Here is a 134,738-nt window from a genome sequence, read left to right on the forward strand (position 1 = left end):
TAAAAATTAAAAATATATTTAAACCTAAAAAATTATTTTCACAGTCAAAAATCAAAGGAAAAAGGAGGGGAATTAACTGTGCTTGCCCATAAATGATTGTCCACAACTCAAATTAAAAAAATAAGTCAACCTTTCATAACCAGAAACAAACTCAAAATCACAAATTTTTTAGGTCTAGACCAAAATTTTTTAAAAAGAAATCACCATCGCTGATAAGTGTTTTGCAAACATTACTTGGTGTGTTAAGTGTTAACAAAAAAATAATAATAAATCTTTGTTGTTTTTGAGGTGGTTGATGATACACCGGTGTTATTGACCGGAATTTGCTCACTCTCTTGATATCTATTTAGATAAGTATTCGTGCGATGTGCAAATTATTTTGATAATTTCTATTATATTATATATTTTTTTATATAATAGTTTTTATATAAATTAAAATATTTATATTATATATGTGTAAAAAATTATGGTTAAAGTAAAATTATAATTTTATTTAAAAATAATTTTTTCTTTAACTGCATCAGATATAAGTGTACCCTTCATTATTGTTCTTATCTCAAAGACTCAAATCGGGTTTTCAATTTTTGTTTTTTTCTTCTATTTCAGAGTGAAATTTTTTATATCAAATTAAAGATAACATTATTCGAACGTCTTTGTTATTTTTCTTTTAGTTTGTTACCTTTTGATTATACCAATAATTAATTTAAAATATAAAAAATCATAATAAAAAAATAATTACAATTAAAAAATACTGTCATTTCATATACCAAACTAATTGGATTTTTGATAAAATATTTTCAATAGATTAAAGTTGAACCATATACTTATAAAAATAACAACTATATTACAGACTAAATAAATACATATTTAAATATTTTTTTAATTAATTATCTCATCATCACATACAAAAAAAAATTGACACTTTTTATTCTTATGTCACATTAAAAAAAAAATTCATTGTTATTTTCCAATTTATTGAGGTCTTTTTCATGAATAGAATCTCTTACAAAGTTTTATCACATATTTTGTTCATCAAATGCTAAAAGAAAATAATATCAAATATAGTAAATATACTAACCTGTGATATAAATTTACAATAATTTATATATTAAAAATAATAAACATAGTATTTTGATATATAAACTCATAATAATTTGCATATAAAATAATTAAATATAAAATTTTGACATTAAACATTTTTATAGAGGCGTGAATCTTTTCGTATTATAATTTTTAATCATAAATAAAATACCTTAATACAAAGTTACGGTTAAAAGAATAAATGTTTATTATAATAACTTAAAAAATATTTAAAAAAGCTTAAAAATTATCTTTTCATTAAGAATCAACATCTCAACACTAAAAGAATTTTTAGGATTGTTGTACTCTAAAAATATAATAATACTTACTTTTATTTATATGAATAAAAGATAATAGAGACAATTATCATAAAATCAAAAGAAAAAAAATGGAAAGATGTTAATATGTTACAAATAAGAATATACATGTACTATTAGATGAAATAATTGAGATGTATGTGGTATAATTAAATCTGATCAATTAAATAGAAAACTTGAAGAGGTTGAAATGATTGTTAATTACTATCAATTATATTGTTTTGGAAATGAAAATGTAAATATCTCTTATCAGTTATATTATATAATCATTAAATAAAATAAATAGTAGTTGTAACATATATGAAATATTAAATTATAGAGAGAGAACAGAATGCAGAATGGATAAGGAAGGATAAATAATAATTGAAAGAGAAAATAGTTAATAATTAATAACAATATTGAAACAGAAATATAATAATTATTAGTAATCATTTATCTTATAAAATTTTATTTTATTAATAACAAATATGAATATTTTTCATTATTTTAATTTTTCTATATATTAATGTATTTTTTAATATATTAATATATTTACATTGTAATATATTTTCTTTAATTATTTTGTCATACTAAAAATCGAATAAATATTTTTATAAATTAAAAATATATCGTATTATACATTGGAAAAAAATAGAATACACAATTTTTTTATATATATATTTGGTTTGATATTAATAATGATGGAAATATATAATTAATAATTAATAATATTATGGAAACAAAAATTTATAACTCTTAGTAATCATTTATGTTATAATATTTTTTTCATTTTTAATTTTGTGTATATATTAATATAATTTTTAATATATTATTATATTTACATCGTAATATATTATATTCCCTTTAACTATTTTGTCATACTAAAAATCGAATAAATATTTTTGTAAATTAAATATTATATCGTATTACTAATGAAATAAATAATAAAAAATACACAATTTTTATATATATTTATTTTGATATTAATATTAATTAATAATTATTTACAATATTTATAATATAATTACTAAAACTATTTAACTATGTTGATAAAATTAAAGTGCAAATGTAATAATGTTCCTTAATTGGAAATAATTAGAAAACGTAATATTATTAGAAATGATTCTCTAATATTCCTTGATTATATAGACTACCGTTTTATCGAGCGATTTATTAAGGTTTTTATTCTTTATTTTGTTCGGATCGATTAGTGTTAATTATGATTTATGAAGGTTTTTATTAAAATTTAAGTTTTTAGTCTTAATTAAGGATGATTAGATTAATTGATAAAACAAAAAATAGTTGACATGTTAACCGTAGTGTTCTGAGTTTTGGTATTTGATAAGTGAAAATCGAAAGAAAAAATTTATTTGTTGGTCAGAACGGCCCGTTCTGAAAGCAGAACGGGCCGTTCTGGTTCTACTTTTTATGTGCTAATTTTGATTTTGAAATGGTCCGTTCTGATTTATTTTTCATGTGTTATTTTTTAATCCAGAACCGTCCGTTCTGATTTTAGAACGACCCATTCCAAAACGTGAACAGTAAATGATGCTAGTTGAGAAAATAAATTTGCAACGGTTGCTATTTGTGTAAGTTTTTTTTAAAATAATATTATTTGAATAAAAAACTCTTTGATTTCACAATAATTTAATACTATTACAATCAATTTAATATTTTATTTTGTTAATTTAAATTCTCAAACAATTATGATTTTTATTTATATAATAAAATATTATATAATTTTTAAATTGCATACTTGATTTGTGCATTAATATTGGAGTAAGTTCATTCCTACTCTTTCTATATATAGAAGAGATTTACTTACTCTAATAATTTATATTTTGCATTAAATTTTAACAATTTAATCTTTAAATTAAAAAAAAAATTACATAGATCAAATATGTAATTTTAAAAAAAATTTAATACTTAGTTTCAAAATTGATAAATAATTATAAAAATATTTTATATATCATTTTGAACTTATTATATAATTTTTAAATTTTTTAAAATGTTACAAATTTTATTTATATATTAATAATTTTGAATTCAATGATAGATAGTTAAAATTTAATCTAAAATGTGAATTATTGGATAAAACCAAAGTGAGTAAATATTTTTCTCTATTATATTAATATTATATATATATATATATATATATATATTAAATAAACATTTTTTCAAAATATTAAAAACATTAATATCTAGTTTATTTAAATAATTATTTTGGTGCATAGTGTGTGTAATTTTATTTATTTATTTTATTTAAAAGGATTGGTGTATCTAAATCTAAAATATAAATTTTAGGTATTGTGTTTAGGGCAGAGGAGGGAAGAGAAGGAGGAGGAGGAGGAAGAGATAGAGATGGAGGACATTGAGGATTTGCTGATTGGGAGCAGCCGAAGTGAAGCTCCACCAGGATTTCGTTTGCCATTAGCAGCTGCTGTTGGCGTCGGCGTTGGAACTAAGCGGAATCAACTCTCTTCTTCTTTACCTTCGCCTGCGATCCCTGGCACTCAGGTTATTTGATCTCACATCACATTCTTCTTATTCTTCTTTCTCTTTTCTCTTATTCTTTCTTTGTTCCTCTCCCGCAGACTATCTACATCAAGACCTTTGGCTGCTCGCATAACCAGGCAAGTCTCTGCCACTTGCTACTCAACTCATCTTCATCAATTCCCATTTCAGCTTATTCTATTCTTTCATTTGAATTTTGAACAGAGCGACAGCGAATACATGGCTGGTCAGCTTTCGGCTTTTGGTTACTCTTTGAGCGATAATCCCGACCTAGCAGATCTCTGGCTCATTAACACGTCAGCCTTTTCTCTCTCACTCTTTTACCTAAACAATAACATCCTATGTCACATTCAATAATTACTTCTGCAGTTGCACAGTTAAATCCCCGAGTCAATCTGCTATGGATACCATCATATCAAAAGGAAAATCTTCAAATAAACCACTAGTTGTTGCTGGCTGTGTCCCTCAAGGAAGTCGAGATTTGAAAGAGCTCGAAGGGATCAGCGTTGTTGGAGTTCAGCAAATTGATCGTGTTGTTGAAGTTGTAGAGGAGACTTTAAAAGGTCACGAAGTGCGCCTCTTTACACGAAAGAAATTGCCAGCACTGGACCTCCCTAAGGTTTCCATAATTCAATTTCATTCCCATTCAGTTTGTATGGATATTTCTTCCTTGCCCCAACTATCACGTGTAAAGCACCTGTTGTTTATTATGTTTTATGAAGCACATACACCTATTTTGTTCAAAGTGTCAGACACCTATATTCCCTCACATTTCTCTTATGCATCTTAGACACCTCTAATTAGGCTTGTTATCATGGAAAAAACATACAAGGTGAATATACCATCAATTTAGATATTTTATCATGTTATTCGATCATTCATTATGCTTCTGGAACAGGTAAGGAAGAACAAGTTTGTTGAGATTCTTCCTATCAATGTTGGTTGTTTAGGTGCTTGTACTTATTGCAAGACAAAGCATGCTCGGGGTCACCTAGGAAGTTACACAGTTGATAGCCTTGTAAGTACCATTGACAGTGAGTTACATTATATAATATACATGCATATATTCCTTTTTAATATTTCAGTTTGCTTATGTATATATATTAATTCGTAATTATTGCAGGTTGGGCGTGTAAAATCTGTCATATCTGATGGAGTTAAAGAGATATGGCTTAGCAGTGAGGACACTGGAGCATATGGTAATTTCTAACGTTTGTCAGAGTTTATCTTAAGAAATTTCCTATTGACTTGCATACGCCCCTAAGCAATTTAGGTTATTCAAAATGTTATAAAATTGAGAGTGGGGTTTAAATCAATGGTTTCTTAGGTCTTGATGTTTTACAGGTCGTGACATTGGTGTCAATCTTCCAACTTTGTTGAAGGCCTTAGTAGCAGAACTACCAGCTGATGCAAGCACAATGCTGCGTATTGGAATGACCAATCCACCTTATATCCTTGAGCACTTGAAAGAGATAGCAGAGATATTACGCCATCCATGTGTGTACTCTTTTCTGCATGTACCAGTTCAGTCTGGAAGTGATACTATTTTGAGCGTAAGTTATAAAAATTATTTATAGGATTGTATATGATAATTTACTAAATAATGTATTAACCAATCTGAATGTCTCAGGCAATGAATCGGGAATATACTGTGAGTGAGTTCAGGACTGTTGTAGATACTTTAACTGAGCTTGTACCAGAGATGGAGATTGCCACTGATATAATATGTGGATTTCCTGGTTAGCAGATCATTTTTGTTCTGTTTTCTGTTAAATTGTTCCCTGAAATGTACAATTTTATGTGCAATAAACATCTAGTGTAAAATAACTCTTGAAATTATGAATCATTTTGTTTGAAAACATGCCACATGGTACTCTAAGCTGGAGATTCTTATACAATTTAATAATAAATGACGCATCAAGTGGATATTATAATTGGGGTGGTTTCATTGATGAACTAGAAATATGAAACAATATTCTCTTAGTCTTTCAGATTATACTGCATATGATTGAAATGATTTGGAATTCATATTAGATAATCTGGAATTTATCAAAAAGAAAATTAGTGCATTGATCTTAGAAACACTTATTTCTTGGGGCATTTTCAGGTGAAACTGATGAAGATTTTGTGCAAACTGTTAACCTTGTTAAAGAGTACAAGTTCCCTCAAGTTCATATTTCACAATTTTATCCTCGACCAGGTATGTGATATGACACAGCTTCATATCGAATGCAACAATCATAAAATCAAAATAGGTACCAAGTCTGGAACACTGTAAAAGTAACACTATGATGTCTTATATCCACAGGGTGATGTGTGTGTAGTTTGTTTTCTTTTTCATTTTTAATGGGGGAGTCGGGGAGGGCTAGTTGCTGCCATGAGTTGTGAGCACGTTTAAAGGGATAAGATTGTGTATTTCTAACCTCCCAAACCCCACATTTGTGAGGGTGCACTGGACCACTGTTTTTGTGATTTCTTTTGCTTATGCTAAAACTAACCCTAAATTGTAATGGAATGTTTCTTTCAATCAAAAAGGGTTCCTAATAATTTTATTCTTATTAGATGTATTGAGAAGTGATCAAAAGTTCTTCCTTCTTCCATATTTTACTTTACCTGCTTGCTAGGTGCTACTTTATGCTACTTTATGCTACCCAATCAGTATAGAGGGCCACACAATGTCTCCATCGTCTTGGATGATTACTTAGAGGTGCTTGTGTGAGCTGTAGTTTTCTCAATAACATTTTTTCTTATTGTTACGAGATCAAATGAAAGGTGTGAATTCCTGTTTATTAATGATATAGGATAGTATACATGGTCTGCATATTTCTTTTTCTCCCCCCGTCTCTATCTTTGGTTATTTTGGTTAATTACTTTTCCCTATCATCTGAATTTAATGTGCTGTACATTTGCACAAACCAATATATTTTCTGTTTACTTAAGTAGAATATGGGAACCTAGGCAACATGTGTGTTGGATGGCAGGGTTAAAAAGAAAAACTATTAATTACAGTACTGGGGTAGGGTGGGATTGGATCTGTTGGGAAATTTGCATTCATCAGGTTTAAATTTTGGTGCTTAGAAAATTATGCCATCTAGATTACCTCCAAAGGTCTGATAGCATTTATATAATATGGTAATGCCAATATATTTCTTTATTTTCATTTTAAAACAGTTTTCCTTACCCGAGACAAATAATACTATAAATGAATAGGGACACCTGCTGCAAGGATGAAAAAAGTTCCAAGTAATGTGGTGAAGAGAAGAAGCCGAGAACTGACAAATGTCTTTGAATCCTTTACACCATACTCTGGGATGGAGGGCAAAGTGGAAAGAATATGGATTACTGATATTGCATCTGATGGAGTTCACTTGGTAAGGCAATGTAGTAGATCTAGAATCATGATTTATTTTTGTTGCTTTTTAATGTGTTATATTAAAGCATGTCATTTGTTGCATCCAATTTGTGGCTATGACTGGCTGAAAACCTGAATCTCTGATATCTGGTATCTCAATGCTGAATACTTTTATTGCCATGAACTCGTTAAAGTGCCAAAGAAAGAAGTTTAGGGAAAAATGAGATACGAGGTTGTTTTCCTTATCTGTCGTTTTTTGCTCATTCCATTTATCAAGACAATAGTAAAGGAGTGCTAACAAGTAACAACACACTTCTAACACACTATCTACTGTTGGTTTAAATTTATTGGAAAGTACAAAATCATGATTGGAACTTATTAAATAAGAAGAGAAACTTATAAAAAATTGTGATTTCTAATAAATTTCAGTTAGTAATAGAGTATCCGAAAGGGTGTGGTGTTAGCATTTCTCATCTAGAACAATATTTAAGAATGTAATTTTTTGTTTCTAAACTTTAACTGTCTTGATAACGGTGCTGTGTGTTTCAAAATGATATACTTGAGACTTGAGTTGGTTTAGCTGCAAATTTGTTAAAATCTTCATCATATCAGGGGTGTTGGAAGAGTTCTACTCACAGCATAACCATGGCTTTAGGGCCTATTGTACATCATAAATAGGGAGGGGATGGGAGGAAGAAGCATCTTTTTCTTTCTTTCTTTTTGAGGGTGGGTGGGTGCGTTGGGGGAGAAAAAGGGAGGGGGGGGGGGTTGGAATTTGGATTGTGTGCATGTTGCATACTTACTTACAAATGATAAAATGCGGATTCCTGTGAAGCACTCCTTTGAGCTTGTGACTTTAATATATTATGTATTTATTTCTGGTATCTATCATCTAATTATTTTATTTGTCCATGCCGAAGGTTGGTCATACAAAAGGATATATACAAGTTCTTGTACTTGCTCCAGACAATATGCTGGGAACTTCAGCTATGGTTAAAATAACATCTGTGGGAAGGTGGTCAGTTTTTGGGGAAGTAATTGAGACAGTCAACCATGTAAGTGACGGTAAAGCTCTGAACAAGCTGGTTCCTAATCAGGATATGGCTAATCTCTGCGGTAATCCAGCCAAGAATGGTGGATTCTCGGAAGTGCAAGAATCTTGTGCTTGTGGAAATGACAGTTGCTGTAGTCAGGATACTCTCGATAACAGTGATAATTCAAGACAGAACCAAAGCAAAAGGAATTTCATTGGATGGATGTTGAGGAAGCGGAAGCATCTGCACAAAAAGGTAGAGAGGGAGCTTGCCTCGGGATATGTTAAAAAGCAAGAAGGAAGCATGAGGGAGTGGGACTTCGTTGATAAGGCTCTTTTGGGTGGAATATCTATCAGCCTCTTGACGATTATTGCTCTGGTAGTAGTAGCCCTTACGTTTAGAGTTATTTGGTCCCAGTAAAAGGCTGTTAGTTTTTAATATTTTTCCGAATCAAATTGTCATTCGAAAGTTTTGACTTGTACAAATTTCTTAGATTTTATCAAGTGTTGTCATATGTATTATTCCCGCAAATTTTCAGCCCACATCATGCATTAGGTTTTATGGCAGTTGTATTGATACACGATTCGTAGAAAATCCTTTTGGGGCTTGATTTATAAGAGCGAACGAACTTGCTCATCCAGACTGACTATTATTTTGCGTGGTTAACAATAATAGGAAGAACATCGTTTCGTAATATAATAAAGGTGTTACGAGCATGAAAGAAATATTCATTTCCATAGCTGAAACTGAAGCTTTGGGATGTACATATACTTTCATAGAATGAAAGTGTGCTTTTTTGCTAATGAAATTGGAGGGGAACCCTGACTATGCACATCTTTGCTGTACCCTCTTTAATTTACGTGTAGTGGTGCTGGTATGTTTATTCATACATCTTTATTTGTGCACAACAATTGAAATGATAAAAACCGAAGCTGGACATCATATGAGCATATCTGATTTGGAAGGCAATCTCTTGAAGAAATTAACTGGTACCGATGGCATCTTGCTCCTAAACCGAGGATGACGCAACATGTAGAGGCCTACTAGAATAGCTACTACTTGGAAGGGAGTAATGTAAATGAAAACAGCCCAAATGAGTGAGAAGATGATGAAGATAGACGTAGCCCTGGAGTCTCTCCAACTTAGTATGGCTTGAGCTCTTTCTCCCTGGGTAGCCAAATCTCCAACCACAGCCTGTACTCTACCTGCCACACTCCGCAATCTGTCATACCTCATTCTCACAATATCTGAAGGCCTTGTAGTTGGAAAAGAGTCAAATTCCTCGTCCAGTTCATCTGGGTGGACACTTTCTGCTTGTGAAAGCCTTGCATCCATGTGAGGTGGCTGCCTTGGCCTGAACCGGTAATTCCAAATCCCAATCACAAACAAGTAAAGAAAAATGGTTGGCAATATCAATTCCGGGTAGCACACCAATATCAAGAACAAGACATGAACAAGGCAGGTTGTGATTGGATTTCTCCAAGTACAGATGTCAGCAAACCATTTACAAACAGCTGTAACTCCCGAGAGTAGTGACATTATGCGGTGAAAATTGGCTTTGCTTCTCCTTAGACTCCACATATGGTAATCCACATCAAGCATATACTCAACTGCTTCACGCCTCAGGGGTGGCTCAGCTCTAGATAGGCGAGCAGCCACAATCTGCATGGCCTGGTGGCGGAGCCAATCTATGTGCCTAACAGGTATTGGTTGGACATAATGCATTTTGGGAAGCAAAGGCCTGCCATACTGGGCTACCATATTAACCCAAGCGGTGCAAGTGAATCTCACTGCCAAATGAAGCTCTCCATTCTTCTTCAGGCCGTTGTGTTGGAGAACCAGCAGAGGATAAAAATGAGTATACACCCTATCAGTTTCCAGAGTTGATAACCGGATTCTTACCTTTCCAATTCTCTGATCTCTAGCATCACTGCTCCCATTGACGTGGTGGTTGTCAAAAACCCCAATTGTGATGACAGTACACGGATCATAAACTTCCCAGGTATACTGCTCATTCCATCGAGGGGATAGAGTATCTAGCAGAGTTCTGGTTCGAACCCACTTGTTGCCATACTTGACCACGCAGTATGCATCGGTGGTCCTACCTTCCTTGCCCTTCATGGGTAGCAAATTCCGGGCACTCAGTATCCCAAGTTCGAGAATTCCAATGTTTTTCTTCCTCAAATGTTTGGAGGATGGCTGAAGATCACTGCTGAAATGCGTGGACTCATCAAGCACATGGTACCCGTCCTCACGACACACTCGGAGGTGAATCTTGCTTGAAAATTTCTCCTTCTTTTTCTCTGTTTCCTCCTCTCCAACTGCACTAGGCCTGCGCAAATTGAACCAACGAGAATCAGGGAGCTTGCTGGTCTCGTGCCTGGGTGGAACACTTCTCACATATATGATCTCCCTTCCTAAGATTTCAAGATTAGGACCACCTAGTTTTTCCTCAACTGTGACAATGATAAAATCCTCAAGTGGCTCCGCTGCCACAAACATAAGCTCGTCGTTCCAAACTGGGTTGGTGCTTCTAATTTGAGAAGGCCTGGTGAATCTCATCTGACTCCCCAGTTGTACTCTAACAACAGTGTCTGGGGCTCTTCCTTTCTCGGAAGGAACAAGATCTTGAGCTTCAATTACTTGAACTCTAAGATAGTAAAGCTTGGGGGAGAAATATACCTTTGAGCGCGTGTTTGCAAGGTTGGAGTGACTAATGTTATGAGCATCGGAGTGCCAGGCCTCCGGAAAGGACTCATCCGCCTGTGTTCCCATCCAAACTGCAAGCATGATTTCCCCATTATTCATTATTTTTTGCCCCTTCTTATCCTCCAATCTGTACCATTGAGGAGCTAAGGGGCTATCTGGGGGTACCCGAAGAGGAACCTCAGTGAGATCAAAAGTAACTCTCCCCACAAAATCATCCTTCCCAATGTCCTTATCCTTCACGGTCACTTCAAGCAAATTTGATTGCAACCTCTCCTTGGAGAAGGCAAAGATTTGCTTCCAAACAGGGTTCTGATTCTTCTCCAAGTGCTTAGTGAGGCCCTTGTAGTTACCAAGCTTGACCTCCACATAAGGGTCAAGGCTTCCCGAGATATCCATGACAGGGAGATCCCTAGCCTTCACCACATTGACATACAAGTAATGCATCTGCTCCACTAAATCGTAGGTGGTTGATATCTTGTCCCCTACTCTATAGCGCAAACGAGCTGCAAGTGGTGGACTTGTCTCCACCAATGCATACTCCGGGTTTTGCTTTGGGATCTGCATTAACATCACATTGGGTGGCCCAGCTTTCGCAAAATCAACCCTCCTTTGCGTTTCCACTGCCGGGAAGGCCTTGGCTGCAGGAGCTGCTGCTGGAATTGAGTGAAAAGTCCTAACTTCCTTCTCTTTCTTTTTCATCTTCTTCTTCTTCTTCTCCCCGTCACCAACCACACTTTCCTCATCTACCATGTTGGTGTTTATTTCTTGCAAGGGAGTGTCCTCGTGAGGGTGTTCCGCAGTGGCAGTAGGACTATAGTCTTCGGGTTGCGGGGGAGGAGGAGCTGTGTCATCATGCACTGCATAACATCTAAGACCGATTTCTCCTCTGATGTTTGAAAAGAGACCACGTTTCTCAAGTGGGAACCGTTCCACACTGGCCTGGGACTCCGACAGAGGGATAGAAGCGCCTGAAAGTCTCACCCTTCCTAGGAAGTTCTTGTGGTTGCCACCTTTTCGATCATTGTGATTGTATACAAGCACTTCAATTGTCTTGTGGGGAAGATCTCTGGGGTTATTGATGTTGAACACCAACTTCTCATTCCAACAAGGATTGAGGTCTTTGTGCTTGGTTTCAGTCCTGTGCTGCTGCTCATCAAACTCTACCTCTACAAAGGGACTTGCTGACCCTTCCCCATCTTTGGGCATAAGGTCGCTCGCATCCACTACTTCCACCACCAGCTTGTTCATTCTGCTATTCAATTATGTTTTACCACTCAAACAAATAATTAAAGGCAAGAGTGGGAGTGAAGAAGAGTAAGCGGTAGCGGTGGTGACTGGTGAGGAGATTTTGAGTGTGAAGACAGAAACATTTGTTTGAGAGAGAATGGGATATGCTGTTTGGTAATTGGTGGCCCCTTCCTTCATGTGCCTTTCTATTGGGAGAGATTCTAGTGGCTACTTTCTACGTCTCTTTGCTTAGGGTGATGTGGTTCTGAGAGAGAATATTACTCAACTACACCCTCAATATATTTATTTACTACCTACTTCAAAACATGTACAAATACGTTTCTTTAATCTACCTTTTTCTTAAGATTTATGTCTATTTTCTGTATTAATACCACATATTTAGACTGTTTTCGATCAGAAATATTTCTTGTAATATTTTTTATTTTATTTACTTAGGTGGTCTTAACTGTTTTGTAGATTTAAATATTAATATGGGTGTTGTTGGTTTTTGATTAATAATGCCGTGGGGTTGAAGATGATGATAAAGTTTAGGTGGATGATATTAAAATAATAATAGTGGTGGGCCATATGGAAACTACTAAAACATTCAAGTGTTTCATAAATAATTTTGAATAAGAAAAAGCAGATTTCCCTTTTGTTAGGATATCCCTTTCAGAGGAATTAAGGCAAAACCATTGTTCAACTTGGTTGTGGATGGTGTCCTCATCCCAACCTGACCTTATAAAGCTTGTCAAGTCTTTTTGTCCCAAAGGTCGGCAAAATAATAATTCATACGGTAATTAGTAAATTTATTTTTTGTATAATTTATCTTCTTTTCTTTCAATTCAAGGCTACATTTTCCTTCAATTTATCATTTTTCATATCATTATCAACAAAAAAACAAAAATTATAAGTGCATGACTTTTATAAGATTATTAATTGTGTATTTATTTGCCTGTTTAAAATTCACTACAAACTTTTTAGTAAACTAAATGTGAAAGGAAAAAATTATAATGTTTTTAATTTCATCTTTTTACATATGATTTTTCTTAGATAATATACTTGTGTATAGGGATTGAAATAGATCAGACTTTAAACAGAAATTTATGACATGATTTTTTTAAAGTCTCGTCTAGCTTAACTTTTTTAATATAAAGATCAGACTTTTAAAAAAACCTATTTATATAAAAAAGTTTGATTAAGACTTATAGAAAAGCCTGTTAAGATATGAATATATATATATATATATATATATATATATATATATTAAAAATATGGATAAATAAATAAACTTATAAAATAAAAATAAATTATTAAAATATAGAATATTTTTTTAATATTTTTTTCCACATATATATATATATATATATATATATATATATATATATATATCATATCATGATTATGTATGAATTGTTCTTTAAAAAAAATGATTCAATTTTTTTCTATATTTTTTTTAAAATTTAATAATATTAAATAAATTATATTTAAAAAATAATTTTGTTTATTTTTAAAAATTAAGTTTATTGATCTAATTAACATAAATAATTTAAATAAATTTTTAAATAGGTTAAAAGATCAAACTAAACTTTAAAAAGTCAGATCAGATCTATAAAAAAAGTCTATGCTAAATAATAGGTCTGGTTTAGACTTTAACTTTGTAGATCAAGCCAGCCTATATATTTAAAGTTCGACCTAATCTAACCTATTCTCATTCTTACTCGTATAATAATATTTGTTTTTTAAGAGATATATTTATATTAAGTGAATAATTATATTATATTATTTTTATTAAGATATTTAAGACTATTTTATACACATACAATTCTTTATAATAATAAAATATTATGTACTTTAGAATTAAATTTTCATAATTTTATTTTTGTCATTATTCAAAAAATTTAAACAATAAAATATATATGTATTTTTATTTTAAAAATATGAGACTCGATTTATATCACAACAATTTCTAACATGGTGTGATCTTTAGAAACTAATAATTATAACTTCTACATTTTAAAAGTAATTCTTTCATTTTCAATAAGTTTAAAAATACCATATTAATAAATTTGTGTTGAACAAGATTTCAATTAGTCAATTACACAATAAATTCATATAAATCTTGTTTAAATCAGTTTGGCATGAAGCTACTAAACAGAACCAAAACATATTTAAATCGATAATAAAATAAACTTGCCTAATTCAATAAAAAGAATCTCTAGTCATGTAAATTTAATACAGATAGTCAAATCTTATAAAGCTGAAAGTTAAAATACAATGCTATTAGAAATTGAAAGAAGTTTATTATGAAAGGCATGGGTGAATTAGAGTAAGCTAAATTTGAGACAAACTTCAAAGTGGGCAGGTTTGCTTTTGTCATATATGGTCCCAAACCTTTCTATTTTCCACTTGGAAACGTGCATGTCGGTTTCGCATTTACGGTGTCCTTTACTCCATTCCTCATTTCATTTATTCTTTTCTATTCCTTTTAATTTTTGTAAAAAATATATTGTTTAATGAACACCAGCAACACAACCCGAATGCTACCCCCTCACCCCATAAGCAAAGAATCAAAATAAAAGCCCCTTGTGTGCAACCCCTTAACCTCAGAGCTCAGACCAAACTGAGACACATGTTTTATGGTTCTCTTGACACGTTTAAACATGGGTCAAAATTTGTGTATTTTTTTTTTCACATGTGCATGTGTAAGGATCACTTGTGTGATTAACTGAATATAAAAATATACACTAATGCAGAAGAGAACAGCTTCCTTAATAGCTAAGGTTTGTGTGCACGTCCAATCCAAAAGAGAAGTACAGCATTCTATTGCGTGTCTCTGTGCCTTTCCTTTCTTTGATTTGTTGGATTGCATAATTATAAAGTTACATCTATACAGGATAAGTACAAAGAGGCATAACTTTTCAGCATCCAAATATTGCCCTAATCCCCCACGGAAATGGAAATATCCATTGACAGAGAGCAAAAAATACCATGTGACCTACCACTATTTAACTTCTATTATTTGCGTTTCAAACCGGATATTCTTCTTTCTAAAATATCCATTGAAAATTCATGGTTTTAATTTTTATGATGAGTAATTCATAGTATTAATTCATAGTATTAATTTATCATATCATATAGAATACTTTTATTGTTGTAAGGCTAACAAAAAAAACTTTACATTGATAATAAGCTAAACTAATTTTTCAAAAATTGAGTTAACTAATCCTAAATTATAATTTGATGATAATAGGTTGGTAAGTGACCAGCAATGGTACGGCTAAGGGACTACATTACTTGTCGAATTAAACTTAACCTCATTTCTGCTAATGGCTACATGTATTTTATGCAAGTTATTAAATAATATTCAGGTCCCATTTTTAATTTTATGAATAAGTTAAAATTTGTATTAATATTGCCAAAAATAAATTATATATTTATTTGTAAAATTTACTATTGTATTAGTGCACACTTAATTTTATAGAAGTACGAATGTTTATATAGGTATTACATCTACCAGTACATTATATTAACAGAAAAGCCCACTATTATATAAAAATATTATAGTATACCATCAATGTATTATATTGTTATTGTCAAACATAATTGTATTACTATATTTTTTTTCTAACATAAAAAAGTTTAATTGAGTTGGGTTCTAAGAACTCACCAAGATAGGATAAAGTAAATCATAAAATTCTATAAGAATTTATAAAGATACTTATAAATTATCTATAAATAAAATTATTTATTAACAAAATTTTCACATCGCTAAAAATTAAACTCACATTCTGTTAGGAAATAAATTCATTCCTTGCCTATTGAACCAACTTTTGTTAGTGTGTATTAGTGATATATCATAATTACTTTAATTAATTAAAAATATTTATACTAATAAAAAGAAAAATTTATATACTAACTAAACAATAAAATGAATTGAGTTTAATTGCATTATGAACTTCTAATCCATATATATTATTGAATTTTGGGAGTATATATAGGATAAATACACAATTTCAAATACTTAACTAGTCTTACCACCATTGTTATAAACTTATAATTGTTTGAGAACTCGTAAATACAGTATTAGTTTATTTTCAAGTACTTTAATTTTAGCAATCGTGTCCATGACAATACATTTTGATAACCATTATAGTAATTACATATAGTTGAATTGAGTCATATTACTCCAATCCCTGTAAATAACAATACCCTAATCGTCGGGTTTATCAATATTTGTTGGGATTTAGTGTTGTTGCGGGATTGGACTCAGTTTAATTAGGCAATTACTGTTTAGGTACTTGTACAATGTGTATATGTTCATATATATATATATATATATATATATATATATATATATATAGTTTTAATTAATTATTTAGCCAGTTTTTAGAGTTTTGTATCACTGATTCTGTTGTGTAGTTGTGTATGTGAGGAAAGGATACTTGAATTCCTTTCTGAGCCCAAGATTGAAAAGACATCTAAAGCAAATAGAAAGAAAGTTTGAGAACAAAAGGTAGCTGTGAAATCCAATCATTATATAATTTTTGAATTTACGAAGGGTTTAAAATTAAAATATTAAATAAAATGTTATGTTTTAATGTATTGACTATTATATTTTATTAAATAATTTTGTTATTATTTCTACTACAAATATTCTTAAAATAACCATTATAATAAAATCTTAATTTTAATATAAATCCATAAAGATCAGTTATATGGGGATGGAAGTAGTAATATTTGTATTTGACATTGTTTTAGTATCTTATTAATTTATTTAATGATACAAAAATAGAAAGAAGCTTTACATCATATTCAAATGGACCATAAAGTGGAGCACACAAGTGTTTAAGATAACAGCAATTTCCAAATAATAATAGTTTTCCTTAGATGAATGATTGAGGTAGATGTGAACAGATCGAATACAGGCACTGGTTTCTTAAAAAATCTGTTATTAATGTGAATAAATGAAATCCTGAAAGTGATGTATGGTGTCGTATCGATGGAACGTGTTGTTTCTAAAGTATTAGGAAATGGAATAGGTTAATTAGCTCCACATGCACATGACATGACAGCTTTTTTGCTCTCTCATTCTCTTCCTCTTTATATCTATAATCTATCTATCTGGTACTGGACCTCAAGAATATATATACATATACTCCAATAAAGTAAATAGAAATTGGAAAAAGTAGTACGTCCATATACATCCTGTCAAATACACAAATACCTAAACAATGTATACCAATTTTATGGCTTCTGGGGACCATTCTCTAATCCACCCTTAATTAAAAGGGTTACCATATGTAATGACCGTACTTCGCATTCGGGCTCCGAGTTCGGATTAGTGATACAAAGCCACTCCGGACATACACTGAGCAATGTCAGCCTGGTATTTAGGACCTGGTATTTGGGTAGATCATTCCCGAACCCGGGGATTTCGTTCCAGATCAGAACCGCCCTCCAATTATATCATATCATATCTCATCATATCATATCATACCATATCATATGATATCTTATCATATCATATCATATGATCTCTTATCATATCATATCTTATCTCAGACCCAAGGCCCAAGACAACCTTAATTCACAGAAAGGTATGTGCATTATTTATACGAGACTCATACTCCCACAAAAACTAACTTTGGCATCGGAGTCTCTTTTGCAGGTACCTCCCCCATCTTGGAGCACCAATACATCAGCAAAGGAGGCTCACCAATCTTACTGGAAGGATCATCCCTAGGGTCAAATTCCGGAAAGAACACCATACAACCACAAACAAAGGAAAGGGACCACTTTTGTTAAATTATATTGCTGGGTTGGGCTGTTATGTTGGGCTCCACTCCCAGCCCAACATCACGCTTAATATTTAATATGATTCCAAACAAATTGGATTGTTAGGCATAAGGATGGTTTTATGGTAATGAATAAAAAGGAGAGAAGAAATGAATGTGGTAGAGTGTAGAATGGGACACGTGGGCAACAGGCGAAGGCGCAGGACACGTGGCGGGTTGTAATAACAGTGGAGCATGCAACATGGAAGAGTTAAAAGGGAATAGAAGGGAGCAGAGTTAGCGGAAGTGGTAAAATGATGAATGTTTTAGGGCTGAGTCTAGTGGTGAGTTCGCTGGCAGCAGCGGGCGTATTCTCTCCGAATCCCAGTAGAGAGAAGCAAGGAGAAGGAGGCAATACCATCGTGAAAGAAGGCCACAGAGTAGTGGTTGTTGAATACGACCAAGGTGGCCAACACAACACCAAGATCTCATACTCCTCCCAACCCCAACATGACGCATCCGCCATCCCAACTCCCTTTCCCAAAGACCTCCTTTGTAAGCACAAAATCGCCCATGCCCTCCACAAGAAGAAGGAAGCACTTTCCGATGCGCTTGGGAAGACCAATGAATACGTCCAAACCATAAAGGACCACGTGGCTAGCAACGTCTCAGAGGCCAGGGAGACAATACGATCCCTTGGCCCGGAGACCTTCAATTCTTTCATGGGCCTGCCTAATTTGTTGGGCTTTGCAACGGCCTATGGAATGTGTGTCTGGGTTACTTTTATCTCCAGCTACGTCCAGTCTAGGGCTATGCCCAGGCAACACTTTGCAGTGCTGCAAAGTAAAATATACCCCGTTTATTTCAGGGCCATGACTTATAGCATCGCGCTAGCTTTGTTGGGCCATGTCTTGGGCCACCGAAACAGCCTTCTTTCCAACAACGCTGACATGTTGCAACTATATAATCTCCTCGCCTCGCTTCTCACACTCTTGCTCAATTCCTTTTACTTGGAGCCTCGGGCCACCAAGGTACCACTACCACCTTTCACCTTTCCAATTTGATATTACTCAATTATTGTACATAGTGAAACAATGAAATCTCTTTCCTTCTTAATGATCAGTTGATGTTCGAAAGGATAAAGATAGAAAAAGAGGAGGGAAGAGGCATGAGTGGCAGTGGCAGTGGCACCGGCACCGCAGAGCAGGATGCAGTCAGATCAAGGATAATCAAGCTCAATGACAAGCTAAAGAAATTCAACTCATATTCCTCACTTCTCAATATCATCAATCTCATGTCTCTTACTTGGCATCTCGTTTATTTGGCTCAACGACTTCACCATACTTGCTAAACCCAATAACTTTTCCACTAGTATCATATTTTCACTCTCTAGGTTTCTAACTTTGCATACAGTAGGTTTATCAATCGTGTTTTCCACTCCTTGTAATCAACTATATTTAATTTGTGTCAGCTTAGCTTCTGTAAAACTCTTATTAAATCTCATCCAACTCCGCAAACGTACCACTGCGAGTCTTACCATAGGCACAATATTAAATATGCTTCACAAATTGAGCATTCAATTTAAATCTAAACCAATTCTAATTAGGAAGTGAGAGACATTGGGTGATAAGAACGTTATTTTGGTTCCCTCTCCTTTCTGCAGGAAGATCGGGTCGGAGAAAAATTCCAACTTCCTTTCGCAGTAAAAATTGGTTTTGTTTGCATTTCAGCACACACTTGAACTATCAACCTAATACATATATGAAATCGCCTTATAGTTTAACCTGGCTCCGATTCAACTTGATATTATAATCGGGGAAATTTTGTGGATCTGAATCTATTAGTAGGGGTTTGGATTTATATTCAAAATCAAATCAGAATTCAATTTACAACCAACCAAATATAAATAAGTGGATTGAATTTTAAAATTTTGAAATTAAATGATTTTCGTTAAGCTTCTTTTACAATAAAAAAATTGGTTTATGGACAGAATTCAATTTAATTCCGAATCGATTTTAAAACAAACTTTTAAAATTAATTATCGGAATAAATATTCATATTTTTCTAATTATATTTCAACATTTCAAATCACTAATTTGAAATCTTATACTAAATTCTATACAAGTGTAAAAAATATTGTCTCGATTTAGGTACATTTTAGTATTATTACTTTTAAAATGTTTAATTCAGAACTAGATAGAATGAAAAAAAAAAATGAAAAAAAAAAAGTAAATAACCATTTGGTCAACATTTTCAAACCATTAATTCATTGAACAACTAAATAAAATAAGTCAAGCCCAATATTCTTTTCAAATTACTTAAATTCTAAATATTAGTCGGTTTATCCATGCATTTAGTTAAAAAATTTATCAATAATAAATTAATTTTTTAGTCAAATAAATTTATTTTATATTTTTCCTAAATATTTTTATATATTATTATAAAAAATTATTAAGTAAAAATATATGTACACAAAGTACATCAAAATAAAATAAATATTAAGATTTTCTCTAATGATTCATGGAAAAAAATTAATAAATCTACCATTCTACTTTCTTTATATTATAAGTTTTTTTTTAATTTATCATATTGAGTTTATTCAAGATCACTATTTCATGTAATTCCAACTAATGAGTTCATATCTTCATTAAATTTGTTTTTTATTATCAAAGATATTAGGAAAAAAATATATTATCCATTTATATTAAATATCATTTTTTTAGATATACGAACTATATTATGGAAAATATATTTAAAAGTTTAAGGGAGGATTTCAATAAAAAATTGAAAAAATTATTGTAAAAATTTCTTTCTAATATTTAAAGACTTTTTTAATATATAAAAGTTATGCCGTAATTGATGAAGATAATTTGAATTTTTTAATAATTTATCAAAATTTGGTAGCATTTCATTAAGATAGGTGTGACTATTTAAGAGTTTATCAAGATCTAATGATATTTAATTAATATTTTTTTACTTAATAAAAATTTATTCGTATTAAAAAATATAGAAATTTCAATATATTGTTTTGAATACTAGATTTTGTGAAATAATAGATAGTTCTCTAATTTCAGTGATAGAACAAGTGACTGGCAAAGATGGTTGGTTTTCTAGTAATCTCAATAAGGTCCATATCGATTACTTTTACTTGCCACTTGCTGGACTCGGTGCGATGGGTTTGGCTCACTTCATTTTTTTCGCAAAACCTTACATTTATAAGGCGCTTTAATGCTTTAGGATGCATCCCATGTGTAAAATTCTCCCAAAGGATGACAAGTAATTAATTGAATGAAAATGGCATTTGCGACTTTTTTTTTTTATAAATATATTATTTTTAAAATTATTTATTTAAGTAACTTAAACTAATTTTTATTTATGTAAAACCATTTTGTGGCCAACTGAGAAATTCAAAATCCCATTGAGAAATCCTAGTAACCGATTTCTCACTTGGATTTTTTTTTCGTTTTTAAATTTTCAGAATTTTTTAAAAAAATATTTGTTTTGTTTTTTATTTTTTGATTTTCAGATTTTCAGATTTTCAGATTTCTTAAAAAAAATTATAATTAATTTTAATTTTTAAATTTATGTATAATATTTTAAATTTATGTTTAAAATAAAGATAATGTTAAAATTTAATTATTTTATTAAAAAATAAATTTATTTAAAAAATAGAAATAATTTAATTTAAAGTTTATAATTTTAAATAAGGACAAATAATAAAAGCAATTAAAAGATACCTTAACTAAATAATGAAATTAGACAACTAATGTTATATAATTTAGAATTTATATTATTCATCTACTATGTTTGAAGTTTGTTTAAATTATTTTTTTTAATGATCTAATTATTATAGTTATTGTACTTAATATATAATGTCATTAATATTTAATAAAATAATATTGTCATTTATTTAATAATAAATTTAATTATCTATAATTATTAATACAAAATCAATATATTTATTATTAAATTACATTATTTAATTTTTTATATTTAATAAATTTAATTTAAATGATAAAATCAATTTTAAAATTCTAAAATTAATTTTTTTTTAAAATAAGTATAATATTAATTTCATTTTTAAATATTATTCTTTAATAATTATTTAATTCAAATATTAAACATATTTTTCATATTCAAAAAATTAAAATAATTTATTTTTTTATTTTTTAAATTCTGAAAGAAAAAAAAAACCCAAGTGAGAACTCGATTCTCAATGAGATTTTGATTTTTTTTTTTTTAAAATCCTATTGAGAAAATAAGTTATTTAGGTAAATAAAAATTAGCCCAGGTTATTTAAATAAATAATTAAAATTTAACATATTTATAAAAAAATTCGACATTTGCTAAATATAATAATTTTCTCTCAATTTTAAAATTGTTTATTTTTATAATTAAAAAAATTAATTTCTCATGACATCATTATCAAAACAAATTTTGTTAGTTAATCAATATTTACTAATTAAAATATGAGTAGATGAGTCTTATGTAAAACATTGAGTTTTGTTTAATATATTCACTAATAATATTTAAGTAAAGTGATTTAAATAACTTTTTTAAAGATATAATGCTAAAAAATTATAAATAAATTTATCTTATATTTAAATTTAAAAAATAAAAATAACACCAGAAAGTCAATTCTTAACTCAACAAATTAACTATTTAATTTTTCTCTCTAAAAAATTACAGTGAATATAATATACTTGACATAGAAAGGAGCCAGCGACTTGTACTCAAAGACTAATGTGTTGCATCAAATCAAACCGTTATATATACTTATATATAAATATTCTTTTTTAGTAACTACTTGATATTTATATTTAAGTAGATTATTATATTTTTTTTCATTAAAAATTAACATTTTTATTTAATTTTAGGTTCAAATTGAACATCTTCAAATTTGAAGATGAAACATAACATTAATTGGAGCAACAAATATTAATTACTTTTTAAAATTATTTTTATGATTTAATTTTTTTAATAAAATTTATAAATAAAATATAGAAGTACTAAGTTTTATGATTTCATAATATTTTAACTAAAAACAAAAATTAAACTTTCACTTAAAATTTTTAGGCATTCTAAAGTAGGCTAGATGGTTTGGAATACAATTGTGTAAAATAAAAAAGAAGATTGTAAATTTGTAATTATTACTTTGAATTTAAAAGTAATAAAATGTAAGTAATTGTAATTTGAAATGATTAATGAATTGTAGTATGTGAGTAAAAATGAAATAAAAAAATAATAAAAGAAAAAGAAGTAATATATGGTTGAGAGTTGAGAGTTGAGAGTTGAGAGTTGAGAGTAGAGTTGGGGGCGAGGGTGAGTATTGAGTAAAGGGATGGCGAAAGAGGAAGATGTGGTTGTTGTAGATGGTGCCGTTGACTACAGAGGTGGAGCAGCCATCAGATCGAAATCAGGGTCGTGGAGATCCGCTGGGTTTATCATAGGTGTGGAAGTGGCGGAGAGGATTGCGTATTACGGGATTCAGGGGAACCTCATATCCTATCTCACTGGACCACTTCGTCAGACTACGGCCACCGCCGCTGAGAATGTCAATGTATGGTCTGGAACTGCTTCCTTGCTTCCTCTATTTGGGGCTTTTCTCGCTGATTCTCTCCTTGGACGCTACCGCACTATAATACTCGCTTCCCTCATCTATATTCTGGTCAGTCACTTCCTCTCTCTTCTTCTTCTTCTTCTTCGGAACCTTTTTTTTTCTTCTTTTTTTTTTTTTTTACCTTTTTCCTTTTTCTTTCCATTCTTCCACTAATACGGCACCATTTATTTTAACTACTGTACTATTTACGATATTTATTTATTACTTCAACGTTATACTAAAAGATATATTGATGTTCATATATGGCTTTATTTTATTTTTATTATATTTTTTGTATTATGATATTTATTTTAACTATTATACTGTTTTATATAAATTAATAAGATCTAATGATTTTTCAGGCCACAAATTAATTTCCCAACAAAAATAGTCCAACGCCTCTTGAGTCTAACCTGTCCATAAATGGATAGTAAGCCTAAGCCTCGGTCCAGATTTAGATTTAAATTTATTGGCACCATTCGCAATAGTACCAGAAAAAAAATAAATAAATTGCAAGACCATATCCATGGGTGCAAAGATGTTCTAATTTTTTTTCCTTTAAGCTTAGATGTATTTTTAATTCTCTAAACTTAGAGTAATTTTTTTTTTCAAATTTAAAATTTATGTTTTTAGTATTCATAATATTTGAAAATATCATTTTAGTTTTGTGTATTCTTTTCATTTAAATTTAAAAACAATCTTTTTAGTTATAATATTTAAAAATTATTATTTTAATCTTTCAAATTTAAAATTTATTTTTTAATTTTTGTAATTTTAAAAAATATTATTTTACATAATCATTAATAACATAATTTTCATTAATAAATTGAAGAAGTTACGTCGTATAGTTAATTTAACACGATAATTTCACCGAAAATAATATTAGTAAAAAAAATTTATAACATAGATTTATTAATAACATTTAAGTAGAGAGGTTAAAATATATTTTTGTATATTTTGAGAATTAAAAGTATATATTTTAAATTTGAGAGATAAAAATATATAATAGAATAAAAACTATTTTTTAAATTATAAAAAACTAAAAGTACAAATTTTAAATTTAAAAAATTAGAATAAAGTATATTTTATATTTGAGAGATCAAAAATATAATTTGGAAGACTAGTGGGGTCGAGGCATTTCGTGTCTCTATTAAAAATAAAATAAAATAAAAATTAAATAATAAAAATATATTGGTTTAATTGATATTATGATTAATTCATTAGTTTTAAGTTTTTAAATTTGATTAAAAAATATTTTGAATTTTTTTTTAAATAAAAAGGTATAATGGTAAAAAAAAGTGAACATCGAGGTAGTTATCGAAAAAACATATCCCTTTATATATTAGTATAGAATATATTGATTTAATTGATATCATGATTAATCCATTAGTTTCAAGTTTATAAATTTAATTATAAAAAAATTTATTTATTTTTAAATAAAAGAGTATAATAATAAATAAATAAAAAAGGTGAAGATCAAGTTAGTTAAAAAGTATCCCTTTTATGAGTATAAATGAATAGAATGGCAACGTTTGTAATTCTTTTATGGAAAACGAAAAATTGTAACTCCCCCTTTATGAAAAGAAACCACAAACACCACGGTTATTCATTCATATGTAACTTTTTCTCTACACGAAGCCTCGTCCTTTTTAACTTTCTGGTTTAGACACACGGATCTCCTTAACAAGCTTTACGATGTTATTATCTGTGAACTGTGAATTGTTTGGACTTGGGTGGCTTAGCTTTACTCCTATATCTGAACATAATTTTACGCTCTTCTTAATTAAAGAAGCCAAATCATTGAAATTGAAATCTATTTTGCTCATGAACAACTTAAAGAAAAGCTTATGCATTCATTTTATGTATGGTTTATTTAAAATAATAGTTTAAAGTTTGAAACAAGGATTTGATTTCACTTATTTTCATTTTGTTTCTGTTTTTCGGAGCTTGAGTGACTAGTGAAAGGAAAATTAAGTTGTTTTTTCTAAAAAAGAAATACATCGATTAGATTGTTTATGAACGAAAAAATTGTCTTAGAAAAAATATAGGAACGGATTTTCATTCTGAACAATGTGTTCTTACATTATTTTGATGCTGATCCATGGCATAATATGAATAACAGGGACTAGGCTTGTTAACACTATCAGCTATGCTTCCTTCTCTCACCAATTCTGAGTGCGAAGACAGCAATAAATTAAAATCATGCTCTTCTCAGTCGCAAGTAATCTTGTTCTTTGTGGCTCTTTATTTGGTCGCCATTGGACAGGGTGGACATAAGCCCTGTGTTCAGGCTTTTGGAGCAGATCAATTCGATGAACAACATCCAAAGGAACATAAAGATAGAAGCACATTCTTTAATTGGTGGTATTTTACTATGTGTGCAGGTTGCCTTGCAACTCTTTGGATCTTGAACTATATACAAGACAATCTTAGTTGGGTTCTTGGATTTGGAATTCCTTGTATTGTCATGATTATTGCATTGCTTGTTTTCTTGCTTGGAACAATGACCTATAGGTTTAACGTTAAGCAGAGTGACAAAAACCCCTTTCTAAGAATCGGCCGTGTATTTGTTGCTGCTATAAGAAATCGGCAAACCACCCTATCAAGCACAGTTGTCAAAGCAGAACATGGTGGAATGCTTCCTAATCAAAGTTCTGAACAATTCGAGTAAGAATCACAATGCTACTTTGTGCTTGGTTTGAAGATAGTCATTTTGTTTTTCATTCTTATCATTTGCATTCTTAAAGCAGCAAACATGATAGAATACCCTATAATCCAAATTTATTCAACAACAACAACAAAAACCTTACAGTCCAATTTGAGTTTTTGCCTTTTCCCTTTATGCAAGTTCCTTTATAGTCTTGTGCAGTAAACTGTAGTAAATAACAACATTTAACCAAATTTTCATGGAAATGTTTATCCATGTATTCGTTCTGTGCCTAAGACGTGTATTAAAAAGTGAAATTTAGGAAGCTACATGGAGCAGCTTTATGGGAATTTGGCGTGAGTATTGTTTAAACTGACTAAAAACCACATTGACAGGTTCCTGAACAAAGCATTGTTAGCGGCAGAGGATTCCATAGAAGAGGAGAGTACTTGTAGCCTTAGTGAGGTGGAAGAAGCAAAAGCAGTACTGAGGCTGGTTCCTATTTGGGCTTCAACTCTGGTTTATGGTGTGGTGTTTGCTCAAGTTCCTACGTTCTTTACCAAGCAAGGGGTTACTTTGGAGAGAACAATATTTCCCGGTTTTGACATACCTGCTGCTTCTCTTCAAACACTTATGACTCTCGGCATTGTTTTCTTCAGTCCCATCTACGACCGTCTTTTTGTGCCAATGGCAAGAGCTATCACTGGCAAACCCTCAGGCATCACAATGCTGCAGAGAATTGGAACTGGAATTTTTATATCCATATTTACTATAGTTTTTGCGGCCTTTGTTGAGATGAAAAGATTAAAAACAGCTAGGGAGTCCGGTGTTGTTGATGAACCTAATGCCACTGTTCCAATGACCATATGGTGGCTGATTCCCCAATATTTCTTGTTCGGAGTCTCTGAAGTTTTTACCATGGTTGGTCTGCAGGAATTTTTCTATGACCAGGTCCCAAATGAACTAAGAAGCATGGGTCTTGCTCTCTACTTGAGCATCTTTGGTGTTGGGAGCTTTATAAGTGGCTTCCTCATTTCTGTGATAGAGAATGTGACTGGGAAAGATGGACAAGACAGTTGGTTTGCTAATAATCTGAATAAGGCCCACGTTGACTACTTTTACTGGCTACTTGCTGGACTCAGTGCGATGGGATTGGCCTTGTTCATCTGCTTTGCCAAATCTTACATTTATAATCACAAAGGAATCAGGCCACACTAGTCAATTCTTCTCTTCCGTCACTTTTATCTTCACCATGTGGAATGAAAAATTGTCTTCTGTTTAAGGTACCAGTATGTATTTGTATTTGTATTGTATATATATAAACCTTCAGGCCTAGTCAATAGGCATTTGCTTTGCCATAATATTCTGTACAAGGTACGAATAGTTGTGTGTAAAATGTGTTATAAATTAAAAATATTAAAATAAAAATTATTTTAATGAAAACAAAAAAATCAAAATTTTGGAGTCTGGAATTTTTAATTCTGAAAAATAATTCTTAACATGGATTTATTGAATGAAAAATTATTGCAAATATGCCATTGGGCTTAATTAGGGATGGAAATGGGTTACAATATACTAGGCTTTACAATACTTAATCTAGGTCTAGTTACTAAATCATTTTTTTTTAAATTTTGATTGCTCTGTTTACTTTCTTTTTTTTAGATCTACATATACCATAGTCCTTTTAGAAGTTTGACTGGGCCAAAAAAAAAAAGTCTATTTTATATTAAAACTTATTAAATAAAGTTATAAATATATCTCTAAATAACGCAATGATTAATTAATAAAAAAAATACTTTTAGAACAATTTAGAGAGGAGAAAAATGAATAAAAAACTAATAGTTTATAAACTAAGAGATAAGGGAAGTAGCTTCTGAAAATAAATTAGAAATTATTAAACTAAACTCGTGAGTAACTTATAATCTAAAAAGTAATAGGAGTATCTTTCGATTTTTAACTTTTTTTGTTAATATCTTTTGAAAACAAATTAAAAATTATTAAATTAAGGTCTTATATTAGATAAAATTATTTTAATTAAACTAATTAATAAATTGGTCAAATCAATTTATAAATTACTATATTGATTTTTGTAAACAGAAAAAATAATTAATTTAAGATTTATTTTTGCTGAGGTGATTTTGTCTTTTCTTAATCTTTGAAAAAATGAAATTAAATTAGGAGTATAAATGACAAATTGAAAGCTATAGTAGTTGAGAGTGTAAGGTTATGTATTGAATATATAGGCGAAGGCGATCGATTTTGTTTTTAGTGGTTCACATGTTGCTGTTAATGTCACACGGCCGGGGGATATGATTAGATTAACAGGTGGCTAAGAAGATGATAAGTAAAGTTTATTATGTTTTTAAAAACAAAATGAAAGTGATTCATTTGATACTAAAAGAAAAGTCAGATACGCATATTGGTTGAACGAATGAAGCCGTGGAAGGTAAACAAGCACATCCGAGGAGAAGAAACTTGGAAATTATAAGGAAAGCGAAAGCAGGAAATATCTCGTTCTATTCGATCATCACTAATTTGAGACTTATCCATTAAAATGTATATACAAAATATAAAATAATGTGGCAATCAAGTTGGACGCTTAATATATGAAATGGGTTGATGCAAGTAAAGGTTTGGAGAAGCACTACTCTCTCTCTCGTCATTCGAAAATAGTTCTAAGCACGTAACCTCTCTGTCTCTCATTATAAAATGTGTTAAAGACGTTTTGGGTTTTGTCTAGAAACTAATAATTGTCTAAATAGAAAGAAAAAATGGAAGGAGAGGAGAAGAGTAGAATAAGACAGCTAGCGAAGGAGAATATGATTATGAGCCAACGAGTTTTGGTTGCTTGAAGGATGAAGAAAGAGAAAGAGCAAAGCTGTGTGCTGTGTGCTGCGTGGGGTCCACCACACCAAAAGACAAGTAAAGTCCCTTGTTTTCTTTTCTTTTTTTGACAGAGACACAATACAAATTTCTTATAATAATTCTTTTTATTGACAAAGTACAAGGGGTGGGTAGATATACCTGTGTGTCCGGTCCGTAAGCTCACGAATTTTATATAACGGGTTTATTTTTTAAAATTTATATGATTATTTGCGGATTTGGCAGATTTAATATGTGGGTTTGTGAGCTAGTCAGTAAACTTTATTAATTAATATTTTTAAATATTAAGACTTTAATATTAAGTTATGTATTTGATTTTTTTAATTATTATAATATTAAAATTATGTTTAATTGGTATGTATTTGTTATTTAAATTAATGATATTTTAATATTTTTATTATTGAAAGCTTGGTACTATCATATAAGTTTTTGTAATTATTTTTACTTTAATATTTTAATATTTAGTATTTTAATTCATTTTAATCGTTGATAAATTTTAGTGCGATGAAATTTAGCTTATAAATAAAAAAGTTTTTTTTCTTCTTCTAATTTTATGTAATTTTATTTTTTAAAAATTTGTTTTTTTTTTGAACCATTATTTAAACCTGTGAACCGGTCTGTTATCCACGAATTTTGGCATGCTGGATACGAACTTGAAAAATAAGTCTATTTATTTTACGGACCGGACTTATCAAATCCGTATAAAACGCGGGTTTTACGGGTTGGGCCTTAAACAGGTCAGATTAGTTGGTGTACCCACCCCTAAATACAACACAGTTAATTTATAATTAAGTTTATAAAGTAAATTGTTAAAATTCATTTTTAATCATGTCTTTAAAAAAAAATGTTTGATGCATTGGCATCGGGTCGGAGATGACAGGGTGTTGAAATTTGAAAGGGAGGATAAGATCCATAAAATATATTCACTCTTTCCGCCACCATTGCTTCCTGTCTTTATATTCTCGTCACAGCTTACTCTCCAGTTCCACTTTTAATTATATAACTATATTAAATATTAAAAATATATTGTTTATAATAATTTTATCAATTCAAATAAACTTAAATTTAATGAATAATATCTATAATCTATTGAAAAAATTATAAAATGTTTTCATAAAAAAATTAAAATAGTTTTGTTGAAAAATAAAATTTAAAAATATTCTCATTCAAAATAATTATCTTAATTCATGTATAGAGATTAAATTCTATTAAATATGTAGTGCAAAATTTTAACCAAAATGAATGATCACTCTTATTTATAATAATTTTTCATATATACTTTTTTTTATAATAAAGGCTATGTACAGTTGTTTTAAATATTGTACTAACAAGGGGTGGAGGGAGGGGAACTTGAAGGGTCACGTTCCCATTTTTTAAAAAATGTATCAAAAATTGTTTTGAGACCTCTTTAAAAATTATAAGTTGATGAATAAAAATTATCATGTTAATTATTTTTATGAAAAGAAAAAATAAAAATATAAAAAAAAATATATATATATAATGCAATATCAAATGAGATTTAAAAAAATACAAATAATAATAAATTATTTATAATATTAAAATATTTATATGTAAGTATTAAAAAAATGAACCTTAATTCAAAGTTTTGGCTCCATCCCTCGTACTAAAATAAAATTATTAAATGAATTTATAAATTTATTAACAAAAATGAAGAAGTGAATTGAAATACATTTTAAAGATGAGAGATTAAATTGATTCAATTAATTAAAGTAAATTTAAATTAAATCTAATAAATAATATAATAAATGAAAAGTATTTTTTTTAGAAATAAAAAGTGTTTGGTTAATTAAGTTTATTTTATTTTTTGTATTTCAGTGATCAATATATGTCTTTTGAAGCAGAAAAACTTGGTGGATAAAAAGTGGTTTTTTAATCTATTTTTAAATAATTTTAAAAATGGTTTGTAAATTGTGAGAAATACTTGTGAATAAGTAAAGTAGTTTTGCAGAGCCCAAAAGAAACATTTATCTATAAACAAGTTCAGAAAGCAATAGTGTAATTAGACGTTAAGAAAAGAAGGGAAAAAAAAAACAAAAGATTGGTTTTGGATTTGGTTTTGCGGCTTTTGTGCAACTTTAGCAATTAGCATGGGTTCTGACTTCTGAGGATGGCTCAAGTCAGTCTCCTTCAACAACTGCTTGGATGTTACGCGAAGCTGGAACTCAGCCATAGGCTTTACAAATTGATAAAGCCGTGCTGAAAATTAGTGATATTTTAAAATGAAAAGGGAGAAAGTTGTAGCTTGCCACAATTTGAACTTTGATTGTATTTTTAAATGATGTTAAAAATAAGACGGCATTGAAACGTTATAAGCAATGTTACTTGCGAATGGAGACAATGGAACGTTTTTGTGACGTTGATATTATGATTATTATTTTAAAAATCAAGTTGTCATTGATTCCCATCCTATCCCACTAAGTTATTCGGGGGGGGTAATTATAGGAATAGTAGATAAAGGAATCATAATTATTTAGCCACATATTAAATTTTTTTGAATAAAATGTTATTAATAATTAAAGTGGAATAATATTAAATTTAATTAAGAAATTGATTTATTAAATTGAAAAATAGCATAAAGTATATTTAGAAATGTTATTGTACCGGAAGGACCCTATCGGTCACGTGGATCGGTCACGTGGACCGGCACGTCATGTCCTATCAGATATTGACACAGCTCAGGTAACATCTCGGCTCGGCCACGTGGATCGGCCATGTGGACCGGCATGCCATATACTATCAGATGATACTGCTCGAATACCACTTTGGTCCGATAGGGGACTAAGAACTGTGCTCTTCCCCTATCGGCTCGGCCAGAAGCCGAGAGAGGACGTTTCGGCCGTTTTGTATCGGCTCGGCCATTAGGTGAACTATTAGAACGACGATTATAATTAGTAAGGATAAGTACATGATTAAGACATAATCAGCCGATTAACATCGTATTACCTAATTTGGTAAATGTCAGAGAAGGTCCACCATGCTCAGGCCCATGTCAGGTATTATAAATAGGTCACACGTAACAAGGTAGGTCACTGTTCATTTTATTACCCTAAAAAATCGTACATATCCTGACTTGAGCGTTGGAGTGCCTTTTGCAGGTACCTCCCCCCTCCGAAAAATCCACCTAAAGCTCTCGTTCGGTCCTCCTACACCCTAAAAGACTACGAGTGTACCCTTAAGCAGGTACGTTATATTAAAAAATAATTTAAAATTGGTATGCAAGGTGGCATAAGATGAAAAGAAAAATAGGGGTTGGTATGGAGTTAGAAGTGAAAAAATGATGGGGTGGGGACCCACAACCACAAGGGAGAAACAAAGTGGTGTATATCTGCTGGCATGACAGACTGGTTTGTAGAATCATACAACAATCAGTCTCTTCTCTTTTAGTTATAGTCTATAGACCCACGCCCACGCCCACCCCTCTTCTCTTCTCTTTCAAATTTCAACTTCAACTTCAACTTCAACTTTTCTTTCTTTTTCTTCCAATCCATCCATGGCCGAGGAACCCCAAAACCCACCTCCAGCCGAACAAGTGCTGCCCGTTGCTGATCCTCTTCCCCCACCTCAACCTCAACCTGAAGAGAAGGCTGCTGAAGCCGAACCTGCAATCATCGAAGAAGCAGAGAAGGCTCATGAAGACAAGATTTCCGTATCGGTTTCCTTCAAGGAGGAGACCAACGTGGTTGCCGACCTTCCTGAAGCACAGAAGAAGGCCCTTGATGAACTCAAGAAGCTTGTTCAAGAAGCGCTTAACAAACATGAGCTAGCTGCTCCCAAGGCCCCCGCCCCAGAACCAGAGAAGAAAAAACCACAAGTGGCAGTGGTACAAGAGAAGAAGGAAATTGAAGTAACAGAAGAAGAGAAGAAGGAAGTACAAGTAACGCTGACGGAAGAGAAGAAGGAAGTACAAGTGACAGAGACAGAAGAGAAGAAGGAAGTGGAAGTAACAGAGGAAAAGAAGGAAGTGGAAGTAACAGAGGAGAAGAAGGAAGTGGAAGTTACAGAGGAGAAGAAGGAAGTGGAAGTTACAGAGGAGAAGAAGGAAGTGGAAGTTACAGAAGAGAAGAAGGAAGTGGAAGTAACAGAGGAGAAGAAGGAAGTGGAAGTTACAGAAGAGAAGAAGGAAGTGGAAGTAACAGAAGAGAAGAAGGAAGTGGAAGGAACAGAGGAGAAGAAGGAAGGAGAAGTAACAGAAGAGAAGAAAGAGGCGGAAGAAGTGGAGATATGGGGAATTCCCCTGCTGGCGGACGAGAGGAGCGATGTGATTCTGCTGAAGTTTCTGAGAGCGAGGGATTTCAAGGTGAAGGATGCATTGACTATGATAAAGAACACGGTGAGGTGGCGGAAGGAATTCGGAATCGACGGTCTTGTGGCGGAGGATCTGGGAAGCGATTGGGACAAGGTGGTGTTCAATCATGGACAGGACAAGCAAGGGCATCCAGTGTGCTACAACGTGTTTGGTGAGTTCGAGAATAAGGAGTTGTACAACAAGACCTTCTCGGACGAGGAGAAGCGGAACAAGTTCATAAGGTGGAGGATTCAGTTGCTGGAGAAGAGCGTGAGAAGCCTTGACTTCTCTCCAACTGCAATCTCAACTATTGTGCAGGTCAACGACCTCAAAAACTCTCCTGGCCTCGGCAAGAGGGATCTCAGGCAGGCCACCAATCAGGCCCTTCAACTGCTTCAGGATAACTACCCTGAGTTTGTAGCCAAGCAGGTCTTTTCTTATTCACTCTTTTTCTCTTTCATTCTATTCATTGCTATTAGCTATTCATTGCTGCTTGCTGCTTGCTGCTTGCTGCTGCAGATATTCATCAATGTTCCCTGGTGGTACCTTGCCTTCTCTCGGATGATCAGTCCTTTCCTCACTCAGAGGACCAAGAGCAAATTTCTATTTGCTGGCCCATCCAAATCTGCTGAAACCCTTTTCAAGTAAGTAATTCTCATTTCCCAAACCCTCCCTTCCATTCTCATATCAATCTTTGGTTGCCACTTGCCACTTGCCACTTGCCACTTTACAGGTATATAGCTCCTGAGCTAGTGCCGCTTCAATACGGAGGACTCAGCAGAGAGGCTGAACAGGAATTCACTGCTGCTGACGCTGTTACGGAGGTTACAATTAAACCCACATCAAAACATGCCGTTGTCTTCCCAGTTTCTGAGGTCACCAACTCTTTTTCCCACCAATCAATTCTTATTATTGTTATTATTATTAGTTTCTGACTTCTGAGACATGTTATTCATCCTGCACTGCAGAAAAGCCATCTAGTTTGGGAAATCAGAGTGGTGGGTTGGGAAGTGAACTACGGAGCTGAATTTGTGCCTAGTGCTGAGGATGGATACACTGTCATAGTGCAGAAGAGCAGGAAAATTGCTTCCACGGATGAGACAGTAATTACGAATGGCTTCAAAATTGGTGAAGCTGGCAAGGTTGTACTCACCATAGATAACCAAACATCCAAGAAGAAGAAACTCCTCTACAGGTCCAAGACCAAAGCCACCGCAGAGTGAGGTACTTGAAGGACAATGTCAAGCTCAAAAATAAATGTGTGACTGTTATATATTCATTAAAAACATTTGTGTAACTTAATTCGGGGGGTGGGGGGACTTGATTCTTTCATACCGGCTTATTTTCTTCATTTCCTATATACATTATTTTGCTTCAAGTCTGCCGTAATTTCGTATTTTGTTTATTTGGTTTTCGAATTGGATAAACCCTTTGCTGCTTCTCAAATGGCCGAAGGAGGGAACACAAATTGGGGCCTCATTTGTACATGAAAATTTTATGTCTTTCTCCTCTGTTTGCATTGTGATACTCTTATGCCTGTAAAGTTCGTTTTAATGTGATCATGTATTCCTTATTCCCGTATATAATTCAAATTACTTCATTGTTTCTCTTGTTTTTTTCTTCAATGCCTTATACTTCACAATTTATTTACTGCTTCCTAGTTTTGCCTGCTTATTCTTCCTTATTAAAACACTATACATACTCATATATACAGAGACGATGAATTATGATAAGTTTTAAATTTTTATACTTAGCACTTTCATAATTTATTCTATATATTAGGTTTTAAATTTTATTTAATTTAATGTTTAATATATTTTCTTAAAATATAAGTAAATAATCCATCAAAGTCGGTCTAGAAATGCAGTGTATGAGTAATTTTAATGAGGTCTTAATTCATAATTCATTGTTACTTATTGCATAAAAAAAATACAAGTAAATCTTAATTATAAGATAATGTATCATATACTTTTCAAAATATAAGTAAATGTAAACTTTAAGATTACGTATCAATAAATATTTAATTCTTCTAAAATTTGATATGCATATTTAATAAAATGACATCACATGATCTAAATGTTGGATTTGTAACATTTGTACTATACAAAGTTATTGATGACAGTAAATGTGAAAAACCTACACTTTTATAGTATTTTTCTTTTTTTGGTGATACTATATATAGTTTATGTCACATGCGAACACGCACAGGGAACATATGGAGTGATAGAAACTTGTGCGTAAGTAGTGAAAGGAATAAAGATTAATCATCAGATTTTATTATAAATGATTAAAATTAAAACAATCATGTGAGATTTTTAAGATTAATTTTTTATCATCCGCATATGAATGTAATGTCTAGATTTACTCTTTTCATTTATATGAAAATAATCTTCCTATTAGATATATATACTCTTTCTTTCTCTCTATATATAGTGGGATGAATTGATATCTAGTGTCAAACTTTTACACTTAGATTACTTATATGAAGTTACTCAAATTAATTGTTCAATTGAAAGTTCTAATAAAGTAAATTTAGTTTATAAAATTTAACGTAAATTAGAAACTAACGATGCTTTATTTTGATGAATATTGTTGAAGTACGAGTTTGTGTAAGCATAGTCTAGGTCTAGTAGTCATATTATCTAATAGTTATTCAATTAGTTAAGGTTAGACATTTGTCAAATAGTTAGTTCGGATTAGATCAATGTTATCACTGATTGCCAACTGGAGATCATTGTATATAATCGTCTAGTTAATTGTACACAACAAATACAGTGAAAATAAAACAAATTCCTCAATTATTGTCTTGATTTCTTTTTCTATTTCTTTCAATTTATTTGATTTTAACATGATATCTAAAGCTGGAAAGGTCCATTGTCATGGTTGTTGATAGTAATCCTTTTGCTTTTATCTCTAAAACTTTGCCACCAATAATATCTTTCTCACCAAATCAGTATCAAACTTGATGAAAAGACTTTTCTCTCGTGGAAGCAACAAATTCAAGGGATATTTCAAAGCCATAAACTTTTAATGCTTTATGGAGAATCCGTTGATACATTTTGTGGAGAATCCGTTCTCAATTATAAAGATTAAGAGCTTAGAAAAGTTAATCCGGATTACATTGCACGGAAACAAGAAGATTTGCCCTTCTTCACATGACTTTTGTTATCTAATTTTAAGTAAATTGGTGGTAGGACTATCACTTGCATCTATTCAAGACAAGTTTAGGAAGTGACACAATTTCTTCCACGCAAAGGCTCTAAATCAATGTCTAAATGACTACAAAGAGTCAAAGTTATCACCAATACACCATATTCGATTGGATATCTAATTTCACTAAGTTATAGATGATGAGAATGAGTAACATCGGTTTTGAACTAAACCAAAGATCTGATGTGATAGATGATGATCATTGTTCATAGTGAGGGTGTCATGAAATGGGCCTCCAAGAAATTTGACGCCATAAAACTACTGAAGAAATATGCATTTTCTCAAGTTTTAAACTGAAGTCCAAGACCGGTAGAACTTGAAGGAAACTCTTTGATGGGGTTATTTTATGGTATTTGTCTGAGAGGATATTTTATGAGTTATTTAATGAGATATTATAATGATGAGATATTGTCCGCTTTGGGCCTTAGCCCTCACGGTTTTGCTTTTGGTCATCACCCAAAAGGCCTCTGTCTTTATATAGAACATTATGGCTTTTATATGAGATATTGTCCGTTTTGGGCCTTAGCCTTCACGGTTTTACTTTTGGTCATCACCCAAAAGGCCTCTCAATCATTGAAGTATGTTTGTATTATATAAGTTATTATTATTTGTCATATTTTATCGATGTGGGACTTGTTTGTATCCCAACACTCTTTTCACTAATAAATGGTCACATTATTTATAGTAGAATTAACCAGAAAATGGAAATATATTAAAATTAATAAATTAATTAACATATAGTCTTGATCACTAATTTTTCAAACAAATTTTAAAATAAAATATGAAATTAGAAAAAGAAGATAGAACTAGCCTTCTTTTAGCAATCCGTTTCCATATCTAAAATTTAAAATATTATACATTCAGACTTTCAATCTCTGATCAACGACTTTTTGGAGAAATAAAAATATAAAAAATATTTTTTTATTTAGATAGGCTATCAAGGTGTTATATATTAACTTTTTTTTAAAAAAAAAGTTATTAAATTAATTGTTCAAATATTAAAATATTGTCATTTCAGTCTTTTATTATTTTTTAAAAATTATTTCATTATAAATGTATAATTATATCGCCAAATTCATCTATATGAACTAAAAGGATAAAATAGTGACACAAAAGGTTAATTTAATTATTTTCAAGAGAATAATTCAATTATCACTAAAAATGTTGAGATATATAAAGATTTTTTTTTTACTTCACATAAAAAGTGTAAATAAATACAAACGATCTAAATTCTAAATAAATGGTGGAGATAAGGAATTTAGGGCTCCTTAATTTTTTAATTTGACTGTTGAATTATTTTACATAAGAAAATTATTAAAAATCTTACTTGATTAATTGTGTTTTGAAAATAAGTTTAAAATCTTAAAATTTCTTGAATGAAAATGACACAATGATAGTAACAACTTAAAATTAAAATAGAGAATTCATAAAATTAAATTAACGAGAGAGAAAATAATTAAGTTGTATTCTCATTTTTTTCTAAACAACTAAATAAGAAAAACAAGCTTTGAAGTATTAAAGAATAAACATTTAAATAAGTTGTATTGTATTTTAATTTTTTGAAAATGAGAATGAAGAGTCCCCGACTTCTGCAACAAAACAATATAAAACAATAGCGGTTGGAACTTGGAATTGACGAAAGACATTATGGGATAGACAAATGATAAGGATTTGAAAACGTTGTACTATAAAAAGACTGATTCCCTGCCACGTTTTGAAATGATTTATTTACAACTGGACTGGAACTTCCTTCGCTTTTCTTTCCAATATTAAAAACTCGAAGGCAGCATTGGAAAGAAGCTGGTTTTATTTTAACAACAGCAAACATAATGATTGCAACCATCTTGCGCACTAAACCCATCATTCAAGCAAAAGAAGAAAGCAGAAAATGTCACCTACCCCAGATACATACTCCACCAACACATTGAAAGCTCAACTAACTCATCCCCTTCTCTTCAATTTTTATAAATTTCCCATTTTATCCCCAGATACCATAAAATTCATGAGACTGTATACATATTCCTTAATAATTTTACCTATCCAGTAACATCTTTAATTCTTAAAAAAAAAAAAAGCATTACATATATATTTTTTAGATATTAAATTAACTCTTCTTAATTATTAAAAAAAATATTACAATGTAATCTTATAAAAGAGATTACCTAAACATTAAAATAATAAAAGGGTTTACAATTTCACAAAATCTCAAAAGATGTTAACGTAATTACTTGTTATAATTAATATCTTGATATTAATATAATAATGAATTATAATATAAATTAATTTTATGTTGATAATATATATAAAAAAATCAGTTAACTCTTTGATTAAAATTAAACTGATTAGTAATCAATTTTGTTTTTAATAAGGTAAAATACATTAAATTCAAATTAAAACAAAATAAAAGTAAAATGCGATGGAGAAGTGATGAGAAGAGTGAGTTGCAAATCATATTTGAAGAATGATATAAGTAACTACTAACTACAAATCTCTTCATAAATTTATATTAGATGTCAATACATGTAAAACATTGATGTTTCTTTGTTAACTACACGGAAGAAGTAACGGATAAAGACTCCATTATTTTTACAGAAAGGTTTAGAGTCTTAAGAATCACAATTTACATTTATGAATGATATAGGTAACCATTAATTAAGAACCTCTTCATGGATTCATATTAGATGTCAATTTAGAGTCTTAAGAACCATATTACATTCGTGAATGATACAGATAATCACTAACTACGAACCTCTTCATTAATTTATATTAGATATCAACACATATAGAGCATGAATGTTTCTTTGTTAACGACATGAAAGAAACATAGGATAAAAACAATTATTTTTATGGAAAGATTGAAGACCTTAAGAATCATGAATTATATTCATTCTCACACCCCAAAATTGATACTAAATGAAGAGTTTAAGTTACTCTTATATCTAAGCACTCAACTGAAAGAAGATTGTTTTGATATGTAAAATAGTTATCCTCATTATCATATCGCTTAAGAATTAAGACCAATAATAAATTATAAAAAAATTTCTCCCTTAATTCACTAAGATGTCATTTTTATGATAAGATTATGATTTGTAATGATAAAATGAATATCAAAATAAATAAAATTTGTATAAATTGCACTAAATGTCATAACAATAAATATATATATGACATAATATATATATATATATATATATATATATATATATATATATATAAGTTTTGTACAACGTAATCATGTGATTTGAGAGTATAAATAATCACGATAAATTTATTATTTATGTAGACTATAACTTTGTACAAGGTTGGATTTAGAATTTTGATCTCTACGTTTACAAATAAATTAATGAAAAAGTTTAAATCTAATTGAACTAATTTTGGAAATTAATAAATTAACTTATTAAATTATAAGTGCTTAAAAAATTAAATGTCAATCTAATTAATAAATATGAAAGATAAAAAAATACATGTTTATATAATTTTTTTATATATAAATGTTTTAATTTTATGGGCAAAAAGTATTTTAAAACAATTATAATTATAATTTTTAAATTAAGTTTGAAATCTAACTCTTTATTGGTTTAAGATCAATATTTTATTAAAAATAAATTATTAAAATAATTACAATAATTAAGATTATAATAAAGAGATAAAAATCAGCAAAATTAGTATGATAAATAAAAAATATCTAATCGTTTTGCACTTCAAAATAGTTAATCTTTAACTCTCAAGACACATCCTTGGTTCACACAAAAGTAGTTGTTATATCTAACATGAAACAACACCAGTGAAATGGCAGCATACGATTGCAGATAACTCCTAAAAAATAGCAATCAAATGGGGACCAACTTCTTTTACACCTTTTTCCTAACTTGGCACTTAAAATCCTATAAATCAACTTTTCTAAAAGTCCTCTGACATATCTTCTTCAAATGCTGATTTTAACTAAACAAAATAAATCATCTTCAAATTAAAACAATTCAAAAGCTGGTTTCAGAAGCTGAATCCTAAAGAATTTGTACAAAGTGAAACAATCACACAAAGTTCTCACACACCTTCACGGAATTGAGACTTGAGAGAAATAGAAAACACATTATTCAGTAACTTGGGAGTGTAAGTCATATACTGATACTTGTATTATGTTTTACCTTCAAAGTACCCTTCACATAACATAAAAGAATCATCAAGGTTGATAAAAGTTGAAATAGATGCATTAGAATTTAACTATCCTCATTATTATCATTGTAATCTTTTTTACTAATAAAAAAAATGTCAACTTAAAAAAACAAGTTGGTAGTTATGACAATTATAATGCATAACTACTTTTATCTGAATTATACTGAACATACACTCGGTTCAAACTAATAATTTTTGTCAAAAGCAGAATACAAGGGTTGCACAGTGACAGCTACTAATGCATTAAAATTCATATCAAATCATGTTGCATAATGAGGATGTGATATCACTATCAGTTTGGCTTTTTAACTAACCGTTGATTACTCCAAATCAGGACGATGATATGGAAACCAGAAAACCTAAATTATGTGGCCTTTACTTTTTTTAATAATGAAAATTCTATAGTCAAGTTAAAACAATTAAACTTTACACATTTTTCATTAAATTTAAGCATAACATAACTACTACATAAGAGACAAGTAAACATCAATCAAAGAAACTTTAATGAAATAAAAGGACACCAATTCACTAATTATAAGAATCCATATATGCATTTCTTCCCCCCATTGCGATGCATGATAGAGGCAGAAAGAACCAAACATAGTCTATCCTACTAGAGGTCATGGACTTAGGCGGAAGTACAAATTAGCTACTTTTGGAATTAACACTATATATACTTATTAGGAGGTTTAGGTCCAAAAAGTATGACCAATAGCTGATTGCCTACAGATGCAACAAAGGGTCAAATGATGATAATAAGGATTTGGCTCCTCCCCCCACCTGCAAGGGTGAAGTGCGGATGACAGACATTGATTGAAATATCAATGGTCGAAAGGGTGTAAAATACATGTACATGCATATAAATTCATAAGTAGTTAAAATCTTAACTATTGATTTTTCAGTCATCAGTTATCATTCCACACTTTACCCTCTATAGTGTATGCACTTTGAAGAAGTCAAATCCAATGAATTAAATTATATTCTCAACCAGTTATCATCTCCACTCCCAGGTAAAACACAAAAAAGTCAATAACAATATAGAAGAACCAAAGTATCGACAAATAAAGAGTAAAAGCTCAAACAAGAAGAAAGACAATTGAAGCATCTGCAATATTCAACTGAAAGTAATCAATCTGAAGTTATTTACGGTTCTAACTTCATTTAAAAAAATAATGAAAATCAAATAGAAATATATTATAATAAAATGAAGAATTATAAGCTAAAAAGAAACAGGATAGAAATCAGGCATACTTCTCATTTACTCCTTCTATATTACACATCTAGGACATTCAAAATGCTTATAATTGGACCAAACTCCGTGCAGGACAAATACAAGAACAAAATTTTACATTGAAACTTCTCATAACCAGGCTTTCTACATGGTGGTTTGGTTCACCCATCAAAGTGATACATAATTCTGGAAATAAATGTAATTTCACAAACCAACTCCATTTTCATGCGCTACTCTCTTCCCCAACATTGTTCTTTGCCAGAAAATAGAAGAATAATTTAGGCTAGCTAAAATGTTTGTCTAGCAATAAAGTGCTGAATACAACAAAGACAGAGAAAGACAATCGGCAAACAACTCAGGACCAAAACTATAGACGAAGAATGGGCTCAACAAATGATGGCATGCATTTTTCTTACTCTCCAAGTTCAGCTTCCTTAACATACCCAGAGACACTCACACTAGAGGTGATTTTGTCTCAATCACATAAGGGTTTGATCTTGAACCTGTAAAGAAGCCTCTTCTTTTTCAAGGTAGGGTTGTCTATGGTGAGCAATAATGTTCCCAGTTCAGCAACTTTAAAGGTATTGGAAACCACCGGTTCATCAGTGGGGGACATCTTTGTGGCTTTCTGTATGATAATTGCATATGCATCTTTAGCATCAGGCTTGAATTCAGCATTATAGGTAACCTCCCAGCCCACCACCCGCAGCTCCCAAACAATGATGCATTTCTGCAAAATACCAAGATAGTTGAATTGAGAGAGTAATAACAAAGGACAGGAGCGTGAATGAGTGTATCTAGTCTAGTGTAACGCAGTGGAAGGAAGAGTTGCAATGACACCTCATAAATAGCGATCTCCACTGTTTGCTTGGTGGTTGGCTTGATGGGAAGTTCTGTGACAGGATCAGACACAGTGAAATCGGGGTTGCAGTCGCAGAAATCCACACTGAGGCCACCATACTGAACGGGCACTTGCTCGGGAGAAATATACCTATTCAATTTATGGAAAGTGAGGTGATAGGGAAAGGTAAAGAGAAGTTGGAAATGGCGATTGATAGTTGGAGAGTTACTTGAAAAGAGTGTCGGGAGACTTGAGTGGGCCTGCAAAGATAAACTTGCTCTTGGTCCTCTGAGTCAAGAAGGGATTGATCATGGTGTAGAAAGCAAGATACCACCACGGGACATTGATAAAAACCTGAAGCATTGAATGAGATTTAGATTTAGAAGAGAAGGAAAATGTTATAACTTAAAAAAAATAAAGAAAGAAAGGAACCTGTTTGGCAACAAACTCGGGATAGTTGTCCTGAAGCAAGTGCAGAGCTTGTTTGGTGGCAAGTCGAAGTTCCCGTTTGGCAGGGCCGGGAGAGTTTTTGAGGTCGTTGACTTGCAAAACGGTGTTAATGCCTCCGGGAGAGAAATCGAGGTTCCTGATACTGCGCTCCAAGAGCTGGATCCGCCAGCGGAGAAACTTGGTACGGTTTTCTTGGGTGGAGAAGGCCTTTTGGTAGAGGTCCTTGTTCTGGAACTCTCCGTAGACGTTGTAACAGACGGAGTGGCCCTCTCTGCCGTGCCCATGCATGAAGACGACCTTGTCCAGGTCATCGCCGAGATCCTCGTCCAAGAGGGCGTCGATGTTGAAGTCCTTCCTCCATTTGAGGGTGTTCTGAATCATCACAAGAGCTTCCCTCACTTTCAGCTCTCGCGCTCTCAGAAACTTTAGGAGGATCACGTCACTCCTTTCGTCCTTCAGGAGAGGGACTCCCCAGATCGAGACCTCCCCTTCCGACTTCAACTCCTCTCTCAGAACCTCTTTCAGCTCTTCCACGCTCTTTCTCTCCCATTCCGAAACCCTATTGCTCTCCTCCTTCAACGACTCCCTCTCTTTCTCTTCCTCTTCAACCTCCACCGCCGGTGCAGCGCCTGGAGGACCAGGAGGGTTTGAATCATTTTCGGCCATTACGGATCCTCAGACACAGAATCAAGATAAATGCTGCTTTCTAGTTTCTACGCTAAAATACTAAAATAGAATAGTACGTTTCTATTTTCTAAACCAACATTCGTCAACACTAACTGCTCTACTTTTACGCTCTCATTTTCCTTTTTCTTTTAACACAATTGCTTTTACCTTTTACCACCTGCATACTGCATACTGATTACACAATCAATCCATGCATATATATATATATATCAAAAATTATTTTTTAATTAACTTAATATCTTTAGTATTAAGTTTAATGCTTAATAATGAGTAAAATTTAATTTTAGTTTCTTTATAAAAAAAACATTTTTCATCCTTCTCATATTTGTGAATATTATTCTTTAATTTTAATCTTCTAAAATTCAAAGTTACTAAAGGTAGATAATGGGCCTAATGTTAGAAACGCCTAGGGGATTATGTTGATATAACTATACACAGATGCAGTGTTGAGAATGTTTGTTTGGTTGATGATGCATGTGATGCATGTGTCCCTTCGCCGCTGCATTTGTTGTTGATGATGCCCATTCCTTTCGAAATCAGATTAGCATTAACACGTTCTTCTTCAACCAACATAGCATCAATCAAGGTCTTCTTTTTTCCTTTTTCAACGTTTTAACACTACTTAACATCTCCAGTTATACCGTCACAGATCCCATAACCTGGGTTAGTGGAAGCAATTTAATCAATATGCAAAAGTTTGTAAATAAATATTGTCGTCGTATGAAGCCAAATGTGTAAATGCTAGAATCATATAAAATTTAATATATAATTAAATAAATTATGTATCTTATGTACATAAGTGTATAATTATGGTTTTCGCTAGAGTAGTTAAGCCTCTTTTTCAATTGTTGTTAATGTTATTTAAGCATCTCATTTTTAGGTGATTAAGTCTTTGCTTCATTGATATTGTTGATGACTTTTACGATATGATGGATGAATTATATTTGGTCGATATAACTTTTTGGCTTGCTCATTGTGATTTGTCTTGCTTTATTCATCCTAAGTTATAAAGGCAAGCACTCACCCTCAACCTTGTGGGGGGCATTAGCATTAAGTTAATTGATTAAGATGTTATGGTTAGTTATATTAAACACTTGTTTAGAGGCTACTTAATAGTTCATTTTCTCTTGTATATAAGGCACATTGTAGCCTAATCGTAAACACTTCTCTTGCAATAATACTTTTTTATTGTCTTGATTTCTTTTATTTTTGCTGTTAAAAAGCGGTACTGCTCATTTAATATATCAGAGATTAAACATTTTAACCAAAGCGATGGCTACGGATGCTTAGGAATGTGGTTGCTTTTGATGTTATGTACGGAAAATGAGGGCAATATTGAGAATTTGATATTTTTGTATGAAACAGAAATAGAAGATGGTGCAAATTTTGATCGTGTTGGCAGGACGTAGGATATGATTTGTGAAGATGGAGTGGAATTGGAATTAAACTTGAGACTGAGATTCTAGTATGAAATGTTGAAATGAAAATGGTAGTTTTCTTGGCTGACATGACTGCACGTGTCTTATGGATGTGTATATAATTGGCAGCCACAATAAGAAAAGTAAGCGAGGCCACACAAAAATTGGTCCCACTCCGAATACTATAATGGATTTTGTGATATCAACCAAAACCAAATGTGAAGTGAGCAAGCTGCGATATGTAGCCTAAGCCTAACCTTGCTTGTCTTGGTTTGGTTTGTGCATGTATGGCTCATTTACTGGCGAGCAACCCCAATGCTTCCCATAAACTTATTTGCTCAAACTTGGGGCATGGGGTCAGAACAGGTTCCAAAAGTGAGTGTTACATAGTGGGAGGGAAAAGCCGAAGTGGTGGGAGTGGTTTAGTGTTGCAATGCAGTAGCAGCACAAGGAGTTCACAATTACCTTGTGCTGATCAGGATATCAGGTTACAGATTGAGAATGGTAGCAGTGGAAAGCTTAAGCAACAGTTCGAGTATTTAGTGTGCGAATATGGGTGGAGAGTAAGGAGACTATTTGAAAACGCAGATGAGATAAGAAAGGCATCTCAAGTTCAAGCAGAAGCATTCCATGTTCCTGTCTCTCTTTTCAATGACTTGTTCTTCCAATTCTTTCAGGTTCTGCTTCTATCCTTTTTCTTTTCCAATCAAAGAAATATGGCTTCATTTTTTGTCTACTTAGAAGATGCATTTGCTTAAATAAAATACGTCTACTACCGAATGAAATTAGGAAATTGTATTGTTACCAAATACCAACAATTCAACAGGGTGGCATCTTATCATACATTTTTATATGATGTATAGTATAACCACTAACTTATAACTACTAATCTTTTGTATCGGATTTAACAAGAATAAATTATAATGTTGCTAAATAACTCTTGTTTTTATATTGAATGTGTATGAAAAAATTATGAATGACTGTGAAATTTTGTTAGTATCATAAAAGCTTTATATTTTCTCAGGCACCCACCTCTTAATTAATCTGTGTGCCTTTTGCTGTCTTGCCTTGACCCAAACAGGCGGAAGTGCTTTCGGGGCTCCTTTACAAGCTCAAAAACTCACCTCCTAATAGGTAAATTTGTTCTTTCTTAGCAAGCTTCTTAATATTGTAGTTATGAAATTTGCGAGCTTATAAAACTACTTAAGAAGAACTTAGCTGAAGCATGAGATAACCATAATTGTACAATAGATATGCAACTACAACAATCATGCATTCATGCCAAAGGATTTCCAAATTGAAATCTCAGCAATTTATCATTACAAATCCGCATATTCAAGTGAAACGTTAACCACTAATGTATGATGTTATTCAGGTATGCTTGTTTGGTAGCTGAGCCAGCAGAAAACGATCCAGATTCACCAAAACAACTTGTAGGTGTCATAGATGTCACTGTCTTAAGAGACCAAAACGTGCTTCAGCATCTTCCTCCCGAAGCTGAAGAGTACCTTTACATATCAGGAATAGCCGTCTCCAAAACTTTCAGGTGATTAAGCACAATTTGATAATTAGTACATTGAACTTCCTTGTGTTGTTGTGAAGCGTATATTTACGAAAGTAATTGATGGAACAGGAGGAGAAAAATAGCGACTGCACTGTTGAAAGCCTGTGACATGCTGTCCATTTTGTGGGGTTTTGAGTTTCTTGCCCTTCGAGCCTATGAAGAAGATCTAGGTGCTCGAAAATTGTACGCAAATGCTGGGTACCGAGTCGTGTCGCGAGATCCACCATGGACAAGTCATTGGATTGGAAAGAAATGTCGTGTTCTTATGATCAAAAGAACTAGTTTGCCTGAGTAACTTTTTAAAATTGTCAAGACATCCAAACAAAATAACAGAAGCAGCAAATGTATTCTAGGTATATAGTACGTGCTAATATGATTAGTTCATTATTTCTCACAGATTGCACGCATTTTCTCTAGTGTTTCTCACATTATCCCCCTAGTGAAACGAGAAGATTCAATTAACTGACTTGCTAAATTCTAATTCTAATTCCCCTATTCCTTAATTAATATCCAGGGCGAGGCTTTTGCCTCAGATCCTTCACCTCTACACGCCCTCTTAATCCTTCATTGCTCCGTCTCAAATACCATTTCAACTATTTTGACCCTCCCTTGTTTCATGGGAACTCCTGCGGTCTCACTGATTTTCAAGTCTAATCACGAATTAAATCTACAAAACCCGCATTCCCTTTTTAGTCAAAAACAACAAAGACCACTTGTAAATGTTGCCATTTCAAACAAATAAAATCCATATTCATCCATTATTTTGCTTTCAAGTGAGAAAACTTGAACTCTGCTTGTAATATGATAAAAATGTTGGATCAGAAGAGAATCATTTTATATCACTAGAATACAGAATAAATATCAATTAACATAGAAACCAACTAAAGGTTAGACGAGTGTTCTTCAGTGCAGGGGAGATTACTAGTTTGTTAGATACAAAGTGCATATTTGGTTTAGGTTGTTTTAAGGAAAATAATCGCTTGTTCTTGTCAATTGGAGCCTCATAAGAGAATTTTTTTAAAAAAAAAAACTAGGCATTTATCAAGATTTTAACGTCGATAAAAAAAAATAAATTTAAAAGTGCTAATTCAATCACGATAAAAGGAAAGGTAAAAATGTTCACACCTAATCGAGAAGCAACTTAATGTTGCCTTGCATCAGACCTATGCATCTTTCAGAAAAAGACCCAATCAGAATTTAAAATTCTTATTGCTCATTATAAGGAGGTCCAGTGTTAAGACTCATCGCCGTGGAGTTCTATGAATCTGCTCATTTTACACGTTTCGTCTTAAATTCTTAAACCGTTTCCTGTAAACACAACTAAGTAGGACACGAGAAAAAAGTTGCCCAATAAAGCTTTCTGTCATATACAAACCAATAAGATGATGTCAAAAGACAACAATACTAACTTAAAAAGCCTTACAGCATACGATATTCCCAGTTATTCAATTTCATATGAGCTTTACACAAACCTTGTCCAGATATGTAGAAACTAGAAATACAACAACTCCAAACTGTACCTATGGCTCCACAATGATTTTTCCAGTAGCATGGCCATCAATGCTCTTAGCCCAAGCATCTTCAGCTTTGCTCAAAGGAAACCTGGAGTCAATAACAGACTTGAGTTTCCCATCCTTCAGTAATTGAACTAGATATTCCAGGCCTTCCCGCTTGACATCCACTAAAAATGGCACAAGACGCTTCTTGGAAAAAGTAAGTTTCTTCAGGGCAGCAGTCATCAACGAAGTTGCATTAGGTGTTAAATCAACTACCACCCCCCTTTCATTCAAAATAGGATCAAAAGTTGACCAAGGTATTCCAGTTGTGCAATTTATCACTGCATCATATTTCCTACCAGATGGACTCCTCAGTGCGGCCCCCTCTGGAGTCCTGTAGTCAAGAACCTCATCGGCACCCAAGCCCTTAATAAAGTCAATGTTACGAGCCCCACAAGTGGCTGTGACATGGGTGTTTCCAAGTTTTGCTAGTTGAACAGCATAGTGACCCACACCCCCTGAAGCAGCAGTTACTAAAATGTTCTTGGGCTGGCCAGTCCCATCAAGCTTGACTCCTACTATTTGAGTGAGGACATCACGAGCTGTGAGTCCGGCAATAGGTAATGATGCAGCTTCAGCAGCTGAAACCTCAGATGGTCTGGCAGCTGTTACACTCTCACTAGCTACAGCAAACTCAGCCAGTCCACCTCCATACTGTCATTCAGCATATACAACACAAAATGTGTTTTAGACAGTAGCCATTATGGATAATAATATACTATAGTATGAATTGGACAAGGTTCTTTAACTTGGAACAAGTACAGCTGTAATGTAACATGCTATTTATTTCACACTAGAAATCATTTGGCACCATCATATATTCTGCATTTCTACTAGCCTTTAGATAGACACCTAATATACTTCCATTCAAGGAGCTAGTAGTGTATTGTTTTAAACAAAAAGAAAAGCATTGAAGCAGTAATATTATTATGTAACTAAGAGAGGATAAGCCCCGGCAAGGTGTAAGGTTGCTGCCTTGTCACCTGATGATCTAGTTGCGAAAATTCCCTCTCCACTCAAAGGGCAGAGGGGGTAAGGCTGCATATGTCAAAACCCTGAAACCCACAATAATAGGAGCATGAAACTTTGGGACGCCCCTTTTAATGTTATATGATTAAGAAAGTGTTATTGTTCAAGTAAGTGGCAAACACGTGGTGCACCTAAGACAATGCGTATGTTTATGTTCTGGTAGTGATAGTTTGACATAGAAGAGATAAAGATATAAGAGCAATAACGATGAGTATCTTGTACAAGAACAACTATTCAGAGCCTCGTTAGTGAACTAAGCGTATCTACTTTCCATCTAATCGTCAAAGATGTTACCGAAACAGCGAATTAGGATGGTGGTTGAGGAAGAATCATAATTACCTCATTGTCCTTGATTGATTTAGGGATTAGCAAAAAAAAAAAAAAAAAAAAAACATGGCATGGAATGGTGATGCAATTTGCAGTGAAAGAAAGAGAGCAATGAATTACTTGATGAGTGAGTTTAGCGAGGACTTTGTCGCCAACTTTGAAATGAGTGACTTGGGGTCCAATCTGAACAACTTGTCCAGCGACATCAGTGCCTGGTGATGGAAAAGTGTTAGTTGTGAATGCGATGCGATGGGAGGAAGGCAGAGAGTAGAAGCATACAAGGTATGTGGGGAAAGGTTCTGGGTAAAAACAAAGGGCGCAGAACACCACTCTGAATCTTCCAATCAATGGGATTTATGCTAATCGCTTCCACTTTCAGTAAAACCTCATTTGTGTTGGGACTGGGAACGCCAACTTCAACGTGCTGCTTACAAATTACAATGTCGAAATTAATTAGGTTTATTTCAATTGAAGAACAACAGAGAACAAAAAATCAAACCTTCAATCCAGCGGAACCTCCTCCATAGGCCACGTACTGTACCGCTTGCATCACATTCCTTGCCATCTTTCTTCCTTGCAAATTACAACTGCTTCCGCGTCCAAACCACTATCTCTATTCAACTAAATTATTAAAATATAAAAAACATAATTGACGCATTAAATCTATTTATTTAATCTCTATTGTTTTACAAAAAAAAAAAAAATTGTTAAGTGATGGTGTGATGTATGTATTTCACTTTTTCATATATTAAATATAACTATTTATTTTACACAATAGAGAATTTTTTAACGTTTTATTTATTAATTATAATTATTTAAATATTAATATTTTAAAATATGTTATTGATAAATAAAACATTATAATATAAAATGTTTATCATAAATTTAAAATATAATTTATATGTTTAAAAATATGTATATATATTTACTTTTAATATAATTTTTATATTTTTTTATATAAAATTTATTGTAAATTTAATTATATTTTATTGGATATAATAAAAATATGTTTATCCATTCCACAAACTAAAATACTAGTACCATTTATGTAAAAATATATATATTTTTAGGAAAAAAAATTTAAACAGACTAATAAAACAAAATTTCAAATAGTCTAACAGCTGTTAAGCTCTACAAAGATAAATATCAAATTATAAAAAATAAAAAATAAAAATATATTTAAGTCAAATTAAAAAATAAAACAAAAAATATTTCATTCACTACCATTCTTGCAAATGCTTTATTTTATTCTTCCATTGATTCAACTATAAAAGTTATCATTAACCATTAAAAAATTAAATTTCTTTGAGAGAAACTGTAATTTAAAACCATGAATTCTTTTAATGATGTGAATTGCAGTTCCCACCAACCACAGAGGGCAAGGAAAATGATAAGATAAAATCTTCACATTAACCATTTATAGTAAAAATACCAACAACACAAATCATTTAATGCATCTTTTGTAAAGTCGAGCACTAAAAAACACAAATAAAAAAAAGTATCTTGGGGATTAAAATTTTCGAAATAATTTTATGAAAACTAAAAATTAAAATATTTAAATTATACAAACTAAAAAAACATTTATTTATTTTGTTCAAAGGAAAAGTCGAGTTAAGAAATTTACAAATTAAACACCGTTTTTAATAATAATAAATTCTTATTTAAAGAAAATAATTGTAAGATTGGTTAATTTATTTAAATTTTATAAACGTTATTTTAATCTTTGGAAGTATTAAATAATTTGTATAATTTTCAAAAATAACATAACTATTGATAATGTCTTAATTTATAAATTGAAATGTTATCGTAGAATAACATAAAATGTTTTCATTCTTAACTTAGGGAATAGTAACGACCCTTCGAAAGTTTCATCAATACATTTGATTAAATCAATACACCTTACTAAAACTTTTATACTATTTTCATATGATATGCCCAGATATTCATTTTCATATATATATATATATATATATATATATATATGAGCTTTACACAAACCCTGTCCAGATATGTAGAAACTAGAAATACAACGACTCATATATATATGAGCTTTACACAAACCCTGTCCAGATATGTAGAAACTAGAAATACAACGACTCCAAGCAAACTATACTTATGGCTCCACAATGATTTTTCCAGTAGCATGGCCATCGATACTCTTAGCCCAAGCATCTTCAGCTTTGCTCAAAGGAAACTTGGAGTCAATAACAGACTTGAGTTTCCCATCCTTCAATAATTGAACTAGATATTCCAGGCCTTCACGCTTGACATCCACAAAAAAAGGCACAAGACGCTTCTTGGAAAAAGTAAGTTTCTTCAGGGCAGAAGTCATCAACGAAGTTGGATTAGGCGTTAAATCAACTACCACAGCCTTTTCAGTCAAATTAGGATCAAAAGTTGACCAAGGTATTCCAGTTGTACAGTTTATAACTGCATCATATTTCGTACCAGATGGACTCCTCAGTGCAACTCCCTCTGGAGTCCTGTAGTCAAGAACCTCATCGGCACCTAAGCTCTTAACAAAATCAATGTTGCGAGCCCCACAAGTGGCTGTGACATGGTTGTTTCCAAGTTTTGCCAGTTGAACAGCATAGTGACCTACACCCCCTGAAGCAGCAGTTACTAAAATGTTCTTGGGTTGGCCTGTCCCATCAAGCTTAACTCCTGCAATTTGAGCCAGGGCATCACGAGCTGTGAGAGCAGCAATAGGTAATGCTGCAGCTTCAGCTGCTGAGACTTCAGATGGTCTGACAGCTGTTAAGCTCTCACTAGCCACAGCAAACTCAGCGAATCCACCACCATACTGTGTCATCCAGCACAAAATGGGCTTCAGAAAGTAACCATAGTAAATATAAACATACTAGATCATAACATGTTTATTTCATAATTCATAGTATAAATCATTTGGCAGAGGCACCCCCAGTCGTACTAGGTTTCAGACAGACAGAGTCAGAGAATATAGTTGCATCCAAGGGGCAATTGGTATTAGTGATTAGCAAAGAAGAAAGCATGATGAAAGAGTAAGAGAGAGAAAGAGGGAATTGAATTACTCGAGTGGAGAGTTTAGAGACGACTTGGTCACCGAGTTTGAAATCTTTGACTTGAGATCCGATCTGGACAATCTCTCCAGCGATATCAGTGCCTGATGAAAGCGAGTGAATTATAAAAGTGAAAGGGATGAGATAAGAATTAAGAATACTAGTTAATTACAGGGTATGTGTGGAAAGTTTCCGGGGAAAAATAAAGGACGCAGAACACCCTTCTGAATCTTCCAGTCAACGGGATTTATGCTAATCGCTTCCACTTTCACTAAAACCTCATTTGCCTTTGGATTCGGAACGCCAACTTCAACGTGCTGCATACAAATTAAAAGACAATTGAATTGAAGAACACCAAAAAACACACAAACACAAAGAGACAAGAAACCTTCAATCCAGCGGCACCTCCGCCATAGGCGTCATACTGAACCGCGTGCATTACATTTCTCGCCATCTCTTCCTTTCTTTACAAACCTTGGATTAGATTTAGATGGGATCCATCGCCCAACATGTCAACTTTTTTTATTACTTCACATTTTCTTTTATAAGAAATTCATTTAGTATTTAAAAATAATATTCAATGCCTCTATACTCTATACTCTATACTCTATAGTATGAACCCCATGGCTTGCCATAAAATATCTTTCTTCCTCGGTTGAGACCTACACGTGGCACACACATATACCATATGTTCATTATTATTATTAATTCTATTAATTATTAATAATTGGTGGTTCATTTTTTCATACTTCACCACCACACTACAAGAATAAAAGTCATTTTACTCGTGATTAAGAAATTTCAATAGACTACTATTATTTGCCAAGAACAATCTAGTCTTTTGACTATTTGTATAATTTATATATTTTTTACTTGAACAAATAATTATCACATTATTGAGAGTTTATTTATCATCACATTTAGAAATATTACAATGTCCCACACATAATAGAAATTGCCCTAAGTAAAAAATATATTTTAAACCATAATTTTGTAAAAAAATCTAAAGAATACCACTTTTCGTTTTCGGCCTCCTTAAAAGAAAAAGAAACTACTAATTTCACGAGAGAGAACCAAAAATGATACTAGTTGAATGAGCAGAAAAGTCTTTCACGAGGGCCAACGTTTTCTTCTATCTATTCTATAGAAGTCATAAAGCTAATAATTGAACTCTTTATGTTTGGTATTTATTTGTGGATTGGTTTTTATATAATAATTTTTACTTCTCATCTAAAACTTACCTTACATTTCCATTTGAATCCATTCTAATGACATTAAACAAATATGGATGTAGAATGAGATTCAAATATGACTTATAAATAATAAATAAATCTATGTTTTAGTTCTTATATGAAAATTAAATTTCATTTTAGTTATTATATAAAAGAATATATAAAAAAAAAAACACTTTTTCTCTTCTTAATTCACAATTTTAGTTTATTAGTATTAATTACATAATTTCAGTCTTTTAAATTTAAAAATTCACAATTTTAATTCAATCGATAAATGCATACCTTTAATACTTTAATACATAATTTCCTAAGTTATAGTTGTTATGTCACATGCATGAAATAATATAACAATACAAAATATTGGTAAGTTTTCATTTTTTACATGATTAATTTTTCAAAATTTAAATAGTCAATATATATAAATTTGATGATTAGAACAAAATTACGTACCGAAATTCAGGATTAAAAATAATAAAAAAAAAGACTAAAAATATAATTTAATCGACATCATATTTTAGTAAAGAAATTAAAATTACAAGTTAACCTTTATAGATTCAACATTATATTTTAGTTATTGTATGAAATTAACAATTACTATTATTTAATGTTTAGATTTAATAGTTAATACATTAGTGAGTTTTTTGGACTTTTTTGAAAATTTTTAATTGTATTTCCAAACATAAAAATTGTAATTAAACCTGTAATCTTTTATAAATTTTATAATTGATATCTCGAAACTAAATTTTTCAACTTGAAATCAAGACAAACACAACAATTTGTGATATTTTACAAACTTCAGGAATTAATTACAAAAGTAAAAAAAAAAAAAAACTTGAATAGATATTTAATTTTTGAACCTAAATAAAAAAATTAAAAATTTTCAAAGATGAACATTTTTCCTTGTTACTATTCTCAAAGATTTTTTTTTTTCCAAATATATGTGGATCCGATCACAAACTTGTAATGAGAACAATAATTCTTTCTTGATCAATCATTTTGTTTGCATGTTTTAATAATCATAAATATTTTTTCAATCAAATTCAAATATTTTAGTTTAAAATGGGAACTCTTGTACTTCATTTTGTATTAAATGATATCGAATAGTGATTTTTCACAATAACAATGTTAAAGGTTAATTAACAAACAGAAACGAATCAAAGCTTGAAACTAAAAATTGTTTATCCATGTGAAAGTGTTATTATCCCTGCAAAAATAGTTTAACTTAATGACTAAATAGGTGGATCATTCTAATTTTATTCTGAAATAATTATTATAAGAGTTAATCACATATACATTATCTGTATAAAGGTTTTTTACACTAACAATCAATTATATTTTTTAATTGTGTCATGTCACTGTTAAAAATAAATGTACTTATAGTGACATGATATAATTAAAAGATATAATTGATTGTCGGTAAAAAAAAAAATTTACACTAATAATATATAGGTAATTAACTCTTATTATAAATGTTTTTAAATAGTGTGAGTGAATATCTTATTACTTTAAGAACAATAATTATACCTTTCAGAATATATAAAATGATAATTTAATTCATCTTGAAGACGAGTTTGGAGTATTTTAATTAAGTTGGGTTAAAAAAAAAAAGTTACCAAATATTTTAAAACACTTCAGCCCATGCAATTAGTTAAAGCCTTTTGTCTATGTAATGTTTGTACACTTTTAAGAAGAAAATTTGGAACCTCTCAACAAAAATAAAAGGACATTTTCACTTAATATTTTTCCTAAATTTTAAAATGAGGTATTTTATGTTTTCTAATTACTATCATATCCTTTATTTGATAAACATAGTTTTTAATCCTAAGCATTTTATGATAAATTCAAATAAATTATATTATGATAAGCAAGTGTATTAATTATGGATAAACTAGAGCAAGAATGAGAAATAAAAAAAATAAGTATATAAATTGAGAAATAAAAAAATGTGTTATTTTTATTTTATAATAAATAGATGATAATTAATGTTTAAATAAAATAAAAAATGAGGTAAGTATGATTAAAAAATAAATAATGTTAAAAAGGTAGAATTAAAATAGAGTAATAAAAAAAAGGAGAGAGAGGGAATGAGAGAAGCGTTGGTGTGAGTTGGAGAGAGAGAGGAAGGAGAAGATGATGGCAACAACGGTGCCTGTGGGTTGGAGAGGAGGCAGCGTTAGGTATAGGATTGAGGGAGCGGAGTTGAAGAGAGAGAGAATGGTAGTGAAAGCGTTGGGCAAAGGCAGAGACATGGATAGGGTTTGGAGAGAGGCGTGGAGAAGTGCCAACGATGGCTTTGAGCGCTTCCTCTTCGAAGCCAAGAAGACTGCCGAGCGCATCGACCGCCGCTATTCCCTTTCCAACCGCCTCTCCTCCATCGCCAGGGCCGCCGCCGATCGAGCCCGCGAGATTGACCGTGACTTGGAGATTGGACAGCGATACCGCACTTTCTCCATCGATTTCCAGAGAAACTGGCCCAAGGTACTTTTTCCTTTTTCTATTTCATCATTCATTCTAATTTCTAATTCTCATTTTATTCGTATTTTGCAGTACAGGAAGCAGCTGGGCAGCTTTCTCGATAGTCCCCTGGGGAAGAGCTTTGCTGTAAGTAAATACCTAACACCAACACCATTTCCTATTTCACTTTCTCAATTCTCATCCATTCTCTTTTCAGACATTTTTCTTCATCTGGTTCGCTCTCTCTGGTTGGCTTTTCCGCTTTCTCATAATTGCAACCTGGGTACTTCCATTCGCTGGACCTCTTCTCATTGGGACATTGGCCAACACCTTAGTTATCAAGGTACGATTTATCACTTTCACATTCATTCGCTGCTACATGCTACATGCTACATGCTATCATTGAAATTGGACGGACAGGGCACTTGTCCCGCTTGCAGGATGCAATTTGCCGGTTACAAGAACCAAGTAATTCGATGTACAGGCTGTGGCAACATCGTCTGGCAACCTAAAGGGAAAGGGGATTTCTTCTCAGGAGGTGGCAGAACCAACTCCTCATCTAGGTCAGACCCCGACATCATCGATGTCGACTTTGAGGAGAAGTGACCCATTTTGTTATGCAATCCTTTCTTTATAATTCTACTTTCTTCTTACATTGTACACTTAGTTCGCTTCTTTGCTCTTGTAAAACTCTCCGTATTTTCATACCACCAAACAAAAGGAAACACAATATTCACATTTCTCTACAATTTTCTGCCTCTTTTTCTTTCCCCTCTCCTAGGGATAACACGTACATTTAGAATCACCCAAGTAAAATAAACAAGTGAAGCCCGGTTACATTCTTTTTCATTTTTAATCTCTTGCATTATATACAGTCTTACAGAGGTGAGAATATTCATTGAAATGCTACCTGGAATGGGAAAAAAAAAAAAAAAAAGTCATCTAATTACTACCAAACAGACACAAGTGAAACAAATAATCTTTATGCTGCTCAGTTCACTATCACCAGGAATTGTGCAGTTCCTCATATTGATATTAATAGCCATGCACACGATTTTCTTTTATTTTTCCCTCCTTTTGTTACATACATTGGAGGAGTCTAATTTAACACTAAACTAGCGAGCTAATTGAAATAATCCTAAATCCTAAGATGGTGTGGAGAATCCTTCTACTATACATTCTTTTGTAAATTTCGCGATCTCAATTACAACGTGTAGAGACAATAACAGGAACGCCAGATGCATGGAGATCTCACGCGAGCATGTTCAATATAATGGCAGAGCAGATAAGCCCACAAGCCATGCATTTAGAAATTAGACTCAGTGCGCTTCTGCAGAATCTTCTTAGCTTTGCTCGAGAAGCTTCTGACCACAACATTGTCGGAGAAAGTCAACGGAAGATCTTCCTCAGCAGTGTTTCTCGGTTCATGCCAACCAGCAGAGGTACTCTCATATTTTGAGTTGTCTTCGTTAGATACAATCGACGAATCGCGGTCTTCTGGTATATCTCGATACAAGTGATTCAATATGAAAAGAGCGGTATCATAATCCCGCCAATAGTTTCTGTCCACCAGATAGATTAGTCATAAAACTAAACATGCGAAATCAAATGTATGGCAATTCTATCAAAATCACCCATTGTGGTAATAAAAATAGTCAAAGCCAAAGCTCAAAACAAATTCCCTCATCCAATATATATTAAAGACATATCCTCAATACTGTTCTGGCATGTAGATAGTATATATGCTTCTTAAAGGAAATTACAATCACAATTCTGTAATAGAGTCAAGCGGCATGGTATACGATACTGCTTTGTCGTATAAAAAGGGAAGAAAATTTCTTACATGTTTCAACATTCTCTGCATTTTCTTATGGATGCAAGAAATTTATACTGAGCAAATAGCAGAGGAGGAGAAGTACCAAACTAAACAAATGCATGACATGGAATATGATGAGCATCAGATGTACAAAATCATAGGAAATAGACCATTTAAGTCACATTGCGTCTGATTCTGTGACCAAACTATAGAGCCATCAGCCAGAGAGTTGGATCTTCTAAGTTGTGGTTTCTATTAAATTTCATTTTTCCCAAAACCATTTAATAATATATTTCATATGTGAATTCATGATCACAGGATGACACAAGCATTGGTTAAAAAAAACAATGACTAGCTCGACCAGTGACCTAACAATAAAACCTATAACGTAATTGCCTCATTGGTTCCAGTTCAAATAACTACATGAATGAGAAAATTGTAAATATACTTACGTGTGTGCTCCAATGGCTTGCAGATATGGATGCTCAAAGGTCTTGTCCTGCATTACAATTTACGAAGAAAAACTCAAATTAATAATAGTAATAATAAAAAAATATCGGACAGAAAACTAAATGAAAGAACCTAAAGGCAGCTGTTATTTGGAAAGAACCTAGGCATGATTATTAAGGTAGTTCCCATTCCTTTAAAACATTTTTATAAATCAGTTGTGTTGCGTGTTCTCATTTTGCACAATACTTTTGACACCAGAGTGCTGAACCAAGAAAGATCAGTAGCTAATTGGAACAACTTCATACCTGAAGCGTGTGATCAATTCGTCCACTCTTGCTTCCTGTCAGCCTCTCCATCATAAAAGATCCATATGATGGCTCTTCTTCCTCTTCAGAACTCTCCCCTACAATACAGATAGGCAAGAATTTGAGTTAGCACGGCATTTGGCAAGCATGCTTCTGAAGTTTTACAAAACGAGTTCAGTACTATTTTCAAGGATTATTAAAAAATTATAATACAATCCGAAGAACTTCAGCATAAACAGACATAATTACGAATAGAAAATTAAAAGAGGAGAAAATTGCATAACTAGCACGCCAATGTTAAACGTCTTTGGTTTTGTTTGCCTTTTATAATATTTACCAAAAGTCAGTCAATGAAACTTACTGCCAACAACGACTACAACCTATTTATCTGGTACCAGTATCATCGTTACTGTTAATTGCAATTTTGTAGTGGGGAATTATAGATTACAAATAGATTTCCTTATTAGAAGTAAAATACAGTGAGGCAAGACATCGAAAAACAATACAGGTAAAAAAGCACAATAGTAAATCCAATCAAATGACTGTCAAAAGAAAAACCCTTCTAAATCAACTGCAAGTGGAAAAAGCCATAAAGATAACAATATCCCTTTTCACAACTACTAAATTAGTGTTCTTAAAGGGGCTAGCATTCTCAAACTCATGAATTTGAAATTCGATAAAGTTACCAAAAAGAAAAGGAACTTAGAAGACTATATTACCTTCCATGTTCTCCATTTTCCTCGACTGACAAATTGTGATTACCTTATCCTGCTTAGAAAACAGAAATTACAACCACCAACATGCACAACAGTAGAACATAAAATATCACGGTGTGTGCTTTTTCTGTTCAATCTGATAGACCCATCATAAATTCCTTGTATCTTCTGTTTCAAATTTTAATCTTGCACGTCAGGGAATAATATTACATTGTGCGTTATCCATAATGAGTTGGGCTAAGCTTATTGGTATCTTTCTATTTTCAACAGCAATTGCTAACCTGACAACGAAAACACCAGATTGCTGAACACCACTCTATAGCCAGTAACTTATAAAGCAATAAAAATAAACTAAAAAAATTCACATTCAAAATTAACCACTACAATTTTACTTCGCATGATAAAATGTATTTTGTTTTATATTAACCATCTATATATATTCCTTGAGTGAGTCACGTGTAGTATCAAAAGCCATTGCAACAATACAAAATTCTAAAAGACATTTTATTAGAGGGAAAATTGGAGTAATGCAGCATGAAAGAATAATAACAAATCAATATATAATTATAATTGAAACCTTTAGTCTTCTTGTTTAACCTTAAAACTTTTTGTCATCTCTTGCTCTCATTTATTCCTTTATACAAAAAAGAGGGGCTTACCCTTGCAGATTTCATATAATTCTTTATTGCGTGAGTTCGAACTGCTAGGTCTTCAGTAAATTCCTACATAAAGATTTAGGGCATTATTTAAGACAGATATCACGATCCAAAATAGCCATAGTACTAGAATCTTTGTTCCCTCACCTGAAATCCAATATGCAACCTTTTTCCTCCTCTGTGGTACGGAATCAAAACAGGTCGTTGGCTAACGTATTCTTTGCAGACAAGTGGCTCTACCCTGTGGTGATTGGTGAATTTAAAAAACAGCATGTCATGCAATTTTTAGGGAAGATACAACACTTAAAATAGAAAAGATTTGCAAATTCGTGTTTGAATCAGTATCTATTATTTCACATGTTGATGATAGGGAAAGAAAAAGAAAGACATCAAACAGTAACATTATTATTGGGATGTAGTAATACACATTCTATGATACCTTAACCTAACACAGTAGAGTGATAAGGTGGCCCAAGTGATTTGGGGGGAGGGGCATAGGGTTGGAGTGATAAGGAGAGTGTGGGTTTGAATCCCTCCACTGACAACTAACAACTAACAATTAACATTTGCCAATAAAAAAATAAAAAGAAAAAACCTAACACAGTAACACTTCTATTTATTCTAATAATTAGGTCAAGTTCTAGGACAGCTACTACGTTAAAATGGGTGCATCATTAAATGATACATGTTTATTTCACAACCGTGATTAAAAACAAAACAACTGATGGCAAGAAATTTAATTATAATGTTCACAACTCTACTCATAATCACTAGGGATACTTAATTGGGGCAGAAATTGTAGCAAACCTGTATGCTACTGGATCAAAGGGGTGAAAAATGTTGAACATCTGCCGACAAGCTGGCATCTCCTCACTTATATTTTCTTGCTCCCAATATTCTTGGCCTCTGCCTGAAAACAAGAAAGAATACTTGGTTATCAACCTAGATGCAAATGATTAAAACTGGACGTTAGTAAGTGACTGACCCTTGCAACCTTAATCCCTTTTATTATATAAAAAGCATATAAAGCTCTAACTTTCCAATGACGTCAAACGAAAATGAATCAAAGATTTGAAGAATAGAAGAAAAAACATAGCCAAAGATGATCATAGTGATAGAATACATGATGAAAACTCAATACTATATTGATTATATTTTACAATAATTTAAATATCTTCTGTTACCTCAAGATTAGTTTCCATATTTCCCATAATCCCTATGATTCATTTTCTTATTTAATTAGGATTATGATCTAATATTAGTATACATAAGGCCAGCACTTTATGTTTTGTATCGTTGTAATGCATCATATGTTAGGAACCAAGAGGAGCCAATATTAAAGGTCCATTCTAGGAGGCAAAGGAACCAATGAGATGTAAGGGATGACTGGCTACTGGAAGCCTGGTTAGTAAAGGTGGTGGTTAGCATAGTTAGAGAGATCTGTTCAGTTTGGGAGTTTAGAGGAGAGACTTATAAATACTATTTTATATTGAATAAGGGGGTCATTATTTGGGATGGTAATGAACTGTTTTCACAGTTGTAGAAGGGGTTTTCCCTTGGCAGAGCAGAATAATAGAAGAGTTAATCATCCATACACTGTCAGTGTAAAAAAATTTACACTGGCAACCAATCATATCTTTTAGTAGATTTTATTTTATTTTTATTTCATTAAATAAGCAAATGATATGGCACTATTAAAAGATATGATTGGTTGCCAGTGTAAAAAGTTTTTTACATTGGCAGTGTATAGGTGATTAACTCATAATAGAACTTCTCTCTGATTCTCTTCTGCCTCATATCTGACCTCTCTTTCTTCCCCTCAATCTCTGTCTTCATCTTTGAGGATCTATCATCATATCATATCAAGACAATATCAACCTTACTGGATGCAGTCTCTTTATCCTCCTTTTCCACCCTATATACCTAAAACCCTCTAATTTCAAGTTTACAACAAAGTATCTGAGCAGCACCATCCTCTGACCTGTCACCACCCCACTGCCAAGCTCCCTAAAAACTAATGGTCCACTTTATTTTCAGAGCTATTTTTTCTTCTGACTAGTGTTTCATCTGCAGCTTCTAGTCAACCTTAAATTCTACTGATTATAAGTACTGGTTTTATCAGCTACAAACTTAAAGATACATTGAGCAATATTTTAAAAGCCTTGATTACCAATGACAATCAAGATCAGAAATAAATTGTATAATGCCACATAAAAGACTTGCTTACCAATGCCAATCCGGATATTACGAAGTGCAAGAAATACACCAAGGGGGGATCCAACAGCAAAGAATGTATCAACCTGGCATAAATGCAGTTTAGTCATATGAGCAATAGGATACATGGAGCTCATGTTTTTGTTCTTGTTTTAAAGAAAATATTTTTTTAAAAATGTCATATAAATATATAATGATTATGTAAGTTTTTAGGGGGAAAAGGCAAAAACCTCAACAAAAAAAAGTTGTTCTACTATTTTCCTCAGAAACTAAAGATAATAGCTTATGGGGGAAAAAAAGCTCTAAAAATAAGCCTATGATAGAATCACTTTGTTTTTAACCCTAACCACTGTGTTATATTTACTATGGAAATTAACAATGACCCATATTTTGTTAGTATTGAGTCTATTAAATGTAAATCTCAACGAAAACATTAAAGAGTTGTACATAGATGACAGAATCAAAGTTCATATCTGTTTCCATACCTTGAATTGAAGCTTGGTGTACTTGATATATGGAGTATAACTCTTTGCTGCATCTTTTATGGGAGGCACCTTTTTAGATATCTTTGGTACTGCCATAGTGCAACATGCATGCAAACACCTTTATTTGCTGTATTGTAAATTAAAAATAAAGACAAAAGTAGAAAACATCACAGCCTTCTAAAGGACAAGAAAACAGTATTTACCAGAATGTAACACTTCCTCAGTATGATTATTGCTATGATGTGATTCCAGTTCAGCTAGATTGGCTTTCAATGAATCAATCTAAATAAATAAACAAACTTTGTTAGTTACAAGCATGCTATAAATGCAATTAAAGTTGGTGGCAGAGTAGGGAAATGATAAGAGGGTATTTGTTAGGAACCCACAAATGGGATGATTTTTTGGGGAGATAAGAAAAACAGAGAATGAAAAAGAGGGCGGAGGGGATGCTTTAGCAGTATTTATTGAATTACAAAGAAACTAAGTAGATATTTTCCTTCCAAGGTTTCCCCCTTTCTGCAGCAGAGCTAATGATTAGTTTCCCAAATGATAACAAAACACAATCTCCATTTTCTAACTCATCTCGTTTAAGTTAATTCCCTGTCTCTTTGACTATAACCACCCAACTATTTTAACTAATTACACTGTGGTCTATACATTTGTGTGAGTTCCAAAGCACACCTTGTGTATGTAGTAAACATACACACAAGCCCAAAATTGGTTGACCGCTTCCCAGTATCTAAGTCACCAATCTGTCCTTATACCCCTCTGCCTTGTGCACCTATATGTGAATTAACAAGCAAATTGGGGGATAGCTCAGAGATATAGTTTTTCTGAACTACTAAAATAGCTTCATGAAATTCATTTGGACATTTATAATATTTTTCTCTTCTCATTGTGTCACCCAGTAAATGCGGGCATCTTGGTCCTGTCATCATAGGTCGAATCATGTTGAGTTTATTCTGCCATTGATGTAATTTAGGATTCTAGATTGAAACTTGGTTAAGTTCAAATAATATGTTGTATAAATATTTTTAACATTAATTTGCTATTTTTTGGTAATTTTCAAGTTTGAGAAGGAGAGAGGCTTCCCCTTACAAGGTTAATTGTAGTATTTACAGATGAACTACTATCGAAATACTACCAATAAAATATAAACCCAAACCTTGTTAATGTATATTGCCACTATTTCTTTCTTCCTGAACATTTTTAAATATAAATATCACATATTGAAATCTATTAAAATATGAAATTTGTTTAATACTTTCTATTTCAATGATTAACACCTACATTATAAAATTTTGCAATGAGGAATTCGTACATTAGCATTCACATCCACTATCGTATGATGAAATTATGACATAGCTCAGTAACATTCACTCCCTCTATATGGAATTAACATCCTCATATCACCCAAGATTTCCATATTCTTTTTTGGCCCTCTATTATCCACCAAGCCTTTTCTGTTTCACACTCTGCTCTGCTTTGATGTATGCAGTGTGCTTTATGGGAGGTCATGTGACCCATGATTCAGAACAAAACTTGATAAGGCACAACCACGGAATCACAATCAGATATTATAACAGTGGTCAAGTGCAGAATTAGAATATCGTGCTATGGCTCAATCTACCTGTAAACTTTGGGGATGTTTGGTTTGTTTTCATAATTAATAACCATAAAAATGCTAGCTTGTTTTCATTCTATTTCCTGAAGGAAATAAATAAGTGGCGTAGCATTTTTGTAATTAATAATTAAAACATATCAACTGAAAATAAAAAACATAAGACAACAAACTCCCTATTAATTGTTGCATCAATTACATCATGAGCCTGGTTTGTAAACCATTTATCCTATAACTTATGGTGTAAAAAACATGTTGGCATTCACATTGACTAATGTTGTGATTAAAAGAAGAGGATGAAGCTAAAGAAGATGCTTATGTTGGCTTCTCAGATGATGAAGAAAAAAGTCAAGTCAAGTGGTGTCATGTTGTATTAGTATAGGAATTTTCATTTTTAAATGATAGGGATAGTCTTAGGATGAGCTAAGCTAATCTCTCTAATCTTTAAGATGACTAAAAATGGTTTAAGAGTTTTTCAAAAACTTAAAATCAACTGATCCGCAAATTAACTAAGAGTAAATCATGCTAAAATTGCTTAAGTTTAACTTATTCTAATGTAATTGACTACAAAGCAGAGTAACCGATTGTGATGAACATTTGGTTTTTCACTAGGTTTAAAATGTTCCGATGTAACCGATTACAAAATGAAGTAATCGATTACATGAGAGGTGATGAAGTTTCGTTGCTGAGTAACAAAAACGAGCTCAGTCGGGATCTTTTACATGATGCACCAAGGTTTCTAAAACTGACCAAGTTGCTATTGTAACCGATAACATCGTAATCGATTACATGAAGAAACAAAGTAAAACAAAAAAGTTTTGTTTTAACTAATTACATGACAATGTAACAGATTACATATAGTTCATTTTATTTTTGGGCAGCAACAAGATGAAATTGATTACATGATCAAAGTAACTAATTACATCAACACAAATATTTTTCTACATAAACTCAACTCACTTTTGTTGTAAATTGATATTGTAACCGATTACAAAGTTTTGTAATCGATTACAAACAAAGTATAAAAAAAAAGTTTAGTTTTAATTGATTACATTTAGTTCATTTTGTTTCTAGGAAGCAACAAGATCAAAGTAATTGATTATATGATCAAAGTAGTCGTTTACATCAACACGGATATTTTTCTATATATACTCAACTTACATGATCAAAGTAACCGATTGCATATAATGCATTTTTTTTTGGACAACAACAAGATCAAAGTAATTGATTACATTAGCATAAATATTTTTCTATATATACTCAACTTCACATTTGAATAACGAGTTCAAAATTCTCTTAAATCCAAAAGTGAGTTTCCAAGAGAGAAAAACAAAGGTTTTCAAGAAAGAAAATAAAAAAATTAAAAAAAAAACACGTGAATTGTGAAAAAGAGAATTCTTCAAGATTATTTTAGAGCTTTCTCAATCAAGATGATCATGAACTAATCAAGATTGTGGGAAACAGCTTGTGCTCAAAAGGTTTATTTGTTCCATTACTTTATGTATTGTGTTTTTCTTCTTTCTTTTTTTTTTTTTGCATAGTGTCCAATAGAAAAGTATATCTCAAGATAGTGTTTTTTGAGCTTAAAAGCTAGAGAAGAAGTCTCTAGTCAAGGGATTAACAAAGGATTCCTATAGGGATTATGAGAGTGCTTTAGGGTCTAGGTTTGATCAGCTACCCTCATTGTAATCACATTTTGCACAATAGATATCTATGATCAACATGACTAGATGTAGCTTTCTGTGAATCTCTCTCTCTTTGCGCTTTACAATGCTTCAATATTGATTCAGGCATATGATCTCGAAACCCGTATAAGTTCTTGTAGTGCATAATTTGAGTAATTGATTTTTAAACTTGTATGTTAATAAAGATTTCTAAAGATCAAGAAACTAGTCAGTTCAAGAACTTGTTTTACAATTTATGAATTATTAATTCTTGGGGAATATTTTCCGTTGTGCAAAGTTTTAAATTCTTAAAAGTTTTTAAACACCAATTCAATCCCCCCTTCTTGGTGAGCCTTGAGACCTAACAACTAAAACACAAGGTTCTATTAGAGAAAAAATCAAATTGAGACAAATTCCTACATTATTGGTGACAAGAGGGATTTATGGCACCAATACCAGATCATCAAAAAGGGAGAAAACGTGGCACACATCTTCACTATAGACTTGTACATGGTTTCCTTATTTGCTACTATTAAAGGAACATAAAATATTCCATGGCCTGCTCCTAATATCTAAAGCTTTTGGGATGAATTGGTAGTTGACATGGTATTAGAGCATACCTGATCATGTCACTGGAAATTTTGATCCTTGACTCTCATTTTTCATAATTAAATTCAAATTCTAACACAAATATGAAGACCTCAAATAACATGACAAGGTGTGCTAGAGAAATAAACCATTCCTGGACATGAACCTAACAACTTAAGATATTGGGCTGAATAACTTTTTGATAATTTCATTTGTAAGTTCTAACATGCTGCACTGCACATGACCAAAGTTTATGTTTCATCTGGAAAGGAGTGATAGCATCAATAGAAATGGTGTTGGGAGCTTTCATATTTACAACCTCTCAAAATCCCTCTCCCTCTCTTTAAAGGGGAAAACACGAAAGAAAGAACCATCAGAAATAAAAATTGAAAAAAAGAGAGGAAAAAATAGAACTGGAAACTAACCTCTTCTCTGAGCTTCTTGATTACTTCATCTTTGTTGCTTGTAACTTCACTTTCATCCTTATCCACTGTCAGGCCAACATCCACGCTCTCGGGTTTATCCAATACACCCATTTTCTCAAAACATGTGTCACTGGAATCAGAACGCAACTCAGAAACATCTCCCTTGTTACTTAGTTCTAGAGAATTAGGTTCTGCAGTAAATCCTTCTAAACTTGATAATGCAGGGCCTAAAACCGAGGGCTCCTCGGAATATTCTGCCTCCATTTCTGAAGTAGTCTGTTGTGTACTCTTATTTTCTTCACAGGGGCTCACCATACTGAATGTGTAATCCTGATTGATTGGTGAGTTCCGCACATGATGACTTTCCTTATCAGGGAGTGATTCCCCATTTTCATCATGTTCTTTATACATCCAATTCATCGGAAATGGGGATGATAGATTAACTTGATGGCAGAGGATATCATATGAGAGGACACTTCCCAAAGAATGACCATATAATGAAACCTAAACAAGTCAGCATGAAGTGAACCACTATAGACATTAAAAATGTATAGAGGGGAAAATGAAGCAAATTTTCTCACTAGCATACCTTGCCATCATATCCAGGATTCCTTTTGAGAAACTTCAAATATAATCGATTCAGTTGGTTGGATACCTAGAGAAGTGCAAATTCACTGGTTAAAACATTTTTTTTAAAGTCTCTATTACAATAGTATAAAATATAAAGCTTTTAAAGCATTCAATCCAACTGATGGGAAAAAGGAAATCAGAATGTGATTGTGAATCTAGTTTTTAAAAATAGACGTCTACAGTGCAGTTACACATAATCCCAAAATGCTAAGGTTTCATTTATCTTTGCAGCATAGTTTTGCAATTGAAAAATGTTTGGAAGCAAGTATGCACATTCAAGGGAAAAAGAGAATAAAAGTCAGAAGATTCAACAAATTTTCACTCCTAGAGTTCTCAAGCATCACATATCAAGGCAGCTAGGGCCTATTTTACTTTTTCATTTATAGATTCTTTGCATGTTGGGAAAATTCCAAGCCCCGCATCAACTAGAAATAAAGCAAACAAAGACTTTGTAAGTGAGAGACAACCCTCAAATTACAAACCAGTTATGCAGTGTTGAGTTAAGCTCAAACTCACATTCTAAGAAGATATCCGAGCTATCCTAGATCTACTCTATAAAAAGGTCAACTCACCATTGATTTAAGCACCAAGCCCAATAATGTTTGGTGCGAGGAGATATATTGGAAAAAACTCAAGTCCCACATCAACTAGAGATAAAACCAACAAAAACAATTTTGTAAGGTTGAGTTAGGGCCAAACCGACAGTTTCATCATTTTCATTGGACTAGTCAAGCATTGAGAACCAATTACACAGCTTAATCCACAAAGTTAAATAATCATCTGCTAACCCTTTATTATGGCAAAAAAATAAAACACTAATATAAGTAAAGGTCCAAATAATTGTTTCGTAAATGCCAGAAGGATTAAAAATACAAAAATAATATGAATTTACTAAGCCAATTTCTTTCAAACCAATCCAACCAAACAATAGACAAAAGGTGCTCATAAGAAAGAATAAGAGAGATATTGTAGAGCAATACTAGACACATAATCAGAGGCAAAATATTGCATAACTGCACAAGAGGTAGCATCAGTATTTAAAAGGAAGAAATTCAGCTAGAACCACGTCAACTTATATGGTCTTGCCAATGCAATTGTGAAAAGCTTTGCATCTAAATGATGCAAAATCAAATGTCCAATTTCAGTAATTTATTTTAGAATTATTTTTTTCATTTTTTCAGCATATTTTTTAAGTGGAATATAGATTCCAAATTATAAAAAGAAAGAAAAAAAAAAGGAAAAGATTGAAATAACGATCTAATAATTTTTAAAGGAAGATTCAGAAAAACAAACGAAGCAGTACACACACACACACAAGAAAAAAAGATACCGAGTCAATTATGTCTTGACAATAAATTGGACTCATGTAGTATAGCACGTCATGAACAGTTGCACTCAGTGTGACTCGCAATCCCCGCACTCCATCCAAAGTTATTTTTTCAACAGCAGTTTCACCACTCAGCTTCAAACCTTTTCTCCACTAGATAACATGAAATCACCAATTAGTTAAAATCAAATAAATGAAAGTTTCAGAGTGAAAATTGCAGTGTTCTCTTTATGCAGTCATTAATTTACTGGAGCAAAATGCTCAAATATTTTAAGGATCTCTCTTTGCCCCTAAACATGCATGTGATTGGTTTATGCTTTCGAACTTTCTTTGAAGTTTAATTTATGGTTGTTTCAATAGGTTGCTCTTAGACAGTGCAGCTTGATAAAAGACAGAAAATAAATGGCACAAAATTCAAAGCAAGCAAAAAAGAAGCACATTTTGTAAAATTGCCTAGTTCAGAATTTATTCTAATTCTACCAAAAGTAATTCCACCATTCATTATAATATTCTATATGATATCTAACTTGCAACAGTTACTTTAATCTAAACACAATACATGACTCAAGGAAACTAATATATAAGAGCATCTCAAATGCTCAATTGGGAAAGTGAGTGAAACTGATAATGAAAACTCCTGCAGAGATATTCAAAGAGATTTAGAGATTTAATGCAAGTTTCTTACTGTGCAGTACAAGTTACAATTCAGGAAACAGATCTTTATGTCAGTAGTACATAACTCCATATCTCGATATAATCACACTACAATTAGCACAGTCAGCTTCAATTTTAACCCTAATCACAAAATATGGTCTAGTGTGCAAAAATGGAATATCAGGGTGGGAGATGGCTTAGTTTTATTGAGAAGGGGAACTTTACAAACAACCACAAGTCAGAGGAGAAACATAATGCAGCAGAAAAGGCTCAGAACACACATAAAGAACAACATATCGGATACCTGGCATGGGATAAAGAGGACCCTTTGAGTGCCACGTTGATGAGGAGTAAGGTGCTGCTCTGCAAGACTTGCTGTAATATGCCGGAAATTGCCCACATCATCAACCAAATTGGATTTTTCCAATCTTTGACCAATCCCATGAACCATAAATACCAAGTGTCGAACAGGGACCTACAAATAATTATTGTAATGTAATTGATATCAAGCAAACAAAGGAAGGACAGGGAAGCTGTACTATCTGATGAAAATGATAAAACAAAGAATCCCCCAGGTGTCAGCAGAAAAGCATGGGTGGAGCCCTGTTGACTGCTGAGAGAATCAGGAGACTAGTGAGAGACATAAGTATAATAATGATGACCATCTGAATTTTTTGTTGTATACCTGTGAACAATAATCATCCATATCCTCCTCCTTCTGTTGCCTTAGTTCATCCTGTTAGAAATTCCAAGTTAATAACAATAGAATTGATCTGTATTTGTGTTTTTCCAGAACGAAAGCACATTCAGGTTATTCAACTGTAGCTAATGACTATCCAGAGAATTATCAGTAACCAAAACAAGTTAAATCCATAACAATGATAAAGGTAATATCCTCTTTTTCTCTCCACATTTTTGTGACTTCTTTGACCATCAGCTGATATTGCAAACCAACCCACTATTTTGTTTCAACCTCCCACTTCAGTAACTTTTCTCTCACTGAACTACTCAATATAAATTAAAAAATATGAGAAGAAAACAGCACTGATTGCATATAAAATCCAATTTCAAATAATAAAAAATGTGGACAGACAGGCACAGTATATCCTGTCTTTACATTAGTATATAATAATGATGATAAGAAACATACTAAAATTTGCCAAGTTCAATCATCACTTACATTGAACATGATACACTTGCAGATTTTCTATTATAAAATATGTATTAAAGAATAATTGATTAATAACGGCATACTAGACATGACTATATATATCAGCATAAAGACACCTCTAGAAACACAAAAATAGTAGAAGACAAAATTACAAAGCAAAATCAGGATATATACCGTGCCCCCCTATGGAAAGAATAAGGATTACTCTAATGGCAGATTATCTGTATCTATACATTATAGCACTACAGGAGAAAAAAGTCAGAAAACCTGGGTTGGTTTTGGTGAATTTGATGGAGAGTAACCACGCCTAAGCTTGATTCCATTACTAGCAAAGCTGACAAAACTAGAAAAGCCAGAAGCATCAACATTTAGCCAGGCTTCCCAGGTATCATCTTCTCCCGTGAAAAGGGCATGCAGACCCTGCATGTTCAACACCGATAGACAATAATGGACAAGATATTAATAACAAAACAATTTCTATCCATAAAACAAAATAAATAAATAAATGAGTTAAATATGCTTTAGTCCTGTAAATACAAAAAATGTTCCCTCTTAGTCCCTTGAGAGAAAGAAAAATGTCTCATTTGGTCACTCATTTTTTGGGAATGTGTAAGGCTTGGTTTTTATCCATCATAAAAAAATTCTCAATTTTAGTCCCTCAAAAACAGAGACCATACACATTTCTATAAATAAGAGGCCAAAAGGAGACAATATTTTTTAGGGATTAAAAGCAAACATTGCCCTATTTACAAGGATTAAAACCATAACCAACCCTAAACAAATTGCACCATTCTTTCAGAAAAAATCTGCATACTTGGGTGGAGCCTTGCAAATCAACTCGAGCAGCAAAAAGTCCTGACAGTTGAAACGTTCTACGGTGCCAAACCTATAGAAATTAATAAAATATAAACCTTCACTTTCTGAAGCAAAGAAAAACACAAATTGAAAACTGACTATCCTCTTCCCTGCCCTAACCCAAACCCCCAGCCAAAAGAAATATGTTAAAAAGCTAAATTGCACAGAAGAACTAGAGATAAAATTATCTACATAACATTACTACTTACTATCAGTTATAGAAGGGGGAAAAACAAGAAGAGAAATTAAAAAAGATTGCTTTGGAAAGATCTGAGGAGGGCAAGGCCCTTTGACAGTGCAATACTTGCTGCTATTTGATGCTTATCACTGAAGAGGCAGGGATGTTAAAATTTTCAGAGACAAGTAATTGCATTGGCTTTCTTCTGTTGTGGGGGGGGGGGGGGGGGGGGGAGTGGCTTCTAAGTATTTTGCAGTGCTCCAGCTCACAGCTATATTAGGTTCTTTCCCTTTATTTGCCTACTCTTTGCTTCTTTCCCTTTTTTCCCCTTTAACCTCTTTTAGGTTCACAACATACCTTCTGATCTTATACTCTTCTCTCAAAATTTCTTCTATCAATACATAAAATAAGAGAAATGCTAGCAACACTCTATTATTGACCGGAATTTATTAAAAATTAAAAATTTTGGTGGTCTCGCGTCTCATTTCACGAGTCTCTCTTAGTTTAGATATGAGACCCACCAAAATTTGTGAGAGTTAGAAAAAGAATGTTAGAAAATAATAGAGAATGTTAGAGAAATAGTATTTTCGAGAGTATCGCTACCATTATTCATATAAATAAATAAATAACTAATAGGCAAAGAAATAGTGTTATAATAACGTAACCATTTATTAATAAAGAAAGAAACGTTGTTAAAGATGAAAAAGAAAATGATCGGAAGAGCAAAAGGATAAGATACCCTCACAAAAACAACCACAAATCACAAAATCATAACAAACTAGTAAAGCATGTCGCAAGCAAAGGTTGCTGGTCTCTCTCCATATGCAAGCAAAAAAACTCCTACGAAATAACCATATTTACCTAACAAGTTGAAGAGCAAGAGTTGTGATGAACATATGTATTCATAACTATGTGTCAGAACCACATTTACAGCTAAATCATTTGTAAAATCGCAAGGATGATTATACATTGAAAAAAAAAAGTAATTTGAATAATCATACTGACCTGACTACGATAAGCAATCTCTAGTTGTTCAGCAACATCTTCACGAATTGGCAGCCAATCGAGGCCCCCTTTACGAGCAAACCAATGGCCTCTTAGGACGCGCCGGTTCTCTCCATTCCAATAAACAGGGAAACAATGTCTCTGAATCAAATCTACCTCATACAATCCTCCCTTTACAGGCACACCAACCCTCTCTTCCTCTACTTCATATAGTTGACATGACTGAGGAAGTCCCATAAAAGATACATCATCTGACTTAGCACTGGAACTTTGTCGTTCTCTTGGGCCTTCGCTGCATTCCGCATACTCCCTCCACCAACTAGAAAGTAATTCTTCCTCTCTCTACATATACAAAGAAGAGTTTCACTATCTAAAGGTCACCGAGGCCGTGATTCAAAAGAAAGACACGCAGAGAGATTAACTAAAGTATACATTTTATAAAATGACCTGCAAGAAAGATGCTTCAATAGCGAGGGAATCTCTCATGCCAAAACGAAAATAGTCACTCTTGCCCACAATCTCCGTTCGCGGGACTGAGGCAGCCAACTCTGCAAGCGAATAGCAAAAAATCATGCATCATGCATGTAAGTCCTAAATTGAAATCCTAAAAGCCTAAGATAGAAATAAATACCGTTGGGAGCCAAAGGAGTCTTGCAAAAGTACCACCTAACATCACCGCCGTCAGAGGGGCTAGAAGTGTGAGCGAGATACTTTTGCCTTGCTTTGGAGTGCTCGATCACATCCTCCAATCTGGCAATGTTAGAAGGCGTGTTTTTCAGCAAGTCAGGCCGAAGTTCTTCCCCTTCCGCCATCGCAACCGCCACCCAAGGAAGCCTTTGATTCCACTCGCCTTATTATAAATTATAAAGTATAGTAAAGAAGACACAGTAATCACCGAACCAAATAAAGGAAACGATTCTCCAAACTCAACACAATGACAGCGATGCCATCCGTTGAACGTTGAATGTCAGGTGAGGTGGATCAACACCGGTGTCCGTGTCGCTCTCCTCCTAATCGTCAAATTCTATTTCCTTTCAAATCAATTATACCCTTTTGCAAACAAATCACTTTGTTAATTATCTTTTTCTTTTTTTATAAGTTTCAAATCAGAAACAGAAACCATAAGTAATTCATTTATATCTATACCTATTATTCTATATCTATAAAAGGGGTATATTTTTGTAACTATCTTTTTGTTTTCTAATTTTTAGTGTAACATTATATTCTTTAAATGTAAATTTTATTTATATATCTATATAAAGGGGATATTTCAATTTGGTTTTCAAAAACCCTTTATTAATATGTTGTCTTCCTTAATTTATATGTATATAATTAAAAACAGAAAAAATTGTTTTAAAATTATATATGTGGCTCGCATCTCCTTCACTTTTCAACCCACTCACTATTTTCACATTGATAAAATTGTAATTGCACACTCATTTCTCTCAAACTCCCGATAACTTCTCTCATAAGTTATAATTTTTGTGGTATCTGGGCAACCCAAAACCTACCCTAAAAATTCATAATGATTGTTGTTTCTTCATTCTCGTTTATTGTTGTGTTGATTTATTGACTTTCATTATAGGCGTTTGGCTATATATATTCAAAAAAAATTGACCCCATGATGTTCAAGTGAAATCTTTTAGTATTTCTTTTTTGTATAATTTATTCAATACTTTTGTACAGATATATTTATTGATACTGTCATCTGTTGGAAAATGTCAAGCCCTCAAGTTACATTTTTTTCTTTGATCAATTGTGTTACATAATATTAAAAAAAAACTAAGGGATATTAAATATATGCACAAATGTTAGGATTCTGTATCAATGTTTCAACAACACGATTTGACTTCAATTCGAACAAAAAAATATATTGTTTCTCGCTTGAAAATGCTAGGGATATTGCTTGAAAGTGCTAGGGATATTACTTTTATTTTAACAAATCTCATAAGGATATTACATTATGCAGTAGGATCCCAAATCTCATAGGGATATTACATTATGCAGTAGGATCTCACTTTTGTTGTATACTGTTATCTCATAAAGTCACGATTTAGATAAAAATATACTTTGTTTCTTGCTTAAAAGTGTTAGGGATATTATATTTATTTTAACAAATCTCATAGGGATATTACATTATGCAGTAGGATTCCACTTCTGTTGTATACTGTTATCTCATAAAGTCACAATTCATTATTTGAAGAGACCACCACACATAAGCCGATATATTCTCCTTAATAGACAAAGGTATTTTACAAAGTGGGTGGGATAGTTAGCCTCAAGATTTAACGCGGCTGCATACACAAGGCAAGATTCGAACCCCTAACCTTGCTTAAGTTGGATCAACCCCTACAGCTGAACCACACGCTTGGGATTGACTAAGACATTTAATAATTACGATAGTATTTTTTTTTGTACAATAATGGAAGTGAAAATATTTATTATTCAGTAACCGCACATATTAAGTAACCGCACAATCTCCTCCACAATCTTAGTAACCTTACTTTGGATTCAATATTATGTATCTGTTACTTTTCATTCCTCTTACTCTAAATATTATAGTGTGATGTTCTTCAACAAGTTTCTTTATCTTCAATGGTGATCATAACGTTCTTCAGGTTCGTGTAAACATTTTTTTTTTCTCTATTTTTTATAATGATTGATGATTTTTTTATTTATTCTTTCTCTATTTTTTTATTTATTGGTGGAATTTTTTCTATGTGACGTTAAGATAATTTTTTTAAAACTTTATTCTTAGGACATTCTTTTGAGTCATGGATGCTTCAATCTCTCAATTATCTCCTTAATTGCATTACTTCTACTATTTCTAAGTTTCTTTCTTAAAAAAAATATCATGCAAGGAGTTCATAGCTACACAAGTTATGCTGGATACTTTTAATTTAATCTAAATATATTTAAAAGAATAAAATTAAAGTTATAAAAATATTTCTACACGACATTAAAGTTAAATAAAAAAGATATATATATATATATATATATTTCAAATGAAATAAGTTTAGTAAACTTTTTTTAAAGTTATGTCTGTTTATTATCATTTTGATTTTTTTTTAAGTTTTCTTTTAATTTTTAAAAGAAAAAAAATTAATTTAAATATTTTCTTAAAATATAAAAATCAATCATGTCATGAGTTGATGGTTGCGTATGTTGTAGTGGATTAAAAGAAATTTAAGGAACAAAACTTAATTCTAATATTTTCTAAAAATACAAAAATGAACATGCCATAAATTGAAAATTATTGACAGTTATCCAATTTATACTGCATTATTTTAACAAGAAACTCCTTGGATTTGTCACAATATAATTTCTTCATATAATGATTATTATTATTGTTAATTTTATTTTTTTATAGTTTTTGTTAATTTATTTTGAGAATATGATACAAAGTTATTGACATCGTGGATATATTTTGTATTGTTTAATCATGAATGTATAAAGTAATAGTTTACTTTTGTAATAATTGCTTCAAAAGTCATTTAACGTGTTTTTTAATAGGTTAATAGTATAAAACCTTTAGCTTCTAATTTTAATAGCACATTGTGAAAGAAAATTTCTATTTTTTAATAATTTTTAAACAAAAATTTCTATTTATTTCTCCATTTTAGAAATTTAAGATAATATCATTTATTACCTTTTAATTGTGTTATTATTTCTATAATTATTAAATACTTTACATATTTTTGATAAACTAGAGGGGTCAAAACACTTCATACCTCTAATAATTATACACAAACAAAATATTCAAAAATTATGTGTAATTATTTAAAAAGATATAATTTTATTTTTTTTTGCATTTGAGATGTATAATAATTCACTAAAAAGTGAATATCAAAAGCAATTACATATCTATCCTCTTTATAATAGATATAGATTTAGTTAAAATAGATTCAATGAAAGAAAATTAAATTTAAATATTTTTTAAAATATAAAAAGGACTGTGTCGTAAGTTAACAGTTGTTCAGAGTTATACAAATTATAGTGTATTATTTTAATTTAATTAAAATATTTTTAAATTCAAATTAAATATTATCTCAAAATACAAAATTAAATGTGCCATGAGTTAACGTTTACATAAGTTATTGTCAGTAGTGCATGTTTTTTTTTAATTTAAGGAAATATATTTATTTAAATATTCTCTTGAAATATAAAAATGAAGGTGTCATGAGTTGGTAATTACACAAATTGTAATGCATTCTTTTAATTTAATTAAAATAGATTTAAAAGAAAAAATTTAATTTAAATATTTTCTTAAAATCTTAAAATGAGTGTGTCATGAGTTAGTAGTTACACAAATTGTAGTGTCTTTTTTAACTTAATTAAATTAGTTTCTTAAAATAGAAAACTATTTTACACAACATTAAACATTATTTTTAATATATATATATATATATATATATATATATGCACTTCATCAATGAATAATTATTAAAATATAAGAAATAGTAAAATTAGTTTTATGGATGAATTATTTTAAATACCACAATAAAATACATATAGAGGCACCAAGTGCCTCGACCTGCTAGTACATACATATTATAAAGGGGATATATTTTGATAACCATCCCTTTGGTCTCCATTTTTTAGTAGATCATTATATTCCTTGAATATAAATAAAAAATTTTCTTATATTTTTTCTAGATAACTATCCATAATTATATACATATTATAAAGAGGATATATTTTGGTAACCATCTCTTTGGTCTTCACTTTTTAGTAGATGATTATGCCTCTTGAATATAAAAAAAAAATCTTCTTATATTTTTTCTAAATAATTATCCATAATTTATAATATTTGTTTGTGTGTAACTATTAGAGGCATGAAGTGGCTCGGTCCCTCTAGTATCTATAAAGGAGATATATTTTGGTAACTATCTTAAGGTTTAAAATAACTTATCTATGAACCACTAGCCTAATGGTCGGGTGGGGAGAGGTTGAGATAGTTAGAAGCATGAGGATAAAAAAATCTTATCTATGGAATGAATTCATTTATTGACATATAATCATATAAATATTTTTACACAATATGATGTTTTACGATCATAAAATTTTCTTAATAGGAAGACCAAATAAGGATTATACTTCATGACGATTTTTAGGTTCCCTACAATTTACGATAAAAATTAAATGTCATTCTGCTATTATTTTTATTTAACATTAATATGAATTAAAACATATATCATAATTAATAAATAATTAAATTGAATAATGTCATATCTTTCAAGAATAAGTTTCAATTCTTTATAAAATACATCATCCATAATTTCTTTGACTTTAAAAAAAATACAAAAATAAATAATACAATGTCATGTATCAATATGAGATATTTAAAATTTCATGTAATTTATTTTAGTTTATGAAAGAAATAACCATAACCTAAAAAATGGAGATATTTTATTTTGCATGAAAGTTGTCAATATAACAGGTATTACTCAATCTTGCATATTATTCTACGAAGTGTTTCTGTCCCCTCTAATATCCACTGTTTGCCTCTAATTATTAGAGACACGAAGTACCTCAACCCCTCTAGTATATTATAATAGGTATAGATCAATCATTTAACATGTATTTTAATAATTTAGAATAATCGCATAATATTATTTAATTTTTTTATTTTTAATGTATTTTAAAATTTAATTTAATGGAATAAACAATCATTATATTATAAATCATATAAAGATAAAAAAATGTTGGAAATTAAATAAATATTGTCATTTGACTTATTTAATAAGAGGTTATAAAATTAAGTTTATAATTTTTTTATTAAATTTAATAGGTTAACTTATTTATTTATATAATATAATTAAAAAAAATTAGACTCATCATATACACTTCACATTTTATAAGTAAAATTTCTTTCACTTTTTATAAAATATCCTTTATTTTTTATTTCTAATTTTTTTATTTTGCACATCCAATGTTCAATTTGTCACATTGTTTTTTGTTTTTCACACATAATTTCTCTCATCGTTTCAATTTTCACATGCACCTTATACTCCTCTCACTCTCCACTTATTTCAATAAGTTGTTTTAATTCTTTTGGTTTTTATATTATTTTTCCTCTTCTTTGCTTTTAGTTTTTACATTATTACTTTTTTTTCTTTCAATTTTTACATGTAGTTGAGATGTAAAATTGGTGTCCGACAGCATTATAAGAGTGTGTAGCTTCCTTAACAATGTCTAAGATGTCAAGTCAAATATGTGTTTTTTTTTGTGCACTTCGCCTATTTATACGGCTAGAAAGTACAACATTAAATTTAGTGTGACAAATAATTCTAGTCTTTCAAAAAAAGTATTTTTCATAATTATGTTTTTAACACATTTATATGGGGTATTTTACTTAATTATGTTCCAAAATGTACTTTATATAAATGTATCATTTTACATAATTTTGAAAAGTTCTTTCTGAAATAGTTAATTTAGGGAGTTTATTGGATTGAGATTTTGAAAAACAATTTTAACATTAAAAAGTTACAAATTTTAATAGATTTTAAAAAACTTTGTAAGAATGTCACGACTTAAAAAAAAACTAAAAGACTTTTGAAACTTGAATTTTAATTAAGACTTTACAATTCATGTTTTAATGGATTTCAATAGATTTTTATGGACTTATGATATAAGATTTTAAAGAATTTTATGAATTTTACAATAAATCATGGATTTATAATACTATATGATTTAGGGAGGTATATTGAATTGAGATTTCGAAAAACAATTTTAATGTGAAAATGTCTTGTGAATTTTAATGGATTTTGAAAGACATTTTAGGAATGTCATGACTTCTAAGGGAGTGTATTTGATTGATGTTTCGAAAGACAATTTTAGTATGAAAAAGTATTGTGGGTTTTAATGAATTTTTAAAAACTTTGTAAGAATGTCATGACTTTTAAGATTTTATTTAAAAATGCTTTTGAAATTATAATTTTATCAAGACTTTGTAATTGATATTTTAATGGAATTCAATCTTTTTATAATATAAGATTTTAAAGGATTTTATGGATTTCACAATAAGAAATATATTTGTAATACTATAAGATTTAATTAAAAGAAATATAACAAAAATTAAAGAAAAGTAAAACTAACATAAAAATTTGCATCTTTTGACAAATAGTTAACTTTAAAGTTATATTAGTCTCCCATGCATTCTTATATTTTCTCTCATGCACTTGAGTCTCAACAATATATTTAAAATTATAGTTTTCATTAACTAGTAATATTGAAGATTGAGATCGATCTACTATTTCAATTAAAATTTCATCACAATGACATTATTTAGAAAGAAAGTTACGTAATGCTACATGTTAATATTTGTTCAGTTTGTATCTTAAATAGAAATCGAGGCACTGACTTAAAAACTGTAAAACGTGAATTACAAAAATATTGAACATCCTTTTAATCACATTTTTGAAATATGCATGATGTAAATTGAAAACTTTATATTCATTTCGAGGGTCATTACCATCACCCGTAAAGTTTTTTTAATATATATTTCAAAATTTCATATTTTAATATTAATTTTCTAAAAGAATGAAAAATAAATTTTTATAATTTTTAAATTAGAACAATAGATAATATTTAATTATAAAAGATCATTATAAATATCTAGTAATTTAGAAAAAATAAAATATTAATAAATTATGCATAAATTAATAGATATGAAAAAGATAAGAGGAAAAGAAGAATAAATAAATAAACGAGAGACATGGATAAAAAAAGAAAGAGAAGAGAGATAAAGAAGAAAGTGAGAGAAAGAGAGTGAGAGGAAAAATAAATGACAGAAATGAATAAAATGAAAAAGAGAAAAGGAGATAGAGAAGAAATGGTGAGAGAGAAACAAAATGGCAAAAGAGAAACAAAATGGTAAGAGAAAATGAGAGGAACAAATATGAAACAGAAAAAAGAAGTGAGAAAATAATTAAGAGAGAGAAAAAGAAATAAATGGTAAAAATAGTAGAGAAAAAAAGTCATGCAAAATCTAAATTTTTTTGGTGTAATTGTTTAATGAGTAAATTAGATGTGAATTATACTAAAAATTATCACAAAATTTAACATTAAAAAAAATTCATTGTCATCTCTATATTTTTTAATACTAATAGACCTTTTTAATTAAATATCATTAACTTTTAATAAATTCTTAAAAAATTATGATTGTTTTAATTGAATACCATAATTTTTTTATAATAATTTTTTTTTATAATCCACTAAAATCCTGATCAAGTACACTCCTCTAATTTGTGTTTTGAAAAAAAATATTATAAAAGAATATTTTGATAATTACAAAACATAATTTTGGAAAGCATACTTTTTTACATACTTTTAAATAGTAATTTCTGAAACATTGCGGGAGAAGAAAAGAAAATAAGAGATATAACTATTATGAGCCAATTATTTGTTTGTAAAATCAAATTTCAAAATTGAACATCTAAGACAAAGAATTGATGCGTGTGAAAATAAATGAGTATTTGAAAAAGAAAAAAAATGCGAAAACAATGACAAGAAAAAGTTCGTAAAGTTGAGAAATTAGAAAATAAAAAATACAAATATACTTTAAAAAGAAATAAAATTTACAATAAAAGTATATTATTAATGTAGGAAAGTGTATAAACCCTAAACCTATTATAAAAATTAGAGGAGTAAAGGCACGAAGTGCCTCTAATAGTTATTCACTAATAAAATATTAGAAAGTTGTGTATAATTATTTAAAAAAAATTTAAGATTTTTTTTTATATCTGAGGGTATAATGGTCCATTAAAAAATGGAGACTAAAAAGTGATTACATCTCCTATATTCCCTTTATAATAGTTATATCTGGGACTATAATGGTTCATTAAAAAATAGAGACAAAAAAGTGGTTACATTTCGTATATCCCTCTTATAATAGTTATAGATATAAGTTCACATATACACAAGCCACATGTATAATCCGTCGGTTCACAAACCTTAACCTTTTTTTTCCTGAATAAACCTTAACTAATATATCTACCAATAATTACCTTGCATACACTCAAATAATTGCATAAACTATCATGAGAAATATTTGTTAATCTAAATTATATTTTATCTTTTATCTTATTTTTTATATTTATTTTTGGCCCTTCATTTTTTTTATAAATATTTTAGCCTTTTATCTTTTTAAATTTGAAACAATTTATTCATGCTAAAACAATGTTTATTTTTAATTTTGATAGACAAATTTAATTTTTTTTTCCTAATTCAAGACATATTATTTTTTGTTTAATTAGATTTGCCTACATTAAAATTATTGAATTTATTTTATGTTTTAAAAAAAACACAAATATGATAAAAATAGTGCAAAAATAAGTCTAATAAAAAACCAAAAAATAAATTAAATATAATATCATACATTTCATGATTGTTTATATTACCTGTTTTTTTTATTATATTTATAACTTTAGTTCAATTTAATAAATTTCATATACATGAATATATCGAGATAATTTCACATTTAAATTAATAAAAAAATTGTAACAAATTTAAAAATGATAATTGTCTTAAAATGATAAAATTACTTCAAAATTTTTAATATAAATAACATATATTATACAAATTTAATAATACAGTTTACTGTGACAAAAATATTAATTGAATACCCTAACTGAGTGGGTTCATAACAATTTTTTTGGTCATAAGGCTATGGCCGGAAACTATGTCGCGAAAAATTGACCAGCCATCTTTTAATTTTAATTTTTTTAAAAATCAATAACAAGAAAAATAAAAATAAAAAGAGGAAAAAAGATTTAAAGTGATGCACACTTTCTCTCGTCCTCTCTCGACTAATCCCTAGCTATTGACGGAGCCTCTTTCTCTCTCGACTCAGACACTCTACCGCCTCATTCTCGCCGGCGATTTTCTCTGCTCCGCCGCCCGACTCTTCCCGCGATCACTTCAACCACAGCCGCCGGTTCGTTTCTCATTCTCCCTGTCTATGTCTCTGTCTATTCAATTTCTTCAATTTTCCCGCACCGCATGATCTATTCTCGATTCCCGTATGCATTTCCGTAGCGAATCGGAAAAGCATTTTTCGTTGTTCTTTTCGCAATTCATACATCAATGATTTGAATCCCACATTCAGGGTTATTCAATTCTTTAGCCTTTATCATTTCTTGCTATAAAACAATGGAGCTTTAACAGTGAATCGAAACTCGCGATTTGTTTTTGCTTTTGTTTCGTTTTTTCTTTCAATCTTTATAATCTCGTCTTTTCCCAGTTATACGAAACTGTTTGTAATCCATTTTTACTCGTACTGGATTGTTGAACTTGCTCTCGTGTTTTCAATCTTTCAATGTTTATAACCGGAAGAAAAGGCCAATCGATTTTCACGGTGGATGAACAGGGCATATACTGGTGGCTATGCTAAAGAAAACTATTCTGGGTGGAAGAAGTTGGCCATTTGCTCCTGTGTTATTACTATTATTATTAGTCACTGTTGTTTTATTAAAGAAGGATTTTCTTTTTATTAGCAAAGGCAGAGACAAAATACATTGGGGAACATAACATATTCTACTAAAATTTAAATTTAAGACTACATAGCAAGCCATAGAAGATAGAACATAGAAGATCTAGTGAAGCAATCTAGACCATTTATACATCATTTGCCAAATTTATCCCAAAATCAGCCAGCACCAAAGAGAAGCCACAAACACACCATACGTAACCCCATTACAAACTAAACACCCAAGGTATGCCTTTGAAGATATTATTGGCATTTCTTTATAAATGCATGTATATTATAATGATCAGTGGTTGGGTTGTAGAGCGTGCTAAATTTCAGCATTCAGCAACATCAAGAAGAAAGTTACTGGCCTTAGAATGCAAAATGCTATAAAAGAATTTTGCAGCAATTCCATACTACATCTGCTTAAATGCACACAAGAAGAAAGAACTTGTGAATCATGCATATTTTCGACATGTCATTTGTATTATTCCTACTAACTACTAGGTATCACTATCAGTTTGAGTCTATAGTTATTTGGATAACTGCAAATAAACGATTGGCATTTCCATGGTCTTAAGCGTGTCTAGCCCTAGGTATGATTGCAGAGTGTATGCCGGATGTTACTGAAGTAATTTTCATGTCTTTGATAACATTCATATTGAACAGTAATTTTTGTGGATGCAGATTGGTGAAAGGTATAAAGGTACTTTGATGTACTGTTACAAAAAAGTAACTGCAAATGTTTTTATTCGATAGCATATTTGTTGGTTGATACTATAGATTATAGGCAAAGGGAGCAAAAAAAGCATTTGGAATGATTTGCTATGGCCCAGCAGTCATCTAGGCTCCAGCGTTTGCTTACTCTCCTCGACAGTATCCTCCATATCTTCCTTATCTTTACATTTATTTGACCTATTATTTAAGTTTTTCTGCATTTTCTTTAACAAAACTTTTAAAGCTGGGTCAACCCAAGCAACAAGGTTGACTGCTGCTCGTCAGATAGGGGAAATTGCAAAATCACACCCTCAAGACTTGACCAGTCTTCTTAAGAAGGTATCAAATTTGCTAAAGTTCTATTCACACTGTTTTGTTGTAATATGCTTAGTTTATATCATATTTATGCACTGTCTTCATTGTATGTCAATTATATTGGTTATGAACTCATGCTCTTTCATCTGTTTATATGATCTCTCTGATTATTTTTTTTGTTGGTGTATGATTTTATGGTTAAATGTTGAGATAATACCACTTCTTGGCCTGCCCCTAATAGTTAAAGCTTTTGGAATAATTTCTTAACATGTTTATATAGCCTCTTTAATACAGTAAACAATCTTCAAGAGCTTAATGCTTGCTTGCTGCTCCTTTTTTTTTTCTTCTTATAATAATATTATCTAAAATAAAATTTCAGCACAAGCAGATGACTGCCTACTCTTATAATAAGGGCATGTTAGAGTTGATCTGCATCTATGAACTTGATCTTGATTTAATTTAATTTCAACAAGGCTTTTTGAAAGTTTATACAAGATAAATATTAAATACTAATGGTTGTTTCTTTTATCTTTCATCTCTTATTTTATATGTTGATAATGTGTCAAATATTTGTCCAATTGATTTTAACATCCTGTTTTCATGTGATGCTTAGGTTTCTCAATATCTGCGCAGTAAAAATTGGGATACAAGAGTAGCAGCTGCTCATGCAATTGGGTCAATTGCTGAGAATGTTAAGCACATAAGTTTGACCGAACTTTTTGCTTCTGTTGTTTCAAAAATTTCTGAGAATGGGATATCTTTTAGCATTGAGGATCTGTGTGCATGGCCTTATTTACAATCAAAAATTACAGGAAGCTCGTTTAGAAGGTTGTACAATAAATTGTTCTTTGACGTTTTTTTTTGCATAAAAAATACATTTCTATTAAGAGAAAAAAAAGAAGGTACACTAGGGGGCTGAATCCTACACAATTGAAAATAGAAAAAAGATAGAAAACATAAAACTAACTGGAAGTGCATCACTAGGCTTCCAAATCCTTTGCATATAAAAACTGGAAATCTCTTGAAACAGCAGTGGGCGAATACTGAAGAGAAGCATAAGCAAAATCAAATGAAACAGATTTAAGAGCAAAGGGACACCTTTTTAGAAGTTTCGGCTTTATACTTCAATCTGTTTTGCCAAAGAGTTGTTTAAACTGAACAGTGAACACTGCTGTAGAGTTCTACACCATTGTTTTTACCCAATCCTTTTTACTGATCCACAAAAAAATGCTCCAAAGTAAAATGCATCTAGAGAGTATTATGAACTGATAAAATATATTTTAATATTGTTTGAAAATAGTTTTCCCCTTATTTTATTACATTGAATATATTTTTTGAAAGATATTTACTTTGTCCCTTGACAGCTTTGATATGAACAAGGTACTTGAATTTGGAGCATTATTAGCATCAGGAGGACAGGTAAAATAATTTCATGTTACGAACTACATCTTATATTTTATTTTTGTGGGTTAACATACTCTCTATGCACAGGCACACACATGGATATTTTACCACTTGATGCTGATATGTTGAGATTGTAAATTTGTAATATAGTATTCACTATCAAAATGCCATATTAATTGCTTTCCTGAACATCACAACTTTATAATGCTAAATCTGTTTCTTCCACCTTATAATTAATATAGATAGATCTTAGAATTTGGATGTAGAGCTTAACTCTACCCTACAAAACAAGTCTATAAGGTGAGGATTTTCCAAGATTTATAAGCTCTATTTAAGTTATATCTCTAGTCAATGTTGGAGTAAACACTACCCTTGAGGCTGAAATTAAGGCAACCCCAAAGAGGCTGCAACTAAGGCAGGCTAGGGGTGACTGCAAATGCTTTCTAACAACAGACTTGGTTGTGTTCTAGACTCTCCATTAAATAATTGAGCTCCAAATGACAGCATATGTTGTACAATACAAAAGAGTTACATCTCCCCTTTCCAATGATTTCTGTCAATTTTTTTTACCGATTAATTTGATTTGATTGTATTAGAATTATCTGTTCCAGGAAATTTTAAGAAATAACTTTTAATTGCCAATCAAGTTCCCATAAAGCCTATGATTGGATTTCTTCTATTTTTTATTTTCTTTTGAGGTTTTCTCGTTTGATTGCATGTGCAGCTATGTCATAGACATTTTATAAAATATCTTGTTTGATTTCAGGAATATGATATTGGAAATGATAATATAAAAAACCCAAAGGAGCGATTGGTTCGTCAGAAGCAAAATCTTCAACGTCGTTTAGGTTAGTAAGAGTGCCTCAAGGTGTAGTATCTCGTCATCCCGTAATGAAATGATAACCTAACAAAGTTCATGATTGCTGAACATGTATGTCATATAATATTCTTATTCATTATCTGCTCTAGTTGATGTAAGTGGACACTTGTAGAGAAGGTGATTTGGTGGCAATGACATTGTATTTATGGGGGTTTGATAAAAAGAGGACCCACCATAGCTGCTTAACTCTTTTGTGCTCCTTCTATTTTCTGCATCTAAAGGAGTTGTAACAAGGCATTGATTTTTATTTATTTTTTTATGACATGAAAAAGCATTTCAGTGCTTTCTGTAGAAAAACTAAAATTAGTAGCTTATGAAAAAAATCAAAGAAAACCCTAATAAAATTGGTCCCCCCCTTCAACCCCAAAACCCCAAGCTTACGCACCCTAAGTTTAAGCTTTATGTCCTGATTCCTTAAATCCTTCTTGGTTAATGTAGGCTTGGATGTCTGTGAACAATTTATGGATATCAGTGATGTAATAAGAGATGAAGATCTTATGGCATCAAAATCAGACTCACATCTGAATGGAATAGATCGTAGAGTTTTTACATCTTGTTCTGTACATAACATCCAGAAAATGGTTGCAAACATGGTTCCTAGTGTCAAATCAAAGTGGCCAAGTGCAAGAGAACTGAATCTTTTAAAGCGGAAAGCAAAAATAAACTCTAAAGACCAAACAAAAACCTGGTGTGAAGATGGAAGTACAGAGGCATCAGGTGCTCAAAATTTGACTCCAAAAGGCACATCTCCTGATCCAGTAAATTTCAGTAAGGTAATATTCTGGTTTGATTCTTAGTTCATTGGAAATTTTTGGCCTTCTAGGGCATGCCTTGTCACAATTATTCCATGACACTCTTATAGTTGTTGCTGGTAGAAATTAATTTTTGATTATTTAATTATAATTATCAATCATTGTTGTTTGTTGTTCTTATTATTGCTGTGGGTGGTGCTATTCTATCATATTTTTTTGTATGATGCAAATTTGGAAATGATTGAACGTATTTCATTTGTCGTTTGTCTATGAAAATGCTATTTTAACCTCAAAGTTTTTTACATGCAAATTGATACATTTTCCATTGATGATCAATCACAAGACATAATTTGGAATTATTTCAATGCATCATTTTGTTTAGGCATTTGTGGATGTTAATCATGACGAAGATGGCTTTGAGCATGATGGGGATGGACAATGGCCTTTCCACGCTTTTGTTGAGCAACTTATTATTGATATGTTCGATCCTGGTAAGCATTTCACCCCTGCTGTCACACTCTGTACAATTTTGAAGAAAATGTGGGATATATATTGACTAGTGCGTTTTTACATTCATTTTACTTATTTTTCTTTGGGTGATTATTTATCAAATGTTGTTGCTAGTTTGGGAGATACGACATGGCAGTGTGATGGCATTGAGAGAGATATTAACTCATCAAGGTGCTTCTGCTGGTGTATTTAAACATGACTCACGCATGTCTGGGACCTTGTTTATTGAATTAGAAGACAAAAGTATACCAAATATATTGAAGAGAGAGAGGGACATTGATTTAAATATGCAAGTTTCAGCAGATGAATTTGTTTTAAACTTGAAGAGGCCCAAACTTGAAGATGTATCATCATCGACCTCTATTGATAGTGTGATGACTTGCAGCAATGAAGGTGATATTGAAATCAGCATTAGTTCTGAAACCCATGGATGCAATTTAAATTTGGATTATGGGAATGGGCAATATAATGGTAATTCTGCTGACAAGTATCTGGAATCTTACTCCGATGGCTTACATGATGCATGCAAGGAGCCTGCTAATATAGCAGAGCAGAAGGGTCATTCTGATGACAATAGTCCCTCTGGAAACCTTAATGTGCTGCGAAATCTTCCTCAGAATTGTGAGCTGATGAACTCGGTTAAAGTGGCTAGAAGTTCCTGGCTTCGAAACTGTGATTTCCTTCAAGACTGTGTGATACGCTTTTTGTGTGTGCTGTCACTTGATCGGTATGATATTTTTGTTCTTTTATATCTTTTAATAAATGAACTAGATCCAGCTGAACTTTGCTCTATGTAAATGACTGGCAAAATTTGGCGCTTCTGTCTTCTCTTATTAATGGCTAATTGTCCAATTGAGACCTCAAAGCTGTCATTTTTTCTGCAAGTCTCTTGATATTTTTTGGTTATTTTATTTCAGCTTTGGAGATTATGTATCTGATCAGGTTGTTGCTCCAGTGCGCGAAACCTGTGCACAGGCATTAGGTGCTGCATTTAAGTATATGCATCCAGCACTAGTAAATGAAACATTGAACATATTGTTGAAAATGCAGGTAAACATCATTTAATACTGCAATTCCTTAACTTTTAAAGTTTTAATAAATGTAATGTACATTGCTTTAAGATGCACTACTTTTAAGATTTTCTGTCTTTTTACATCCCATGGAGCAATTTCCTTTTCTCATGGGTTTTGTTCAAGTTCTCTGACTCATTGGTTTTTAATCTTTATGCTTCTGTTGTTGCCTTTTGTTCAGTGTAGGCCAGAATGGGAGATTCGTCATGGCAGTCTTCTTGGTATCAAATATTTGGTTGCTGTTCGGCAGGTGCATATCTATTTGCCTCCACTTATCTTATGGGTTTTACACACTCTGAATAGCCATTGTTCTGTCTATTTATGATATTTTATCATATGCATGAGATGTTGACTACAACTTTTTTTTACTGGTTTATGCAGTCTGTTAGATTTTATATGTTCAGTAATTATTTTTACAAAATTCTGTGTCTTACCATATTGTCCAAAATTATTTACTGTTTTTTTTCTCTCTCTTCTTTTCTGTAAACTTTGTGTTTCTTGTGGTTTTATAAAAAGGAAGTAGTGCAAGGCCATCCTGGGTCTTCCTGGTACTTGTTTTATTCCCATCCCTGATCCATTGATTGAAAACTTATTTACATCTTATTGGTGTCTGTAAATATTTTTTTAAAAGTAAAAGTTCACAAAATGAAAATTAATGACTTCCTAATTATTCTAGCCCAATATTTGTTTTTTTGGGTATGTTATTATGAATTTCCCATAACTAAGAAAAAAATTTGAAATATTGATGATATTTTTGAGTTGATTACTAGAATACAAATATTACCATAATTCTTGGTCATGAGCTTACGAGTTAGCAGTTTCCGGATCTCTAGTCTTTTACCAAATAGAAACTCTATATGCTTTTTTTTTTAATTTTTTTTGCTCGGGTAGCTTGATGTATTGTTATTTATATTTATATGACTAATAGCAGTTTTTTTTAATATGGGTAGTGTTGCATGTGAATGATTGTTGAATAAATCCTTTTTGGCTTTTAGAAAATGAATTCTCTATGTCCTTATGAATAATATGAAATGGACAGGATATGGGCTGGCCTGGCAGGATATTGGTTGGTGTTGAATTGGAAATAGGAAAATAACTAGCTTGTTTTGGCATCCCTGGGTCATATTGCCAACAGTGTTGTAGCTGTTTAATGTATTCCCATCAGTATGTGATGACTGAATTTAATGGTTTTGACACAAACTCTCAGAAGGATGTTAATAGAATCCACAGAATGTAAACAGTGGGGCAAAGATCCCCTTCTCAGTTCAGTAGTTGTAAGTTCTGGAGAGTGGAGGAGTGCGTAAAACATTTCAATGATCTAAACTCCTAATAAAAATTCCCTACATTAAGTATAGGGTAGGTAACAGCTAAAAAGATTATACTGTAATCATTTTCAATTTTTGATAGTGGTTAGTTCTTGCCCTGTTATGTATACAGGAAATAGGGAGTTATAAGATGGTCTAGGTGGTGTGGGAGAGGGGAGGGACATGGGGTTGGAGTGATAAGGAAGGAGGGAGTGGGTTTGAATTCCCCCAGCTAACATAGTCCACTAATTACCAACATTTGCCGTTCAAAAAAAAAAGTATACAAGAAATAAACTGCATGCCCCACTGCAAGAAACTCCTCTTCAGATCAGAGTCCATTTGATTCTTATTTGGTGCTTTTCCAAGTACAGAGGATGATGGGCAGTAGTAGGCATTACAAAACCGAGACTAAAGATAGTTGGTGTAGGGTGTAGTTTCATTTATGAAAACTTAGTCTTTTCCTAACTGGTGTGCTGCTTCTTTGTCTATTTTATTTTTACTTTAAATTCAAAACATTTTTATTTTGTTCTGGCATCTGATGTGCCTTTTACTGACCCTAGGAGATGCTTTCTCATTTGCTTGGACGTGTTCTTCCTGCTTGTAAATCTGGGTTGGAGGACCCAGATGATGATGTCCGAGCAGTTGCTGCTGATGCTTTAATACCAGCAGCAGCTGCAATTGTTTCCTTGCAGGGTCAAACATTACATTCAATTGTGATGCTTTTATGGGATATATTGCTTGACTTGGATGATTTAAGTCCATCAACTAGCAGGTATCTTACTAAACCTTTTTGTAGTTAGTTTCCTTTACAACCTTACTTACATTATTATACTCCCTTTAATGTAGAAACAATGATGATAGAGAACATGTTAATATGATTACTTTTCAATGCTCCATCAATTATGTAGAGCCTCTTGAAAACTAAAAAGATTTGAAACAAAGAGACTGAGAAAAGTTATTTCTTAATCAGATAATTAGAAAAGGAAGATAGCTACTCCTATATATGGACTTCATTACATTTAATCCAAGAAACTAAACTAAAAACATGAGAATTTCAAGATTCTAAGCTAGCACCTTCCTTATCCGATATTTGTATTTTACTAGGATTATAATATCTTCTTCTTCTTCTTTTATTTATTTATTTATTTTTATATATTTTTATATTTTTAATTTCTCTCCCGTTTTTAATGGTGAAAATTAAATGATAGAGAAACTTGTTTACTAAAATTATAAATTCCTGCTTGCTCGTTAGATTCATTTTTTTTTAATCATCTTTGACTAAACTGATCACTTAGCTTTGCTGATTAAGTGTGATGAATTCTTATGCTTTATAATAGTAGGATGATCTGGCCATATTTTGTAATGAATTCTTTGAAGTAGCTGAATCTTAGTACTTGCATAAAGACAGAAACATACTTTTAGTTTAGAGGTTATTCAGAGAATGTATGGGTTTTATAATTTCAAACAATTTTCCACCAATTCTAGGTCTTGGGGTATAGTTTATCTTGTAGAGACCAAAGGCACCAACCGAAGTTTTGCAATGTTATATTAGTATAAATATGTTAGTTATCCGTTTGCAGTGTAATGAATCTGCTGGCTGAAATCTATTCTCAAGAAGAGATGGCTCCAAAGATGTATAAAGTTTTTAAATTGGGTGACAAGGAAATGGAAAATGGAGTAGGTGGTTGTGGCGATGATGATGGAGAAGAAGATCCTTATGTGCTTACAGCATTGGCGCCGCGTTTGTGGCCCTTTATGAGGCACAGTATCACATCTGTTCGTTATTCTGCAATCCGGACTTTGGTATTTATCCTTATTCCTTGATGTTTGATGAATTGAATCTCATCTAATGCTCCTTGTGATGTATTTATCATGTGGTTTCTTTTTCACGAAAGGTGGTACATGCCTTGGTAATGTCTCAACATAAATTTTCCATTTTCAGGAGAGGCTACTTGAAGCTGGATATAAAAGAAGCTTGTCTGAGTTGTCTAGTGCTTCATTCTGGCCCTCTTTTATATTTGGAGATACCCTTAGAGTTGTCTTCCAGAATCTGCTATTGGAAACAAATGAGGATATTTTGCAATGTTCTGAGAGAGTTTGGAGTCTCCTTGTTCAGGTATATCATCTGATAAGAGGGTTATTTTTGATTAAATGTCATTCATTATAATTTTCATGTCAGTCAAAGCAACCTGTACTTCAACTCTCTACTTGTCTTGTTCCAGTCTATATTATGGCTTAAAAAACAAAATCTTAGGGACTATATTTGATGTTGTATAGAGCCCTAAACAAGATTTATTTCTCGGTGTTTCACAGGCTTTCAGCTCATGTGATGCAGAGATAAACATATTGTCAGGACTTTATTTGTTGATTGTCAAGATATTAGTTTTAATAGCTACAGAAATAATGTACTGTACTATATTAACATATGATCTAAAATTACATGTATGCACATTGTTACAAATTTAACAAATCAAGATTCCATCAATAATATAATATTCATGTTTTCCTCTCTTAGAATGGTAGTTGTTATCAGAATATTGTTGGGCCAGTTGTGGATTGCGTTACTAAAACCAGTTGGTATTTATGTTGGTTTTAGCAACTTAGTGATATTATACTATTTAGCTATTATTATAACTATCCCTTTCAAGCTGGATCATGTAAATCATATGTACATTGTTTGTTAGAACTGTAGCTAATCCTGGACCTCTAAGAGAGGCTTTGTACATATGTGTATTAGCTGATCACTCGAATTGGTGAAGCTTGTAGAAATGCACATGATATGTTTGTAGAGTAGATGACAATATATATAACTTGGGTTATTTATTTAATTATTTATGTTTGTGTGTGTGTAATTTTCACATCTAAATATTGAGTTGAAGTTTGATTTTTTTTTTTTCCTTTTTCAATTCTATCTTCCCACTGCTTTATGACTAACCAATCATTGTTTTTCTTGTGGTGTTGTAAGTGTCCATGAGGGTTCATTTTTTTTCTTCTGAAGGATCTTCTCAACTCTTCCCTAATCCCTGGACCCTAAAATGTGGTTGTTTTGATCTTCCTCTTGTGGTGTTGGATGATTAAAATTTATGTTTATATTTTTCTATTTTCTCATCCATCAAGTTGTCTGCCTAATTGATGGCAGTGTTCTGTGGAGGACTTGGAGATGGCTGCAAGGTCTTATGCAGCTTATTGGATAGAACTTGCATCAACACCATTTGGCTCAACATTAGATGCCTCAAAGATGTATTGGCCAGCTGCTTTTCCACGAAAAAGTCAAATTAGAGCAGCTGCTAAAATGAGAGCTGCCAAGATTGAAAATGAATGTGGTTTGGATTTTAGTTTTGAATCTACAAAAGGAACTGTTCCACAAGATAGAAATGGAGATGTTCCTATGAGTTCTGTTAAGATAGTTGTTGGTGCTGATGTGGACACATCTGTAACTCATACCCGGGTAGTTACTGCAACTGCTTTGGGAATTTTTGTTTCTAAGCTGCCAGAGGGTTCCTTAAAATATGTGATTGATCCACTGTGGAGCTCTCTAACCTCGTTGTCTGGTGTCCAACGCCAGGTATGTGTTCATGTACAATGAACCTACATCCAAACAATCTTCAGCCTTTTCCTGCTTTAATATTGTCTATTGTATTCAGGTTGCATCGATGGTACTTGTTTCTTGGTTTAAGGAGATTAAGAACAGGAATTCGTCCAAAAACCTTGATGGTATCCCCGGTGCCCTCAAAGATTGGTTGCTGGACTTATTAGCATGTTCTGACCCAGCATTACCAACAAAAGATTCTCTTCTTCCTTATGTTGAACTTTCCAGAACTTATGCAAAGATGCGTAGTGAAGCTGGTCAATTGCTAAATGCAGTCAAGTCTTCTGGTATGTTTAATGAGTTATTGTCTGCAACCCAAATTGAGTTGGATCGCTTGAGTGTGGATGATGCCATTGGTTTTGCATCAAAAATTCCAGCATTGTGTAATGATAGTTCTTCAAATGAATCCTTGGGAAAAAACATTATGGATGATATTGAATCCTCCAAACAGAGACTCTTGACAACTTCTGGATATTTAAAATGTGTTCAGGTATACTTTAAAAAATTATATTTGTTATTATTCCAAACTTTCTTGAAGTGGTTGGTGTTACATCATTTGTATTTCATCTGTTTTATGCTGTCCTCAATAGATTTTTCACATGCTTATTTCTGGTTCATGGGATGATTTGCAGAGTAATTTGCATGTTACAGTCACATCTGCAGTTGCAGCTGCAGTTGTCTGGATGTCTGAATTTCCCACACGACTTAACCCAATCATTTTGCCTTTGATGGCTTCAATCAAACGAGAGCAGGTGCTAGTTTAACTTTTACTGTTTTTCTAGTGCTATTTACATGTTTAATGTATTGATATTTGATAGAATGTCTTATTTTTCAGGAGGAAATACTGCAAATGAAGTCAGCCGAGGCCCTTGCTGAGCTAATGTATCACTGTGTTGCACGTAGACCTTGCCCCAATGATAAATTAATTAAGAATATTTGTAGTTTAACTTGCATGGATCCCTCTGAGACCCCTCAAGCCAAATCCCTTTGTACCATGGAGAGTATTGATGACCAAGGTCTTCTGTCTTTTAAAACTCCTGTGAGCAAACAGAAGTCAAAGGTCCATGTGCTTGCTGGTGAAGATCGGGCAAAGGTTGAGGGATTTTTAAGTAGACGTGGATCTGAGCTATCATTGAGGCTTCTATGTGAAAAGTTTGGTGCGTCATTGTTTGATAAGCTTCCTAAGCTGTGGGATTGCCTTACTGAAGTGCTTAAGCCCAGCTCGTCTGAATCTCTACATGTCACTAATGAAAACCAAGTTACTATGTCTATTGAGTCTGTTAGTGATCCTCAGACCTTGATTAACAATATTCAGGTTGGTATTATCAATTTCTACATGCGAACTTGTTTCATTACATGTATAAGCTTTTGCATCATTAGCTCTGACTGAACTTGTATGAGTTAAACTGCATTATCATAAGATAATGGATGAAATTGTCAAAGAGATATCCCTTTGAGGGATTGGGTTTTGTTTTAATTTTTTGTTATGTAGGATAGAACACTGGAAAATAAGACCCAAGTCCTATGAATTACCGGAATTTTCACAAGCCTCCCCGATCTGTAGATTTTCTAAATAGGAGAAAGGTTTATGAAAAATCAGCTCTTGAAATTGGAATGTAATCTCTGCCTATACTTTGTATTTGAATTTTCTTTATGCATGTGTTTAAGTTGAGTATGAAACCACAATATAGAATTTTCGTGGTGCCCCTGAATGTCTAGACACCAGTCTGCCTGAGCATCCTTGGGATAATCAATGAATAGAGATCTAAAGAGACTCCAAATGTGCATTTTTATGGTTGGGTTTTGATATTGTGATTGTACATAAGCACAAGTAGAACACTATTTGAATCTTTTAGCTGAATGTATTTCAGTTTTCTCTTTTGGTGTGTATGCACAGATAGCACTGTACAGTGTACATTTTGAAGTATGCAAGAACTGTAACTATGATTACACCCTTGTCTCGATAACCTTTTGAATCATGTCTAGTTGAACTTGTTTGCTAAGTAGAAGTTCTTTCTTGGATATTATTTTGGATTCCTTAAGAGGTTGATTTACTAAAATAGTTACACTATTGGCTATAAATTCATTAAAAAAATTTGTCACTGTAAAATTCTCCAGAAATTTTCATTATAATGAATCTTTTGATCTTTTCTTCGTATTAATACCTTTATGACAAAAAGTGCAGGAAAAAATATCAGTATAGTATTTTGGGTGCATGTATTGTAACTTTCTTATATATATATATATATATATATATATATTTCTAATGATTTATGTTGCACTGCTGTTCAATGGTTTCAAATTTGGGAATATTTTCTTTGTTTGTTGGTGTGATCACATGGTTTTGTATTGACTGGTTCAATAAATTCTTCCAGTTCATCCATACTCATTTGTAAAGAATTTAGTTGGAGATGAGAAAAATAAAACAGAATTATATGAAACTGAAAAATGAAATTTTATTCTGATTATGAAGAGTTAGCTTCTACTAAAAGAATTTATCTTGTATATATACAGCAAGATAACTTCTACTAGAAGCTCAAACTGTTAGCTTCTGCTGCAAGCTAAAGACTAGATAGCTTCTTTTAGAAGCTGAAACTTAGCTTATGCTGCAAGCTAACAGAATGGCAGTTGGCTAATTAACTCTGACTGGGCACTGGGTGCTGAACTGATAACCTAGCACATCAGTTAGAATACCCATATGTAGAGCACAGAAAATAGCCATGCACTAAAGTACACAATTAATTTGTAAATCTTTAGTGATTTCACATAGTATTCTGCTTAATGTGCAACATGGTTTTCTTGCAGGTGGTGCGCTCTGTTTCTCCCGTGTTAAATGAGGAGTTGAAGCCAAAACTGTTGTCACTTCTCCCGTGCATTTTCAAATGTGTTCAACATTCTCATGTTGCAGTTAGATTAGCTGCTTCACGCTGCATCACTTCAATGGCACAGTCAATGACTGTGAAAGTTATGGGAGCTGTGGTTGAAAATGCTATCCCTATGTTGGAAGATGCATCATCAGTTTATGCTCGACAAGGAGCAGGCATGTTAATTAGTTTTCTTGTTCAGGGGCTGGGTGTAGAGTTGGTCCCTTATGCTCCTCTATTGGTGGTTCCACTTCTAAGGTGCATGAGTGATTGTGATCAGTCTGTCAGACAGAGTGTGACCCATAGTTTTGCTGCTCTTGTACCTTTACTTCCTTTGGCGCGAGGCCTTCCTCCACCAATTGGATTAGGGGAAGGTGTTTCTAGAAATGCTGAAGATTTGCAGTTTTTGGAGCAACTACTTGACAACTCTCATATTGAAGATTACAAGTTGTGCACTGATTTGAAAGTAACATTGAGGAGGTAAATTGGACTTATTTTGTTATTTTGAGAGAGAGAGAGAGAGAGAGAGAGAGAGAGAGAGAGAGAGAGAGAGAGAGAGAGAGAGGGGGGGGGGGGATGAAAATTTGTGTTGAAGTCTTCATGATGAAAATGACAAGTCTTAATTGTTGTCAATCCTTGTATCTTCTGGCTTGATCTTTTCATTATTCGACCCTATTTTGATCTCATCCAAGACAATGCATTCTCCCCTTAGTTTTTTTTCCTCTTATTCTAGCTACTTGACTCTTTACCCATGACTACATTTTTATTTTTAGATATATGATCTATTGGTTTTACCTTTTAGATTATATTACTATTGTTGTTCTTATGTTTCCAGGTATCAGCAGGAAGGCATCAATTGGTTAGCTTTTTTGAAACGTTTCAAGCTTCATGGAATTTTATGTGATGACATGGGACTTGGAAAGACACTTCAAGCATCAGCAATTGTGGCCTCTGGTATAGCTGAGCATCGAGCTTCATTTGGGAATGAGGATCTTCTGCCATCTTTAATTATCTGCCCATCAACTCTAGTTGGGCACTGGGCATTTGAGATAGAGAAGTATATTGATGTTTCTGTTATATCTAGTCTTCAATATGTTGGTTCTGCTCAGGATCGAGTGCTTCTTCGAGATCATTTTTGCAAGCATAATGTCATCATAACATCATATGATGTTGTCCGTAAAGATATTGATTTTTTGGGACAGCTGCTGTGGAATTACTGCATTTTAGATGAAGGGCATATAATCAAGAATGCCAAGTCTAAAGTTACACTTGCTGTAAAACAGTTGAAAGCCCAACACCGCTTGATATTGAGTGGGACACCCATACAGGTTGGTGATGAGTTTATGTCTCATTAAGTTACAATCTGTAACCACTAATCTGATAAACGTGTTACCTTTTCTTGCAGAATAACATAATGGACTTGTGGTCTCTTTTTGATTTTCTGATGCCTGGATTTCTTGGAACTGAGAGACAGGTATTTCTTGCTGCTTGTCATTATAATCTACATAACTGCAACTTGTGATTGGTATTGGCTATAATTTGGAAACAAGCTAAATTTGGTACATTATGGTCTTAAAACAGGCAGAATTATGTTTAGTTTTTAAAAAAGTTATTGAAATAGTTGACGTAATAAAGTATTCCCCTGGATCCTATTTTAATGCATGTTTGAATTAGCTCAATTTGCACTCAAAGTGTTTTTTAGCTTAAAGTTTACTGTCAAACTCTCATCCAGGGGGAGGGGGAACTTCCTTTTGAGACAACATTTTGTTCCAACATTATTTCCCCCATGCTAGAATGAACATGTCATCGCAAGTCATCAACTGAAGCCTAGGTGCAATGTTGTTGATTTACAATGTCAATTCGTTTTGGTTCCAACATGTAAATTTCCCTCGAGATATTAGGTCCCTTATATTTAGTTTGAGTTTCTTTTAGACATGTCTCAGCCATATAGGTATGTACTTTGTGAATGGTAATGCTTTATCTACCAAGTGCCAATACATTTTAACATTATTCTTTTAATTGTTGTCTCAATGGGCATTCATTTAATGTGGCTTTAACAGTTCCAAGCCACATATGGAAAACCGCTTTTAGCTGCAAGAGATCCTAAATGCTCCGCGAAGGATGCTGAAGCAGGAGCTCTTGCTATGGAGGCATTGCATAAGCAGGTGATTTTCTCTTTTTCGTTAATGTGCTGCACTTGTGTTTTTTTTTTTTTTGGCCTTCTAACTTTATGTACTTCTGTTCTCTAGGTAATGCCTTTCCTCCTTCGTAGGACAAAGGATGAAGTCTTGTCTGATCTGCCAGAGAAAATAATTCAAGACAGATACTGTGATTTGAGCCTTGTACAACTCAAACTTTACGAACAGTATTCTGGTTCCCGTGTAAAACAAGAAGTGTCATCTATTGTGACAACAAATGAATCTGCAGCAGCAGAAGGAAGCAGTGGTTCTACTAAAGCTTCTTCACATGTTTTCCAGGTAATAACATTTCTTTAGATATCAATTAAGTATTGTTCCTACTATTCTTTTAACGCATAGAAATCCAATCTATATTTCAGGCGCTTCAATACTTGCTAAAACTCTGTAGTCATCCATTGCTTGTCATTGGTGAGAAGATTCCAGATTCACTGTCTAGCATCCTCTCAGGAGTGTTTCCTGCTGGCTCTGATGTTATTTCAGAACTTCACAAACTCTGTCACTCTCCAAAATTGGTTGCTCTTCAGGAGATTCTTGAAGAATGTGGAATTGGAGTTGATAATTCATGTTCTGAGGGTGCGGTTAACATTGGGCAGCATAGGGTCTTGATATTTGCTCAACATAAGGTGATGATTGCCTTTTCTTTGGGGCTACTTTCTTTCTGGAGATTAATAAATGGTCTACTGATTTGTCATTTAACAATTGCTTGTTTTCAGGCTTTCCTGGATATAATTGAAAGAGATTTGTTTCATACACACATGAAAAGGTTAGTTACTGGACCCGGTCATCTAGTTAATAAATTTATGGTTTTGATACACATGAAAAGAGATTTGTTTTCAGGTTTGTTTCATTGCATTCAATGATTGTTGTTGAAAGCTCTTTTTGTTTTTGAACAACTGCAGCTTGTTGTTTTGCACTAAACTGTGATACTCTAAAATGGTTATTTTTTTATTCTGAGCTTTCATCTTGCATTTTTCCTTTCTGCATTATAGTGTTACATATTTGCGGTTAGATGGATCAGTTGAGCCAGAAAAGCGCTTTGAAATTGTCAAAGCTTTCAATTCTGACCCTACCATCGATGTCTTACTGCTTACAACACATGGTAAGTTTTTTTACCTCCTTGTCTTATTGACCTACCCACTTATTTCTCTTATAGTTGTAGCTTAGTATTTTGAAATTGTATTAAATTCTCCATCTGCAGTGGGTGGGCTTGGTTTGAACCTGACATCTGCAGATACCCTTGTTTTTGTGGAGCATGACTGGAATCCGATGCGAGACCATCAGGTAATTATGATGATTTCTTGGGGTTTTCTTTTTCCGGTCAAGACAATTCTAATTTTGTGGGCATAGAATTCAATATTAGCTTTGGGATTTGTTTCTTCGATATATTTTTAATTAGGTTTTTCAGATTCAACTCTAGTTGTATGTACTAGATAGTAGTTGGTTGTTTAAGATTATTTTTTGAAAAAAATCACTTTCTTATTTCAAAAATTTAAATATTTTAAATTGTTTTGATAAGGTTTTTACTTTTTACAAAAGAAAGAGTCTGAAAATAATTAAATTTTGGATTTTTATTGGAAGCTAATAGGGACAGCTTTTCAACATAATCACTTTGTTATTGATGAGAGAAAGAAGAGGGACAGATACGAAACTGTTTTTTAAACGAAAATATCCACAATTGCTTATTGTAGTTTACAACTGAAAATCTTGTTCGTATATTGTTTTTGAGGGATTCTTAATGTCTTCTATTGAATTTTTTCAAGGAAAAAATATTTTTATATTCATATACTCTAACAACATAAAATCACCTTTCAAAAATAAAAGGGGGTTCTTATAATATAACCACATGCAAAATACCTTCTGAAAAACGATATTTGTTTTTCCAATACCTTGTAATCACTTTTTGTTTTTTCAAAAGCTCAAGCAAACGACTCTTGGTGGTGTGCGTCGTATATATTGTCTTCTTGCATGCCCTTTCTACTTTTAGTGCCTAACAACATGGTGTTTTTCTCATGTTGCGTCACTTGTTCTCGTATTAATAATCTGCAGGCTATGGATAGAGCACACAGGTTAGGTCAGAAAAAGGTAGTTAATGTCCATCGGCTAATAATGCGTGGTACTTTGGAAGAGAAAGTTATGAGTCTGCAAAGGTTCAAAGTGTCGGTGGCTAATGCTGTCATTAATTCGGAAAATGCTAGTATGAAAACAATGAATACAGATCAGTTGCTTGATTTATTTGCATCAGCAGAGACGTCGAAGAAGGTATGGATACATGTTTATATCTGGTGTAGTTGCTCTAAATGCCGAATATTAGAATTTGAATATGACTGGGTCAGTTGTTTTGTGAATGAAGATTTAGCATTATTAATTTTGTTTTTATATGCCATTTGTATGTCTATCCTGGTAATCTTAGGTTGCTAGAGGAATTGATTAGTGTGTGCCATCTTATTTTATGCATGAAGCTCTAATGTTTTGGGGGCATGATCATTTATATAGGGGGCATCTGTTGCGAAGAGTTCAGAGAACTCTGATGGAGACGCTAAATTAGTAGGCAGTGGAAAGGGATTGAAATCAATACTTGGAGGATTGGAGGAGCTTTGGGACCAATCACAATATACGGAGGAGTACAACCTGAATCAATTTTTAGCAAGGCTTAATGGCTAGTATTCCAGATTCATTAAAGAGTCAGTGTGTACATATCCAAGAGTACAAATTTTGACATTGTAACATCTCATTTTTTTCCCCACCATGCCCTTCAGTCATTTTTTGTCGTCACTTTTTGGATAACCCAATGTTTGGCACCTGCTCGCGTGTCAAGGTAAATCAGTGTCTGTATTTTACAGGGCATTGAGGATAGAGTGACTGGTGGTGTGATATGTAGAGAAATGAACCAGTGTCGGCTTCAGGAGGCATGGAGTAATATTTTTTGGATTTTGTATATATACAATCATTCCTAATTATAGTTATAATCATTGCTAACACGTAATGCCTTGCCTTTTGCAATGTTCTTCGGGAAGTTACAAATACCAAAAATACCTAACACCTCTCATTCTCATAGTCGTCAATCTGCTAAGCCATCGAAGACGGCTAGTGAAACGCATTTAGATTTGAAGAACTGCTTAATTTGGATGGTTTTCTGCTGATTAAATAAAATGGAACAAGTTTTCCTTTTGCTTGTTTGGAAGATGCAATTACAAAATAATTGTGGTTTTAATGTTTAGAAACTTTTTCTTCATTATATTTTAAGGTTTGTTAAAAGTTCGCCTTTTTCTAACGGAAAAGTGGGACTTGTGGTGTGTTTGTGATAACTGAAAATTAAATTATTTTCATAATTAATTATTGAAATATTTTATTATTGTTATAATTGATTATTGAAATAATTTATCCAAACAAAATTAGTTTTTTTCTAGATAAATTTCTAAAAAAAGCGTTTTTAAGATAATTAATTTAGTTTGGGAATGAAAGAATAAATCAAGCTTTGTTTGTAGATTTGAGAATTAGAATGTTAAAAGGGAAATAAGCGAGCGGAAATAATCTAACAGCTCAAAGTAACTAATGTTAGAAAAAAAGAATTTTTTTAGCAAAAGGAAAAAAATTGCCAAATAGATAATTTATTTCATATACAACTTTTGTATTGTAAAAATAACTGAGATGTAAGGAAAAAAATTTTCCAGACGCGTTCGCTATTACTGTGCAATGGGGTGTTAAATTTTTCCTAATTAAAATTTTAGGCTAAAATGTTATTTGTATTTTTATTTATAATATAGGCATTTTGATTTTACTCAAAATATAAATACATGTTTTAGATATGTATATTTTATTATTGATTAAATTTATTAAAAATCACAATTTTGTACTTACCAATTTCCGTTAATAAGTTTCATTCATAATTTTATAATTCTTAATAATTTTAATTAATAATAGAGTGTATAAAGAAGATTGTATTAGAGAGTATTTTGGTATCTTATTCTTAATAAAAGAAAGAAAAAAAAAAGGTATAATAAACAATAGGTCATTGAATTTTTTTTTTAAACTTTTAATTAGTTTTCTAATCTAAAAAACATTTGTAACAAAGAATGTGTTTGGTTTAAATGAGGGCATAAAAAGAGAAGTGAAGGGAGTAAAAAAGTTAAAAAATTTATTTGATTGAAAAGAGATTTGGTTTTCGAATGGAGAAGAAAGATTTTAAAAATTAACTTACTTTTATATTCTTACAAGTTTAAATTAAGGAACATAAATAAGTATTTTTTTTTTTGATATTATACTTACATTTTCTGTCTTCTCTAAATCAAATTAGATAATTTTTTTTTTTGCTATCCTTCAATTTTCTACATTCTCTTTCTAAAAGTTAAATCAAGCAAGACGAGCTTGTAAAATCTCTCCCATCAATTTTTCTCCAATAAAGTATTATGGAAGTCTTTTACCTTCTATAATTTTGATCTCATAACTTTCGAAAATACTTTATTTAATTTAATTTTATTATATCTTCTAATTAATTACCAAAAACTACTTAGACTCATTATATACCGCTTTCATATTTAATTTTAATTATTTTTATCATTTATTTTACTTTATTATTATTATTTTTAATAAAATATAAAAAAAAAATCAAAGTGCCTTTTGTAATAATAATAATACTTAATACATATAAATAATGAGTATGTTTAGATAAAAGATGAAAAAAATTATGTACTGAATAGGAGTAAAAATAATTTTATAATAATATTTTTTATTATTTTGTATTTGATTTATGAAACAATTTTTATTTTCACTGAATTATTTATTTATTATAACTTGATTGGTACGTAGTTATTGGGTAAGTGAATGAATTTGATGTGATGAAGCAGCTCTACCTCTAGCCACCAACCAAAGGGTAAGTGAAGTAGCAATAGCAATGGTATAAAAGGAAAAGGATATAGAAATGAATGTGAGAGAGAGAGAGAGAGAGAGAAAGTGCAAAACAATGGGTTGCAGCAGCCTCAATTCATCTATTTGGTTCTCCTCTCCAAATCCAAATCCAAATCCAAATTCAAATTCAATTCAAACTCAAATTAACAATAAGCCTCGTCCATCTTCTTTGTCCGTTAATCCACAACGCCAACGACATCGCCCTTGTCGTTTCTTTTGCGGCGACTTTCGATCCCCTTTCGCTCCCAACGCCGTCGATCCTCCTTCTCTGGTTCGTATTCCATTCTTCAATTAATTATTCTATTCGCAATTCAGAATTCACCATTCACCATTCCCCATTCCATACACACAGATTGTGTCCAAAGTCAATGTCATGATTTCTGGTGCTCCTGCTTCTGGTAAAGGAACCCAGTGCCACTTCATCACCAACAAGGTTACTTCCTTTCCCTACGCACGCTAGATTCAATTATTCTATTCATTCAACTCAGATGCATCTATCTGGTGTGCAGTACGGTTTGGTGCATGTTGCTGCTGGGGATTTACTTAGAGCTGAAATTTCCACTGGAAGTCAAAATGGAAAGCGAGCCAAACAATATATGGAGAAGGGACAGTTGGTTCCTGACGAAATTGTTGTCATGGTGTGTTTTAATTTTATCTAATCCAATCAATCATTCCATTTCCCTTCATCTATATATATATTTTTTATGCTGTAGATGGTCAAGGACCGTCTCCTGCAACCAGATTCTAAAGAGAATGGTTGGCTTTTGGATGGATATCCCAGGAGCTTATCACAAGCTACTGCGCTTAAAGGATTTGGCTTTGAACCTGATATTTTTCTTCTTCTAGAGGTAAACTCACCCACTACTACTTCTTATTACCCAATGTATCATTTTTTGGTTAAATACCTCTTAAAGTAGCTTTTATTATAATTTGCAGGTTTCTGAAGATGTTCTTGTCGAGAGAGTAGTTGGCCGGAGATTAGATCCTGTTACTGGGAAGATATATCACTTGAAATATTCTCCTCCTGAGACAGAAGAAATTGCAGCAAGACTTACCCAACGCTTTGATGATACCGAAGAAAAGGCATGAATACCCTACATGAAACCCTTATCCGTTGTTTCCATAAAGATCTTAATTCATTTGTCAGAAAATGCTTCTACATCCACTCTCATGCTGAGGCTTATAATTGAGTGTAATTGAAATACCGTTGTTGTTTGCTTTTGACTTAGGTGAAGTTGCGATTGAACACCCATCATCAAAACGTGGAGTCAGTCATTTCCATGTATAATGATATAATTGTTAAGGTATGCTCTTTAATCTCACTCTCTTACATGCGTGCGCACATGTGCAACAAACAACAGACATATGGCTCAAGCAATCATGTCCAACATCTGTGGAGTGTACATCATTTGTATAGCAATTACCAATTTATCATTTATGTTTGTACTAATAAGATGCCAATTTAAAGTGGGTAATCCTAGCCAGTTGCCACCACAGCACAAAGCGTGGATATCCACAAGTATTTTCCTTTTTCTTGTCGACAAGATGCTAAGTCTATCTCCTCGGCATGAACATAAATAAAGAAATAAAAATGGACTTTTAATCTTTTATAATATAAAACATTTGGTTATTCAGACAACGGAACATTTATATTGGTTTATAGATGTTTGTTGCTTAACTGAATAACTGCTTCAAGCTTGAATATCGTGTTTCTTCCATGTGCTATTAGTGGCTGGTATCTGGCAGTTTATTTGATGTTCAATAAGATCTAGCTAATGCAAAAGCTAAGATATAGGAAAAATATAGTTGGATACTTGGATTGGTTCTGCTCCCATATTGTTGGGTCAAGCCCAGCTAAGGTGCTTTTGTTGTCTTCAGATTAATGGAAATGTCTCAAAGGAGGAAGTATTTGCTCAAATTGATAGTGCCCTGACAAGTCTTGTAGAGCAAAAGAAAGCTGCTTCAGGATCTGTGGCAGCATAGAAGAACATCTTTTGACACATGGTGTGCGTTGCTGGTGGTAACGGATTTAAAGTCATTTATATATAGAGTTAAAAGTGCCTTCATTCAAAGTAAGCTGCATTTACTCGTGAAGATTGTCTCACGGCTTTATATCCCATTTGGAAAGCAATGTGATAATTGGGTTGGACCTTGCATTAGGACCTGTGGTAGTGTAGTGTGCAGTATATTTTACAAGTTAATTTTTTTGATTACCTTAAAATCGTTTTTATGTAATGGCTAGCTCGTAAGTGAAGGATTTAGTAAATTATTGTTTGTTGGTTCCTGTCACTGCTTGGTCCGTATGTGGTGTTCTTTACCATTTTCTGTACATTATTCATTGATGTCTGAAAAAAAATATACATTCGATCTACCAAAAAGGAAAAGAATCTATTCTATATTCTTGATTATAAAATTTACCTTGATGGTGTAACAGTGGGGGATGTGAAGATTAATATTAAATGTTCCAACATATTAACTGCCAATATTGCTGAAGAGAAAATTGAGGTTTTTTTTTTTTTTTTTTTTTGTGAACTTTTTGTTCACAAAGATCTTAACATTTCCTTGCTAATTCATATATTTGTCAAATAAACTAATAACAAGTGTGTAAATATAATAATAAAATTTCATTAAATCGTTAACTAAAAGTATTCGTATTTTTTGGATTAATAGTGTTTTTAGTCCTTAAGAAACTTTCAAATTTCGATTTTAGTCCGAGACATTTAAAACATTGGTTTTAGTCTATATATATATATATATATATATATATATATATATATATATATATATATAATATATTGAAATATCTATTTTTAGTTTCTGTACAGGGGAAATAATGTTAGTTTTAGTAATTTAAGTTTGAGTTTATCTGAAAATACAAAAGCAGAAATTATTAATTTGAAATTTTTCAGAGACTAAAAATACAATTGACCATTTTTTTAACTTGCTCTCCATCACTATTCTTTTTCAATGTATTTTTATCTCTTGAAATAAATGTATGTAGAGTTAAATAGGTAAATTTTATTCAAGATTTTTTTCCCAAATAAATCATCACCATAGGTGCACACTCCACTTCTATTATTTCTCTCTAAAAAAAAAACTTCAATTATTTCTTGTTCTAGTTTACCTAAATCGTATATAATATACCTAAACCGTGCGGCTCCTTCTCTGTTCAGCATTTACCTTTAAGTTATTTTAAATCGTTTGTAGGGTGTGATAGAGCAGTTAAGCATTTTTAAATTGAAAACTTTCAAAAATGATATTTTCAACCCACGTTAAGTTATTATAACAAATTTTAAATTGGACAACAGATCTAGATGGATTGTATTTTTGATGAATCTTTGACTTTCAGGTCTCTATGTAATTAGCATTTGCATATTGAATAATTCTATTCCTTCTTAACAAACCTTTTTAATAATCTTTCTAATCACTAGTCACTACTGTGTTTTCATGTTAGCTTTGTTGACTCTCAGCCCATGTAAATTTAGGTAAATCGAAGTTGAAAGGTCAGCGATATTAGTTATTCGTACATCTTAGAGCAATGGAAGGGAATAACATCATATAGAGACACGAATCAGGACTCATCAACACAGCAGGGATAAGTTGCCCAAAGTTAATTATTTCTTCTTATTCGTATTAAGTGTATAGATTAGGAAAAAAAAAATAGATAAAACATTATAATAATTTTATAAAATTAACTATAATTAATCTTATTAACTAAAAATGGTGTAACAAAATAACCTTTTGTAAAATATAATTAAAGGTAAAAATATAAGAGATAAATAATTAATATTATTTTAAAAGTTAAAATGATATTTATTTTGAGAGTTAAATTTTTCCCAACATAGAACAAAGAAAATAGGAAAAATTGCCATAGTTTCTCTTTGAGGTTTATGACATCGTCTTTCCTCCTATTTTATTAGTTGACATTCATCTCTCTTATTTTATAATTTAATCTTCACATATTATCTCCTTTCATAATGTTGATTCACTTGTATGTTAGAGTTTATTCTTTTTCATTTTTTAAACTTTTTCCTACAATTAAAAATATGTATGGGCAACTAATGTCGTATTTTTATCCTTAGCTTTATTCTATTGTAATGTATTATAAATATAGAAAGAATACCATTTATTAGTGGATTGTACAAAAGTATAAGTGACTAATTATTTTTATGTTAATGAAAATAATATTTTTGGTAGGAATTTTTTTTTATGTTATTGAAGTTAATAAAACTTTAACAAGAAAATTTGAAAAAAGGTAAAGTGTCATATATATTAGAATTTAGATAGAATAAACCGTAATTTTTAACATAAGAAGAAGAAAAAAGATAAGATAATATTCATATCTTAGAGAGTGTAATTTACTCAAAAGTTTTTAATAAAACTAATTAGTGAGCATATAATATACTTTTGTCTTAAATATAGTTTATGCAGTATCCTAAGACCAAAAAATTAATAGCTAATTTGTATTTGTAAGATGTGACTTCTTTTAATCAAATATTATTTTAATAAATGAGTTTTAATAAAATAATTTTTAATATATTTAAACATGGTTTTTAATAAATGGTTGAGTCAAAGAATAATTTTTTTAATAAAACTCTTTATTACGTTCAAAAAGGTAAAAACATTCAAAAATAACTTTTATCCGTCCGTCCATTAAGTATTCACTAGATAAATATATTTTCTTAGTTCCGTGTCAGGTATAAAGGAACTTTAAGACTCAAAAATAATTATCATTTTAACTTTTCTTTGATACTGATTTGGTTTCATTAATACATGCTTTTTACTTCTTTGAACGTAATGTATTAAAAATTATTGTTGAAAATCAAATTATTGCTTTTAATAATCAACGAGCAAAAGTCTTCTTTTTAATAAAAAAAACACAATAATTTGGTTTTGAATTATACCATTTTATTCTTTTGAAACGAAATAAACGATTTTAATAAAAGCAATAATTGTTTTCTCAGCATTAATTCCATGCATGATTTTATCTCCATTCGCATTTAATATTTACAAGTTGATTTGTCATAAAAATTTTAGGAGATTGCATAGTATTTTAATTTATTTGTTAAGGTTTTTTATCAATTAAAAATATTTTTTTAATGAAATATATTGTTTTTACCTTTTTATCATGTTTGTCAAAACTTTTGTTTTATTTAAAAAGAATTTTTATTTTTTAAATAATTCTTATCTTTCTGTTAAAAAATTAATTTTTTTATAATCACTTTTTTTTTTAATGTAACTCCTTGTGGGTGTGATTTTAACCCTTTGTTGAGTGTTAATCTTTCATTGCAAGAAATGCATATAAGTAATTGAGTTTTACATGTTTAAACTATCAAATCAAATCACTTTTCTATAATTATTAGTCAATAAATTTATTATATATGAAGAGTTTTAAAAAGGTGATGATGTAATTTTTTATATTCTAAGTACTTATGTTATTTATTTAAATTATTATAATGTAAAGATAATGGCATACGAGTAAATTGTTCTTATGATCAACACAAAGTGGAGAAAAAAATCATGGACCAAACGTATCCTGCAGGTTTGGACTTTATTTGATGTTTCTTGGACTGCCTTTATATATATTGTTTTTGTAAATACTAGTGGGTAAAGATATTTTATGTTTTATATTTTTATTTAATAAAAATATTTAAAAATTATAAATTAGTGTTAGATTTGATCTTTAAAATTGAAATTTGAATCACAAGAGTAATTAATTTTTAATATTATTTTTTATTATTTAAAAATTAAAAGATAAAGTGATTAAAAAAATTGTGTATATCAAATGTAACTAAGTTTTGATTTTTATATAAGTTACATGTATTTGTTGGCTTAATAAAAGAGTGAGTTATATACATAAATTTGTTTGGGTTTTGAAAATTATTGGAAAGTCGAAGAAGTCCGAGGTCACAGGTAGACCTGGTCTTCCATTTGCTGCGATACTCTGTCACTGTTCTGAAACCGCGTATTGCCTTTTATTTTGGTTTCGGAAATTGTCATTAAAACCTCATTCTCTTCCTAATCACTTCCACCATGACATGTGATATGATATGATATGATATGGCACCCTTTCCCCTTAACCTCCTTATTCTCCTCTTTTCTCTTCCATCCATTTACACACTCTCTACCGTTTCCATTTCTCAAACTTCCAATTCCACCCAAACACTTATTTGTGTCCTGCAACACCCAAACCAACAAGCACAATCAAATCTCAACTGCACCACCTTTCCTCAGACTCAGCCTATTACGCTTCAACTCAATCATAATGTTTCCTACTCTCAGATTGTGGGGGGCGACGGCTATGTATGTGCTTTAGGGCCATCATCTTCTTCCACCTCCATCATGGGCTGTTGGAGATTCTCTTCCAATGCTACCAATGTTCCCTATAAGCGAATCTACCATGGACCCCTTGTTCAACAAATTGACGGTGGCAATTCACACGTTTGTGGCCTTGTTAACAATAGTCTTAGTCTTGGTCTTGGCCTTGAGTGTTGGCAATGGCATGGCTTCAATTCAAGCACTGCCAGGGACATGTCAATGACCATGGCAAGCGTTGCCGTGGGAGAGGATTTTGTATGTGTGTTATCACAGAGAGGGGAAGTTAATTGCACAGGCACGAGTAGTAGTAGTGTTATTGTTGATGTGCCTGCGCATGGTGGGAATTACACTTTTGTAGCAGCAGGGTTTAGGCATGCCTGCGCCATCTCTTTTGATGGTAGCTTGCATTGTTGGGGAGACATGGAGGGTGAAATACCACAAGGGAGATTCTTTTCTTTGGCGTTGGGAGAGAACCGAAGCTGTGCCCTTGGGTATGACAGAAGAGTTCTATGTTGGGGGTCCAATAATTTCATCATGCCACCCAGATTGCAAGACACTTTCTTTGAATCAATTGTGGCAAAGAGAAGTGTTTTCTGTGGTGTTGTGTCTTCTAACAATTCCTTGCTTTGTTGGGGTTCCGAATTTTTTGAGTCAAACGCGAAGGTGTTTGACGATGTCCTTCCAGGGCCTTGTAGGAGCCAGTGTCCGTGTGGGCCCTTGCTAAATTCAGCCAAACTATGTCCCTCTCCTGACATCATTTGCCAACCCTGTTCCCCCCAAGTGGCTCAATCTCCACCACAACCACCAAATAATAACACAGGTTGGAGCAGAAAAATGGTGGCATTTCTGGTGGTTGGATGTGTTGGTTGCAGTTCCCTATTGCTAGTCATGGCTTTCTTCCTTTACAGATACTGCAACTCCAACCGCAGAGCAAGCCGTGTCCATGATTCTGACAGGTTGGATGGGTCTCAACCTGTATCTCGTGTTCTTCAGAAGCGTTTGAGCCATGTGATCAGCATGGGAAATGGAAGCCCTTTGGAGGAGTTTTCTCTAGAGACACTGCTCCAAGTCACCGACAATTTCTCTGAGGACAAGAGAATCGGAATTGGCAGCTTCGGTTCAGTGTATTACGCAACTTTAGAGGATGGAAAAGAGGTTGCTATAAAAAGAGCGGAAGCCTCATCCTCCTCCTACGCAGTTTTGGGTGGCCAAGTGGACAAAGACAATGCCTTTGTGAATGAGCTTGAATCTCTCTCAAGACTCCACCACAAGAACCTTGTACGCTTGCTGGGGTTCTATGAAGACACCAAAGAACGCATTTTGGTTTACGAGTACATGAACAACGGCAGCCTCACTGATCATCTTCACAAGCTTCAAACTTCAGCTCTTATGTCATGGCCAATGCGCATCAAAGTGGCTCTAGACGCAGCTAGAGGCATAGAGTATCTACATCGATATGCCAACCCACCAATTATTCACCGTGACATCAAATCTGCCAACATATTATTGGATGCCAAGTGGACTGCCAAAGTCTCTGATTTTGGACTCTCATTAATGGGCCCTGACCCAGAAGACGAGGAGGCCCACCTTTCTCTTCTGGCTGCTGGCACTGTTGGCTACATGGACCCTGAGTACTATAGGCTTCAGCATTTGACCTCCAAGAGTGATGTCTATAGTTTTGGTGTGGTTTTGTTAGAGTTGCTCTCTGGCTACAAAGCCATTCATAAAAACGAAAATGGGGTGCCAAGAAATGTGGTTGATTTTGTGGTGCCATTCATTGTTCAAGATGAGGTTCACAGGGTTTTGGACACAAGAGTTCCCCCACCCACACCTTTTGAGATAGAGGCTGTGGCGTTTGTGGCTTATTTGGCAACAGATTGTGTTAGACTAGAAGGAAGAGATAGACCAAGTATGTCTCAAGTTGTAAATAACTTGGAAAGAGCATTGGCTGCATGTTTAGCCCAACCAATACTCTCAAGCTCCAACACTCATTCTTCACAATAGCTTACACCATATTTCCTTTTCCCTTACGCGTTCAGCTTCAGTTCCCTCGATTCTGAAACAGTCAAAGTCTTGTACATTAGACCACTTTTCTATCTTCATTTTTAAAAAACTAATTTCGACGTCACACCTCACACGAGACGATTCAATTATACTAACCCGGTCTAATTTGTATTTGATGACGCCAACAAGTGTATCATACATTGACAATTTGGTTCTCAACCAACAAGCATAGAAAAATATACACCGTGTAATCGGTTGAATCAATGTGCATTTTAAGCAAATCACACGATTCACACCTCTACTTTTCTTTTTTTATACACTACTCGCTACTAGGTCAATGTTTCGTTTCTGTCTTCACGAGACAAAGTCAAATAGACGGATTTTTCTTTTTAAATTGGAGACTAGTAGCATGGTCTTAGGATATGTAACAAACCAAAATACGTGTGCTTTTCAACTTCAATCTTCAGATTTATTGTTGACATGTGGTTCATGTGTAGACTGCTTTCATTTATAATTTTAACAATTCACATGACAAAAGAAACCACCGATTTGCAGCTTTTGTAGAAGAAATGGGAAGCAAAAGCAAAATGTTTTAAGTTTCAAACTTTAAAATATTCTTTACCAAACCTTGTACCAGCAACCCGAGCAACAATTGGAACAACTGGTATAAACTATAAAGTTGGTAAAAAATATTTGAATCAAAAGATTGGAGTTTTAAAAATATACAACCGAACAGATAAGAAAGTATCTCGAGTGCATTTTAGGCAATAATTTGAATAAATAATCGGCTTGAAAAATCAAGTATATAAAGAAAAAGAAAAGGTGAAAATAGCTCGGACAGTATAATATACTGCAAGATACCTAAACACGCAAAGCAATAAAAGAGCAAAAAAGAAAAGGGTTTGGATAACAACACTTTAGGAAGGCATAATTATCATATGAATGTCGGCTAGGTTGCGAAAGTGCTTCTCAATTGGGAAATATAATTCAGTGGAACTTGTAAGCTTTACATTAGCTTTGAAAAGAAACCCATTAGAGAAGGGGAAAATATTTTAGTCTATGAATATTATGATTCAGACAAATCCCTGCATGACACATAAGTTGCCACTGGATTTTTAACTCTTTCTTGTAAATTGAAAATCTGTCATATAGTATGGTTTCATGCAATAATTTCCCCTACAAAAGGGTCTTTGTGTCTTTTTCAAGTCGGCATAGTGGAGATTTCAATGTGCAAGGTTCGGCATCAATTAGCATCTTGACAACCTCTCTCATGGTGGGGCGCAAGGTTGGAAGCTTAGTGGTGCACTTAATAGCAATCTTCAACACTTTCATCATATCTTCAAAAGAATCAGATGCCACTCTTCCATCAAGAATGTTGAGAATGCTTTCACGGTCATTGAGATGAGTCAAAACCCAATAAACAATATCCTTCGCCTCTCCATAATCCTCTTCAATGGGTTCTCTGCCAGACACTAATTCTAGTAGCACCACTCCAAAGCTATAAACATCACTCTTTTCAGTGATGTCAGTGGCATAAGCAAGTTCTGCATGGAAGAGCGCAATATATAATCAAGTATATCTGAGAGTAAATTTGGAAGGCAATTAAAAATTCTACATAAGAGACACACATTGTCGCACACAAATGTATTCAGCAGATTGTTTGATATATTTCACAATTCACATACAATTACCAAATTCATTTGAAACTTACCTGGAGCAATGTAACCAAGTGTGCCGGCTAGACAGCTATAACCCAACTGCTTATCAGATTTTTCTGCAAACCTTGCAATACCAAAATCAGCAATTTTTGGCTCATAATCCTCATCAAGCAAAATGTTGCTGGATTTAATATCCCTGTGAATAATAGGTGGATTACAGTCGTGGTGTAAATAAGCAATTCCTTTGGCAGCTCCCAGAGCAATTTTATACCTCTGGTTCCAATCCAAGTCTGGCTTCCCATCTTTTATCTGTCTGTGAAGCGCTTGAAAAAGATTGCCATTTGGCATGTACTCAAACACTAAAAGGTTGGATCCTCCTTTAAGTAAACAAGCATAGAGTTTGAGTATATTTTTATGCCTAATTTTCCCCAAAATCTCCATCTCTGCAGCTAAAATTTTCACACCATCTACCTTCCCTAGTTGCTTGACAGCCACCATGGCTCCAATCTTCCTCAACTCCACTCGATAAACCTTTCCTGTACCACCACTACCTATCAAATTATCTTCTTTCAGATTACATATTTCATCGGCATCAATATCTACTTGGTGGAAAGATGCAAGTTTCCATTTTTGACTTACTTCCTTTTGACCTTGCAAGTTTTTATCCTTACCATGCTTGAGGTTTCTACAACTCAAAAGCAGCAACCCAGCTAAAACAACAACAAAAACAGAAGGAACAAAAAAGAGCAAGACAAATTTATCAGCAGAGACCCTTGTCTGACTATGATTTTTGGCACAAATCTTCAGATCAAAATTCATGGAAGGTTTTAGGTTTTCCTCAACACACAACCCCTTGTTTCCCAGAAAAGCTTTCTCTCCTCCAACAATAAAAAGACCAGATGGAATTCTTCCAGAAAGCAGGTTTTCAGAAAAATCCACTGAGCTTAGCTTTATTGCCTCTAAATTATCTGGAATAGAACCTGTAAGTTTGTTTCCAGATATGTTAAGAGAGTTCAATGAGCTCATTAGTGAAACTGACTGGGGGATATTTCCAGATAGAGAATTCCAAGCAAGATTCAAGTCCACAAGCCTTGTACAATGACCCAGTTCTGCAGGTATCAATCCGGTTAACAAATTCTCTTCTAGATGCAAAGAGGATAACTGCTTCAGTGATCCTATTTCAGGTGGTATTTCTCCAGAGAAATTGTTGTTGCTCAAGTAAAGCTTCTCCAAGTTCACCAGCTTGCCAAGCTCTGATGGGAGCTTACCTGAAAACCTGTTCTGTATCAAAACTATCTGACTTAAGCTAGTAGACAACCCAATTTCTGAAGGTACCATGCCAGTGAAATCATTATAGGCCAAATCAATTATTTTTACATATGGAAGTGCCCAAACCTCATCTGGAATTTTCCCAGATAAGCGGTTCATACTGATCCTAAACCTCTCCAGCGATTTGCATGTGACATAAGACTCCGGAAAAGTCCCTGAAAAATTGTTCTGCAATGCAAGCAAAAATCTCAACTTCCTGGTTTCACACAAGAACTTTGGGAAATCACCTGAGAATTGATTCTCAGATATGTCAATACTTTCAAGTGGTGAAAACCGACCAAAATTTTCTGGTATCGTCCCAGTGAAGCTGTTTCTATAAATTGAGAACCCAATGAGATGACGCATATCTGCAAATCCAGCAGGAAGTTCCCCAGAAAAGTTGTTTTCATATAGTTGAAAAACAACCAAATTCTTCATATTACCAATTTCCTCTGGCAACCTACCATACATGTTGTTTGCAGAAAGATCAATCTCCCGCAGATTGGTGAGGTTTGCAAGCTCAACTGGAACCTCTCCTGTCAAATTATTTGAGAAGAGCTCAATCTTGTAAAGATTCTCTAACTTGGAAATTGATCTGGAGAGTCTGCCAGAGATCTTGTTTCTTGAGATATCCAGTGTCTCCAATGCCTTCATTTCATATATTGATTCTGGAATCTCTCCTATCAAATGGGAGCCACCAAGATAGAGCCAGGTCAAGTTCTTCAGATTTCCAAGAGTCTGTGGAATCTCACCCTCATTATAATCATTTACCCCAAGACCCAGTGAAACCAGTCCAGTTAGATTCCCCACCCAGCCTGGGATGCTGCCAGAAAAGTAGTTTGCTGAAAGGTCAAGAACCTTCAGGTTTCTCAGCCCTGACAAGTCTGGGATTGCTCCAACCAATTGATTTCCTGTCAGATTCAACACTCTGAGGTTGGTCCACATGCTTATTTCTGATGGGAGCTTTCCAGAAATTAGATTGGATGGGAGTGATAGAACTTGGAGGCTCTGAAGAACTGAAAGTGATGGGAAAATGTCACCGGAGAGGGATTTATTCTCCAGTGAAATTTCTGTAACTCTCCCAGAAACTGGATCACATGCAATTCCATAGAACTGACATGGAGAGTCTGATTCATTCCATGAAACCAAAGAATTGAAGGAGTCCTTCAAATGGTTCTTAAACTGTAGAAGAGCTTGGGTTTCCAACGTCAGAGACACACAAGGCGGGAAAATAGAATAGGAAGTGAGTAACAGCGTAGCCAAGAACTGGAAAAAGTGAAAAGGACAGGGACTCTTGGCCATTAGGACACGATTCAGGGACAAAGTTGTCAGTTCAGAAGAGAAATAGAATCATTAGAATGCCAGCAAGGTGGATGATTTTTGAACTTTGGTGATCAATAAACCATTATTGAAGGGACCATCCTGGAAGCAGCTGATCATGGAACAAAATCATTCACTGACATTAAATTATAAACAAGCTATACATTATTAAATAACCCAAAGGAAAAGCAACATGGTGATGTCAGAGAAAAAATGTGGTGACGTTGGAACGTCAATTTTGTTTCTATCTGTGGAGAATTATTACACTGTCATTACTATGATTCTAATCAAAGAATTGAAGAAAGAGATAATGCTTTGAAGTCACTCATTCGCATCTTTGGCACAAAAGAGGTTCTAATCTAATTTGCTCTGAAAGCAAAGCACGCATAATATCATTATGGCCGAGTATACTTCTTCTCTTTTAATCATGAGTAACTATTACTAACAACAACCCTGGACATCAGAATGAAATTTAACCTTTTTATTTTATTTTTATTTTGAGAACACCTAATCAATCACAAGGTAGTACCTAGAAAAGTAGCTTTTCAATTGGAGTTAAGTTAAAATTGTTACAACTTCAACATGAAGAAACATCCTTCTGCTCTTTTTCAATCATCATTATTTTCCAAACTCAAAACAAAAGAATATAATAAGAAAGTGAATCAAAGAATGAAAGAACAAGAATGTTTATCTCAGTAGCAAGGATTAAAATTGTCGTGAAAAAAAGGATCTGATACCTGATATATTTTTGAGTGGACGTATAGCAATTATGGTGGATCTGTGGAGTGAGAATTCTATCAAGCAAATTGTGGGTAGGGATAGAAGGAGAGTTGTTTAATGGGATCTTTTGGGAAATGCATGGAATGGAAAGAGAGCTGAGAACAAAATGGAATTGACAGTGCCATAGTGTTGCATTGGAAGTTTCTAAAGGGTGAATTGTGTACAAGATTGAGGAAAATTGAAAGACGGAACTGTTAGTGGACCAGAAATGGACATATGCAAGAGAGAGTGAGCACGAGCACGAGCACTAGCACCTAGTAGTGGGAGACACAGACAGAAACAGAATACTTTCCAGAAACATTTAAGGTTCCCTTGAAATTGAAACAAGGTAAAAGCTAAAGAGGAAAAGGTAGGGAGGGATAGCTTAAGTTTGACACTATTTAAATGCTTTGCATAATGTCAAGGATTGAACCAGTGATTGAGGATTGGAGTGGTATGGGGCAATTCAAAAATGCTTTAGAGATTAGCATTAGAAGGTGCTATTCTCATACTTCCCTCAACGCTGGTAGTGGATGTATGGACCACTATAAAGAAAACACAAGTACACCCATTTTACCACCACCAATTCAATTTCTCTTTTTCATTTCACTGCAGCAAATATCAATACCAACTTTTTCCACGAATCAATTCCTATATTACTCGATCAATAGTGATCCAGCTTCCACGTACGTAAATACACAGTCATTTCACAGAAACTCGATTTTCATTTTATCCACGTATTTCTCATAGATAGGACTGACACATTTATCCATCAATTTTTAAAATTGGTAAATATCAATCAAACGACATCGAGCTGGAAATGAAATGTCAGTTTTTAGCACGTACCCCTCTATTTTTGTCATCTACTGCCACCGGTAAGTATTTTGAACTTTGACAGAGTTTGGATAAGATGAAAATTCTTGGTTAGCTTTCAAAAGAATATTTCTTCCAAGTAAGAAAAAGAAAATATTTTTTTATAGCAAAAACGTATTTTCCTTGAAAATTATTGAGGAATATAGAAACATTATTCGATATTAAAAATTATCTGATTAAAAAAGAATGGATTTTTATAGCCCGAGCCCTGAGGTGTTGGTGGCCTCTTATTTCTTCATTTCTTCTATAATCATTGCAAGTAAAAAAACGGCACTGCAGTTCTAAATATAAGTTGATTTTGTAGCTGATTCTGTTTAGAATTAAAATGAAATTAACAGTAACGTAGAGAAATTGTTTTTGTATAAAGCTATTAGGCTTTTGGTATTCCGACGAACTCTTGAATCAGATGCTCTACTATTTTTCTTGATGTAATCTTATCGATCTCATACGCTTTCATCTCATTTTTCAGACCTGCGAGTGAGACGCAAATCAGTACCAAGCATTGCATGTAATGAAAAAGTGTTTTTAAAATTATTTCATATTAACTATTTTGAAAGTTAAACAAAATACTAAAAATAAAAATTGATGAATTTGTTCAATTTTAAAGATATTAAATTCACACAAAATCGTATATGTCTCAATTAAAATTAAAGGAATAAAATACGATGAAGCCTTTTATGATTCAAAAAGCTAAAACCAACCTGGAAAGTGCAAACTTTTGAGTGGCAGACGGGAAGCATTGAAATCGAAGAAAAAGAGCAAACTCTCCAATAGCTTTGCAGATTCCGAAGATATTAAAACTTCTCTCTATGTATGTTCAGTAAATAACCCAATGTTAATACAAATACTAAAGTTAAATTTAATTAGTAGAAAAAATCGTGGATAAAATTTCGGACTAAGCGAGATTATTACATATTGAAGCTAAATTAATTATGTATTATCAGGTAATGTTATAAAAAAAAGTACAATAATTAAAGATAATCACAATTAGCAGAAAAAATATCGTAAAAATTACTAATGTTTACCCTAAATTAATTATGTCATTGAGAAGCAAAAGTTGATTTTATTGCTAGATAAAAAGAGGGGGGAAAAACATTAAGAGTGGTTCTATAATTCATACCATGATAAAACTTATTTGATCACATGGATAAGGTTACAAATATCCTATATCTGAAACTCTGCTAAATCCATCAATGTCACACTAATGGGAATTATTCAGTTTGTCACCTTTTACTGAAAGTTCAATTATTTTTATTTTTTGATGGATTCCTTTCATTGAAAGTTAATATCATTACTTAAAACATGTCACCTATACTTGAACACTAATTCACTCTACTTTCTTATGCCAAGTCCAAAGGGGCAATTAACAATCCACTAAATATGTTTATGCATCGTCAATTTAGGTCACATAAAAGTAAATAGTCTTTCACCTTTTTCGACCTCTTCCGTGTTTTTCAATTTTCACGAGAATTTTACTATTAAAAGTATTTGTTATTATTATTGTGTGACGGTGATGATATATATAAAATAAAGATGATGAAGTGTAGTTGTTTACATTATCTAATATATTTGGCTTCCTCATATAAGATGGAAATTCTGATTCTAAATGAATTTAGAGTTTGATTAGCATGGAAACTAGGAACAAACCTTGAAGTTCTTTTCATCATTGTAATACCCCGAAACGACAATAAGTGCTCGAAGTTTCTCCGATACTGAGCACAATAAAAATAAAAAGGGGTTAATTGAAACTTGGAAGTAAGAAATGCGTATAATTATCAAGCATATGGATTCCGAAACAAAATGGAAAGTTTTAAAGTAGTTCAATAATGGAGGTTTTATCTGAGACTCACACTGAAAGAACTTAATTTCTTGTGCTAGATTTTGAGCATGAGAAAGAAGCTGTCCAATTGAAATTCCGATACAACTCATGCCAATTTGCTCTGATCTTGAATCCGGACTTTCTGGTCCACAAAAAATTAAAATTTATATTACAATGGTATTGGGAGATATAATCAATCATTAATAACAGTAAAAATCAAACATTAGTCTTAGATGAGTTTAAATTTTGAAATTAGACCCAATATTTTTTTTTTAAAAAAAAGAAGTTGAATTTTTAATTCCTTTTAATATATAATATTATTCTTTTAAAAAATAAAAGTTAAATTATTTTATATTCATAATAAAATTGTTTATTTTTAAAATATATTTTAATTTAAATTTGTACTTCTTTGATTCTACACTAATACATAATGTTGGAATTAATATAATGGTATAAAGTTTGATTCACTCAATTTTATTTCATATATTTTGAATCTTAATAATTATATATATAAAAATGGAATAAAAATTTGGATAACTCGCCATGCTCACCCCTAATACGTGGGAATCACATATATAATAGGGTGTGAAAGAGTAATTTGGCCACACTGAAAAAATTTATTTACTTATTAAGTTTTTTATTATATATATATATATATATATATATATATTATATAAATATTATGAAATAAAATCACCATAGAGAGAATATTTCATTCCCAGCCGGACACACAATTAATTTATGTATTAAATGGACTAAATATTTGTTTTATATAATATTTTTTAATAAATTAATATTTTTATTAAATAAATTATATTTTAATTAAAATTTATAATATATATATATATATATTTTTTTTTAATATATAAATCATATTTTGGATGTATAATAAATATTTTAAAATGTGATGTAAGATTATTTGTAATTGTTAAAAATTATTGAAAGATGGTAAAAAAAATATTGAAAAGAGAATCGTCATTGGTCAGTTGCTAGAGTATGTAAAATGTATGTCCAAGAAGAAGAAAAAAAAATTAAAAATATCTAATTAAGAAGGTTAAAATCTTTATTTGGTTCCTTATAATATTTTTTTATTTCAATTTAGTCCCACTTTAATTTTTTATTTTAATTTGGTCCCCAATAATTTAAATTATTGCAATTTGGGACTTCCGTCCAAATGATTTAAACGGAACTAACTGTTGGCCACGTGGATGTCAGGTGGATGCCACGTAGATGCATGCCAAATTTCTTGAATACACCTAAACCAGAACGACCCGTTCTAAAACCAGAACGGCCCGTTTAAAGCAGAACGGGACGTTCTGATTCCAGGTGTATTTGAAATTTGGCATCTACCTATGCATCTACGTACATCCACGTGACTAACAGTTAACTACGTTTAAATCATTTGGATGGAAGTTTCAAATTGCAATAATTTAAATTGTTGAGGAACAAATTGAAACAAAAAATTAAAATAGGACTAAATTGAAACAAAAAATATTATAAGGGATCAAATAAGAGTTTTAACCAATTAAGAAAGTGTGGAAAATTCACTCTCCACATAGCTCTAATTTATAATGTAATAAATAATAATACATGAGAGGATTACAATTACCATAAGAAATAATAAGTGATGTTACAATTTTTTAAAATTTAAATGCTTAGACTTTTTCTGTGCTTCATCCTTTTGCTTTGTCATGTTCTAACATAATACATTACCATCAACCCACGTCCAAAAGCAAATGTGAAACGCTTGTAATTCTAATTAGGGTCATCATCCCAATTACAATCACAATATTAAAAATTTTACAATTTTCATCTTAGAATTGCAATTATAGTTATATTAATTTATTCATCAATATTGCATAATCAATTTATAAAATAAGAATTACTTTTTATTTATATATTATTTTATTATATTTTTAATTGATGTAAGATATATGACAAGGGAGGTGAAGCATGAGGCACATAGATGAAATATCATTATATTTTTGTATTATGCAGTTGGATCTAGCGGTGTCACTGGTATATAAGCGAAATTCACCTTTAATAAAATGTAAAAGACAATACCTTGTCCTGTCCACTTCTTAAAATCTCTTCTCAAGATATCCGCTACTTGGAGGGAGGAAAGATCATGCATTTTGTACCTCACTGAAACATCACAAACACTTACATAACTAAATCATACAAAATAAAAATGCATATAACTGGTACACGTATTGTTTGCTGCATTTAATCACTTAAAAGAAAAACTGAATAGCAATCAAAATTTGCATGTGCTACAAAACTAAATCGATAAAAAAAAAAATGGTGTGGGACATACATAATTGGTAAAGGCCATTGCATCCATAACGACCAGCACCATTTATCAATAGTGAAGCCATGTACTTATCTTTTGAGGTGCATCGAGGGTCCCTTAGATTGGCAGTATCCAAAAGGATGCCAGCTAGCTGCAACATTTATAAGCACCAAAGATAAGACGAAGGTTTATTTTATTTGTTTTTATGGTATACATAACTAATATGATGGGCAGAACGCCCCCCAAAAAACAGAAAAAATAAATAAATTTTAAGTGAATAGCTTGGGGTATGGCCATAGGCTACCCCACTAAAATCAGCAAGAATCATACTAGAAAGTTAGAATCAGGAAAAACAACAGTAAGAAGGCCAATACAACTGCAATTAACTTTTTTTTTTTATCTTTCAAAAAAAAAAAAAAGTTTCCATAATCTTAGAAATCAGAATAACATATCAGAACTGATGGCAAAAGAACCTACAGAGCAAAACCATTGTCAAGGGATTTCATTTTCCACAGTAACAGATGGTGAAAAGTTCCAGACAAGTACTGGTTATAAAAAAATTCTCTCATCATACCTATCTAACAAGAAATGTAGTGTCACTGTAAAGGGTTCAAATTTTTATGACATATTTTTAAGTTTCTAGTCCAATGCAAAATCTAAATAACGTGGAGGAGAAATAGAGAAGCTATTCTACCAGTTGCTCCAATGTCATATGATGGAATAGTAAATGGATAGTTTATCAATAAATACTTTCCAAAGAATTTTACATTTCAGTTAACGGAGAAAGGAAACGGTTTAAAATTTAGAGCAAGAAGTTTGAAGTACCAGAAGTTTACTGAATGATCTGCTAGCCAAAATTTCAGGCGAAAAACTTGCAAATTTGTCTGCTATGGCGGTGCAACAAGAGCTTTCCTGTAGCTATGATTAAGTCATTAAATATCAACTGACTGACTCCTAATCATGTACAGCATGACAGAAAAAATTATTCTTCTAGATCACTTTAAATCAGTTCATCTGAGGGGGAAAAAAATCTTTTGCTACCACTTGTTCAGATTTGTTTATTCTTTATAGCCAAAGATGATGGGATGAGTATACTCTGACATGCATGAAAGCTATTTTTGTAGCACCATGTCCTTGTAAGATTCACATAATAGTATATAGACATATAATATTTTTCACCAAATTGTACAATTTTTTTTTTTCTTTTCATGATATGAATCTCTAAAACTGAAGGAGATATATCATCAGGAGAATTCAATTGGAATCTGATGGTGATGAAGAACAGAGTAAATTTATTCTTCACTCCGTTAGAGTCAAAATGGAGACTTCGAATACAGCATATTGACATAATATGAAATATCATGAACTTATCAGATCTTAGTAGATACATATATGAGACAACACAAAGGTTTTAATTTTTTTGATTTTAGTCATATTGCTAGTTATATTACAAAACACGTGACTTGTAAGGTATAACCATTTGAACCAGTGTATGGTATACTAGAGGGACTGAAACCTAATCAAAATAAAACTATAAGGATCAAAACTAAAATAAAATAAAATAATTAAGATAAATTGATCAAAATTTAAACTTGTAAAATTATGAGAGCCAAAAGTTAAACTTTTAAAACATAAGGATCAAAACTACAATTAAGGTAAGCTATGAGAACAAAAAAATGTACTTAGAGAGAGAGATCACTGATATTGTCTTGGGAGTTAAGGCCTACCTCTCCTGTTGTGACAGTTTTAACCCATGGATATATTGTCTCACCCTGAGAAAAAAGAGTTAGGATAGCTACGGTGCATTAATTCTGAAATGCTTAGAATAAAAAAACCGTGTATAAAATGGAATAAACTAGGTGCAGTAAATTAACCTTTTCGCAGTGAAAAATTTCAACCACGGCCTGCTTCAATTTCTGCTATCAAAAGAACAAAATATCCTTCATTTTCAACAATTTTAAAGAGAGTTGAGGTGTGTCCAATGCATAATTTGTTACCTCTTGCTTACTGGCAATCCTGCTTCCCGTCAACAGTACTATCTTAAGACTTCCAAATAGATCATAGTATGACAGATCAATCTGTTTGCAATTTATTCAAGACAGAAAAGCACATGTTAAAGTAAGCAATAAGGTTTGTAATTGTAATGGAGGGGCATGGCCTAATTTCCTCTATATAGTTTCATTCAATCTTCCTACTAATGCTTCAAAAGATCATCGAAATGCCTGTAATATGTTGGTGAGAAGTACAATTATACTGTCAATGTCTTGTATGACTATATTTTGTTTATTTTATTTCGAGCAGAAAAAAAAAAATACTTTTAAGAAATAGACGGCCAAAAAAATAACGGTAATTATCCTGTTCTATATTAGTATGATGAAATAAGCGTGAAATATTGACATATTGTGCAACAGCTTGTTCTAATTTTTCAGTTACTACTTCATTATGTATTGTAAAGGGAACTATTTATAACTTTGTCACAATTTTTTTGTAGGCAGACAACCCCTCCACCACACCCAAAAAAGTTCAGCAAATACATTATAATTGTATATTGTTGTCCACATCCTGTATATATCTATCACTATGTGCTAAATGTGATGCTGTTGGTTGGGTCTTTGGAGGTCAAATCTATGTTTTTTCATAACTTGGTCATATAATATTTTCATATACTGCATCAACTTCTAGACCCTTAAAGAAACTAAGATGTAAAGGTCCCAAGTAATTAGCAGGTCTATTTCGATGTAAACTACAACTTCTTTTTCAAATTATAAATTGTAGAACAGTCTCATCGAACTAACCTCATCTGCAAAAATTAAGGATGACTGATCAATATGACATGAATCAAGCAACCACTTGAGTTCAACATTTGAGCTAAGATTTGCCCTGTTAATGTTTATAATTGGTACTGTGCAGAATTGATCGCTTTCTGAAGTTACTGTTAGGTAGAAGGAATACATGATGATCGAAGCCACAGTTCCCACGTCTGTAGTGTAAACAGTTAGTCTAAAATGTGAATCAAAGATGACTTTTAGAATATATTCTTCGAGAAAACAATGGTGATTAGAAAAATCTCTAGGTATCAGTGACGTGAAGAAACAAGAAACTTATAAAGCGCGAGTAAACTTGCAACTTCTAGCAACACAAAAACACAATAATTGGAGTTTGAGCATTACCTAACAGTTGACAAATTATACATAAAGTGGCTTATGAAATATATGTTGAGGATTGGGTGGCGAAATACTACAACACATTAACACTATTCATCGAGTAAAAATTCACTGTGTTCTTTGTGCCAAGGACCAACAGTTGTTAAGATGAAGTTATTGAGTGGAACACTCCAATGGTTTTATACTTTAACATGCACCATCATGCAAGAGCCCACTGGACTTGAAATGTCTACAAAATCACTTGATCATAGAAGCTTTGCTAGCATGGAAAAACTAAGTGTCCTAAATTAAGGTTAAGCTATTAAATGAAGGTACTAAAATAGTTTTACACCTTCAACACTTATATTTGGAACTTCTAGGTCTTTCCATTTGTATCATAAAGGAAATAACATATGCAATCTAACAAAGGCTATGAACTGATCTAGCTCCTAAAGGAAATTTTTGGAACTACCACGTGTCTACCCACACACTAAAACAAGACACCAACATAAACCTATTGCATTCTAACATCAAGGATCTATGTTCACCAGATTTCAATGCATGTTAAGATTTTGAGTTATATATTACAGAAGATAAGAAATAAGATATTACCAGCACCATCTGAACCCATTACAGCGTGTAAGAATTTCCCAGGCACACCAGCATTGACATCATCCTTTCTTGCTTTCAAATATGCATTTAGCTTGCCAATGCTTTCACATGATTCAACAATTTCCATCTCGGGTGATACTCCATTATAGTATGAAGCTGCAGATAGTGGAAGTAGAATACTCGATAGCTTTTCTTTTCTTCTTCTGACAGTGTATGTTTTTCCTGTATTGGGCATAGCAGGTGATGATTGTAAGGCCTGATGCTTTTCATCAGCTTCAGGAGTTTGGACAGGGCTATGGCCATATTCAATCTGTTTTTGATGAGCCGGTTCAATAAGCTCAGATTGAATATCCAGTGGTATAAATGGAGCAATTTTGCTTGTTTTTAACCACCTCTCAGATGAAGAATGTTCAAAAGATTCAGAGTTGAATCCTGAGACTGCTGAATTATCCAGTGACAACTCTATAACATCTTCAGACATATCTGTATCTGAGATAAAGCTTTTGGGTCTGGTTTCACCGATATCTGATACAGATACGAAACATTGTTGGTGGAGTCTAAACACAAGTTATGCTTTAATTAGTAGGATATAAAAAAAGTTTTACATTAGTATGTTAAGAACAAATAGTGTTAAAACATTTTTAGACAAATAGTTTACACAAACTAAATTCCGCTACGGCTAGCACACATTTATTTGTCTTGTTATTCTTAGACGTAAATTCAAATAGAGTTAAAGGAAAACAGACCACCGGATCTTAGAAGGCCATCAAAGAATGGATTCTCTCTAGTACGAATGAATGGTTCCTGCATGTAAGGGGGAAAAAGGAATGAGACTAGTAATTAAATGAAAATATTGCTGAACTAAAAGTTATTCCTTTGTTATTTATTTTATACCCCAAGGGTCTATTCCACGTAAGAAGACTATATTTATCTTCCTGGTATTCCCTATATATACACTCATCTATATAAACTTGTATACTCAAATGTTTTAAAAAGCTACACCCAGCGAATTATAAACTTGTACGGATACTGGGTTGTAATTTTGGAAGTGATCAGGTTTGTTTCAAAATTATATACTTCTTTTTCACACGCATGGAAGTTTATATTACAGCCATTTCGACTATATACATCATTTATATTAAGTTTCTAAAAAGAATCCTGATAAACTTTATTGAAATCTTGGTTAAATAAAAATTTGAGTGTCTTGCTATTTCAGCTAAGAACACATTAAATTCCTTCTAATATGTGTTAAATATAAATGGAGAATTGGAGATCCTTGTAACCTTCATTGAGAATATATGAAGTTCCTTGTAACCTTTACAACACATTGTTGGATTCATCAATTTTCTGCAATATATTTAAAAAAAATTATCGTATTGCGTATCAAACAAATCAGTGTATGATTAGTAAATGCTTTGCGCATAAAAATTATGATTAAAAATATACAAATTATTATTTTTATGATAATTTTAAATTTCCATAAATATAGATTATGTGTCTTGTTACATCCACTAAGAAAATAGTCTCCACTAAATATATATATTAAATTCCTTCCGATATGCACTAAATATAGGCGGAGATCCTTGTAATTTCCGTCAGGTATGTATGATGTTCCTTATAATTTCTACGACACATTCATTGGATCCCTTCAAATTTCTACAAGATATTTAATAACTTCATTGTATTGTGTATCAGACACATCAGTGATGTGTCCCATTAATAAATGTTATGTGTATAAAAATATTGTGATTAAAACCACCCAAAATTATTATTTTATGATAATTTATAGCCATAGATATAGATTGAATGCCTTGTTAATTATATCAACTAGATTACTAGATATATATTAAATTTATTCTCATGTGCGTTAAATATAGATGGAGATCCTTGTAATTTCCCTCAAATATATATAAAGTTATTTGTAATCCATGTAATATATTCGATTTGGACATTCAATGATAACTGAAAATATTATTTTATTATATAATAGTTGATTCGGTGAGGAGTTATGTTTTCTTATTAAACTAAAAAAAATGAAAATTTTCAAATTTTTACAAGATATTTTATAAATTTATTGTATGGTATATCAAATAATTCGACGTCTATTTGACCTATTAGCAAATTCTTTGTGTATAAAAGATGATGAATAAAATTACCACAATTTATTAAACCTATATATTTTTTATTTAAGAACCAAATTAAAATTTTTAAAAGAATGAAAGATCTAGTAACGTATTTAACCTATATAATTTTTAGTTTAAAAAATTATTTTGAACTAAAAAAACATCGTTATAAAAAAAAAAAACATTTGATAAGAAATTTTGAAAAATTTAATTCAACTCTAGACTAATTATGCAGAAAAAAAAATAATGAGAAGGAGTGAGAGACGAAATTGATTATATGGTTATGAAAAAGAGGAGAGTGAGAGAGAGGGTGGTTTTGAATTGAATGTGAATGAGGAGTTTTGTAAATACACCGTTTAATTTCATCCCCTTCCTTTTTAAATCAAATGTTTGAAATGACAAACGATACCATTTTCTCAGCATAAAAAAAATATTGAAGTAATAACACTACACTTGACAGATAATGGGAATTTATTTATCTCTCATCCTAGGCTGGCAGAATCCAAGGCCCAGTAAATGACTAGGTTAACTAAGAGTCAGAAACTTGTCACTGCTTACTTTATCAGTAAGCATATTTAGCAGAGTATGAATAAAAATAAAAATAAAAAGTAAATGTATAAGCATACTTATCAGAGCAGTACCACTATAAACTCTAAAATACATGTATAAGCATAGTTTTATTGGCGCCAATTAGATTTTCATTTAAAACAATGGACTAATTTATTACCCTCAATTTGATACAAAATCGTTTTAGAATGAAAAATGATAGCAGCTTGAAAATTACTGAAACTAAATTAAACATACACAGAGTATAAGTGGTTTGTATTAACATTGTGAATGGTTATTAAATGAATTGAGAAAATGATGAGAGAGGTGTTAATTAACCTGTTGAGTTGGGGCATTATTTGCTCCAGAAGACCTCATGGCGGTGGAGATAATAATGAAGACTTGAGTTAAGAGTAGAAAACTATGAAAAGATGATAGTTAATTTTAAAGACTTGGCCAATGGGGACGGCACCAAGAAAGGGAAAAACAAGACAACAGGGTATTTGTTGGATACTCCGAAACTCCATTATGCCATTCTGCTGTCAAATGCAACACAACACACCACAAAAGAATATGCGTAAACGCAGGCCTTCCGGTAAATATAGAGTTAATCACTTATACACTGTCAATTTACATTGATAACTAATTACATTTTTTAATAATGTATATCAATTATTTATTTAATAAAATAAATAACTTTAAAAGATATAATTGATTGTCAATGTAAAAAATTTTACATTAACAATATATATGAATGATTAACTTATATATATATATTGGTATCAAACATTTGGTGAATCTATACAAAAAAACGAGGAGAGTTACTATTGAAATTTGAGAGTTGGGTTTAGTAAAAATGACTAGTCATTATTTAAATTCTCGTTGGAAAAAGAAAATTCAAATGAATTAGTTTTAATTATATTATATAATTATATATAAATAATCAAATTATTTTAATTACGTAATTAAGATTTATTTTTCTCACACTCATCTTTTATCTTTGCTAATTATCTAATCAATGCTTTAAAATTTAAAGACACTAATTAAAGAATTAAAAATATGTTTTATTCAAAATCAAGTTAAAAGGGTGGAATGAGAATCAAAGTGGGGAAATGTTAACAATCAGTTGAGTAAGCTTGCGCCTACATTCTAATTCTGAACCAATCCTTTTTCTAAAATAAGTTAAGTTCCTCCCATATTTTCATTTCTGATTTATATTAACAATTTCACTAATACGCAAACAAAATTGCAACCGTAGTTTAAGAGGTGGTTGAAGTATGGTGTTCCAGAACCCAATGCAATTTGTCATTGTTGTATGCAAAGTTTCGATATATTCATATGGTTGATCAAAAGATGATGTTGAATTCTTCATAACATAAGTTTAATGATAATAAATTTAAACTTTTTTTAAGATTTTTTTTTAAAATCATACTATAAGATGATTTATAATAGACAATTGATTATATTGACATTAAATTTTTCATCTCACAAAAGTATTTAATATATATCATTTATAATATATGATAATTAAATCATATTTGTTTATATTATTCTTTAACAGATTAAAAGGAATAAAAAAAATTTCAGTACCCATACTATGAAAAGAAATACAAACATGTTTTGCATTAGAAAAAAGACAAGTAAATCTCTCAAAGTACATGAAATCTAAAAAAAAATCATTTTTGACTGACACATGCTATCATTCCTTTTGTTTTATACATTAAAGGTGATAAATAACTTCCTTAATCATATAAGAAGTGATAATATAATAAAATATTTTTAATGCTTATTGTTCTAGTATGCCTAAAAGTCTCACATCGCTTAGGAGTTGAGGCTAAGAATAGTTTATAAACATTCTCCCTCCTTAACCACTGAGGCGCCTTTTAAAAGGTAAAACCGTGACGACCCAACAAGCCAAAATGAATAATACCTCGGATGCGATGACAGCGAATTTGCTGTAGGAACACCTATAATTAATGCACTAATTGATACTTCACTCCATAAGAAAAGAAGATGAAGATAAACAAAATAAACATATGAAAGATGTTTAAGGATTTATAATGGTCATCTTTATGAAAAAAACCTTATATAAAGAAATTTAAAGATTTAGAAAAAAGAAAAAAAAGATAGAATCAATTTAATTATAAAAATTCTTATTCATTCTTTCCATAAAAAAGTCTTGTACTTAAACTAGTTATATCACGTGTTGATAGTAAGATACAACAAAGTAATTTCTCAACTTTAACTATGTGTTGTTGTTTTAAGTCTAAAAATATTTGACTATAAAAGAATAATTGGTTATTGAAGTTTGAAGAAACTTTGTATTTAAAGAATACTTGAGTAGTTACTTGAAGAGAGAAGTGAAAAAAATACTTAGGTTGAACTAAGAGTGACTTATGAAAGAATATTTGTATCTTTATAAAAGATAGTAAAGTTTAATCAGTTGATTAACAACTAGACACAATCTTGGTAGTTGATACAAATCATTATAAAAATACCGTGTGTATTTTTTTTAAAAAAATTTCCATTTGCACTGGTAAGATTTTAGGATATTATTTCATTGTTTTAAAAAAAGTATAGTTTTTTTTATTGACATTCTTCAACCCCTTTTAATATCTTTCTTTTCTTCGCATATTGATTATTCGGTTAGTTTTAAAATTTGAATTTATTTTTAATCAAGATTTAAATTTTAAAAATGAAACAACAACATATAAATACTAATGTAATAATGTATTCAAACACTTCAAAATCAATTCTTGTATATTAAACACTAATCATTATTTTTTACAAGAGCGTTTTTAGAAATTTTTCTAGAAATCTTTTTAACTTATTATTTAAATCAATTTTTATTTATCATAAATATTTTATAAATTAAATATTAATATTTATAATAAATTATCAATAAATAAAAATAATTTTTTTTTATTATAACACAAATTTTTTTATTATAAATTTAAAATATAATTTGTATGTTTAAAAATATCTATGTATATTAATTTTAAATATATTTAAACATAATATATATATATATATATATAATTTATTATAAATTTTAATTATATAATAAACATGAATCACAACTTACAATACTAGTTGATATTAATGCTTGTAAAGATATTGGTCTCGTGCCAAGGAATTTGGTTCATGTCTACTTTTTTATATACACTAGTACAAAAGAGGTGTACTACGTCGGATATTTTAGGCTTTTTATGTCAGAAAACGTACCGACGTAGAAGCGGGAGACGTAAATTTTACGTCGGGGCTTCAAATCCGACGTAAATTTACGTCGGAAATTACGAAACCCGACGTAAAAAAGTCGTAAAAAAACAAAAAAAAAAACTTAAGAACGCAGGCAGAACGGCCCGTTCTGCTTGGAGAACGGCCCGTTCTGCTTGCAGAACAAGCCATTCTGCTTCGTAGAATAACAACAACAAAAACGTCCACTACCTACACAAATAAAACAACCAAAAAATCGAATAAAATAGATAACCAGAGTAGCAATGCTAAGTAGAAAAGTGCTAACGAAACCTTGTTTCATACCTGAGGAGCAGCAACAATGTGCAAATGAGTAACAAAGAGTTCATCCCTCTGCAAAAAACAAGAAAACGATTCAGTAACAAAGAAGAGGGAGAGGGTTTACAGAGAAAAAAATGAAAAGTGATGAAAAGTGAATGCGCGCGGTGTGCCTCGCGCTCTCTTATTCAAATTTGCGTCTTTTTTTACGTCGGACCTGGTAGGGTGCGACGTAAATTGGACTTTTTACGTCAGACCTTCCCAGGTGCGACGTAGATTGGACTTTTTACGTCGGACCTTATCAGATGCGACGTAAAAAAGTTCGCAAAAATTACAAAAATGCCACCGCATTTTTTTTACGTCGGATTTTCGTATTTCCGACGTAAAAGGGGTGACGTAATATGCTTATTTTCTACTAGTGATATATCATCAACTAATCAACATCATTATAACTTAGAAGCATTTAATATTCATTATCATGGTAAAATTTACATTAGCCATGTCAATTGAACTTAGCAAATTTCAAACTTCGATTCACTTGAAACACCCAAAATTATATCCATTATAGGACTAGTCCAAAATTAGTTGTCTACCTTACACATATCAATAATCACTCTATCTCAAACACATCAACATTCTTCATCTTAAACAAATAATTGGTGTCATTTGTGATAATTTAGTCAAGTTATTCCTTCATCCAAAAATGTCCAATAACAAATGAAAAATAACTTGCGTCAATATTATTTTTAAATTCTATATTAAAAAATAAACTCACTCATTAGCTTTCAAAAAGATTTTGGACCTATTCAACTTTTACATTTATATATTGTAAGTTTGAGAAGGTATTTTCGATGAAATTTGTTTTATTACATTCTTTTTATCTGAACTAACAATCAACAAGATTTTTAACTTAAATATGTTTTCTCTCAAGGAATAATATCAGTGTAAACATGATTTTGATACTTGATTTCACCACTATCTCACATATATTTGATAATATCAATTTCAATAGTGAATAAATATTCAACAATTATTCAAATGAGTAATCTATACAAAACTAGATGAAATAGTAAAAAAAAAAGTAACTAACAAATAATGAAAAAGAAAAGAAATAACTACAAATTTATTAAAAAAAAAGATGGTTCAAAATACATGCACAGAATTCTCGAAACCTTTAGCCATTAGTTAAAAGTCAACGATTTGGTATACAAAAGTATATATATCTGAAATGTTTCTTACCACTACTAATTACTTGGATTTGAGTTTTTATAGAAGATTTTTAAATGACGAACAAATAATATGAGCCATGCATGTGTAAAATGTTGTTTCATGTTTTGAATTTTTAGTAACTAACATTAACTACCTCAACCTCTTTATTCTAAAAACAAAAGAGTTATTTTGAGTATAACTCTATTAATTAATCCAAGCTTTTCTCAGAAGGTACCTTTACTCACCCCTTTAATTAGCATATTTCAAGAATTATCTTTCGTTGCTCAAAAATACCTCGTAGCAAAAGGTATACTAGAGAATAATATAATAGATTGATACATGAAATTTTTACATTAACAATAAAAAAAAATCACTTTTAATAAGAAAAATGATATAACTAACAATGTGTATATGTAAAATCATTTTATAACATTGTGCAAAAAGTAAACAAAACCACTTTAATGTTATTTTCTTGTCATAATGTGTTTATGGAAGAGTGATCAAGTTATGATACCAATATTTTTGTAGGTGCAAATTATAGGTATCTTTCACTATAAATAATTATGTTTGAGTCAAACAAAATCATTATAAATGTTAAAACTTTTCAACTATTTAACTTAGTTTCACACAAGAATTTCAAATTTGAGATCACTAATTAAAGTGAAAAAATTCATATAAGTTGATATAGTTGTAACAACAATGATTATGGTAAAGTTATTATTTTATTTAGTACAAATTAAATTTTGCAAATATAGCGATTAAAGTATAAATTCTTGTTTAATAGATGAAATTTACAAATTTTGTTAATTTTAAAAATATTTAAAGTTTCATTAAAAAATTAATTTAATGTATAATATTCGTTTTAAATAT

The 134,738-nt window shown here is 31.8% G+C and overlaps 16 protein-coding genes across 24 annotated transcripts; 9 read left to right on the forward strand and 7 right to left on the reverse strand.

The window, feature by feature from the left end:
* The first annotated feature begins 3,676 nt into the window (after positions 1 to 3,676).
* Positions 3,677 to 8,912, forward strand: LOC109798669 (Methylthiotransferase). Its single transcript, XM_020359017.3, has 11 exons — positions 3,677 to 3,893; positions 3,971 to 4,009; positions 4,095 to 4,186; positions 4,260 to 4,509; positions 4,789 to 4,908; positions 5,014 to 5,089; positions 5,235 to 5,443; positions 5,521 to 5,629; positions 5,998 to 6,090; positions 7,101 to 7,261; positions 8,163 to 8,912. The coding sequence occupies exons 1-11, from the start codon at positions 3,738 to 3,740 to the stop codon at positions 8,694 to 8,696; spliced, it is 1,839 nt and encodes a 612-aa protein (XP_020214606.1). The 5' UTR covers positions 3,677 to 3,737; the 3' UTR covers positions 8,697 to 8,912.
* Positions 8,913 to 8,983: 71 nt separating this feature from the next.
* LOC109798668 (C2 calcium/lipid-binding plant phosphoribosyltransferase family protein) lies at positions 8,984 to 12,525 on the reverse strand. The gene has a single exon (XM_020359016.3). It carries the CDS (start codon positions 12,231 to 12,233, stop codon positions 9,216 to 9,218), a length of 3,018 nt encoding a protein of 1,005 aa, XP_020214605.1. The 5' UTR covers positions 12,234 to 12,525; the 3' UTR covers positions 8,984 to 9,215.
* Positions 12,526 to 18,164: 5,639 nt separating this feature from the next.
* Positions 18,165 to 19,459, forward strand: LOC109798811 (late embryogenesis abundant domain-containing protein / LEA domain-containing protein). Its single transcript, XM_020359209.3, has 2 exons — positions 18,165 to 19,020; positions 19,113 to 19,459. Exons 1-2 carry the CDS (start codon positions 18,304 to 18,306, stop codon positions 19,338 to 19,340), a joined length of 945 nt encoding a protein of 314 aa, XP_020214798.1. The 5' UTR covers positions 18,165 to 18,303; the 3' UTR covers positions 19,341 to 19,459.
* A 3,804-nt stretch (positions 19,460 to 23,263) lies between these two features.
* On the forward strand, positions 23,264 to 27,631 carry LOC109799115 (protein NRT1/ PTR FAMILY 5.10). The gene is made up of 3 exons (XM_020359628.3): positions 23,264 to 23,657; positions 25,711 to 26,255; positions 26,631 to 27,631. Exons 1-3 carry the CDS (start codon positions 23,331 to 23,333, stop codon positions 27,451 to 27,453), a joined length of 1,695 nt encoding a protein of 564 aa, XP_020215217.1. The 5' UTR covers positions 23,264 to 23,330; the 3' UTR covers positions 27,454 to 27,631.
* Positions 27,632 to 32,480: 4,849 nt separating this feature from the next.
* On the forward strand, positions 32,481 to 35,034 carry LOC109798879 (patellin-3). Its single transcript, XM_020359303.3, has 4 exons — positions 32,481 to 33,853; positions 33,944 to 34,068; positions 34,158 to 34,299; positions 34,393 to 35,034. Exons 1-4 carry the CDS (start codon positions 32,630 to 32,632, stop codon positions 34,645 to 34,647), a joined length of 1,746 nt encoding a protein of 581 aa, XP_020214892.2. The 5' UTR covers positions 32,481 to 32,629; the 3' UTR covers positions 34,648 to 35,034.
* A 7,005-nt stretch (positions 35,035 to 42,039) lies between these two features.
* On the reverse strand, positions 42,040 to 44,141 carry LOC109798684 (Sec14p-like phosphatidylinositol transfer family protein). Its single transcript, XM_020359038.3, has 4 exons — positions 43,312 to 44,141; positions 43,109 to 43,233; positions 42,879 to 43,029; positions 42,040 to 42,768 (listed from the first exon to the last, which is right to left on the reverse strand). The coding sequence occupies exons 1-4, from the start codon at positions 43,993 to 43,995 to the stop codon at positions 42,514 to 42,516; spliced, it is 1,215 nt and encodes a 404-aa protein (XP_020214627.1). The 5' UTR covers positions 43,996 to 44,141; the 3' UTR covers positions 42,040 to 42,513.
* Positions 44,142 to 44,467: 326 nt separating this feature from the next.
* Positions 44,468 to 47,394, forward strand: LOC109798688 (Acyl-CoA N-acyltransferases (NAT) superfamily protein). Its single transcript, XM_020359041.3, has 5 exons — positions 44,468 to 44,602; positions 45,382 to 46,111; positions 46,516 to 46,568; positions 46,810 to 46,980; positions 47,068 to 47,394. Exons 2-5 carry the CDS (start codon positions 45,722 to 45,724, stop codon positions 47,291 to 47,293), a joined length of 840 nt encoding a protein of 279 aa, XP_020214630.1. The 5' UTR covers positions 44,468 to 44,602; positions 45,382 to 45,721; the 3' UTR covers positions 47,294 to 47,394.
* A 929-nt stretch (positions 47,395 to 48,323) lies between these two features.
* On the reverse strand, positions 48,324 to 50,558 carry LOC109798687 (chloroplast envelope quinone oxidoreductase homolog). The gene is made up of 4 exons (XM_020359040.3): positions 50,410 to 50,558; positions 50,190 to 50,334; positions 50,031 to 50,122; positions 48,324 to 49,208 (listed from the first exon to the last, which is right to left on the reverse strand). The coding sequence occupies exons 1-4, from the start codon at positions 50,473 to 50,475 to the stop codon at positions 48,519 to 48,521; spliced, it is 993 nt and encodes a 330-aa protein (XP_020214629.1). The 5' UTR covers positions 50,476 to 50,558; the 3' UTR covers positions 48,324 to 48,518.
* A 1,362-nt stretch (positions 50,559 to 51,920) lies between these two features.
* On the reverse strand, positions 51,921 to 53,535 carry LOC109798685 (chloroplast envelope quinone oxidoreductase homolog). Its single transcript, XM_020359039.3, has 4 exons — positions 53,337 to 53,535; positions 53,121 to 53,265; positions 52,961 to 53,052; positions 51,921 to 52,713 (listed from the first exon to the last, which is right to left on the reverse strand). The coding sequence occupies exons 1-4, from the start codon at positions 53,400 to 53,402 to the stop codon at positions 52,024 to 52,026; spliced, it is 993 nt and encodes a 330-aa protein (XP_020214628.1). The 5' UTR covers positions 53,403 to 53,535; the 3' UTR covers positions 51,921 to 52,023.
* Positions 53,536 to 56,237: 2,702 nt separating this feature from the next.
* On the forward strand, positions 56,238 to 57,383 carry LOC109798398 (replicase polyprotein 1ab protein). Its single transcript, XM_020358652.3, has 4 exons — positions 56,238 to 56,658; positions 56,728 to 56,781; positions 56,852 to 56,977; positions 57,055 to 57,383. The coding sequence occupies exons 1-4, from the start codon at positions 56,311 to 56,313 to the stop codon at positions 57,238 to 57,240; spliced, it is 714 nt and encodes a 237-aa protein (XP_020214241.1). The 5' UTR covers positions 56,238 to 56,310; the 3' UTR covers positions 57,241 to 57,383.
* Positions 57,384 to 57,601: 218 nt separating this feature from the next.
* Positions 57,602 to 74,462, reverse strand: SGR2 (shoot gravitropism 2 (SGR2)). Of its 3 annotated transcripts, XM_020358650.3 has the most exons (20): positions 74,026 to 74,459; positions 73,842 to 73,942; positions 73,395 to 73,736; positions 72,171 to 72,242; positions 71,624 to 71,776; positions 70,871 to 70,921; positions 70,490 to 70,660; positions 69,535 to 69,684; positions 68,164 to 68,229; positions 67,575 to 68,078; positions 63,480 to 63,558; positions 63,277 to 63,365; positions 62,805 to 62,877; positions 61,385 to 61,487; positions 60,725 to 60,818; positions 60,581 to 60,643; positions 59,925 to 59,973; positions 59,206 to 59,303; positions 58,903 to 58,949; positions 57,602 to 58,196 (listed from the first exon to the last, which is right to left on the reverse strand). In XM_020358650.3, exons 1-20 carry the CDS (start codon positions 74,204 to 74,206, stop codon positions 57,941 to 57,943), a joined length of 2,742 nt encoding a protein of 913 aa, XP_020214239.1. In that variant the 5' UTR covers positions 74,207 to 74,459; the 3' UTR covers positions 57,602 to 57,940. The 3 variants fall into 3 exon arrangements, with proteins under 3 accessions (XP_020214239.1, XP_020214240.1, XP_029127209.1); XM_020358651.3 differs by lacking the exon at positions 74,026 to 74,459 and having other exon boundaries at positions 73,827 to 73,942; XM_029271376.2 differs by lacking the exons at positions 57,602 to 58,196; positions 58,903 to 58,949; positions 59,206 to 59,303; positions 59,925 to 59,973 and adding an exon at positions 59,980 to 60,202 and having other exon boundaries at positions 74,026 to 74,462.
* An 8,706-nt stretch (positions 74,463 to 83,168) lies between these two features.
* RGD3 (ROOT GROWTH DEFECTIVE 3) lies at positions 83,169 to 102,443 on the forward strand. 2 transcript variants are annotated; one of them, XM_083062287.1, is made up of 30 exons: positions 83,169 to 83,331; positions 84,550 to 84,568; positions 84,653 to 84,738; positions 84,824 to 84,918; positions 85,508 to 85,722; positions 86,259 to 86,313; positions 87,065 to 87,146; positions 87,617 to 87,951; positions 88,313 to 88,421; positions 88,555 to 89,167; positions 89,358 to 89,490; positions 89,692 to 89,760; positions 91,375 to 91,586; positions 92,395 to 92,617; positions 92,757 to 92,930; positions 93,954 to 94,379; positions 94,459 to 94,893; positions 95,036 to 95,155; positions 95,239 to 95,718; positions 97,209 to 97,747; positions 98,103 to 98,595; positions 98,673 to 98,741; positions 99,328 to 99,432; positions 99,517 to 99,744; positions 99,825 to 100,088; positions 100,179 to 100,228; positions 100,455 to 100,564; positions 100,664 to 100,746; positions 101,512 to 101,724; positions 101,959 to 102,443. In XM_083062287.1, exons 3-30 carry the CDS (start codon positions 84,690 to 84,692, stop codon positions 102,124 to 102,126), a joined length of 6,147 nt encoding a protein of 2,048 aa, XP_082918413.1. In that variant the 5' UTR covers positions 83,169 to 83,331; positions 84,550 to 84,568; positions 84,653 to 84,689; the 3' UTR covers positions 102,127 to 102,443. The 2 variants fall into 2 exon arrangements, with proteins under 2 accessions (XP_082918413.1, XP_082918412.1); XM_083062286.1 differs by having other exon boundaries at positions 84,550 to 84,738.
* A 1,930-nt stretch (positions 102,444 to 104,373) lies between these two features.
* On the forward strand, positions 104,374 to 106,659 carry AMK2 (adenosine monophosphate kinase). Its single transcript, XM_020359037.3, has 7 exons — positions 104,374 to 104,641; positions 104,723 to 104,803; positions 104,880 to 105,008; positions 105,084 to 105,218; positions 105,307 to 105,453; positions 105,600 to 105,674; positions 106,249 to 106,659. Exons 1-7 carry the CDS (start codon positions 104,384 to 104,386, stop codon positions 106,351 to 106,353), a joined length of 930 nt encoding a protein of 309 aa, XP_020214626.1. The 5' UTR covers positions 104,374 to 104,383; the 3' UTR covers positions 106,354 to 106,659.
* A 3,677-nt stretch (positions 106,660 to 110,336) lies between these two features.
* CCR4 (CRINKLY4 related 4) lies at positions 110,337 to 113,188 on the forward strand. The gene has a single exon (XM_020358537.3). It carries the CDS (start codon positions 110,431 to 110,433, stop codon positions 112,690 to 112,692), a length of 2,262 nt encoding a protein of 753 aa, XP_020214126.2. The 5' UTR covers positions 110,337 to 110,430; the 3' UTR covers positions 112,693 to 113,188.
* A 420-nt stretch (positions 113,189 to 113,608) lies between these two features.
* Positions 113,609 to 118,365, reverse strand: LOC145949169 (Leucine-rich receptor-like protein kinase family protein). Of its 3 annotated transcripts, none has more exons than XM_020358739.3 (3): positions 117,716 to 118,365; positions 114,404 to 117,080; positions 113,609 to 114,236 (listed from the first exon to the last, which is right to left on the reverse strand). In XM_020358739.3, exons 2-3 carry the CDS (start codon positions 116,958 to 116,960, stop codon positions 113,869 to 113,871), a joined length of 2,925 nt encoding a protein of 974 aa, XP_020214328.1. In that variant the 5' UTR covers positions 116,961 to 117,080; positions 117,716 to 118,365; the 3' UTR covers positions 113,609 to 113,868. The 3 variants fall into 3 exon arrangements, with proteins under 3 accessions (XP_020214328.1, XP_020214326.1, XP_082918876.1); XM_020358737.3 differs by having other exon boundaries at positions 114,404 to 117,090; positions 117,716 to 118,364; XM_083062750.1 differs by having other exon boundaries at positions 114,404 to 117,114; positions 117,716 to 118,364.
* A 465-nt stretch (positions 118,366 to 118,830) lies between these two features.
* LOC109799183 (uncharacterized) lies at positions 118,831 to 130,101 on the reverse strand. 4 transcript variants are annotated; one of them, XM_083062751.1, is made up of 15 exons: positions 129,486 to 130,101; positions 127,761 to 127,824; positions 127,224 to 127,281; positions 126,478 to 127,002; positions 125,518 to 125,702; positions 124,720 to 124,800; positions 124,597 to 124,638; positions 124,450 to 124,494; positions 123,548 to 123,640; positions 122,747 to 122,873; positions 122,494 to 122,574; positions 120,461 to 120,571; positions 120,258 to 120,322; positions 119,312 to 119,417; positions 118,831 to 119,081 (listed from the first exon to the last, which is right to left on the reverse strand). In XM_083062751.1, exons 1-15 carry the CDS (start codon positions 129,500 to 129,502, stop codon positions 118,981 to 118,983), a joined length of 1,701 nt encoding a protein of 566 aa, XP_082918877.1. In that variant the 5' UTR covers positions 129,503 to 130,101; the 3' UTR covers positions 118,831 to 118,980. The 4 variants fall into 4 exon arrangements, with proteins under 4 accessions (XP_082918877.1, XP_082918878.1, XP_082918879.1 ...); XM_083062752.1 differs by having other exon boundaries at positions 123,548 to 123,634; positions 129,486 to 130,099; XM_083062753.1 differs by lacking the exon at positions 127,761 to 127,824 and having other exon boundaries at positions 129,486 to 130,098.
* Between the last annotated feature and the right edge of the window lie 4,637 nt (positions 130,102 to 134,738).

This window comes from Cajanus cajan, chromosome 8, assembly GCF_000230855.2.
Source record: "Cajanus cajan strain Asha chromosome 8, NIPB_CcT2T_4, whole genome shotgun sequence".
In the NCBI taxonomy this organism is placed as follows: domain Eukaryota; kingdom Viridiplantae; phylum Streptophyta; class Magnoliopsida; order Fabales; family Fabaceae; genus Cajanus; species Cajanus cajan.

Excerpts from the sequence above, each read along its gene's own strand:
- LOC109798669 (XM_020359017.3), top strand. The coding sequence starts at position 3,738 with ATGGAGGACATTGAGGATTTGCTGATTGGGAGCAGCCGAAGTGAAGCT. Across the intron at positions 4,187-4,259 it reads GATCTCTGGCTCATTAACAC|TTGCACAGTTAAATCCCCGA; the intron begins GTCAGCCTTTTC and ends TTACTTCTGCAG. Across the intron at positions 7,262-8,162 it reads CATCTGATGGAGTTCACTTG|GTTGGTCATACAAAAGGATA; the intron begins GTAAGGCAATGT and ends TCCATGCCGAAG.
- LOC109798668 (XM_020359016.3), bottom strand. The coding sequence starts at position 12,233 with ATGAACAAGCTGGTGGTGGAAGTAGTGGATGCGAGCGACCTTATGCCC.
- LOC109798811 (XM_020359209.3), top strand. The coding sequence starts at position 18,304 with ATGATGAATGTTTTAGGGCTGAGTCTAGTGGTGAGTTCGCTGGCAGCA. Across the intron at positions 19,021-19,112 it reads TGGAGCCTCGGGCCACCAAG|TTGATGTTCGAAAGGATAAA; the intron begins GTACCACTACCA and ends CTTAATGATCAG.
- LOC109799115 (XM_020359628.3), top strand. The coding sequence starts at position 23,331 with ATGGCGAAAGAGGAAGATGTGGTTGTTGTAGATGGTGCCGTTGACTAC. Across the intron at positions 23,658-25,710 it reads CTTCCCTCATCTATATTCTG|GGACTAGGCTTGTTAACACT; the intron begins GTCAGTCACTTC and ends TATGAATAACAG. Across the intron at positions 26,256-26,630 it reads CAAAGTTCTGAACAATTCGA|GTTCCTGAACAAAGCATTGT; the intron begins GTAAGAATCACA and ends CCACATTGACAG.
- LOC109798879 (XM_020359303.3), top strand. The coding sequence starts at position 32,630 with ATGGCCGAGGAACCCCAAAACCCACCTCCAGCCGAACAAGTGCTGCCC. Across the intron at positions 34,069-34,157 it reads TCTGCTGAAACCCTTTTCAA|GTATATAGCTCCTGAGCTAG; the intron begins GTAAGTAATTCT and ends GCCACTTTACAG. Across the intron at positions 34,300-34,392 it reads TTGTCTTCCCAGTTTCTGAG|AAAAGCCATCTAGTTTGGGA; the intron begins GTCACCAACTCT and ends CCTGCACTGCAG.
- LOC109798684 (XM_020359038.3), bottom strand. The coding sequence starts at position 43,995 with ATGGCCGAAAATGATTCAAACCCTCCTGGTCCTCCAGGCGCTGCACCG. Across the intron at positions 43,234-43,311 it reads CCGAGTTTGTTGCCAAACAG|GTTTTTATCAATGTCCCGTG; the intron begins GTTCCTTTCTTT and ends TCAATGCTTCAG. Across the intron at positions 43,030-43,108 it reads TCTCCCGACACTCTTTTCAA|GTATATTTCTCCCGAGCAAG; the intron begins GTAACTCTCCAA and ends TAAATTGAATAG.
- LOC109798688 (XM_020359041.3), top strand. The coding sequence starts at position 45,722 with ATGGCTCATTTACTGGCGAGCAACCCCAATGCTTCCCATAAACTTATT. Across the intron at positions 46,569-46,809 it reads AAAAACTCACCTCCTAATAG|GTATGCTTGTTTGGTAGCTG; the intron begins GTAAATTTGTTC and ends GATGTTATTCAG. Across the intron at positions 46,981-47,067 it reads GCCGTCTCCAAAACTTTCAG|GAGGAGAAAAATAGCGACTG; the intron begins GTGATTAAGCAC and ends TTGATGGAACAG.
- LOC109798687 (XM_020359040.3), bottom strand. The coding sequence starts at position 50,475 with ATGGCAAGGAATGTGATGCAAGCGGTACAGTACGTGGCCTATGGAGGA. Across the intron at positions 50,123-50,189 it reads AACCTTTCCCCACATACCTT|GCACTGATGTCGCTGGACAA; the intron begins GTATGCTTCTAC and ends TTCCATCACCAG. Across the intron at positions 49,209-50,030 it reads TCGCTAAACTCACTCATCAA|TATGGAGGTGGACTGGCTGA; the intron begins GTAATTCATTGC and ends GCTGAATGACAG.
- LOC109798685 (XM_020359039.3), bottom strand. The coding sequence starts at position 53,402 with ATGGCGAGAAATGTAATGCACGCGGTTCAGTATGACGCCTATGGCGGA. Across the intron at positions 53,266-53,336 it reads GAGGTGCCGCTGGATTGAAG|CACGTTGAAGTTGGCGTTCC; the intron begins GTTTCTTGTCTC and ends ATTTGTATGCAG. Across the intron at positions 53,053-53,120 it reads AAACTTTCCACACATACCCT|GCACTGATATCGCTGGAGAG; the intron begins GTAATTAACTAG and ends CGCTTTCATCAG.
- LOC109798398 (XM_020358652.3), top strand. The coding sequence starts at position 56,311 with ATGATGGCAACAACGGTGCCTGTGGGTTGGAGAGGAGGCAGCGTTAGG. Across the intron at positions 56,659-56,727 it reads TCCAGAGAAACTGGCCCAAG|TACAGGAAGCAGCTGGGCAG; the intron begins GTACTTTTTCCT and ends CGTATTTTGCAG. Across the intron at positions 56,782-56,851 it reads CCCTGGGGAAGAGCTTTGCT|ACATTTTTCTTCATCTGGTT; the intron begins GTAAGTAAATAC and ends TTCTCTTTTCAG.
- SGR2 (XM_020358650.3), bottom strand. The coding sequence starts at position 74,206 with ATGGCGGAAGGGGAAGAACTTCGGCCTGACTTGCTGAAAAACACGCCT. Across the intron at positions 59,974-60,580 it reads ATTATATGAAATCTGCAAGG|GATAAGGTAATCACAATTTG; the intron begins GTAAGCCCCTCT and ends TTTTCTAAGCAG. Across the intron at positions 58,950-59,205 it reads GAATTGATCACACGCTTCAG|GACAAGACCTTTGAGCATCC; the intron begins GTATGAAGTTGT and ends ATTGTAATGCAG.
- RGD3 (XM_083062286.1), top strand. The coding sequence starts at position 84,690 with ATGGCCCAGCAGTCATCTAGGCTCCAGCGTTTGCTTACTCTCCTCGAC. Across the intron at positions 95,156-95,238 it reads CTTCAATCAAACGAGAGCAG|GAGGAAATACTGCAAATGAA; the intron begins GTGCTAGTTTAA and ends CTTATTTTTCAG. Across the intron at positions 100,089-100,178 it reads TGATATTTGCTCAACATAAG|GCTTTCCTGGATATAATTGA; the intron begins GTGATGATTGCC and ends GCTTGTTTTCAG.
- AMK2 (XM_020359037.3), top strand. The coding sequence starts at position 104,384 with ATGAATGTGAGAGAGAGAGAGAGAGAGAGAAAGTGCAAAACAATGGGT. Across the intron at positions 104,804-104,879 it reads GCCACTTCATCACCAACAAG|TACGGTTTGGTGCATGTTGC; the intron begins GTTACTTCCTTT and ends TCTGGTGTGCAG. Across the intron at positions 105,009-105,083 it reads CTGACGAAATTGTTGTCATG|ATGGTCAAGGACCGTCTCCT; the intron begins GTGTGTTTTAAT and ends TTTATGCTGTAG.
- CCR4 (XM_020358537.3), top strand. The coding sequence starts at position 110,431 with ATGGCACCCTTTCCCCTTAACCTCCTTATTCTCCTCTTTTCTCTTCCA.
- LOC145949169 (XM_020358739.3), bottom strand. The coding sequence starts at position 116,960 with ATGGCCAAGAGTCCCTGTCCTTTTCACTTTTTCCAGTTCTTGGCTACG. Across the intron at positions 114,237-114,403 it reads ACTTGGTTACATTGCTCCAG|AACTTGCTTATGCCACTGAC; the intron begins GTAAGTTTCAAA and ends TCTTCCATGCAG.
- LOC109799183 (XM_083062751.1), bottom strand. Across the intron at positions 124,639-124,719 it reads GGATTGCCAGTAAGCAAGAG|AAATTGAAGCAGGCCGTGGT; the intron begins GTAACAAATTAT and ends TTTTGATAGCAG. Across the intron at positions 120,572-122,493 it reads TAAGAAGTGGACAGGACAAG|AAAGTCCGGATTCAAGATCA; the intron begins GTATTGTCTTTT and ends TTTGTGGACCAG.